The 103,412-nt window shown below is 37.8% G+C and overlaps 3 protein-coding genes and 2 long non-coding RNA genes across 7 annotated transcripts; 3 read left to right on the forward strand and 2 right to left on the reverse strand.

The window, feature by feature from the left end:
• The first annotated feature begins 35,305 nt into the window (after positions 1 to 35,305).
• On the forward strand, positions 35,306 to 71,384 carry LOC125235394 (probable tubulin polyglutamylase ttll-15). Its single transcript, XM_048141945.1, has 7 exons — positions 35,306 to 35,409; positions 43,740 to 44,473; positions 46,213 to 46,375; positions 56,964 to 57,050; positions 63,011 to 63,228; positions 66,689 to 66,908; positions 71,140 to 71,384. The coding sequence occupies exons 1-7, from the start codon at positions 35,392 to 35,394 to the stop codon at positions 71,251 to 71,253; spliced, it is 1,554 nt and encodes a 517-aa protein (XP_047997902.1). The 5' UTR covers positions 35,306 to 35,391; the 3' UTR covers positions 71,254 to 71,384.
• Positions 37,245 to 39,873, forward strand: LOC125235395. 2 transcript variants are annotated; one of them, XR_007178080.1, is made up of 4 exons: positions 37,245 to 37,549; positions 37,636 to 37,863; positions 38,434 to 38,587; positions 39,742 to 39,873. It is a non-coding gene; the product is annotated as an uncharacterized LOC125235395 (long non-coding RNA). The 2 variants fall into 2 exon arrangements; XR_007178079.1 differs by having other exon boundaries at positions 37,245 to 37,863.
• On the reverse strand, positions 41,822 to 43,465 carry LOC125235396. Its single transcript, XR_007178081.1, has 3 exons — positions 43,097 to 43,465; positions 42,649 to 43,000; positions 41,822 to 42,041 (listed from the first exon to the last, which is right to left on the reverse strand). It is a non-coding gene; the product is annotated as an uncharacterized LOC125235396 (long non-coding RNA).
• A 372-nt stretch (positions 71,385 to 71,756) lies between the features above and the next one.
• LOC125235228 (integrator complex subunit 11) lies at positions 71,757 to 74,063 on the reverse strand. The gene has a single exon (XM_048141715.1). It carries the CDS (start codon positions 73,668 to 73,670, stop codon positions 71,883 to 71,885), a length of 1,788 nt encoding a protein of 595 aa, XP_047997672.1. The 5' UTR covers positions 73,671 to 74,063; the 3' UTR covers positions 71,757 to 71,882.
• An 817-nt stretch (positions 74,064 to 74,880) lies between these two features.
• On the forward strand, positions 74,881 to 102,475 carry LOC125235282 (GDP-mannose 4,6 dehydratase). 2 transcript variants are annotated; one of them, XM_048141791.1, is made up of 8 exons: positions 74,881 to 75,244; positions 81,453 to 81,647; positions 86,908 to 86,988; positions 87,669 to 87,828; positions 98,340 to 98,572; positions 99,459 to 99,674; positions 101,105 to 101,236; positions 102,231 to 102,475. In XM_048141791.1, exons 1-7 carry the CDS (start codon positions 75,176 to 75,178, stop codon positions 101,234 to 101,236), a joined length of 1,086 nt encoding a protein of 361 aa, XP_047997748.1. In that variant the 5' UTR covers positions 74,881 to 75,175; the 3' UTR covers positions 102,231 to 102,475. The 2 variants fall into 2 exon arrangements, with proteins under 2 accessions (XP_047997748.1, XP_047997747.1); XM_048141790.1 differs by having other exon boundaries at positions 101,105 to 101,232.
• Positions 102,476 to 103,412: the final 937 nt, after the last annotated feature.

Consider the following 103,412-nt stretch of genomic DNA (forward strand, 5'->3'; position numbering starts at 1 on the left):
AGGATCGTCAGGGTTTCGAATCCCGGCCAGAAATTAAGTAGTAAAACTATCACAATATTAAACGAGTAAAACTATCACAATATTAAAACTTCGACAGTTAGGGTAAACTCGCCTCATTCGGTGACACTTCTAATTCGGCGAAACAACCAAAAATCGTCTTTCGGAATAGTACTTCAAAGCTTGTATCACCGAATTAGGCGTGTCACCGAATGAAGCGAGTTTACGCTAACCATTCTGCAAGAGACTAACTATAACAATAGGCTAGTTTCCTATACTTAAAATAAATTATTTTACGCAGTGCACGAAGTAAAGCACCCCATAATTAGAAGAAAAATATGGACAATAGTTATGTTTAAACATAATTTCTATTTAATAAGTCAAAAAGAAAGATATAAAGTAAATGAATTGACCGTGACGTCACTCCTCAGTATTTCATAGTAATTCCATATTAGCAAATCGTTTTGACAGTTCTTAAAAAGAAGCTGATTTGACTAGTAGGAAACTAGCCTATTATCGACGACCGCAGACTATGCTACAATATTATGCTTAGTCATCTCTTAAATAGGCAGACACACAATAAAACATGGACATAAAAGAGTCTGGAGCGGCCATCTACTTCCTAGGGTTGTCAAAACAGTACAGATGTAAACTATTCAAGATGGAGGTAAGGAAAATCTACAATAGGCGAGACGACTAATAAAAACTATTTAGTCTGTCAGGTAGATTATCAAAAAATATTGCACACATATTTTTTCTATTTTTCTCGTAAACGAAACATGATGACGGTATAGTGCGTTGAAGTTGCGCGTGACGTCACGCCTAGGAGCCCAACTCCGGAACTTTGATGCTCTATATCTTTGTATTTTTTCATTAGGTACCTAAATAAAGCGAAAAATATGTCATCAGTATTTTGTGACGATCTAACTGACGGACTAAACAGAATGCCATTTCTTTAATGTAGTCGTCACTCCTATTGTAGGTACCTAAGTATGTAACACTTCAAGGCCTATTTTTTTTTAATAAGTGAACCTGCTGAACTAATTAATATGCCCCACAGTAAGATCAGCAAGTGCACAGATTAGTAAGCTACGCATACTCTATGGAGTCTAGGATATAAACTCAAATAAAATGTCATATACAAAAAAAAAAACAATTTCTCCAAGTGTCCAATTCTAGATTCAAAGCAGCGTCCTCCGTTTTCGCGACGGATGCCTGAACCACCATATGGTCACGATGGCAAGGGTCGAAATTTTCAAGCATGACACACGACTCAATTCCCGAAGGCTTGTGGCGCCCGCTAAAATATTTTCTATGAAGATAATTTAATTTGTTCTAAGAGTCTAGGATATTTCAGTTCAAATTTCTTGGTAAGGCAGTAGTGTACCCATAAATAGTAATTGTTTAGTGAAACAACAAAGCAAATTCACATACGAGTATAATACGAGCAGATTTTAACTGCACCTTTACATGCACAATTTTAGTTTAATGTAGGTACATAAGTAGGTAAACAATAATTATACTCAGTAAATAAATAGAAGTCGTAGTATAGAAGTGACATGGGTTTACATGGGCATTTTTTTAATTTATGACTCTCAATTAGCGTGAGTTGTTAACAAAAAACATAAATCGCTGTTAATTTTGTAATGATAATCAAGCTTGAAATCTGTATTTAAAACTAAACTTTTTTCACGATCTGAATTTAGATTATAGCTTAGTATAATTCACGATGTTTTTATTGAAATTCCATGCTTAATTATCGTTGCAAAACTGACAGCGATTTAACTTTTTTTAACAACTCTGTGAGTCCCAATTTTTTTAAATGCCCACATTTTTTAAAGCTGCATACGGACTGAGCGTACATGTGTACACGTAGCCGCAACTGGATATTAGTTATTTATGTGACATTTGCATAATGGTAGGCATTAAAACATGAGTGTTGTTTTTGTTGTGTTAATAAGATAACATGAGTGTTTTAATGCCTAATTATGTATAGTCGCACACATAACTTTATCTACATCCATGTATGTATGGGCGCGGGTTTATCGTCCCATAGAAAATTTGAATTTCGCGCGTTTTTATACTCTCATAATTTGCTTGACCGTCTACCTACCCAAATTCATTCAGGCAGGTTAGGTACTGCACTTACATTTACATACTCACATGAAATTCAACACGCGTATTGAGAATCTGTTATAGACCGACATGTCGGAAAACTGTGCAATTCTGACAATAATTAATAATAATTAAATAACCTTTTTTGCGTCGATAAATATATATAATTTAATGTATGATAGGAAAGTTGAACTAACTTGCGATATTGTCACGTCTGCTTTTGTTGCATTTTTTACTCTTTGGTTTCAACGAAACATGGCCGCCGCAACATGGCGCTTCGGCGTGAGTTTATATTGATACATTTTTTTAAAAGTAAGCGTGTTTAAATAAAAATGCAGTAAACCTACGTATGTAAAGTCACTCCTTGGCTTTTGTTAGATTTTCCTGAGCAGTTTGTACAGTACCTCACTACACATGACGGCATTATTTAGACGAAATATTTTTCATTGCGATACGTCAATCTACCACAGCCGTTCGGCACAGACTAAGCGCGTTTGTGCTGATCAGCTCTAAGTGTTGTTACACAAAATCAAGTTGAGGTGCCCTCTCTAGTTAACATAATTACTCAAAGGTTTTTCTAGTGTTTTTTAAACTATAAATTTATTTTATACTTTTTAGTCGTTAATAATGAAATATCTTTATAATTTAAACATAAATTTATTTCAAGTAGGTGAATTTACTACTTAATAATAATTAATACCACCTGATGTATATAGTGTAAGTTTATCGCAATAAAGTCATTCATTGATTCATTGTATTTTTATTTTTATTTCAATTTATATTTTATTGAGCCCACATTTTCCGCCAGTGTGTCTGTATTGCATGGTGTTTTACCTGTCAGCTTAGAACAATCTAGCTCTTTTATCTCAAGAGCACTAAGTAATTTTACTCTACTCAGGGCCACATGCGCCTGTCCAACCGCAAAGGTACGGGACCCTAAGTAAACCACTGCCTAGTGCTGCATCTTGTGCACGGTAGATGCCAAACTTGAAATCACTAGGAGTCAGTGCCGGCCTGTGCAATCGATTAGGGTTGTGTGGGTTGATTGAGCGAATTTGAGTTTCGGCAGGTTTGGGAAGGAATTTATGAAGGAAAAAAATCGCGAGCGTAGCGAGCGCGAAATTTTTTTCATAGTGGTGCGCTAATTTGAACATTAATACATATACAGAACATAAGGATTTCATCTTCCAGAGTAGGAAAGAGACAAAGGGTTGAATTTTCTCAGTCGCACTATAGTATATTTACGTGGGGTTGAACCTGGCTATGGAACGTGGACGCGACATTTTGCTAAGCAACTAAAAGATAGTGGCTCTGGGATTTGTAGACCTTCGCGACATGCTTAGCAGTGGCGTGGCGTGAAAATTTCAGTTGATAAAGCCTTCCCTCCACCCCCCACCTTATCTTCGCTCTCAAGGGTCGCAAGAAAACCCACACCCACCTTTTTTATATACTACGTTGATCTTTCTTTTATGCGGGGGCTTTGCCCCCCGAGCCCCCCTTAATTTTGCTCTTAAGGGTCACAAGAAAACCCTTACCCAACTTATTTTAAATACTACGTTGATACTTCTTTTTCGCGGGGGGCTTCGCCCGCCGAGCCCCCCTTCATTTGCTCTGAATGGTTGCAAGAAAACCCTAACCCAACTTATTCTAAATACTACGTTGATTTTTCTTTTATGCGGGGGGCTTCGCCCCCCGAGCCCCCCTTACTTTCACTCTTAAGGGTCGCAAGAAAACCCACACCCACCTCTTTTATAAGCTACGTTGATCTTTCTTTAATGCGGGGGGCTTTGCCCCCCGAGCCCCCCTTCATTTGCTCTGAATGGTTGCAAGAAAACCCTAACCCAACTTATTCTAAATACTACGTTGATCTTTCTTTTATGCGGGGGGCTTCGCCCCCCGAACCCCCTTCATTTGTTCTTCAGGGTCACAAGAAAACCCTAACCCAACTTATTCTAAATACTACGTTGATCTTTCTTTTATGCGGGGGGCTTCGCCCCCGAGACCCCTTACTTTTGCTCTTAAGAGTCACAAGAAAACTCTAACCCAACTTATTTTAAATATTACGTTGATCTTTTTTTGATGCGGGGGGCTTCGCCCCCCGAGCCCCCCTTACTTTTACTCTTAAGGGTTGCAAGAAAATCCACACCCACCTCTTTTATAAACTACGTTGATCTTTCTTTTATGCGGGGGGCTTCGCCCCCCGAGCCCCCCTTTATTTGCTCTTAAGGGTCACAAGAAAATCCTATCCCAACTTATTCTAAATACTACGTTGATCTTTCTTTTATGCGGGGGGCTTCGCCCCCCGAGCCCCCCTTTACTTTTGCTTTTAAGAGTCACAAGAAAACTCTAATCCAACTTATTTTAAATATTACGTTGATCTTTTTTTAATGCGGGGGGCTTCGCCCCCCGAGCCCCCCTTACTTTTACTCTTAAGGGTCGCAAGAAAACCCACACCCACCTCTTTTATAAACTACGTTGATCTTTCTTTTATGCGGGGGGCTTAGCCCCCCGAGCCCCCCTTTATTTGCTCTTAAGGGTCACAAGAAAACCCTAACCCAACTTATTTTAAATACTTCGTTGGTCTTTCTTTTATGCGGGGGCTTCGCCCCCCGAGCCCCCCTTTATTTGCTCTTAAGGGTCACAAGAAAACCCTATCCCAACTTATTCTAAATACTACGTTGATCTTTCTTTTATGCGGGGGGCTTAGCCCCCCGAGCCCCCCTTACTTTTGCTCTTAAGGGTCACAAGAAAACTCTAGCCCAACTTATTTTAAATACACTGGTTAACAAATTTTAAGGTTTTGTTAATCCATGAAATGAGTTGTGCTAATTGCGAAAGAATACCTCTAAATATACATTTTGATGTAAGTTTTAAGGTCGAGTTAGCTCGCGTTTTTTTGTGGAATCAAATAAAAATCTTTTGACTTAAGATAACATTATATTCATAAATCACATATTATAAAATTTAAAAATGAGTTAATATATTGCTGTTCCGTTTATAAATAATATCTACAGCCTCTCTCTTCAACGTCCAGCAGTAGTCTGCTAACATAGCAGGACTCCATTTGCCCTGGTATCGCTGTTCCATGCCTGAACTTTTTGCGCGTATTAAGCCCTTCTGTCTTATTTATTCAAAAATAACAATCTTTAATGTGATCCTTTTAGGCAAACATGATCGGCGGCCGGATAGCCAATCTCGCAAGTGTTTACCACAACTCAAGCATATTACATTTACATGCGGAACTCAGGGCTTGTCTTGATTTTTCACTGGTATTCCGAAATAAAGTTCGTAAGCACGACAGATTCTGGGACTGAAGTTTTCGCTCGTATTTTTTGTAGTGAATTTACCACAAACGTAACAAAAATTGTTAGGAATACTTTCACAGGAACGAGGCATATCAAAAATATAAATTCACAAAGTTTTAGATCAAACTTCACAATAAAAACTAAAAACAAAATTTGTTTGATACACTTAAGATGTTGCTGTATGTTACAGTGCTATTACCACGTCATACACTAATTGTATTTTGACGGTGTTTGATAGCGAACGCCAGCGCAATCTTAACGTTCTTTATGATGTATTAAATCTAGTAAAGCTGTGCTATAATAACGAACAAGTCGAAACTTGCGAGAGTGCGGCGAACGCAATACAAGATTAAACTTGCAAAGCTCGATAAATCGAGCTAAGACACTTGTAATATTATAATTGATGATTAGTATTTACCAAGTACTGTCTATTTTTGTATTTCATCATTCATGGGCAAAACCATTGTTGACCAGTGATATTAAGTTGAGCCCCCCTTCATTTGCTCTGAATGGTTGCAAGAAAACCCTAACCCAACTTATTTTAAATACTACGTTGATCTTTCTTTTATGCGGGGGGCTTCGCCCCCCGAGCCCCCCTTTATTTGCTCTTAAGGGTCACAAGAAAACCCTATCCCAACTTATTCTAAATACTACGTTGATCTTTCTTTTATGCGGGGGGCTTAGCCCCCCGAGCCCCCCTTACTTTTGCTCTTAAGGGTCACAAGAAAACTCTAGCCCAACTTATTTTAAATATTAAGTTGATCTTTCTTTTATGCGGGGGGCTTCGCCCCCCTTACTTTTGCTCTTAAGGGTCACAAGAAAACCCTAACCCAACTTATTTTAAATACTACGGTGATCTTTTTTTTTGCAGGGGCTTTGCCCCCGCCCCCAATTTTGCTTTTGTTATAAATTTTTCTTTTGTAAGCGTGTGGACGCTAGCCCGCGACCTGGATTGCATATTTAACGGTCACAAAAAAGATACTTACCTGACTTACTTTAGATACTTAATCAGTCTTTCCTTTCCGCTCATAAGGGTCGCAAGAAAACTCTAACCTAACTTAGGCCTCGCTTCGCTTCGGTCAATAATAGGTGTTATAACGTTGAAAACGTTACGTTCAAAGTTCATTACGTGGCCTTTCTCACAAGCGCAAACACAACTATGATACGATATGCCATTATGGAATGCCAGTGCCTATCTTCAGGCTTCATTATCAGACCTCGAAACCTAATCATGGTCAAAGTTCATTTCAAGACTTTTCTAAGAAACCCAAAAACAGCTATGATACGATGTTAAATCATGTAGTTCCAGTTCATATCTTCCGGCTTCATCATCAGACCTTGAAACCTAATCGTATTCAAAGCTCATTACAAGACTTTTCTCAGAAACCCAAAAACAGCTATGATACGATGTTCCATCATGTAGTTCCAGTTCATATCTTCCGGCTCCATCATCAGACCTTGAAACCTAATCGTAGTCAAAGCTCATTACAAGACTTTTCTAAGAAACCCAAAAACATATGATACGATGTTCCATCATGTAGTTCCGGTTCATATCTGCCGGCTTCATCATCAGACCTTGAAACCTAATCGTAGTCAAAGCTCATTACAAGACTTTTCTAAGAAACCCAAAAACAGCTGTGATACGATGTTCCATCATGTAGTTCCAGTTCATATCTTCCGGCTCCATCATCAGACCTTGAAACCTAATCGTAGTCAAAACTCATTACAAGACTTTTCTAAGAAACCCAAAAACAGATATGATACGATGTTCCATCATGTAGTTCCAGTTCATATCTTCCGGCTTCATCATCAGACCTTGAAACCTAATCGTAGTCAAAGTTCATTACAAGACTTTTCTAAAAAACCTAAAAACTGCTATGATACAATGTTCCATCATGTAGTTCCAGTTCATATCTTCCGGCTCCATCATCAAACTTTGGAACCTAATCGTTGTCAAAGTTCATTACAAGACTTTTCTAAGAAACCCAAAAACAGCTATGATACGATGTTCCATCATGTAGTTCCAGTTTATATCTTCCGGCTCCATCATCAGACCTTGAAACTTAATCGTAGTCAAAGTTCATTACAAGACATTTCTAAGAAACCTAAAGACTGCTATGATACGATGTCAAAAATATAATTCCCGGGACCAAATAGCCTATTAATTTTTAACCCCCGACGCAAAAACGAGGTCTGTCTGTCTGTGTGCCTAGTCAACCTAGTTGACTACGGAACCCTTAAAAATTACTCAATGTCAGCATTATTCGAATAAATCATGTGTTCATGACGGCAAAAAAATCCCATTTAGTAACCAGTACAATACGGGATATTTTTTCCCGTTCGGAAGCTGGTTACCAACCATGACTACGAATCCGTAACGATGTAGTCTCATTTTGTAGCCAGTTACAACACGGGATTCTTTTTCCCGTTTCGTAGCCGGTTACCAAACGTGGTTACAAATCGATAATGGGAAAGTCCCAATTTAAAGCCAGTTACGAATTGGAATTTTTTTCCCGTTTCGAAGATGGTTACCAATTTTTAGTTACAAAACGGTACTAAAGGACTAATGATTATACCCAAGTGATTTGTTGTTGCAGTGTAGCCAGTATGCCGCCAGTGTAGACAGCCCTGCAGTATTAGGTACGATTGAGACGCTGCGATTTATCAGCCTCGTGCGTGCGATCGATGTCCGGAGACAACGCGGCGCCGATCTGATTGGTTTCAGAAAGATGACGGAAGCTATGATTGAAATCAATATTTCCGAACAAACCCGTATGGTATTCAGTCAACGTGGAAGATGGTTCAATTGATATTAATACTGTGGCACTCTGGCAGTTACGCTACTCAAAACCTTAGGGCAGCAGAGGGGAGCAGTACCAATTTATAGGTGTTTTTGTTCCGCGATACACTTAATGGTATTATTGGCCATGATCATCACAGGTATATGTATAGAAGTGCTCCAATAAAGGAAAAAACCTCAACTCCAAAAAATAATTCTGTTACTAAAATAAAGTATTTCATTAATTGACTTTGTTTATTTGTGATGTTCTTGAGTAGTAAAGAAATAGAAATATTTTTTACAGAAAAAGGGTTCATAGCATCTTATATAGAATTAGCTTTTGCCCGCGGTTTCGCTCGCGTACTAAAAGAATTCTTATTCAAACATATACAAATAATAAAATTTTCATTTGGATCCGTAGGTTTCTATGCAGACGTTTGTCTGCGTTTTTTTCAATTACTCATATTACTATTGTTTTTAAAAAAGAAATGCTTGCAGTGGTTGTACAAATGTTACACAGCAACCACAGCGTAGGTAGTAGGTACGAGTAGGTATGTATTCTATATACACTGAGGAAATTACATATTGTACAACAGAACTCACATAGCTCCGTATCTGGGCACTATTGTCGGTGGGTAAAAAGTACTTTCTCGCATTATCGCTTACAATTACCGATTGCCGACCGATTACCCCTATCCCTAACCTTACCCCTATCCCTATTAGGGTTTGTTGGGATTTTCCGCCAAGCAAAGAACCGGGAAATGAACTTGAAGGCTGTAGGCATAAACCCTATAATTTATGAATTGCACACTATTGGCGCTTTGTAAATAATTTGTAATTGTTCAAAAATACTTCTTTTCATTCATAAAACATTGTATTGTGTAGTTACTAAATAGTCATAAGTTTAGCATTTCAATATGTGCAATATTACTTTTATGATTAACAAAGTAATTGTTATTCCTGTAATTTTTTCTTCTGCTGTATGTTGTATTAAATATTGTATGTTTGTGCTGATTGCCAAGTTGCCAATGCTCCCAATAAATTAAAAAAAATAACTTTGTCAACTTTAACACTAGGACTTAGCTGAAATATCAATCGTTGACGCTGAACCATGGACTTTAAATCTATGCGCTAAACGCCGATCGAAATTCAGTCTAGCTCTGTCATGTCAATACGGAAAAGTGATAGAGATAGCTAAGCTACGATAACGATATTAATCATAATCGTTTGTGCATTTGGCTACGTGCCCTGCCAAAAAATTAGATACAATTTTTACTTGTTTCAAAATGCTTTTTCTACTCACTTTTGTATCAAATTATAATCTTCATATACACCCCATAATGGCTTATCGCCTTCAAAAGTTCTATACCTTACCTTAGACTGTCGTTACCTATGTCGATGTCGTTGTAATTGATGTTTGATATGTACGAAAACGCTGAATTTTAGGTTTTTAGTTTTCGTTTCACATCAATTTATTAAATACTTAGCCAGTTACTCAAGAATATTACAAATTAAACAAAGTCACAGAATGAGATACTTTATTTCAGTAATAGGATAATTTTTTTGAAGTTTTTCCTTTGGTTCACTTCTAATATATACCCACGAGATATGGTGTTATGGTGACAACAGGTACAAGTATTGTGCATTGAGGAACTAACATGCCCATGAATTGGTACTGCCTGCTGCTGTAGGTAATCAGTTGATTCTTAACTGCCTCAATCATTATCAATTTGAACAATCTTCTACGTTCGGTTTGCTGAATACCATACGGCTGGCATGGAAATATTGTTTTCAATAATATCTTCTTTTTCTGAAAGCAACCAATATAATCATCTCAACTGTAGCTAAACAGTACAAAATGATGAATAAATATAACTCATTACCTTTGTAAAAGTATCAAACACTGGTTTCATCACTGGTTTATCTTTTTATCGAACTACTGACTAACTGGTACATGTAAGCTGTTCTTGAATTACACGTAATATTATAAATTAATACATATTAGTCATAATTGTATTTAAAATTGCAAATATAAACGAGAAAATGTTGTGGGATTGTTATATAATTTGACAGTAATAATGACACATCACAGTGAATTGGTGGTTTACTTTTACGCTAGTGACTGTCAATGATTACTCACGTAAAGTATTGAGTTTTCACTAGAGACTGTCAAATAGTTCTGGTTCTATTGACTTCATACAATCAGAAAGAGAGCGCCTTAGCTGTAAAGTTAGGAACGTATTGAAAACTCGGAGTAAACACGTTGATAACTTATGGTACCGATGAAAATTTTAGTACGTGAGCGTTTCCGCTTGGAGCGCTGTTCAGTTTTTCCATACATTTTCCGTAACTCTCACTGAAAACGTAACGTATTTTTTAACTCAAAAAAGTCATGGTAAGGCTACTGATGCAGCGCGGTATGTAGATGTTACGGAAACACTTCTCGAGGTTTTCCATACACATGTATCTATCTTGTCACCATTTTGTTCTCGAGATAATACATATAACAATACGATGTATTTTTAAAGAAATTTTATATAAAATACCTAATCACGACTTATTTTCTCCAGGTTTTGAAACTATAACAGTAGAGTGCAGGTCATGTAAAGTTTGCAGAATTAGTCAAAAATTAGAGTCATTCAACTCAACTAAACTAGGTAGATTAACAGGGGCACTGAAAAACCATTAGACAGGGCCATAATTCAACACAAGGGGATGTTGTACTTATATACAATATCCCCTTGTGTTCATTTTTAACTCTGTACGATTTCTAAAATTATATACCTATCAGTAGAAATAAAATATCTTCTGTCTAAGTTTCTCTACTAGTGTTCTGGTATACTGATTTAAATTAACACGATTTGCACTCATAATTTTAGAACAAAACGGGACTTAATCGCGGCCAAATATAAATGTAAGTGTTTACGCGATTGTGAGAGGTTGGAGATGCAGAGAGACCAGTCGGACGGCCAATGCTTCAAAGATTGCGTGAAGCGTGACATGGTCACATTTGATATTCCTTGCAACCAGTGGCAGCGACTGGCTGAAGACCGACCCACGTGGCGCCGTGTTGTCCATGACGGTCAATCCAAGCACGACAATGCCTGGTTCACCTCCTTGAATGATAAACGCATGAGGCGTCACGAGCAGGCCTCTAACCCCCGCCCATCTGGGGGAGCATACACCTGCCGTGTGTGCGGACGAGGGATCCTCTCTCGAATTGGGCTGTACGAACGTAAGTGTCGCAAAGATGCCGTTTGAATCATCTGTTATAGATGCAAAGGCCTGTGTTGTTACGCGATTGTATTTGTTCTAAAATTATCAGTGTTCTGGTGCTTTAATTTATGCATTCTGCGAAACATTTATTAGGTTGTTTAGAAAAATATTTAGGGTGTTTCGCAGTTTGATTATTTGTTCTGTAAAAGAGCCAACATTTGTTTTAGTAAGTGTGGTATTCTAATAAATGGCGGTGTACTGGCAACACTCAGTTGCTGTCAAGATGGCACCAAGTGTGTGAGGTCGGAGAATGCCGTACAGAGAAATAGTTGTTTTATTTATTACAGAACTCCTCCTTTTGATATAATATATTAAAAGAGGACAGTACAGTAAGTGGCAGCTACATACCGCACCGGGCCGGCGCCCGCCAGACTGTCTGCCGAACAAACAGCATTCGGAGATAATGCAGGGGGGAGCTTTTAATGCCCACTGTTATTGTCGCTATGGTTACCATGGGCTTTAAATACGTATCGATAACGTAGGCACACCTCGGACACTGGCGATTAAATATATGAAAGAGGCGCGTTCCTAGCACACAGTCTAAGCTCGTGTAGGTGAACGCGTACTATGCTTGTATGAGTGACATATGACAGGTCGACTGATCGCGTTTTTGACAGATGGTAACTGTGAGGTAACCGAGAGGGGGTGGGCGACACTTTCAGCGGGGAGCAGGAGTGGCCATACTGTATGATAATACTCTTTATTATACTGTGACGTAGGTTACTATTGGTTCTAGTTAAAACTATTAACCATTGGTCATAGACCATGTAGAATAAAACCAAAACTGTCATTTTCCGTGACATGTCATTTGATATTTTCCAGTCACAAGTAAAACTTTCGTACGAAATGTTATTTGATATTTGCCAGTCGCTTTTCAATCAAGGAAAACATCGTGAGGAAACCGGACTAATCCCAATAAGGCCTAGTTACCCTTCGGGTTGGAAGGTGGAAGGTCAGATGGCAGTAAGTAAAACTTTCGTAAAGCTAGTGCCAGTGCCTACGCTAAATCTTGAGATCAGTTGTCAAAGCGGACCCCAGGTTCCTATGAGCCACGGCAAATGACGGGATAACGCAAGGAGGACGATGATATTGATGATATTTACAATCCGAAAACGCCTATACACCAGTATCTGCTATTATAATAGGAATAGGCTACTTGGCCTACTTGCCTCCTAGTCAAATCAGCTTCTTTTTTAGAACTGTCAAAACGAATTTGAACAACTTGCTAATATGGAATTTATATGAAATCGAAATAAGTGACGTCACGGTCAACTCAGTTACTTTATATACCTGACTTATTAAAAAGAAATTGGATTTAAAAATAGCTTCTGTCCATGTTTTTGTTATGATTATCTGATGCTTTATTTCGTGCATGGTATAATAGTATTTTATGCAACTGGTGGTTAAAAGAGGTCAAAAAAGGTGAGTGGCGTGGGTAACAATTTGAGGCGAAGCCGAAAATTGTTAATAAAGACGCCACGAGCATTTTTTGACTCCGTTAAACATCGTTGCATACAATACTTTTTCTACGACCAAGCACTTATTTTGAAAGAAAATTATAAATCAACAAATACCTACTTTCAGTCATCTTAGTTATCTAGTGGACCGCCTACCATTTTGAATATGCAGTTTCAGTCAGTCTTTGGAAACTCTTATATAAGAAATGATTGTATGGCGTTCGGGTTCTCAACGTGTCAACATAGAGACATCATAACACATTACTGGCAACACTGGTTATTTTGATGTCATAATTGTCAACCAGGCCATAAAAAAAAATAATTCATAAATGTCATTATGGCGGCATTTCAAATTTAATTTTACTTCAATTTTACAATCTTTTGTCTTTTTATTTTATAATCATATTTTTTTTATTTTATAAGTAATCTTATGTAGGTATGAATCACACTCATTTGTAACTCGTTGCTGTAAAACAGTGAAATGGTTGGCAAAAGCCGATATTGTGAGATTTGTGGAGTGAGAGAACGTCTCCGGGGAGGATTCTTTGCTTGCTTTCCTAAAGATGAACAGCGGTAAGCCAAAATCATTTAATCAAGATAGAAAACTTCTTGACGTAGGCCCTTGGTTTTAAACGTTTAGGGATTTACATAATGTGCTCGCGTGTAGGTAAGAATTTGAATGGCGGCATTTTGTGAACATCAAAGGAGTGAGCCTCCTGTACTTTTACTAGGTACTTATTATATATTCCGTAGTACTAGTTGACTACGGAATCCTAAAAAAGCTTTCTTCACAATGTTCTCCTTTGTTAAAAATGATTGTAATGGTGGTTGATCCCAATTTTTATAATTATATGTATTATTGCTGGCATGGTTGATATACGAATCAAATTATAGCTTTCTAGTAGGTACTAGTCACTGAGCTAGGTCTGCAGGCCGACAGACAGGCATGGAGAAACTATAAGGTTTTCTAGTAGACTACAGAACCCTAAAAACCCTGGATCACTAGGATATTCTTCAACGAAGTTATTTAATTTATATGTTATCTTTAGTTGATTATTTATTTCAGTATCCCCCTCAACATACACTTTTACATAAAGAGTGTTTTTTTCAAGTGGGACAGTATGGGGAAATCCGAAAGTATGAAAGATACAAAGAAACTGTCCTGTTGTAAAAACCTACACCTATAAAATAAATGATCGAAACTAAACTTGCTTACAGGTGTAAAACTTGGGTTAGACAAGTAGGAAAAGAAGATCTTGTTCATATACCGATAGAGAAACTACATGAAGTTCGTCATATTTGTGGTGATCATTTTGCACAGAGAGACTTTGGCAAGACAGGAAAAAGACTAAAGAAGAGAGCCTATCCGAAGTTACATCTTTCAGCACCTCCGCTAACAGAAATCCAGTTAATACCATTCCCTCAACATATTGCAAGCAAACAAGGTAACTATACCTTCTAGTCTTACTTATCCTTCTGTAAGTTATGCCTGACTGGTTGGCGGTAGTTGGTAGTAATTAGTAAACCTGCCTGCTAAGCCGATGGCAGTGGCGGTACAGCCATATAAGCCCAAAAGCCGGGCTTGCCCTAACATTTTTAAAATCGCGCGCTAATATTAGATATTATTAAGTTCTCCATAAGTGAAGCTCACGGCCGACCGACCATACGGTACAGACCACAGCATGTTGCCATGTTTTGCCGTGGCGCTAGTGCAGCGCGGAAGAGCACGTTCACTACGTTCAGCTCTCAGATGAAGGATACTATAGATTTGACACAAGGGTACACCCGTAAGGGACAGATATAGAATAATGGAGCGAATTTAAGAATCACTTTAAAAATGGCTGACAGTTTACCATACACAACCTACGTAATTTGGGCGGATAATAAGCTTGACAAGTCACGTCCTTATTGTTTGCCACAAACTCGTTTGTGGCAGCGGCGGAAAAGTGAAACTATGACAAAGACAAAAAATAACATTTTGCTCTCTGTCACTCTTATTATAATTTGTATGTGACCATCTCGTTCTGTAGTGGTATTATTATTTGGCTGTCTAGTCTATAGTATCCTTTGTTTAAGGTTCAGCTATATCTTGCTCGCTCGCACTCGTTGGCTTGCAATGGGGCTTGCTCTTGCATCCTTTTTTCCTAGCTTTTAGCCTACATTCTGCCTAGCAACTTATATAACTATTTGTAGGTATATATAGAACATTTGTTCCACGATCCGGGCTTTTGGTATGAAGTGAGGAACAAGATTGAGCGCGCGTTTGATTGACAACTTCAAGTGTATTATTATTTAGTCGAAAGTTTTATTTGCGTTAAGTGAATGTGCTCTTCTTCGTTTTCTTGTTATTAAGTGTTTAATTCGTTTAAAAATCCAATTGACAATGGATGAATTTGTTTCTTGTGACGGTGACAAATGCGTGGTACACATATTACTCGACGAAGGCAAGGTAAAGTAGTTAAATTTTGCCCAAAAACGAGACATTATTTCCGCGCGAAAACCAACGCCCGGCTTGTGTATTTCTCAGAAAAGTGCGGCGCGTAATAGAACATTTTGTAGGGCTGTGAGTTCGAAAATTGAAGATTAAGTAGTTAGATATTGCCAAAACGTACCTTTCGGCTTGCCTCACTTTGAAACCCTAGGCACGCCACTGGCGGATGGTCCTGGGTGCTAATCCCGGAAAGGGCATTTATTTGTGTGATGAACACAGATATTTTATGTTTGCGAGTCATGGATGTTTTCTATGTATTTGTATAATATATTATTTATAATATTGTTGTGAGTACCTACCCATAATACAAGCCTTCTTGAGCTTACTGCAGGACTTCGAGTCAATTTGTGTAAGAATCCATACTACCTATACCTATTATAAGTGGGAAAGTGTGTGTGTTTGTTTGTTTTTCCGTCTTTCACGGCAAAACGGAGCGACGAATTGACGTGATTTTTTAAGTGGAGATAAGTGAAGGGATAGAGCGCGAGCGAAGCCGCGGGAAAAAGCTTGTGTGTCCTATAATTATACCTATAATAACGTATACAACGTTCTATTATTACTTACACGTTGCAAATTATGTTCAGTTTCAGATGCTGTACATCGACTTGATCAAGAGGAACCTACGCACACTGGAACTTTAAATGGTAATGTTCATACTTTTTCATATTTGGTAATCTACTCCAAAGATTTGGTGTGAGCACTAGTTTTATGAAAGCAATGCCACCTAACCTTCTAACCCAAGGGCTAACTAAACCTTATTGGGATTAAGTAGTCCGGTTTCCTCACTGTGTTTTCCTTCACCGAAACGCGATTGGTACTTAATAAGTACATATATCGAATGATATTTCGTACATACTCGTTATTTCCGAAATACTCATTGGTACGATCCGACAGGAATTAAATATGTAGCACCCGCGTGCGAAGCTTTCTCGCGTGCTGTGCTTAAAGAATGGGAAGGTAGAGGATATTTTTTACAAGCTGTGTGCGTCAAAACGTAGAAGCTAAATTTGACCCACTATCCGATTTCTGATTGATCTGAAATTTTGCACACATGTGTAAATCACGTGACATTGCAATATTATGGTATCATGGAGCTGATCTGATGATGGAGCAGAAAGGTGGGCATAGGAACTCTGTTATGAAACGTCGTATCCCCACCGAGTAAGGGTTTTTTAGAAACTACTCGGAGAGCAGTAGATGACTGTGAAAGAAAGGTACAGTCGTCGATAAAAGCTTGTGCCAAAAATGAAATTTTTGCAAAAACTTTAATCATATTTAATGATCATCTAGTTACAACATTTGCTCCGTAATTTTCATTGGATCACACTTTTCAGATATTAGAGACTGTAAAAACTATTAACAAGTTGCAAATTATGTCCAGTTTCAGATGCTGTCCACCGACTTGATCAAGAGGAACCTAATACGCACACTGGAACTTTAAATGGTACCTAATGTTCATACTTTTTCACCGACGCTGAGAATAGGCTAGTTTCCTAATGGTCAAATCAGCTTCTTTTTAAGAACTGTTGAAACGATTTGCAAATATGGAATTACTATGAAATACTGAGGAGTGATGTCACGGTTAATTCATTTACTTTATATCTTTCTCTTTGACTTATTTAATAATAATCATGTTTAAACATAACTACTGTCCATATTTTTCTTCTAATTATGTGGTGCTTTATTTCGTGCACTGCATAACATATTTTATTTTAAGTACAGGAAACTAGCCTATTCGACGGAAGCGGTTACCTACTCATATAATAATATTCCGTCGTCTGTGTATGTATGTGTGTGAACTTTCGAGTTTTTCACATTGTAAGAATCACAATGGCGGCTTTTTACGTACCTAGGTATGATAAACCGCTCATAACTTTAATGTCATAATCATGATAGTCGCGGGTTGAGGCTAAGTAAAGCGTTATTTTAATTTAAGTGTTGTTTGATTTTAGCTCCAGTAGCCGCGAAATGCCACCGGCTTACAGACGAACTGCCTGGGCCTAGTAGGTCTTCAATAGTTCCTGAAATACAAAAAAGAAAACAACCTTATCGAAACACCGCTGGTAAGTATAGGTTTAACCGACTGTCTGTCATGACCTTAAAATAACTCAGAGGGTAGGTACTTATGCGCTATTGGGACAAGTCAGGTTTCCTGACGATGTTTTCGTTCACCGATATTTTTAAAAAGATAATTTAACTTCCTAAAAAGTCGCAGGTTTTTACCGCTGGGCCACCAACCGTCCCAATATTTCATTTAGAAGAGTTAATGCATGGTGTAGCGGAGAGTGTGATAAAGCGTAAGTTCGTGCTGTCGGGATAGCGAATAGAGTTTGTGGACGGGGGCGGAGTTCTATGCCACTGATAGGGCGAACTTTTAATGAAATGAGAGATAGCATTGGAAGGGTTAGGAATTTGGCCGCGTATTAAAGAATAACTTTATGAGAGCTATATTTCTCCTGCACTCTAGGGAAGTGTATTACTTATACCATCCCAAAGACGTAAAGGGTGGGATACAGATGTGGATCGTACCCTTAGAGTTTACGGACAAGAAAGCGTACGTACAAAAGTTTTTTGCATCCTCTCCAACATAAGAGTATACTGATGTTCATGGGGACTCCATAAAATAGCATTAGATATAAGCCGACTTGTAAAGGGCTACTGGCATTGCACTTGATCGTGACGAGAAAAACGTAATGAAGTTTTGTAGTTAAGATACGTCTACTGCTACACTCTGCTATACAATCCAAGAATTTATGCAGGATGATCTACTATGACGTTAAATAATACTACTAAACGTTAGACCAATTTTGCCCTCCCCAACCTTATTCTGATTTATAAACACTATTTAATTTCAGACCCAATACCCGCCAAGCGTCCCCGTTTGGTGAACAAGTTGCCTGGATCCAGTGTGACTTCTGAAGATCGAAAATCAAAGCAAACAAATTCAGAGACAGGTAATATTATTTTTATCTCACTAGTTTAAAAAAACCTTCTATGAGAGTTAAGATTTTATCAATAATATCGTCACTACTTTAAAAAAAACTTGTATCTTCGTCTATCAATAAAAAGAAAATTGTAGTAAGTATGTATGAAATGCATATAGACTTACTGCGTTTTAACTTTGAGGGACAGCGTGAGATACGAGATTTTTTAAAAGTAGTGACGATATATTATAAATATTACACGTCCATCAGTTATTTAACAGCAATTCAGATTATTACAATTTCGTCTCATTACAATTTCAAATATTAAGATATGGGTATATTATTAAACAATTATTTTATACTATTTATAAGTTATTAGGTAGATCAAAAAACTCTTTTATGTCATAAAAGGAGTAATTCTAAGAGCTATTTTCTTAACTTTTTTAAAAATTGGTAGGTACTGCCTGCATTTTTTATTTCTGCTGGGAGTTTGTTGAAAATTCTAGGTCCTACGTAAAACATGATTTTAGACGACTTAGTCAGTTTGGTAGTATGAGTTTGGAGTTGATTTTCGAACCCTGTCTGGTGCGGGTGATTTTTTTGAACGGTTATAATGTGTCCAAATTTTCATTGAAGTGTTTTGCCACCTCATAAATGTACTGAGTAGGCAGTGTGAGAATATTGTTCTCTTTGAATAGGTAGGTTCTAAGCCGGAGTACTAGTTGGAACATAAGATATAATGCGCACAGCTCGCTTTTGTAGAATGAAGACACGTCGCCATTCGGCCGCCGTAGCCCATAATTCTAAACCGTAACACATAACTGAGTGGAAAAGTGAGGAACGGTGACGAACGGAGTTCTTTGGAGGGTAAGACTCGAGATAGTCGACCCAAGGCATAGTATGCGCTTGATAGTTTACCACATAATATAAATATAAATATTATAGGACATTATTACACAGATTGACTGAGGCCCACGGTAAGCTCAAGAAGGCTTGTGTTGTGGGTACTCAGACAAGGATATATATAATATATAAATACTTATATACGTAGAAAATACTTATATAATAGATTATCATCTATGTGTGCGTCCCATTTGAGACTGGAATCCAGTGTGATGCCTAAAAATTTGCTGTGTTGTACTTGTGGTAGTGTGGTGGCATTACGACAATGGGCAATAGCCTCCATTAAGTTAGTAAATATCTATAAGGAGTTGATAGAATCGTCCCACGATAAGTGTGCAATGAATTTCACAGCCTCGCCAGTGCAGATGTTATTTTAAACGTCAAACTTTGATGAAATTATGACGTTTACTTAACCCTTGCAGAGGCGGGGCTATTAAAATCTATGCAGACTTATCGTGGGACGATTTCTACAGCTTCCATTAAATTGGGAAGTGTTGGTTATGGGCGACGTAGCCTCTATTAAATTGGGAAATGTCGGTTACGGGTTTACATAGCCTCCATTAAATTGGGAAATGTCGGTTACAGTTTGACATTGCCTCCATTCAATTGGGAATTATATCTGTTATGGGTAAGGTACACAAGTATCGGGCAGTAAAGCAGCAATGTCTCTAGGTGTTAGATGTAGGTAGATTATACATTGTATTAATATATAAGATTTAGTTCATCCACAAGCAAGTCATCATCAAATATGTTCTTGATAGATGGCAAACTAACAGTCAGTAACAATACTAACAATGCTCATCAGTGCGACTGCAAAATCAATTAAATTTAAATCAATTAATAGATTTTAAAGCATTGATCACCTAGATGTTCAGGAGCGAAGATACAAAGGAAAGGGGAAGATCATCCAGACAGAAAGAGAGATGATGCTGAGCTGTTTTTGGGTGTCTTAGAAAAGTCTTGTAATGAACTTTGACTACGATTAGGTTTCAAGGTCTGATGATGAAGCTGGAAGATATGAACTGGAACTAAATGATGGTACATCGTATCATAGATGTTTTTGGGTTTCTTAGAAAAGTCTTGTAATGAACTTTGACTACGATTAGGTTTCAAGGTCTGATGATGAAGCTGGAAGATATGAACTGGAACTAAATGATGGAACATCGTATCATAGATGTTTTTGGGTTTCTTAGAAAAGTCTTGTAATGAACTTTGACTACGATTAGGTTTCAAGGTCTGATGATGAAGCTGGAAGATATGAACTGGAACTAAATGATGGAACATCGTATCATAGATGTTTTTGGGTTTCTTAGAAAAGTCTTGTAATGAACTTTGACTACGATTAGGTTTCAAGGTCTGACGATGGAGCCGGAAGATATGAAATGGAACTATACATGATGGAACATCGTATCATAGCTGTTTTGAGGTTTCTCAGAAAAGTCTTTTAATGAACTTTGACCACGATTAGGTTTCAAGGTCTGATAATGAAGCCCGGAGATAAATACATTTACATTATACATTTCGTATCATAGTGTATTTGCGCTTGTGAGAAAGGCCACGTAATGAACTTTGAACGTTACGTTTTCAACGTTATAACAAACCTATTATTGATCAAAGCGAAGCGAGGGCTAAGTTAGTCATAAGTCATAAGCATTTATTGCATTCATATTTAAGTCTTAAGTAATTAGGTACATAATATGAACCCTGCAAGGGCGCAGCAATCTTAACCTAGGTGCTTAAAGGAAAGGGGAAGATCATCCAGACAGAAAGAGAGATGATGCTGAGCTGTTTTTGGGTGTCTTAGAAAAGTCTTGTAATGAACTTTGACTACGATTAGGTTTCAAGGTCTGATGATGAAGCTGGAAGATATGAACTGGAACTAAATGATGGAACATCGTATCATAGATGTTTTTGGGTTTCTTAGAAAAGTCTTGTAATGAACTTTGACTACGATTAGGTTTCAAGGTCTGATGATGAAGCTGGAAGATATGAACTGGAACTAAATGATGGAACATCGTATCATAGATGTTTTTGGGTTTCTTAGAAAAGTCTTGTAATGAACTTTGACCACGATTAGGTTTCAAGGTCTGATAATGAAGCCCGGAGATAAATACATTTACATTATACATTTCGTATCATAGTGTATTTGCGCTTGTGAGAAAGGCCACGTAATGAACTTTGAACGTTACGTTTTCAACGTTATAACAAACCTATTATTGATCAAAGCGAAGCGAGGGCTAAGTTAGTCATAAGTCATAAGCATTTATTGCATTCATATTTAAGTCTTAAGTAATTAGGTACATAATATGAACCCTGCAAGGGCGCAGCAATCTTAACCTAGGTGCTTAAAGGAAAGGGGAAGATCATCCAGACAGAAAGAGAGATGATGCTGAGCTGTTTTTGGGTGTCTTAGAAAAGTCTTGTAATGAACTTTGACTACGATTAGGTTTCAAGGTCTGATGATGAAGCTGGAAGATATGAACTGGAACTAAATGATGGAACATCGTATCATAGATGTTTTTGGGTTTCTTAGAAAAGTCTTGTAATGAACTTTGACCACGATTAGGTTTCAAGGTCTGATAATGAAGCCCGGAGATAAATACATTTACATTATACATTTCGTATCATAGTGTATTTGCGCTTGTGAGAAAGGCCACGTAATGAACTTTGAACGTTACGTTTTCAACGTTATAACAAACCTATTATTGATCAAAGCGAAGCGAGGGCTAAGTTAGTCATAAGTCATAAGCATTTATTGCATTCATATTTAAGTCTTAAGTAATTAGGTACATAATATGAACCCTGCAAGGGCGCAGCAATCTTAACCTAGGTGCTTAAATACTACTAGGTACAATAGTTTAATACTTAACTACTACAGTACAATAGTGAGATTAAATTATTTATCACATTCCAATCAAATAGACAAATTTTGGTAGATATATATTGTAATATACATACATACATACAATCACGCCTGTATCCCATAAAGGGGTAGGCAGAACACATGAAACTACTAAAGCTTCAGTGCCACTCTTGGCAAGTAAGGGGTTGAAAGAAAACGAAAACTGTGACATTGCAGTGACAGGTATTGAAAGAGAGATTGAGAGATATTGTAATATGTATTATATAAACATAAAAAAACACCCATTACTCAGGAACAAATATCATCAATCAAATAAATGCCGTTACCGGGATTCGAACCCGGGACTGTAGCGTTATAGTTTTGAGTAGATTCGGACCGGCAGGATATCAGCCCCCACTTTACATGTAGGGGGGGGGGGGGTACATATTGGTACCAAATTTCAGCTTTCTCGTGCTTACTGTTACTGAGATTATCCGCGGACCGACGGACGGACGGACGGACAGACATACATGGCGAAACTATAAGGGTTCCTAGTTGACTACGGAACCCTAAAAATATTTTTGGCTTTTATATTTTTCACGTATAAAAGCGTGTTTTTCTAGTGTTTTTTAAACTATACATTTATTTTAGATTGTCAACCTATTACTATAGTAGAGACACTCTTTGAGATGATAATTAAATGTATCTTGCATAAAGAAATGCATAAAGAATTGCGAACGTCACAATCACAACTTTAACGGTGACTGCCGTTTTTGCTAAATTTGTTCTGCGCTCTCTTAATTCGACTGTATTATGTAGTTGGATCCGTGAGTTGGATTACCAACTTATACCAGGTTAAATGACTTGTTTTTTTTAATCTATTTAATCTTGGTTACAGATTGCGACACGAGAGTTAAGGAATTACTGAAGGAATTAAAGAAAGCTAAATCTAGCATACGATCACTCAATAAAAACGCAAAGTTGATAAAAAACTTGGAGTCGCCATTCCTGAAAGAAATTGTTACTATGGCAATCCAAAACCAAAATCGCAAACCTCGAGGTCGCCGATGGACAACAAAATATAAAATCTCCTGTTTGTCTATATTTAAGAGGTCTCCAAAAGCATATCGATATCTCCAACATTTGGTGCCAATACCTAGTATTAAAACGCTACAAAATATTTTGAAGAAAGTCCCAATGGAAGCTGGCATCAGCAAGCAAGTATTGGAGTTTTTGCAGAAAACTGCGGCAAACTTTAAAAAGGATAAATACTGCTCATTACTATTCGACGAAATAGCGATAAAACCGCGACTAATTTACAACGTAGGGAATGATAACGTGGACGGGTTCACAGATTTGGGCCATGGTGAAAGGAGCGGCCTGCTAGCGGATCACGCCTTAGTATTAATGCTACAAGGCATACGTAGAAAGTTCAAGCAACCTCTGGCATTTTACTTTGTCAAAGGTACAATACCTTCGGAAAAATTAGCTGCAATAGTAAAATCAACAATAAAGGTTATAAACGAGATAGGATTTAACGTGCTTGCCACTGTCTGCGACCAGGGTCCAACAAACATGGGAGCGATGGCAATACTAAAGCAACAATCACCTTCTGAGCAGGGCCCATCCATCCAAAATTATTTCCATGTAGGTGACAGAAAAATATATATAATTTATGATGTGCCTCACCTTTTTAAATCGATCAGAAATAATATCTTGAAATACGGGAATATGGAAATGGGCGGCATTACCTTAAAATGGAACGTTTTGAGAGAAATAGAAGAGATCAATAAAGTCAATATGCTTTATTTGACGAAAATAAGTCCCAACCACGTCAACCCAAAATACAGGGCAAAGATGAAGGTGAAATATGCCTCACAGGCTTTAAGTAATTCGGTGGCAATCGTATTAAAGATGCAAGCTTTGCTTGAGCAAAACCCGTCAAAAAAAAAGTTCTCAACGAGTCAGGTGAGAACATTCAAAGACTGGACCAGCTGTTCGATTATACAAATGGTCCATCTGGACCAGATGATGTCAAACGGGGCATAAGGGAAAATGTATCCAAAAAAACAGATCATATTAAAAAATGGGCCGCTTGCAGAAAAATGCTCGAAACCGTTAGCTTTTTTAGTGATAATGGCATTCGAGCCACAAATGTGAGGTGCATTCATGGATACCTTACAACCTTATGCTCTTTAAGAGACATTTGGTCCGAAGTGCAACGCCTCGGTTTTGAATATTTAAACCTTAGACAGTTAAACCAGGATTCACTGGAAAATCTTTTTGGTGTTCTAAGACAGCACAGCCCCACAAACAGACATCCCACAGTTTCCTCATTTGTGGCAGCTTTAAAAACCGCAATTCTTTCGGGGATGTCTGCTCCGCACAGCCGTGGTGCGAACTGCATGAAAGACACAAACAATTTGCTGTCCGACTTACATGACATAGTTTTTAAATCTACGTCGTGCAACTCCGAAAACAAATCTAGCGAAAAAGCTAGCGAAGATGATCACAAACAACATCCAGGATGCAGTAAAGATTTCGGATCTTCGTTCACTAAAGATGACCCGGAATCCTTAGCAATTTTACTCCATTTGCCGGACGATGATGATGAAGATGAGACTGCGAATGATCTGTTGACAATCGAAGGTCAAGCAGTTGTATATGTTAGTGGGTATTTGGCTATGGTCGTTTTAAAAACACACAACTGTGAGAAGTGCAAGGAATCTCTGACCGCCGCGAATCGAGATGATCCTTCGTTAATTTACATACAACTGAAGGAGTGGTGGAAGGATAGGCCCTCTTTAACCTATCCAAACTGGAAGGTTTGCAAGTTTGTGTCAAACTGCGTCAACGTGTTTGAAAAAGAAATTGTGCCTATTCTTCACACAAACAATATAGCTAACCAAGCAATTACGTTCTTCATGGCTAATGGGGATGGCTCTTTTATAAGTTGTGACGAACACCGCACTCAAATTTTTCACAAATTGATAGTACGGCTGGCCGTTATGTTAATAAGACGACAGTGTCAAAGAATTAATATTTCGTTATCTGCTCAAGAAGAAAAATCTGCTGACACGTACAAAAAAGCACAGCAACACGGAGCCGCTAGATAAATATTTGGTATCAAAAAGGCGGTGTCCCAAAAAGGACCCTTTCCGAGTTAGTGAGGAGAAAATAATAATATATTGGGTTGGTAAGAAAGTAATGAGCGAATCATAAATAATATTGTAATTTTTATTTAATTTATTATTTTAATCATTTATCAAAAATATAACGGCCTTCGTTATCTACTACTTGTCTCCATCGTTCTGGTAAAGAATGAATAGCATCGGCGAAGAAGTTCTTAGGTTTAGATTAAAAAAACTCAGCTATGTACTGTCGTAAATGGGCTTGATCACCGAACTTTTTTTCATTCAAAGCATTGCTTAGCGATCTGAACAATGCGTAATCCGTAGGTGCCAAGTCTGGAGAGTACGGTGGATGAGGTATCACTTTCCAACCTAGTTCCAATAGCTTTAGCCGAGTCACTTTTGCAATGTGTGGGCGAGCATTGTCGTGTAAGAAAAAAATTTTAGCATGCTGTGGACGATTCTGACAGATTTTTTGGTTTAAATTTTCAAACTGATTACAGTATACTGATGCGGTAACAGTCATTCTACTTGGTAGGAGTTCCCAGTAAATAATACCATGAATATCCCACCAAATGGACAGCATAACTTTTTTCGGGTGAGGCTCTGTTTTTAGTGCCTCTATTCCTTTTTCATTTGGAGCTAGCCACTGACGTTTGCGTGTGTGATTTATATATAAGACCCATTTTTCATCTCCAGTGATAAGATGGTCCAACCAGTTGAATGTGCGGCGAAAAGACAGAAGTTGTATGCAGATATCGGCACGGCGGTTTAGTTGATCTCTATCAAGTTCGTGCGGTATCCAAACACTGTATTTGTAGTTTTTTCCCAACTCGTGTAAATGTGTTTCTATGGTGACATGAGAGCAGCCTAACTCGGTAGCAAGAGTACGACTCGTTAGCCTCGGATCTCCTTCAATTAAAGTTTTTAATTTGGCTACATCAATCTTCACCGGTCGACCAGACTTAGGTTGATCTGATAATGAAAAGTCGCCACTACAAAACCGCTGGAACCATCGTTTCGCGGTGGCCTCAGACACAACTTCAGGAGCAACACGCTGACATATATTACGCACTGCTTCGGCGGCTGAATGGCCAGACTGAAATTCATATAGTAAGCAATGCCTTACATGCACTTTTAATTCGTTCATTTTCTTCCTTATATTAGCTCGGCGACAGCTAGTGAATGACTGACGAGAAACTGTGCGACTCGCCCTTTATATACTTTCGACCATAGAAGATTCTAGAACTCTCTCAAAAATTTATGTGGAATTCAATCGATCACTCATTACTTTCTTACCAACCCAATATTATTATCCTGTGAATATTTTTATATATTTATTAGGATACTAGCTGTACTCGCGACTTCGTTCGCGTAAAGTCTTATTTATAAGTAATTAACTGGGAATGTAAAACGCAATTTGTATGGGAATATAAACATATAAACCCTTCTTTTTACCCCTTTAAATCAAAAAGTTACTTAGTTATTTTTATAGATATTAGCTGTACCCGCGACTTTTGCTAAACATTGATTTGGGAAATGAAACTATTGCGAAACGATTCTTGGCAAGTTGAATCTTGCAAAACGTTTTTAGGGTTCCGTAGTCAACTAGGAAATAAAAATGAAAAAAATCACAAAAGTAAAACTTCATAAGTACTTTCTAGGAAAATTGTTTTGAACTTGATAGGTTCAGTAGTTTTTGAGAAAAATACGGAAAACTACGGAACCCTACACTGTGCTTGGCCCGACACGCTCTTGGCCGATTTTATTGGGAAAAGGGCAGAATACCGAAAGAAAAGTACCGATACAAAACTGAATGCACTCACACAGGAACATTTCCATCATCATTTGTACAGTCTGCAGCAGAACTTGCTAAGCGGGCTCACAATGAGCTTTGGCACGACCTTATCGTTATTAAGACTATAACGCTCGCTTGCTTAGCTACTTCTGATGCTGACTATATTAGGGCACAGAATATATAATAGTACAATTAGGGATAGATAGTTTAGAATATGCTACCTAAGGGCTAAGCAAATTCTAGCCATCCACTATAGGGCATTTCTCAGGAGGCGCGTTTTTACGTGTCCGGGGCAAAAAACGTCAGAACGGACTGTTCTAAAAATCTGAATTAATTCAGGCATAATCTATAGCCTCTGTTCTACTTGGTACACTATAAAATTATTTATTTATTATTTGTATAATATAAGTAATAAAATATTAAACGCGAAAAATTACCTTCGGTGGGCGTGTCCCGCACCCAGAATTTGCAAAACAAAAAATCATAACTCAAGATGGAGTTGTTGATCGCAGTTGATATAGATATTCACGTATAAGGTGTTAGTTAACCTATAATATTTTCTATATAAAAATAATATGTTAGCTAAACTTATCCAGTAAAGACAAATTTACGATGTGTCCCGGGCTAGTGACTGATTTCGGTGTAATTTGTTAAACATGACAGTACTCTTACAAATTAGTAGATCAGGGACATAGTGGCACAAATATAGTATGTTTTAGCTATTTTTTAACCATTCAGTGTAGAGGAGATGCAGTAGCGTTTCATAAAGGGGACTTTTAAAGGTTTCTCAGTCATTCGGTGGGTTTGGTCCCATGTTTTTTAAGATTCGGTGGTTCAATTTACTCTCACAGTTTTAGTGCATTTGTCGTTATGTAAGGTACTAATAAATCCTTGAAATGATGTTATTTCGGCATTATGACATCTCCTCTGTATCATGCATGCTATTTCAGTTATCTCCAAAAAAACGATAAAATTTGATATCAGTGGTGTTGATTTCCGTGGTTTCGGTGGATTTTTTGACCACCGATATCAAAAAAAGTGACCACCGACTTCGATTGCCGCGTTGTAAATTGGGTTTTGTTTATTATTTTCTAACATTTCATACTTAAATAGTAGGATATACTTTGTAAAAACATAAAACTATGTTTGTAAGCAAATTAAACCATAGTATGGGTACAAAATTCACTACTCGATAATGACTAGTATATTACCATGTTAAATTTAGTAAAATAGCGCGATTATGAGCCTTTTTACATGACCTGTCGTCAAATTAAATAATAAATTATATATAAAGTTGAAATGTGGAATAATGTGTAAAAAATTGAATTCCGTGGTGCAAATTGATTACAGTGCCCATACATAATTTCGGTGGTTTTAAAATGTCAGATTTCTTACAAATTATAAGGTTCTAATGGAGGCCTCCACCACCAATATTTTTTATATTTGGGCTAGATTTTAGTAAATAGACTGATGTATCAAAAAAGTAGTAAGTAAATAAAAATCAGCACCGAAATCAGGCACCGAACGTCATCTCTGAGAATCGCCCTATACTTGTCAGTTCTAATACATAGCTGTAAGAATGTATGCGATGCGCCTTCACCACCACGGTTGTGTCGTCAGCAAACAGTACCGTCATGCCTTCGGCAACAGAGGTAGGAAGGTCGTTTACGAATATTAGAAACAGGGTATTTCCAAGCGCAGAGCCTTGTGGTATGCCCAGGTCTAACATGCCGGCTTCAGAGTTAATGTTCTTGCCTTCTATTTTGACCTTAACCCTTGCAGAGGCGGGGCTATTAAAATCTATGCAGGCTTATTGTAGGACGATTCTATAATTTGTATTTTACATCACCACACCATTGTAGTAGTGCAGATTATTAATAGAATTAGGTTGTTTTGGTGTAAGCTGTAAGCTGTTAGTTTGGTTCTATATCGGAATCCCTAAACGTTTAACGTGTGTTTAGCATTATACAGTTAATAGGTACTTTTTGTAACTGAGGCAGTTGAAAATGAACATTGATCAGTTTACGAATAGTTTCAAATATCTAAGTCAAATTGTAAAACTTAAACAAATTGATTTAAACTAACACGATCTTAAACATGTTGTACTATCAAAAACAGGCTAAGTGGGTGTGATAACACTTTTCTGGAATTAGCAAACCTAATAGTTATCAATCAATGCCCCTTAGTCTATGAAGCCTTTGTGCAAATTTTCAGCTTTTTAAATCAACATCTTCAGCCTCCGCATTAGGTTTGAAATTTTGAAAATCTCATAAGTACAAACCTGAAAATTCAACTTTCAGATAAAAAAAATTTCGACAGAATTATGTTTAGTATATGTTATTGATACATATAATTATAAGAAACTACCAAAAATTGCCAAAATAGTGTCAAAACCGCCAAAGCTTGCCTAGTTTCAGTACCTACATTGGCCAAAATAGCCGCTAAAATACTGAACATTTGCGATTTTTAATGCTATTTTCGCAACTTTTGGTAGTTTCTTGTAATAATATGTATCAGTAATGTATACTGAACATAATACTACCGAAAAAAATGTTTAAAACTGAAAGTTGAATTTTCAAGCTTGTATGAGATTTTCAAAATTTAAAACCTAATGCGGAGGCTGAAGATATTGATTTAAAAAGCTGAAAATTTGCACAAAGGCTTCATAGACTAAGGGGCATTGATTGATAACTATTAGATTTGCTAATTCCAGAAAAGTGTTTTTTCGCTCCAACCTAGTGTATGTACATCAAGAAATCCTGGTGCGGTATAGGTACTTCAGGAGTTAGTGCTAGCAATGTGCCAAATGTGCGCCAAAATGCGGGAAATGTGCTCTTTAAACTCCAGAGATACTTATAAGAAATTAATGATACCCGCCATTCTGACGTAAGGTCGGCGGGTGCAATTTCAGTTCTAGCTAATGACTGCCTACTCAAGGGTGAAAGTGCTGCCTATGGTTAGTGCTCGCAATGTGCTTCCACATGTATGAAGCACAAACTAATTCAGAGAGTCGTTCGAGAGTAATATGGAATTGAATAAATATATCTATAAACGCCTGCTGAAATAAAATAGATCACTTTTTTGTGTAAAACGCGTATTGCTAGCACTAACCCTAGGCAGTACTTTCACCCTTGAGTAGGTAGCCATTAGCGAGAACTGGAAGGGACCTGACGTCAGAATGGCGGGTATTATTAATTTCTTAAATATCTCTGGAGTTTAAAGAGCACATTGATTGAATTTTGGCGCACATTTGGCACATTGCTAGCACTAACTCCTGAAGTATATCGCACCAAGATTGCTTGATGTACACCCGCCATTCTGACGATCATTTTAGGTAGGTACCTCTTAATCGAAAATCACATAATTTTGATTGTAATGATAAATATTAGACAATTTGTTTAATAGTTCAATAGTTCTTTATTTGCATACCATATAATTTTACAATAGGCACATATTATATGGACCCTGAAAAGGGTATAGCAAGAGTTGATACTTTACAATATCTTGTATCAGAAGTACTTAATAGCTAATTAGCTTATACTTATTATTTATTTATCCTAAAATGTAAAGAATATATGAAAATTAATAAAAGTTATATAAAGCTTTACGGGGCTTTCATTCATTCAATCATTTTAAGACAATAACACTAGGTTTAGGGCAGTATTTAACAACCTCATTTATGGGGCCCTATTTATCGCTTGCCTTTTCGGTTGTAATCGGTTCAGAAAATCACTTTTATCGATTTTTCACATCACTACTTCATAAAACCTTCTTGATATGATAATGCTTAAAGGACTTGCATCCAGGCCATAAATGTTATTTAAAAAAATGATATGATAATATAGCAACATTTTATTTTCCTATTTTGCTACAAGTGGAACTCGAGTGCAATACAAATCGTTCGACAGATACTTACTATGAAGTTCCGTCTCTTAGAACGTAGTGATTATATTCTCTTTGGTTTCAGTGCAAACATGAAAATAAAACTGTCTATGGTATGGTTCTTTGAAGCCTGGCCACTAAGACGAATCGAGCCGAGTTGAATCGAGTTCTCATACATTTGAATGCGATTCGACGCGTCGCCAATGAACGCAGCAGAAAACGAAGGAGTCTCGACTCTGCGAATTGGTTTGTTAAGTTGGTAGCAATGTATTTACTGAACTGTAACAGCTATATCGTGCTACTTCTACTAAATGTTTTCAGGGTATAGACTAGATAGACTTGTCCTGACATCTTTTATGTAGGGTTTTTAAGTTCTATGCACGACCTTGTAACTCACGAATAACAGTACGGGAGTAGAAAAACTATTTTTCGCCACACCACTGGTAAAGGCTTTCTTTGCTACTCGAAAACAGATAGAAAAATCGCATTTTATCCATAAGGGGGCAAAGTAATTTCATACAAATTTTAACTCGATGTCTTAATCTGGCTGCTAGATTTTATCTATAAATGATGATTTTTAATCAAAAATATTGAATAAATTGATGGATTTCATTTATTTTGATGTTTTATAGTCAGTATTTTGTTCGTGTTGTTGTGGTGAAAAATTTTGTGTTTCACTCGGTGGCAAAGTTTGTTTAACCTTCGTGCCTTGATACCACTCGCTACGCTCGCGGTTCAATATTGGAATCTTTCGCTTGCTCGGGTATCAATATTGGCACGTGCGGTTAAACAACTACTTTGCCCCCTTGTAAAACAAATAACAATTATTTTAAGCACAGTAAAGTTCCGAATTTTTGCAAGTTCGCCTAGCAACAGTGTTAAAGGCACTGTAATGAAATAACGAACCGACGAGACCTTTAGAATATATTTAGGGCTACGAACGTGACGGAAGCTGCCACCCTTTCTGCATGCCTAATCCTTCACATTCCTTTTTGCGTGATATAGTTAGGTTTATCCTATTACTGTATGTGTATTTATTTATTTATTTATTATTTATATATTATTTGCCATTGTCTTTATGGTACCTTTTACCCTCTTTAAGCATTTACTCAAAGGTTAACTGCCTCAATTTCTCAATGTATGCTTTTTTTTTATGTGTTTTTGTACAATAAAGAGGGTTTCTCTACTACGGGTTTCTTAGTAAGACAGACTTACGCCGTGTCTTGCGTGGGCGACGGTTGCGCGACCGTCGCGCGACCGTCGCCGTCGCGTCTCATACTTCCATATCGATAAGGTTTGATTTCGTATCGCGCGACCATCGCACGACCGTCGCCCACGCAAGCCACGGCGTTAGGCACGCCATAGACAGTCTGAAAAATTCATAATCTTAAAAAGATTTGTATGCAACCTGTCAGTTCAAACTGACAGAATTTTCAGATTGAACTGACAGATTGCATACAAATGTTTTTTAAGATTATGAATTTTTCAGACTGTCTGTGGCGTGCCTTAGCAGTTTCACACATTGTTCAGCGACTTTTTTTGATGACCAGTCTGGCCTAGCGCGCGCGGGTTCGAATCCCGGTTATGTAGGGTTTTAAAAATATCAATAAGTCCCTACTCATACCTACATATTAACACATTTTACGATACAATAAGTATTAATTAAGAAAGGCACCGTGACCTACAGAACAGACGTTAATTTATTCATCTACTGGAAACGAGGCCTATTTAGTAGTAGGTAATTATAGTAATTATAAATACCCGTAATGAAGAAAATTGTTTTATTTCAGACGACTATTAGGTTTGTCCTGATGTTTTGTATAATTATCTAATTTTATTATTAAGGTTAATTTACAAACAACTAGAAATTCATTAACCTAGAAAATTTTAATTGTTATTTGCATACCAAAAAAAACTACTTGAATTTAGAAACCTTTGTAACACAATAGAAGTTCAAAATAGGTTTTGTAATATGTGTATGTAATGTACTTGTACAAGTAAACGTTAAAATACCATACATACATACATATAATCAAACCTGTTTTCCCATAAAGGGGTAGGCAGAGCACATGAAACTACTCAAGTTTTAGTGCCACTCTTAGCAATTAATTACGGGGTAGAAAGAAATAGTTATTTGTTATACAAGAAACAAGTGTCTTAAATTTTAACGCCGAGTGTGGAATTGAAAAACGAGCAAGTGAAAGTTCATAGTTGAACCACGAGCGAAGCGAGTGGTTTTACCAAATCCTGAACTTGTTATTTGTTTTGACATGTGCCGAGAATAAAATACACCCGAGTGTAACACAAAACTTTCCCCACACTAATAAATTCATTTAAACTACAACGCAAAAAAAATGCGTTTATCACTGCTTCCAGTAGTTCCACAGGTGGTAAATCATCTTTATTACTAGATTCACCTACTTTTATTAATTTTAAAGCCGTTAATTTGACTTTATTCAAGGTCAAATTACTTTACACTAGTGGATAAAAACGCGTTTTTACCCGCTGGTATTAAAGGACAAAACACGTGTTTCCGAGCTAGTGAGGGGAAAACGAAATTATGACATTGCAGTGACGGGTTGCCAGCCTTTCATTTCATTTCATTTATTTGTTGTAGTCATGTGTAATAAAATTAAGATGTTACCAAAGACATATATAACTCCGTATAGACAGATAAAGTCTAAGAAAAAACGTACCTCAGTACCATACAGAAAAAGGTACGGTGGCCTAGATGGCATTACACCTTTGGGGTACGCTCATCTAGCTGAGCGGGGCGCTAATATTAATATTTGACATTTTAAAACATATCAAGCTAAGAATATGGGCCAAATTGTCAAAACTGAGGTTCAAAAGTTTTAAGCCTGTGTCAAGAGATGGCAGTCTATGCACTGTGATTACACATTTTACTTCGACAGTGACATTATCCGATCCGATATGGGATGTCGGACAGATATCATATACATTACAGGCGCCATCTTGGATTTTTTCTATTGAAATCCTTCCGACATCCGATATCGGATCGGATAATGTGAAAACGGCGTAACTCTCTATAATACTCGATCCTCTTTGATGTTACATAATAAGATACAAGTAAGGCCATGAGCCATATATGACACCACTGAACTTTATTATTATACAATAACAATTATAAACTGAAATAGTAAGTAAGTAAATATTCTTTATTGCACCATTTTACATGTTATATGTATACAGAATGTTTAATGAGAGTATAACTAGGTAACAACAGGCGGTCTTATCGCTAAAGAGCGATCTCTTCCAGACAACCTTAGGGTAGCTGGAAAAACGGAACAGAAACAAAAGTTAACAGGCAGTGCAAGAACAAAAAATATAGAGAAAACCAACACAAACACACATACATATATACCGAATACATAAATAAATATACCTTACATACACATAATACATACATACATACATAAATACAATAAATAAAAATGGCAACTTAAGATAGAGATAGATAGTATAATTTAAGCTGATTTTTGAAAATTGGAAGAGATTTTGCTAGTCTTAATTCTACTGGTAAGGAATTCCACAACCGTACAGCCCGGAAGGTAAAAGAGTTGCTATAGAATTTAGAAGTAGATGGTGGGGGAGCAAGAATATGAGTTTGAGAACATCTGATAGAAGAGAGAAACTTGAAACGCTCTTTGAGAAATAGATGCCATACACTAAAGAAAAAGCGATCAAACCCACTGGTGGCGAAGCCGGGAATCGAACCCGGGTTTCCAGCTATCCCGGCTGACATGTTCGACCGCTACACCACCCCGACGGCCGAGGTACCCGTCGGAATTTCTCTAGTGTATGTTATCTCTGAAGGCTAGGCGCCTTTGACCAACTCTAAGGGCGAGAAATTTGTGCTTGCACCTCCTATATGAATCCTTTTGCAGGATTACGATATAGCGAGAGAGATGGTGCTGCCATCTATCGAAAGACTATTTAATAAAATAATTAGATTTGTTCCCTACATCAATAACAATTAATTTAATGATTATATTAAACATATCCTACCCTAGGCCACAATTTAACCCATATAAATATCCCACAGTCGACTTCTACGACACCCACGGGAAGAAAGGGGGTGGTGAAATTATTAAAACACCATAATAATAACTAAACGCAATGGGAAAGAGGAACTGTACTAATAGGTATTAAATTATCATACAACATGGTACAATTATACTCTACATTCTAACATTTTCTAACATAACTTATCTCAATGTAATAAAGTACAAAACCGTAAACATACCGGTTACCTACTAGCATATGACCTTAAATGCGCCATACCAGTTTACCATCTTTTAGAAAGTGTTTCCTGTACTTTTCCCACACAAGTAACGTTTCACTTTGCATCTCTTTCTCTCCTTACACTATGGACCAGTCTTAACATACATCTTTGCGCATACACATGCTTTGAAAGTTTTTTGAGATTTCGTAGTTCTGTTTATTTAAGTTGTGATAAATGAATTAAAAATGGAGGATAATGAAAATGTAAGTACTCGGGTAGTTTTAATGCTTTTATTTGTATAGGCTTTCGTTTATGAAGAATATTATAGTATTTAAATAAGTACTTAAGTAAATTCATTAATTACAAAATTAAACTTTTGAAAAAACCCCCGACCGCGACATAGTGGACCGATTTTTATGAAACATGGCTAAGAACACTCCCGACTACTTAACTCAGATTTCAGACAAAAAAAACTAAATCAAAATCGGTTCATCCGTTCGAGAGCTACGATACCACAGACACACACACAGACAGACAGACAGACAAACAGACAGACAGACAGACACGTCAAACTTATAACACCCCGTCGTTTTTAGGGTTAAAAAGCAATAAGTTTTATATCTCACACAGGCAATGTCCGGTGGAGTAAAAGCCAATTGAACTAGGCCTGGCCTCTGTATCTTGGAGCAAATCTTGTGTTACAGTTACAGATAAGGTGCATCAGGGTAAGGAAAGGGGAATGTTGACATGATGGAAATAATGGAGATTTTTATGCGGCTTTCGTAATTAGACGGCTTTCGGAATTACCCTAATGCACCTCACTTTTTTGATTATACCTACTAATATATGTAGGTATTTAAATTTCTTATGAACTGAAGTAAATCCATACTATTATTATAAATAGGAAAGTGTGTGTCTGTTTGTTTGTCCGTCTTTCACAGCAAAACGGAGCTACGAATTGACATGATTGTTTAAGTGTAGATAGTTGAAGGGATGGTGAGTGACACAGGCTACTTTTTGTCTCTTTCTAAAGCGAGCGAAGCCGCGGGCAAAAGCTAGTTATAGTATATTTACATAATCAAAATATACAATAAAAATGTGTATACCTAACTTAAAATTTAGACTCCCCAAAATACTTTGGAAAGATATATATTTTTTTAGTTTTGTGTAGAGTCAGTAGTTTCTTTATGTGTAGCTATTATGATCCAAAACAAACATGTCAGGGTGGCTAGCCGAATGGCACAATCGCTCACGAAACGCTCACGAAACGAAGCGCTAGTAGATATCTATCTCTATCGCGCTTGCGTATTGGCGCGACAGAGCCAGCGGCGTATCGCTTTCGTTTGGCGTCGGACAAATGCCATTCGGCTACGGGGCCAGGTATCTAGGGTAAACTCGACTCATTCGGTGACACGCCTAATTCGGTGAAAGAACCAAAACCGGCCAAGAGCGTGTCGGGCCACGCTCAGTGTAGGGTTCCGTAGTTTTTCGTATTTTTCTCAAAAACTACTGAACCTATCAAGTTCGAAACAATTTTCCTAGAAAGTCTTAATAAAGTTCTACTTTTGTGATTTTATTCATATTTTTTAAACATATGGTTCAAAAGTTAGAGGGGGGGGGGGACGCACTTTTTTTTCCTTTAGGAGCGATTATATCCGAAAATATTGATATTATCAAAAAACGATCTTAGTAAACCCTTATTCATTTTTCAATACCTATCCAACAATATATCACACGTTAGGGTTGGAATGAAAAAAATATCAGCCCCCACTTTACTTGTATGGGGGGTACCCTAATAAAACATTTTTTTCCATTTTTTATTTTTGCACTTTGTTGGCGTGATTGATATACATATTGGTACCAAATTTCAGCTTTCTAGTGCTAACGGTTACTGAGATTATCCGCGGACGGACGGACGGACGGACGGACGGACGGACGGACGGACAGACAGACATGGCGAAACTATAAGGGTTCCTAGTTGACTACGGAACCCTAAAAATCGTCTTTCAGAATAGTGCTTCAAAGTTTGTATCACCGAATTAGGCGTGTCACCGAATCAGGCGAGTTTACCCTACTTGCGCAAATTTATCTGCGGGCGAAGCATGGAAATGTGATAGAGATAATTTGACAGTTAGGGTTCAATAAAATGACAGTAATTTTCGATATATATCGCTCTTAACATGCTGGCTCGTTAGAGTATGAAGTTAGTTATACATTTATAGCAGTAAGTGACCGAGCTGATAAACGTCAATTCGCATAACATGCTCGTTGGATACATTTGACAGATCGTCCCATTTTGACAGTTTGGGGAGTTAATTTTAACTAAGTGGTTCTGAGGTCACGATAAGCTTTATCGTCGAAGTAAAACTAGTGAATCGATCTATTTTAAAGTATAAATATCCGGTAAGCATCCGTTTTCCATGATTATATTGGAAGTTTATTAGTTAGAAAGTTCGGCTATGTATACTATTCTCATAATTTCTTTGCAGGAAAGTCAAATTATGCTATACCTACTCGACGCCGCTGTAGAAGAAAATTTAGTCGAAAATTCCAATTCAAGAGACGCTCGCAACCCGTCTGATAAGTACGATGAAGAAATGGCATAAATAAGTATTTACAGAGTGCATTTACAGAGGTGACAGTGCATTTCACATTCCCCAACTTAACGCCGAGAATCACAAATCTAACAACCATGATGGATTACCTAGTGCCCTAAGGTAAAGCTACTTATAAAATTGACATGATTGCAGTGTATCTAGTTAAGTAAATACATTCATGATGCCTAACTAATGTTAATGTAAAAGTTTGTGTGTTAGAGACAGACAGAGCTGCTTCAAGCAAACATCATCATTTCACAAAACTCCCACATAGCATAGCATCATCATTGTTATCAAAAGCACTTCAAAAGTATCTTTGCCATACCTACTCTAATATATCTGTTGATCAAACACACAAAATCAGCTATTACTTTGGCAAAAAAATTATTTATTCATATCCCAAGGAGAAATATCAACTTGAAAAAATTGCAGCTGTTCTGATTACTTATTTGTTTTAATGATAGATCTATGGGACTAAATTGGATCCAAATTACCAGAATAGTAGGTATTTGTCAGCAGCGGCTGGTTCATACAAGCCGATTCCCACCGGCTTGCCTATAGTAAAGTACCTAATGTTAAGACAGGTTTCTTTTTGCTAAGTGTTGCCTTGCAGAAATTTTCACCAGCTGCCACTGGTATTTGTACAAGGCTTTTTTATTTTATTTTACATATTTTACTAATTTGTTTTAGGTTCTTAATTACCTATCCACCCTAGCAGAGCTAGTGCCAACTACCAACACAAGACTAGACAAGATTATGGCTCATCCATTTGGTAGACTACTGTGATATGACCCAGCATCTCCATCAATTGACATTGTACATATCTGCTGTCAACAGAAGGCAAGTAAGTCATTTGAGTACCTACTAAACCATTAGACATAAAAAAATAATTAGCACTATCACTATAAGTACCTATTAATTGTGCAGTGAGATAGGTAGGTAGCTATTGTTTGGTTGATATGTTAATCAGTTACCTCTGAGAATGAAAGTCTTTAGTACCTTGTTTACAAAGGATATGTATTGCCCCGTAAATGATTTAATAGCTAAGTTTAAGCAGGTTTATAATTTGTAAACTTGATTGCAATTATCCTTTTTATTAAACTGTTTATCATCATCATCCTCCTTGCGTTATCCCGGTTTTGCCACGGCTCATGGGAGCCTGGGGTCCGCTTTGACAACTAATCCCAAGATTTGGCATAGGCACTAGTTTTTACGAAAGCGACTGCCATCTGACCTTCCAACCCGAAGGGTTAACTAGACCTTATTGGAATTAGTCCGGTTTCCTCACTTCACCGAAAAGTGACTGGAAAATATCAAATGACATTTCGCACATAAGTTTCGAAAAACTCATTGGTACGATCCGGGGTTCGAACCCGCGACCTCCGGATCGAAAGTCGCAGGCTCTTACCGCCAGTCCACCAGCGCGTTATTATTAAACTGTTTATATTAAATTAAAATTAGGTATAAATTTAGACAAACTCACACAATGGAGAACAACTATTTATGATTAATTTTACACTGTTACAGTGTGTTTATTCTGTTCCAGTGGATTCTAATTGTATAGGAGTACTTATGCTGTAGTTTTAACACTTTCACAGAATATACCATCATTTATTTTATGAAAATAAAGTTATTATCTAGGTCAGTTAAGGCAATTCAATCATCATGTTCCCTTTATGTAAGGTATCAACTCACTTTCAAGTTTACTCTCTCCTCCCACCAGACACGTTGTCCCTGTTTCTTTTTATATTGATAATTTGCCATATTTTTTGAACCAAGTAGGTACAACCTAAAAATAGACTTCTTGTGTGACAATAATTTCTAAACTGCTGCTTACATTTACACTAATTAGCATCCTAGACCACTCTAGAACCCCTTCTTATTGATACTGTGCTTTATTTGCTATATAAGTCAGTTTGAATTTTACTGTAAAAGGATCCTACCGTGGCCTAGGATTCAGATTGGTTGCCTGTACCTGTTTCTTTTTTATTCTTCCAGAAAATTCGTGGTTCAAGAGGAACTATGGAAGAGGTGCCTCTCGGCCTATCTAAGCATGATGCAATGCTGCAACTGCTGGCTGTTGTCAAGAGCTGGCGTGCGAGCGTACACAATAAACAATTATTTAGGACATTATTTTGTTTTACTATCACACTGCATACAGCCTTAATAAAATCTGATAGTCACCTCTGTGCCGGCGAGAATATTGAAATAGGTAAATAATACAATTTCCAAAATAAAATATTTTTTTTATTTGACAAAAAACATTAGTATGTAAATTTCAGGTACAGTAGGTGTAAAATGTACTTAAGACATTTGTATATGGGTTCTGAGTTTAAATGTACTGTACTGTTGTGTTACAAAACCCAGAAAAATATAAATTAAAGAAAATAAGTACCATTTATTACTGACATTTGTACACTATTTTTCATCATAGAAATGTACATAATCTTTGTCTAAATCTAATGTCTAAAATAGGCCCTTAAGGCATTGTATCCCTCGCTGTACCGCAATGCTGATAAGTTGTGTGAGGAAGTCGCCAGCTCTTCGGTCATTGAAATTAAGTTCTGCACTGTTAAAACTTTCACAAGTTCAGATAACTGGAAATTAGAGCCATTCTCCATATATTTCCATATTTTTTATGGATGTCGTATAAAAATATTGAATTAATAATCTTTATTGTCGCAACTTAATACAGTTTATATAAAGTAACGAAGAAGTGCAAAAACAAACTAATCTAACAAGTAACCTTTCTTAGGTGCAGCTCTATTAGTTTTGAGCGTTGCGAGGGTTTCAAGGCACAATGGTTATACAAATTTTGCCCCGACGGAAACACCAATTTTTTCACCACAGCAATACGAGGAAAATACTAACTGTACCTAAATCAAAATCATCAATTTATTAAACATATGCGAGTAGGTATGATATGATTCAAAAACACCATACCTACTTAAAAGGCAAAATCTACCAGCCAGCATAGGACAAGTTAAAATCTGTATGAAACAACTTTGCAATCTTGCGGATAAAATTCACTTTCTCATCCGTTTTTTGGAGAATTAAGAGAGCTTCTACCAGTTGGTGTGGTGAAAAAAGAATTTTGTATTTTAAAGTTTAGAAAAATGCAAAACACATCCACTTTATAGTATTTGAAATAAAATACAAAATAGTTTTTAATAAAAGTATTTAAAATTGAAAATAGGTATTTTATACTTGTATTTCAAATACATTCATTTCTAATAATTAATATCTCTCATTAGATCGACATCAACTTCTTGTGTTTCCTCGACATCTTGAGTGTTTTCTAATATACCGTGACTGAAACAAAAACAAAATAAATTAAATTAGAGAGGTCACCTTTTATGGTAACTTTAATGATGAATAACCATCTTAAATAAGTCATATGATGTAAGTATATAATATTCAAAATAAACAACCATGGTTCCGGGACAAATATACACATACAATCCCTAGAATATCTGCTTAGAAGGTAGGGTCACTATGCGCTAAGCCAAACTGGTCATTAGACCCTTTAGCACAACTTGCCTACTTGCCTAGTCGCGCGCACCAGTCCATACATCAAACGCGACTTCAAGTATGGACTCGCGCGCGACAGGGCAAGTTGTGCTAGAGGGGCTGTTACATGTTTATGAATCATCATCATCCTCCTTGCGTTATCCCGGCGTTTGCCATGGCTCAAGGAAGCCTGGGGTCCGCTTTGCCAACTAATCCCAAGATTTGGCGTAGGCACTAGTTTTTACGAAAGCGATTGCCATCTGACCTTCCAACCCGAAGGGTGACTAGGCCTTATTGGGATTAGTCCGGTTTCCTCACGATGTTGAATAAAGGACTTAACATACATACATACAATCACGCCTGTATTCCATAAAGGGGTAGGCAGAGCACATGAAACCACTAAAGCTTCAGGGCCACTCTTGGCAAATAAGGGGTTAAAAGAAAACGAAACTGTGGCATTGCAGTGAAAGGTTGCCAGCCTCTTGCCTACACCACAATTTAACCCATATCCCATAGTCGCCTTCTACAACACCCACGGGAAGAAAGGGGTTGGTGAAATTCTTAACCCGTCACCACGCACGCACGCTAAAGGGCTTAATTATTACAAAAGTAACACTCACACTTATAACTTTTCTGGATCTATTTCAAACTATTTCAAACAAGTTGGTTTTATGGCATTTAGTTCAATTACACCTTACTGGTTCAGTGTTACATTGTTTTTCTTTTTCTGCAGCTGTAGAAAGTATGACAAGAAGGAGCCACATCATATTTAACTATGCAATGGTAGCCTGCAACAATTATTAGAAACTGGATTTGGGAAAATATATATATGATTAACAAGAGACATTTATTATAGTTATTATGTATCAATTAAGTTATGATATTAAAACCGAAATAAATTATACATATGAAAGAAAAAGTGACCAAGGCCTCTAGTGCTTGAGGCAATAGATTACAATTTGACTTGTGTTAATTAGAATTAAGTTATGGAAGTTTATTCTGCCTTTATGCGCTATCATTCTTTCAATTATAAATTTTAAGAATTATCTGTTTGAAATATCATTCAGTTTTTTTTCTATATTGGTCAGCTAGTAGCTACATAACCATTAAAAATTATAGTATTCGCATGAGATGACCGGTCTGGCCTAGCGGGTAGTGACCCTGCTCACTAAGCCGCGGTCCTGGGTTTGACTCCCGGTAAAGGCATTTACTTGTGTGATGGGCACGGATATTGGTTCCCAAGTCATGGATTTGTTGATATGTATATAAGTATTTGTATATTATATATATCATTGTCTGAGTACCTACAACACAAGCCGTCTTGAGCGTAACATGGGACTCAGTCAATATGTGTAAGAACATCCTATAATATTTATAAATATTTAATTTATGTACCTCATTCCATGCTCTAGGTACTCTATGCCAGAGCCTTGTAGTGCCCGCTGTTGTTGAGTATATATCATGCCCACTTAAAATTGGTTTGTGTCATGGCATTTCACATCTCTCGCGGTAAGCCTAGCAACATTCCTTGTTGGCTCCTTGGTATGTTTGCAGCATACCCTGACTGAATTGCTCACAGGAAATTCGCCGTCGCTAGACGTCGATTGAAACACAGTCTGGCTCTGTCGCGCCAATATTGAAGAGCGATAGAAATAACGATATTATCGTAAACGTTTGTGCTCCCGGGTACGTATCCTCTTAAATATTTCACTATCATTCTCCTGCCCGCTTGTCCGTCTTGCATCAACTGAAAATATAACAAAAGCAATTAATAATGTAACAAACTACAAGAACCCAAATATTACCATTAATATACTAAGTATTGTTATTTCATTAAACTTACCATTTTTGGTGGAATTCCTTTAGTTTTTACAACACACAACTTACTTTCATCTTTGACTTCTATGTTTTTCGGGTGTATGTGACATTTGTCAATATGTCAAATCAAACTTTGACAGGTGTCACAGCTGTCAATTTGAAAAATCCGTGCATTTTATTGTTCCAAAACACATCCCGCAATGAAATAAAGGCAGCTATTGAACGGATTTTTATAAAAGACAACAGTGGTCACTCACACACTTATCATTTATCTATCGACGCGTTCATTTTATTAAACCCCGATTTATAACTTTAGTATGCTTTGAGCTACAATATAATTCCACTTTCGGTAGACGATAGAGATATATTTAATGACAGACCATAATTGCCCTGCTGAAATAACATTTTAATTTATTTAATAATGTGTTGGATCACAAATGTTGCGATGTTCATAAATTTAGTTCATAAATTCACATTGAAATGAAAGTCGCTGTAGCCAAAGTTATACATAATGCTAATTAAATTTCAGAATATTATTCACAATATTCCAAGAAATACCATCACACCAATATTCATTGATAAACTTGAAAAGTTTCAGAATAAAAATGCAAATGATCCCGTGACATGAATGATCATTCAGTTCTTAACACAAAATTATTTATTTACAGGTCAACCAAATAACGGAAAACCAACGAGCGAGCTACAAGGCCAAAGATGAAAAAAACAAAAAAGACACCAAAGACTCAAACGCAAGCATTTTTCTCCTAATTTGTATAATCGGCGTGTCTTTAGGCATCTTATTAGAAATACTAAACATTCAAAATAGATCGTGCAAAGATGAAGCAAATAAGACTGTCAACAGATACTGGGTGTATTCTGCCTACAGCGACGTTGAAAATAGAAACGGTCTTCTCAAACACGTGCATTTAGTTCTAGAAAGAATTGGTTACGAAAAAAGCACGAATCAAACCCCATGGGACCTCCTTTGGTCCCACGATTACCCATTCAGAGTGTTATATCCCAATTTACACAAATTAAAGCCACATCAGAAGGTGAACCACTTTCCTGGCACAGGTTTTATAACCAACAAAGTAGATCTAGCGACCACAGACTATAAATATATCCCGAAAGCTTTCAAACTGCCACTGAGCAAAGAAGACTTTTTAAAATATGCAGCTGAAAACAAAAACGCGTTATTTGTAGAAAAACATAACCAACACAGACAAGTGTATTTGAAAAATGTGAGTGAAATTGACTTGTCAAATGGGGAAAGTTTCGTGCAGGAGTATGTGCAGAAACCGTTCTTGGTGGATGGACACAAGTTCGATATTGGTGTGTACGTGGTGCTGACATCGGTGAATCCTTTGAGGGTGTATTGGTACAAAGGAGATGTTCTGTTCCGGTGAGTGATTACCTTATTTAACACAGAATGTATAGTCAATCTAAGTTAGCAGTGATTTTGACAGCCCCGCGCGTGCAAATGTTATTTTAATTTAAAGTTCAAACTTCTATTAAATTATGAATTTTGCTTGTCGAAATCGTTGCTAGCATAGCGTTATCAGAGTTAAAGGTGTTTCTCTCGTTAAAATATTTGACTATTGATATGATCCTTACTGCGTAGGTAAATTATTTAGAGCAAAAAACTATTTAGAGCAAAATCGACCTAATTAAACACGTTTTGAGCATTTCTTTTTTTTTGCCACTTTTATAAAGTGTAATATTTTTGAAAAATAAAATGCTATTTCTACTCAGAATTACTAGCTTTTTCAATCCCAGTAGTTAAAAAACATTGTCCCATAAATTTTTTCCAATTTTGTTACCATTTTCCGTACATGTTGTATGGGGTAACAAAAGAGTCGATTTCGTAAAAAAAACTAGTATGGAAATTCTGGGACACTTTTTGTCTCCCAGTGAGATTGAAAGTACTCGTGATTCTGAGTACAATTGACCTAAAATGCCGGGAAAACAATCAAACATTTTGAATTGGCAAAAACCTAATTAAAAACCATTGAGTCCGTGCCTAGCCGAATTAATGACAATCGTTGTCGCTAGATGCCGATCGAAACACAGTCTGACTCCGTCGCGCCAATACGGATTCTCACTGAGAGATGTCGCGTCTGTACTTTCACATGCTCTATGCCTCTGTTATAACAAGATCTCTACAGCGGTAATTAACCTAAGGTACTGAATTAAACAGTATTTCTTACGGTGGAATATTTTTATGGTCTAATTAATAACGAGCGCCTAAAATTAACTAGATTTCAGAATTATTTGCAAAGGTATTTCTGACTGGTTAAATAATACATGAGAGGTATTCTTAGGTATACATTATTTATGAAGATCTGTAGTTACAGGGTTATTGAACTCATAATATCTTCTACTGAATTATAGATGGCCCCACGCGGTAACTACAACCTAGGACCAAATAAAAATGATTGCTTTTCCTCGAATTTTGTGAGAAATTGATTAGCAGGGAGCTAGTAAGTTAAATAAATATTATAGGACATTCTTACACAGATACTAACCACAAAATTAAAATTTTGAAAAAACCCGCGACCGCGACATAGATTTTCATGAAACATGGCTAAGAAGTCTAAGAACACTCCCGACTAACTCAGCTTTCAGACAAAAAAAACTAAATCTAAATCGGTTCGTCCGTTCGGGAGCTACGATGCCACAGACAGACACACACACAGACAGACAGACAGACACGTCAAGTTTATAACACCCCGTCGTTTTTGCGTCGGGTGTTAAAAATTGACGCGCGAAAGCTGTATCGTGCCAAACACGCTTAACATACCAAATGCATCTGCGCAGTCATATATACCATAGATCAAGCACATCCCAAATGTCGTTTTTACTCGCAGCTTGCAGCTTTCGGGCGTCAATTTTTGTAAGTTGAAGTCAATCAAAACATAAAAAATGCCTCGTTACGTGATATTCAATTGCAACAACACAAAAATTATGAACAATCAAGAGCCTGAGACATATTTAAAATTACAGGCAAGAAACAACTTCAGTACAAAATTTGACACGCTCGGCCCCTATACAAATAGATGAACTTGTTTCTTCTATATAAATAAAGTTCTGTGCATCTGCGTATGGTTTATAAATATGAAATCTGTGGATTTGCTTCTTCAGATACTGCCCCGCAAAGTACCACCCCTTCGACCCGTCAGTGCTGGATAAGTACGTGATCGGTGACGATTACCTGCCGACGTGGAAGGTGCCTTCGCTGGCTCACAGCTACACTGAGCTTGGGTTCAGCATGAAGGATGCTTTCGACATCTATGCCACGTCTAAGGTAAGTTAAAAGTACTTAAAAGTAATGTCGTCATCGTTTCAGCCGCTAATCTGAAAATCAGCGCTAGGCGCGCGACAGTATCGAGCTACCTAAATTTTATTGCATATTGTCACTAGATGGAGCTGCCACTATCTACAGTATACTGCCAACGAAACGGTGCGATTGTGTGCGTTCCGTTCATTGAGATATATGTACTACGTACTATAGGCGACGTTGCCAGACGGGAACTCTGCACAAGCTGACAAATGCGCGGAGTGCGCGAAGCGGTAATTTACGCGTAGAGTAGTAAGTCCACCATCAGATGTGACACATTATTATATTCCGCCTGTCAAAATTATTTATTTATTTATTTACAACTTAAAAAATACAAAGTAAGCGATCACTGCCACCCATGGACACCCGAAACACCAGGGGTGTTGGAGGTGCGTTGCCGGCCTTTAAGATGGGTGTACGCTCTTTTCTTGAAGATTTATCTTCTTTAAAATACAAATATATACTTATATATATAATAATATATAATATAGTGCGGTCAGTTTTTTTGGACAAAGCGTATCCATTGTTCTCTTTTTTCATGACCAGGCCAAAGAAAACAGCAAAAAGTGAGCGTGCTAAGAATACAATTTTACTCAATAACTATTAACAATCAATAAACAAATTAACTTTTTTTTATATTATAGTAACATAATTCATAAAGTAGTAAGTAGTTACCTAATAATTTTCCAAATTGAAATAAATATATTTCGCAAATCTATTAGAGGTGAAACACATTAGTAGGAACAATGAAAATGGCACATCTGCGCGGTTAAGTTTTTAGTCTATGATTGCGTCACCAAAATCGCGGAAGCCTCGCTCCCGCTCGCGTGTTCGTAGAATATTCAGCTGTCGTGTCGGCCGATAATATTTGTTTGTGTGCGTTAATAATGTAGGTATACGTTTGTAGTAGTGTGCGTGACAAAAATGTCTATTAAAGAGCTGCCAATGATCGAAATTCAAATTAGTTGAACAATTTCCATTGAAAAAAAAAGTTTGTAATGCATCGGTCCGAATTGCGGATACTAGTTTTATCATCTTTTAGTAGATATAATTGAATGTAAAATTATTTATTTTGCCTGACGCTCTTGAGTATTTTTTATGCCGTTATTTTAATTTTACAATATAATATTTGGAATATAGTGCTTATAATTATTAAATATAAAACATTTTTTAAATACTTTTTGTTACAAAATCATACTTCATTGATTTGGAACAACGCTTTTTATCGGACCTACATCCGACACTATCGGAAGCGTTTATCGGATGTAGGATGTCGATCTGACACCCGATATCCGATCGGATAATGTGAAAACGGCCTAAGCATTCACCGTTAGTGCGTTTTCACATTATCCGATCCGATATCGGATGTAGGACCGATATCCCATACATTGAAGACGCCATCTTTGATTTTTGCCTTTGAAATCCTTCCGACATTTGCCACATGCACGACCGATGCGATGCATGCGAAATCAAACCTTATCGATATGGAAGTATGAGACGCGACGATTGCCGACTGGCTAGGATTTCCGAACGCACACGAATGCGCGCTCGGTCGCCGATCTGCGGCGGAGTGGGCCGAGACCTCGACGCGACGCCGTCAGCAACTACCTAGGTAGTAAATAGTCAAGAGCGTTTGTATGGAGAATTAACTCCTCCTGTATCGTCTTAAGGATGAAATGGTGATTTTAGTATGTATGCGATTTAGGCTGATTTTTTCAGAGTCAGTAATTATTTTAAGTTTAAACATTTTACTGTAGGGGCGAATAGTGTACCTTTCTAATAGTCAGTAAAACCAGAGTCAAACTTTTCATATACTAATATAATTAACCAATAATCATTATATTTTTATAAAAATGATTTAGCCTATTTAGCTTCTAACCACATAATATATTATAGTACAACTAATTTAGTGTTAGAGGTAATATCGATGTCAAATATTTTTTTAAATATTTTCCCAGACTCAGGAAACCTTCGCCTATCATAGGGGGCGTCCATTAATCGCGTCATACTGCATAGGGGGGAGGGGGTCATGAAAAAATCACCAAATATCACCATGGGGGGTGGGGGGTTAGGAACATATCACGTGTATTTTTTTGTTACACTAACGTAAAGAAAAAAACATATTTCTGAGCTATTTTTATATCAACTTTTACAGTCAGAACTTGCGTTGTGCAGTACAAAGAGAACAGAATATAATAGAATATAATTTATTCGTGAACACAGTCAAGATTAATTACACATTACAACACAAACAGAAAGGAATGAAGTGCCACGAAATGGCCTCATCTCAGCGTGTTGCTGGTGATTTCCAGCGCTGATCTTCCGATGAGACCATCAAGTGAGAAAAAAAGAGCTGTGTGCAGTCGGTTCTTTTTAATTCTCAAAGATTCTTTTAGTTTGCCCTCATCACGTGTACACGGACAGTCGGTTATAGACGGTCAACCTAATCATGGCACTGAAAAAAGGCGGCAAATTTGACAAATGTGAGCTCACCGGCCATCTGTCTTCAAAAAACGCGTGCTTTCCTAAACCTTGACGTTGGCGGAATCATAGACGAGCCATAACACTAAAAAACCGGCCAATTGTGAGTTGGACTCGTGTTGTAAGGGTTCCTTACATCACAAGAAGAGCTTAAGCGGCTATCAAGTTCAAAAAATTTTTTTTAGAAAGTCTTTATAAAGTTCTACTTTTGTCATTTTTTCATATTTTTTAAACATACGGTTTAAAAGTTAGAGGGGGGGGGGGGGGGGACACTATTTTCCTTTAGGAGCGATTATTTCCGAAAATATTAATATTATCAAAAAACGATTTTAGTAAACCCTTATTCATTTTTAAATACCTATCCAACAATATATCACACGTTGGGGTTGGAATGAAAAAAAAATCAGTCCCCATTTTACATGTAGGGGGGGTACCCTAACAAAACATTTTTTTCCACTTTTTATTTTACCAATTTGTTGGCGTGATTGATAACCATATTGGTACCAAATTTCAGCTTTCTAGTGCTAACGGTCACTGAGATTACCCGCAGACGGACGGACGGACGGACAGACAGACATGGCGAAATTATAAGGGTTCCTAGTTGACTACGGAACCCTAAAAAGACGAAACAAAAATGACTGTACATGTACCTAATATTCAAACGCACTCAACATTTTCAAAAGGCTATCTCGGGTATTTTTTTGAAAATTTTATGCTAATTAGTTTCGGAGATAAGGGAATGGTAATTTTTGCCTGTTTTCTTAAATTACTTGAAAATTATTTGACTGAAAATTATTAAAAACATATATTTTTGAAATACGTATAAGGGCTATTTTTTTCAAAGTTGTCCACCCCACTTTTTTGTAACATGGGTATTTTTTACGCGATTCATATTTCGAATCGCAGAATCGCGAGGTCTTTTGATCGTGATAGGAGAAAAAAATGTCCCAAGATTTCCATATTTTTTTTAGACCTTCCATTCCGTTACCGCCATACAAAATGTATGAAAAAATGGTAACGGAATAGAGAAAAACCTTGGGAGCTCGCGATTCTGAGTGGAAAGCACATAAAACAATCCAAATAAAAAAAGTGGGGACCAATTAACGCTCTTTCATTTGATATGTAACACGCTAAAAAACTATTTCAAAAAACTTTGATTTCTAATTTTCACTTTTACCCCCCAAAAGTGGCCCCTATAGTTGTTTTTTTATTTTATTTAAATTATATGCCCGTCTTTGGGTCACAGGTTTACATGTGTGTGCCAAACAAGTTAATCGGTTCAGTTGTTTCGGTTTAGTGGTTTCCTTTTTTAAATACGGAACCTTAAAAATGAGGGGGCAAAGGTTTAATTCTCATAGAAAATTTGAATTTCGCGCCGAGATTTGGTTGGTTGGTTGGCTGGAAAAAAGTCTCCTTAAGTTGCCAAAAAATTACACGTCATATTGGCCAGGGGGGGGAGGGGGTCCTGAAATTATCACCAAAGATCACCATGGGGGAGGGGGGGGTCTAAAATAAGCCAAAAACGTATGACGCGATTAATGGACGCCCCCATACATATAAGTACCTATGCTTATACACAGATCAAATAATACTAGTACAGATACCTAATCCCATACTAAAAATGGGCGCCGTCCTAAGTATTCTAGACCTGTAGGCTAAATTTAATCCACACTCAAAGAGCTAGATGGCGCCAGTAGCCACGCGTGGCCAACAAAACTCTTATCAGTATCCTACGTCGAAATAGTCATCAAACTGCAACATCTTGCGACATCTGTTTTAGCTATCACGCACTAAACCTATAACGTCACATGGACGTTTAAAGTCGAACATTACTAGATGGCGTTGCCGTGCGGCTTGTATGTGTGCTCGCCACGTACGTATAATATACTCGCTCTGTCCGCAACACATGCAAGCGGAATTGAATGAACGAGATCCGCGGCGCCCTACCCCGCGCCCCACGCCCCGCGCCCCGCGACCACGGCGCCGCGCGCCGGCGACTTTGAGTTGAGAGGCCCCAGCCCCCGACCAAAGGATGCATTGATTTGTTAAAATTTAAAGCACTCGAAAGCAGGCGCGTAGTTAATTAGAAATATGGAAATGAATATTATTATGTAAGAAATACATAAGTATAATAGCTAAGAATGTACATGTAGTAAACATAATGAACAAAATGTAAAGTACGTATTTGATAAAACATTTTCGAGAGTAATATTTTTACTCATAAAATTGTGCAAACACTGCAAACTTAATTTAAACTCCGAAACTATTTATTTTCTGAAACATGGTATGAAATGTTGTCATTACGTCCTTTTAAGTTAAAATATGCTTCCCGGTACCACAACATAGTGTAATTTAAAAATACAGATATAAAATTAATACTTCGCAACTAAATTACGACTATAAACACATAAAATTATTAAAACACCAAGACCAGACAATTTAAGCCTGGCGTCCACTAGGCGCGCCGAGTCGAGCCTTGGTAACCCTTAGGCCGTTTTTACATTATCCGATCCGATATCGGATGTCGGAAGGATTTCAATGGAAAAAATCCAAGATAGCGCCTGTAATGTATGGGATATCGGTCCGACATCCGATATCGGATCGGATAATGTGAAAACGCACTTAAATGCATGCTTTTTTTAATATAAGCATAGGTACTTATATGTATGGGGGCGTCCATTAATCGCGTCATACGTTTTTGGCTTATTTTAGACCCCCCCCTCCCCCATGGTGATCTTTGGTGATAATTTCAGGACCCCCTCCCCCCCCTGGCCAATATGACGTGTAATTTTTTGGCAACTTAAGGAGACTTTTTTCCAGCCAACCAACCAACCAAATCTCGGCGCGAAATTCAAATTTTCTATGAGAATTAAACCTTTGCCCCCTCATTTTTAAGGTTCCGTATTTAAAAAAGGAAACCACTAAACCGAAACAACTGAACCGATTAACTTGTTTGGCACACACATGTAAACCTGTGACCCAAAGACGGGCATATAATTTAAATAAAATAAAAAAACAACTATAGGGGCCACTTTTGGGGGTAAAAGTGAAAATTAGAAATCAAAGTTTTTTGAAATAGTTTTTTAGCGTGTTACATATCAAATGAAAGAGCGTTAATTGGTCCCCACTTTTTTTATTTGGATTGTTTTATGTGCTTTCCACTCAGAATCGCGAGCTCCCAAGGTTTTTTCTCTATTCCGTTACCATTTTTTCATACATTTTGTATGGCGGTAACGGAATGGAAGGTCTAAAAAATATGGAAATCTTGGGACATTTTTTTCTCCTATCACGATCAAAAGACCTCGCGATTCTGCGATTCGAAATATGAATCGCGTAAAAAATACCCATGTTACAAAAAAGTGGGGTGGACAACTTTGAAAAAAATAGCCCTTATACGTATTTCAAAAATATATGTTTTTAATAATTTTCAGTCAAATAATTTTCAAGTAATTTAAGAAAACAGGCAAAAATTACCATTCCCTTATCTCCGAAACTAATTAGCATAAAATTTTCAAAAAAATACCCGAGATAGCCTTTTGAAAATGTTGAGTGCGTTTGAATATTAGGTACATGTACAGTCATTTTTGTTTCGTCTTTTTAGGGTTCCGTAGTCAACTAGGAACCCTTATAATTTCGCCATGTCTGTCTGTCCGTCCGTCCGTCCGTCTGCGGGTAATCTCAGTGACCGTTAGCACTAGAAAGCTGAAATTTGGTACCAATATGGTTATCAATCACGCCAACAAATTGGTAAAATAAAAAGTGGAAAAAAATGTTTTGTTAGGGTACCCCCCCTACATGTAAAATGGGGACTGATTTTTTTTTCATTCCAACCCCAACGTGTGATATATTGTTGGATAGGTATTTAAAAATGAATAAGGGTTTACTAAAATCGTTTTTTGATAATATTAATATTTTCGGAAATAATCGCTCCTAAAGGAAAATAGTGTCCCCCCCCCCTCTAACTTTTAAACCGTATGTTTAAAAAATATGAAAAAATGACAAAAGTAGAACTTTATAAAGACTTTCTAAAAAAATTTTTTGAACTTGATAGCCGCTTAAGCTCTTCTTGTGATGTAAGGAACCCTTACAACACGAGTCCAACTCACAATTGGCCGGTTTTTTAGTGTTATGGCTCGTCTATGATTCCGCCAACGTCAAGGTTTAGGAAAGCACGCGTTTTTTGAAGACAGATGGCCGGTGAGCTCACATTTGTCAAATTTGCCGCCTTTTTTCAGTGCCATGATTAGGTTGACCGTCTATAACCGACTGTCCGTGTACACGTGATGAGGGCAAACTAAAAGAATCTTTGAGAATTAAAAAGAACCGACTGCACACAGCTCTTTTTTTCTCACTTGATGGTCTCATCGGAAGATCAGCGCTGGAAATCACCAGCAACACGCTGAGATGAGGCCATTTCGTGGCACTTCATTCCTTTCTGTTTGTGTTGTAATGTGTAATTAATCTTGACTGTGTTCACGAATAAATTATATTCTATTATATTCTGTTCTCTTTGTACTGCACAACGCAAGTTCTGACTGTAAAAGTTGATATAAAAATAGCTCAGAAATATGTTTTTTTCTTTACGTTAGTGTAACAAAAAAATACACGTGATATGTTCCTAACCCCCCCACCCCCCATGGTGATATTTGGTGATTTTTTCATGACCCCCTCCCCCCCCTATGCAGTATGACGCGATTAATGGACGCCCCCTATGATAGGCGAAGGTTTCCTGAGTCTGGGAAAATATTTAAAAAAATATTTGACATCGATATTACCTCTAACACTAAATTAGTTGTACTATAATATATTATGTGGTTAGAAGCTAAATAGGCTAAATCATTTTTATAAAAATATAATGATTATTGGTTAATTATATTAGTATATGAAAAGTTTGACTCTGGTTTTACTGACTATTAGAAAGGTACACTATTCGCCCCTACAGTAAAATGTTTAAACTTAAAATAATTACTGACTCTGAAAAAATCAGCCTAAATCGCATACATACTAAAATCACCATTTCATCCTTAAGACGATACAGGAGGAGTTAATTCTCCATACAAACGCTCTTGACTATTTACTACCTAGGTAGTTGCTGACGGCGTCGCGTCGAGGTCTCGGCCCACTCCGCCGCAGATCGGCGACCGAGCGCGCATTCGTGTGCGTTCGGAAATCCTAGCCAGTCGGCAATCGTCGCGTCTCATACTTCCATATCGATAAGGTTTGATTTCGCATGCATCGCATCGGTCGTGCATGTGGCAAATGTCGGAAGGATTTCAAAGGCAAAAATCAAAGATGGCGTCTTCAATGTATGGGATATCGGTCCTACATCCGATATCGGATCGGATAATGTGAAAACGCACTAACGGTGAATGCTTAGGCCGTTTTCACATTATCCGATCGGATATCGGGTGTCAGATCGACATCCTACATCCGATAAACGCTTCCGATAGTGTCGGATGTAGGTCCGATAAAAAGCGTTGTTCCAAATCAATGAAGTATGATTTTGTAACAAAAAGTATTTAAAAAATGTTTTATATTTAATAATTATAAGCACTATATTCCAAATATTATATTGTAAAATTAAAATAACGGCATAAAAAATACTCAAGAGCGTCAGGCAAAATAAATAATTTTACATTCAATTATATCTACTAAAAGATGATAAAACTAGTATCCGCAATTCGGACCGATGCATTACAAACTTTTTTTTTTCAATGGAAATTGTTCAACTAATTTGAATTTCGATCATTGGCAGCTCTTTAATAGACATTTTTGTCACGCACACTACTACAAACGTATACCTACATTATTAACGCACACAAACAAATATTATCGGCCGACACGACAGCTGAATATTCTACGAACACGCGAGCGGGAGCGAGGCTTCCGCGATTTTGGTGACGCAATCATAGACTAAAAACTTAACCGCGCAGATGTGCCATTTTCATTGTTCCTACTAATGTGTTTCACCTCTAATAGATTTGCGAAATATATTTATTTCAATTTGGAAAATTATTAGGTAACTACTTACTACTTTATGAATTATGTTACTATAATATAAAAAAAGTTAATTTGTTTATTGATTGTTAATAGTTATTGAGTAAAATTGTATTCTTAGCACGCTCACTTTTTGCTGTTTTCTTTGGCCTGGTCATGAAAAAAGAGAACAATGGATACGCTTTGTCCAAAAAAACTGACCGCACTATATTATATATTATTATATATATAAGTATATATTTGTATTTTAAAGAAGATAAATCTTCAAGAAAAGAGCGTACACCCATCTTAAAGGCCGGCAACGCACCTCCAACACCCCTGGTGTTTCGGGTGTCCATGGGTGGCAGTGATCGCTTACTTTGTATTTTTTAAGTTGTAAATAAATAAATAAATAATTTTGACAGGCGGAATATAATAATGTGTCACATCTGATGGTGGACTTACTACTCTACGCGTAAATTACCGCTTCGCGCACTCCGCGCATTTGTCAGCTTGTGCAGAGTTCCCGTCTGGCAACGTCGCCTATAGTACGTAGTACATATATCTCAATGAACGGAACGCACACAATCGCACCGTTTCGTTGGCAGTATACTGTAGATAGTGGCAGCTCCATCTAGTGACAATATGCAATAAAATTTAGGTAGCTCGATACTGTCGCGCGCAGGTTGTTCACGTTGTTGCGTCATAGTCAGTAGCAATATATTACGTGATATTATTTCTTTGAAAATTTCTAAAATAATGCATTAAATTTGTGTTGTCATCGATGTTTGTATTTAATTTATAATGTACTTAATTTATGACGCTTCAAATACCTTTAAATCTATTTGATAAAAAAATAATAATCGTCAATCGTGACACTTGGCGCCATCTATGATTTCTATTTGGAAATAATTTTGCACTGTTCCGGATGAGACCCCATGGCTTATATTAAAAAAAGCATGCATTTAAGTGCGTTTTCACATTATCCGATCCGATATCGGATGTCGGACCGATATCCCATACATTACAGGCGCTATCTTGGATTTTTTCCATTGAAATCCTTCCGACATCCGATATCGGATCGGATAATGTAAAAACGGCCTAAGGGTTACCAAGGCTCGACTCGGCGCGCCTAGTGGACGCCAGGCTTAAATTGTCTGGTCTTGGTGTTTTAATAATTTTATGTGTTTATAGTCGTAATTTAGTTGCGAAGTATTAATTTTATATCTGTATTTTTAAATTACACTATGTTGTGGTACCGGGAAGCATATTTTAACTTAAAAGGACGTAATGACAACATTTCATACCATGTTTCAGAAAATAAATAGTTTCGGAGTTTAAATTAAGTTTGCAGTGTTTGCACAATTTTATGAGTAAAAATATTACTCTCGAAAATGTTTTATCAAATACGTACTTTACATTTTGTTCATTATGTTTACTACATGTACATTCTTAGCTATTATACTTATGTATTTCTTACATAATAATATTCATTTCCATATTTCTAATTAACTACGCGCCTGCTTTCGAGTGCTTTAAATTTTAACAAATCAATGCATCCTTTGGTCGGGGGCTGGGGCCTCTCAACTCAAAGTCGCCGTCTACTCTTTGAATTAAATTTAGTTTCAGAGGAGGGGAAGGATCTGTGGTTTCAAGGAGGAATTTGTAAAATGTAACGATCACCGGCCAATAGTTTTCATAAAGGCCATAAAGCGCGTGCTTTACTAATAATAGCCCAAGCAATAAAAAAAAACTGGTGGGGAAATACTTGGAACAAAATTTTAACCCTTTAATTAATTTTGTTGGGTGTAGTTAGGAGACATTTAAATAAATAAATAACATAACATAACAAAAATCCCCGACCATAAGTAGCACTTGAGCGGGAAAGGAGGGTGTTCATTTTCGGTTATTTACTTGTATATATGTATTTTTTAGCGTTGTAACAATATGACATACATGGGATATTAAACTTTAGATAATGAATTCCCTACCTAATTTCGAAGAGGTTTAGGTAGGTATATTTCTTTTTGAGAATTTATTTTAATTTAAAGTATAATCTTTTTCTATTTCATCTCACAGTGACATTTAAATGTTTCAGGGCAAGGATCCTGCAAGGATGTGGGAGGATGTTCAGGAGGCTATCGCGGGCGTATTTCAGCTGAAGGAAAAGCATGTCATTGAAGCTGTAAGTACCTGGTCTACTATAATAATACTAGCTTTTGCCCGCGGCTTCGCTCGCGTTAGAAAGAGACAAAAAGTAGCCTATGTCACTCTCCATCCCTTTAACTATCTCCACTTAAAAAATCACGATAACTCGTCGCTCCGTTTTGCTGTGAAGGACGGACAAACAAACAGACACACACTTTCCCATTTATAATATTAGTATGGATTTAGAAACAGAATTTCGTATATAATATGTATTAGATAATAATAAACATAATTTCAATGTACCAATTTAATCCCATCTAATTACGGGTAATTAGAGTGACTTGAACATAATTCCATTCATCATGATACATTCATGCATTGAACGAATTATGCTGAATGAGATCAAACTGTATTGTGAGTAATATGTGTATTATAGATATCAAATACGCATAGACGCCTTCCAAGAAGACTAGTGAATAAGATATGTGGGTTTAGATAAAATGATCACAAGAATAAAATAGTAGATGGAGCAGTTTTCTACATTTACCTATCCTAGTTTTTAGGGTTCCGTAGTCAACTAGGAACCCTTATAGTTTCGCCATGTCTGTCTGTCCGTCCGTCCGTCCGTCCGTCCGTCCGCGGATAATCTCAGTAACCGTTAGCACTAGAAAGCTGAAATTTGGTACCAATATGTATATCAATCACGCCAACAAAGTGCAAAAATAAAAAATGGAAAAAATGTTTTATTAGGGTACTCCCCCTACATGTAAAGTGGGGGCTGATATTTTTTTTTCATTCCAACCCCAACGTGTGATATATTGTTGAATAGGTATTTAAAACCGGCCAAGAGCGTGTCGGGCCACGCTCAGTGTAGGGTTCCGTAGTTTTCCGTATTTTTCTCAAAAACGACTGAACCTATCAAGTTCAAAACAATTTTCCTAGAAAGTCTTTATAAAGTTCTACTTTTATGATTTTTTTCATATTTTTTAAACTTATGGTTCAAAAGTTAGAGGGGGGGGACGCACTTTTTTTTCCTTTAGGAGCAATTATTTCCGAAAATATTGATATTATCAAAAAGCGATCTTAAGAAACCCATATTCATTTTTAAATACCTATCCAACAATATATCACACGTTGGGGTTGGAATGAAAAAAAATATCAGACCCCACTTTACTTGTAGGGGGGGTACCCTAATAAAACTTTTTTTCCATTTTTTTATTTTTGCACTTTGTTGGCGTGATTGATATACATATTTGTACCAAATTTTAGCTTTCTAGTGCTAAGGGTTACTGTGATTATCCGCGGACGGACGGACGGACGGACGGACGGACGGACGGACGGACGGACGGACGGACAGACAGACATGGCGAAACTATAAGGGTTCCTAGTTGACTACGGAACCCTAAAAATGCTAATCCGATTTCGATGCGGTCTTTAGTTTTCAACTATGAATTTATGTCTTTGATTAAAAAAAACTCATATATCGACATTGTACATTTCGTCTGTCATTCTTTGAAGTTATTCAGTGCGAGGCGTAAATTTACTTTTTTTATTTTTTTTCTTACTTTTTTTGTAATATTTTTTTTTCAATTTTTTTTTAAATTACATAAAGCAATACCTTTCATTTGAGATACGTTTTGTCAAAATCGGACGATACAATAAAAAGATAGAATTTTTTTCATTTTCATAAAACACCTCGCTACGCTCGGCTTCCTAAGGGATGAAATTTCGATATCCTCGGAAAAAATCGTTTACTAAGACGTCTACTATCACCATGCAAAGCGGCTTGCTTCCATCTAAAACTGCAGCTTTTTTTTCATAACTATAGTATGACTATTTGAACTTTTATTGTCTTACAAATAATTCTAAATTTAAAAACAAAACAATGGCTTGCAGAACTTGGGAGGTTAAGTACGGAGACGGAGACTTGTGACAGTCTCTTCCTAGTATTAAATCTTGGTCAAGATACGATATCGATTTATAGTTATTAAGTAATATTGTTCTGAATAAACATCATCGATCAATTGTGCATACATAACATAGTCACACTTAAAGCATAAGGTCAAATGTCAAGTAAATTATATTTTCTTTAAGAGATAGCGACACTAAATATTTCTGAGTGTATCATTATGACCAGGTTAATTATTGATATCTTAATTACTTGTTAAAAGAATACGCTTGTATTCCTTACTAAGTAGTGTCTGTGACTTTCATAAGGTAATGCAAGTCGTTAAGTTATTTTGGGTGCCTTATTTATTAAGTACCAATAGGTGGATGAGTCATCAAGATGGCTACGATCTTTATTTGGATACATTATATTGTTGATTCAACTTGTTGGTAAGTCTGTATTCGACAGTGCGACAGAGACATAATAGTAGGCTAAAAACTGTAGTAAATACATGAAACCAGTAGAAATAATTATAAAAGATTATATAGCAACAGCTATGAATTTCATGTGGTTATTATAGGAATGTGCGGACGATGGTTGAGTGAAGGGCGCACGAAAATTGCAGGCTGCCCGCACGAGCGGCGGATCTTGCGACAGCCTTATGAAAACCATTCGGACACGCTCGCGTGAATAACCTTACATCTAGTCTAAAAGCATTGTCACTATAACATGTACAAGTTATATTTACAAAATTGAAATTCGCGATAGATTGACCAATCGCAAGAACCGATATCTATTAGTCGTATACTTTTCTATAATAATATGAAGTCTTGGTTCACTTGCTATGGGTGCAATTAGCAGAACCTTAAAAAGCCGCCATAAAAACTTGTACCGAAGCGGGGTCAAGTAGAAATGAACTAATTAAACCATTCGAGTTCCTTCAATCTTGACATTTAAAGTGAAACTATCCCCGGAAATCGAGTCTTCGCTCACGTGACTTGACATAGGTACCAATTAGTGCAGTGCACAAACAGCCTCAAAGTTCCGATCAAGGGTAGCGCGGGTCACGACACTTGGAGACTTCGATCGATCCATTAAACTCTGTCAAAATGACCGTGACATTACAAATTCTCCCCGGAAGCGAGGAAGTGCTCCACTTCCGCTGTCCTGCGGCCGCGGCCCTGCTAACACAAACCGGTTCTTCCTACACACTACACACTGGTCGCCATTGAATGTCCACGAGAAATTGACCTACGTGCTCTGATAAACAAATGAACTTTGAGGAAATGGATTAAGCAAATCTGTCGTGTCGCAGTTGGACGGAAGATAAACAAGTTCTTTTTTTATCACATGCCAATTGAAATGTTATCTTGCAATGTTATCGGCTTAACGTGAGCATAGACGTGCTGTGCTGTGTAATTACGGCAATTAGAGTCTATGATGTTTATGTTTTTATTTTACCTATAAAACCGGCCAAGTGCGAGTCGGGCTCGCGCACAAAGGGTTCCGTAGCAGCAAATATAATAAACTTATTATGTCAATTTATACACCTGCCAAAATTACAGTTAAATCAACCTATCTCAAAAACTATAAGAGATACTTTGATCAAACCAAAAATCGTTGAAAGAGTTAATTAGCATGCATCACCTCTATTTTTTTTAGAATTTTATACCCCGTAGTTATAAAAATAGAGGGGGGGGGACATACTTTTTACGACTTTGAGAGCTGATATCTCAAAAACCGTTCACTTTAAGAAAAATGTTTTTTAGAAAACTTTATATCATTTTAAAAGACCTTTCCATTGATACCCCACACGGGTATGTACGTACGACGTTATAGAATGTTCGGTGAAAATTTTGTGGTGGGAAAAGTTTAAAGACGGCAAAAAAACGGCGGCAAATTTGAAAAATGTTGGACTCAACGGCAAACTGTCTTCGTCATTCGTCACCGAATATAATAGTGCGTTTTGACATTATCTGATTCGATATCGGATGTAAGACCGATATTCCATACATTGAAGCCGCCATCTTTGATTTTTGCCTTTGAAATCCTTCTGACATCCAATATCAGGGTGGCTAGCCGAATGGCACAATCGCTCACGAAACGCTCACGAAACGAAGCGCTAGTAGATATCTATCTCTATCGCGCTTGCGTATTGGCGCGACAGAGCCAGCGGCGTATCGCTTTCGTTTGGCGTCGGAGAAATGCCATTCGGCTACGGGGCCAGATCGGATAATGTGAAAACGCACTGTAATTACCTGTTTTACAAGGGAGCAAATTGTTGTTTAATCATACGTCATACGTCCTATTTAATATTGGTACCCAATCGAAAGGAATATCAGACAAGTATTATAAAGTGAGTGGTTCGAAAAGTGGAATCTTGAGCGTTGCGAGGGTTACAAATTTTGCCACAAAGAGAATCATAAAATAATCTTTACCTATTTTAACAAGCAAAAATAATATTTATTAGTATTTTTAGAAAGTAAAGATATGAAAATTGCTCAATAATAGTACATTGTGCAACAAGGGGAGGAAGTTGAATATTACTAACGAGAGTAAGTTAAATCGCGACGGCTTGCCGGAGCGATTTAAAGACTCGAGTTAGTAATATTCATACTTCCCGAGTTACACACAATGTTTTTCATCACACTTGCATTATAAAAAATATGCAAAAAGGTAAAAAAGAGTTAAAATTCCTACTACTACTACTACTAGAAATTACTACTACTAATTACTAATTAGTACTAGAAATTTCTTAACTCCCTAGGGAGAACGATTTTTCTATAACTCACGCTCCGCTTGCGTGCAATACCACATTTAGTGTGCGAGTGTGATGAAAAGTAACTTACTTACACATTAATTGCTAAGTCGAAAGTGGTGTAGTCTGTATTTTCAATGGATTAGCCACGTACTTATGTGGGATGTTGAATGAATGTATCCAATACAATTTCTCAATGTTGTTTTTTTTTTTTTTATACTACGTCGGTGGCAAACAAGCATACGGCCCGCCTGATGTAAGGCGGCTGATGTATGTTGTGGGTATAATATTCATTTGAAATATTAAACTACTTTCATATTTCATTGGCAAATATATATATTTGATTGTATGTTATTGGCAACAATTCTCTTGGTTAATAAAATATTTTTACTTTTTTTACATATTATTTTATTGTCATACGAAGCCCTTTGTAGCGTAGGTCAGACAAAGGTGATAAAAATCTTTTAGTCTCCTTTTCAACGATTAACAACTGAAAAATGTGTTTCAAAATTGAACGGTAAGCCTACAGATAGTTTTTAAAGTTGGAACCATAGCAATTGCGAGCTTTTCAAGCCTTAACTTGTACTAATAATTATGTATTCTGTGCCTTTAACTCCCCCCAAGTGAAGAACAAATTCATAATTAAGTATTACAAATCGATTTTGAACCTCAGTTTTGTCAATTTGGCCCGTATTCTTAACTTGATATGTGTTCAAATTGTCAAATATTAATATTAGCGCCATCTAGCCGAGAATCGACCAAATATGTATGTAGCGCCATCTAGGTGACCGTACATTTTCATTGATAGTTCCGAGGTAAGTTTTTTTCTTAGACTAGCTAGGTAAATGGTGGCGTCCCTTTCAAATGTCATTACTTTATTTGATTAGCAATAACTGTATCGGACAATTCAGATAATACTGATTTTTTTTTAAAGAAAATAAAACGCGTAAATGACTATGGCGTGGCGCAAAGTAAGCCGTAATATTCAAAAAGGAATAATATATATCAATTAGCCAAAAAGTTAGATTGTTTTGCTCTGATTATTTCATCAAAATGCTGATACAACTTGTTAATTTTCAGAGGAGAAAACATCAGGAAATGAAAACTCGATTGGTTCTAAAATTCAGCTTAATATTTTTCGACCTTTGTACTAATCTGTATTTACTTGTGGGAGCTATATCACGTTTGATGGGTGCATTAGGGTAATTCCGAAAGTCTTCTCGAAAGTCGCATAAAAATCACAATTATATCCATCATATCAAGATTCCCCTTTAGAAATTACCCGAGCATTTCCGTCATTCGTTAGTTACCCTGATGAACCTTACTTATTAATTGTTGAAATCTTTTCCAGCTAAAAAGCTACCCATCCGGCGACAACTTTTTCGAGCTGATGCGCGTAGACCTGGTGGTCGATGAAGACCTGAAGGTGTACCTGTTGGAAGCCAACATGTCTCCCAACCTGAGCTCGGCGCACTACCCGCCCAACCAGCTGCTGTACGAGCAAGTGCTGTACAACTTGCTCGCGCTAGCCGGAGTTGAGCGGCTCAAGTCTAATCAAACTGATGCCAGGTGAGAATATACCACAGATATATGAAATAACTAGCTTTTAGCTAATATAAAGCCTCTGGACACCTGTCGACCTCATTTCAAAAACCTGGAAATATGAACACTAACCTCTTTGTACATCTTTGAAGTTTGCACTTTCGTGAAACTACACAGCTCTTTCTTCCTTTTAGCAAAAGACCGACATGCCAAACCATTAAACCTCCGCCAAAATAACCACCTTTCACTGCCCACATCTACTTTAAAAATATATCACTCCGGACCACATACGATGTGCATTAAAAATATTTAATATACTTCCTCAATCTATAAAACAAATAGACAGTCTTAAATTAATCAAAAATCCCTTAACACATATCTAATAAGCAAAACCTTCTATACATTGCAAGAGTTTTTTGATGACAAAATGTTTAATTAATACCTATTATGATAAATACCTAATACCTAATATGATTGCCTGTGTAGTGACGGGTTAAGAATTTCACCACCCCTTTTCTTCCCGTGGGTGTCGTAGAAGGCGACTATGGGATATGGGTTAAATTGTGGCGTAGGCGAGAGGCTGGCAACCTGTCACTGCAATGTCACAGTTTCGTTTTCTTTCAACCCCTTATTTGCCAAGAGTGGCACTGAAGCTTTAGTAGTTTCATGTGTTCTGCCTACCCCTTTATGGGATACAGGCGTGATTATATGTATGTATGTATGTATGTATGTATTATGATAAATTAAGTAGCTTAATTTTAAAGTATTACTAATAACTTGTAAAACCTAATTTGTAATTTATTTATATACCTAAGCTATTAAGTACCTAATAAGCTTGCTGCGCCCTTGCAAGGTCATATTACTCCCACATGTTATATGTTTGTAATATGTTTTCAATAAATGCTTTGTTTGTTGTTTGTTTGTTAAAATGTGTTCTTTGTCTGTGCAATGAACTAATAAGGTGGCGCCATCTGTCATAACCTTTGAGTGTGCCTCCTAATTCAAGGCGTATGGATAATGTCAGCCTCTTAAACGTGTAAGTTATTTTAGCGATAATATCTATTGATACTAGCGCGTGGGTGAATGTATCTTACTTAATCCAATATAGCTTAAACTTATTGAACTTGATCAAATAGAAATAAGCACGACTTCTTCGAATCGACTTAGTACCATTGACATATTACTCGTAAGGACGGGGCATATTAAATAAAAATTGTGTTGACACAGCGACACATAACACCGCTGTACAGTCGCCATCAGATATGTATATTGGAGCGGTCAAGGTGCTCACAAAAATATCTAGAAACGACTTTATTGTCAAGGTTCAGTTATTTTTGAACGTCCTGGGGCCCATTTCTCGAAGCTACAAGTTACAAGTTGCAGTCAATGTCTAATATGACAAGCTGGAAAGAAACAGTTTTGAGAAATGGGCCACTGGCCGCTCCGATTTAACCGTTGGCGACTGTACAAGTGTCTGTACGTACTAGATGCGTACTCTAGACCAATCGCGGGCGTGAAGAGAACTCATCAACCAATGGCGCAAGACATGAAAATGTATCAGTTGAAATGGTAGTAATTGCCTTATCCTTACTTTAGAAATCTTTGCTTTGTAATTTTGTAATAAGATGTTCTACAAATAGTACCTATATAGGAGTTATAAGTTGTGTACCGATTTATCAAGCAGATAGTGAACTAAATTAAAGTTAACTTGATTTCGAGGCGGAGGGAGCAAACCCCTTAATATATTACCCCAAAATGAGTGTTAGTAGAACCAAGGATTAATTGTATACGATTTACAATCTTCATACTAAGGGTCGTACTTCGATTTTTTAGCGCCACCTATTAAGTACCATCATAACTACATTGATGATGCCTACAATTTTTTTTTTCAAAATGTGTATTCTTATGATAAATAAAAAACTCGCAAAAATATTTGGGGAAAATCTTATTTTGGCCACTTCCAGGGTACGAACAGCGCCATCTAGTTTTAAGCCTAAAAGCCCATATATTTCAGGGGTACCTACGCTTTTTTGTATGGGTGTTCAGTTTTGCCCATCATTTTTCGGATATTTTTTCATGTTAACTGTGGCAACACTTTGTCACGGTTGAAATTCGAATATTAAAAAAAAAACGGTTGCTCTGTCATGCAATTGACAGAGCCAGTACGCAACAGATTCGCGAACAGCCACCATCACCTTAGCCAGTCTCGCTATTTCTCGCAGTGAATCATTAAAAGCACCATCACCCGTAGTTTAATATCATTTCAATAAGTGTTGTGTATCGGAGAGCGCCAGGATCATCCGTGGAGAGAACGTCGAAGGTCTAAGTTGAAAGCTCGAAGGTAACGGTTTTACGCTTCCTCTAGCTTGCGACAAGGAGCTGAAATCACCGCCAGCGGGCCTACAGCGCGACCAACGACTCAGTCCTCACATTCCCGGACTGTAAGGTAAACTTCGCTTACACTTATTTCACACTAGTCGTCTAACATCTCATTTATCATCTTTCATCCCATACCAACTTCCTTGCTGACTTTGTCAGTCCAGTATTATATCGTTCTTGGTAGAATATGTTTAAGTTATTTCATAATATATGTAACCGAATAACGGCGTTTAACAGTTTCTAGACGTATCATTTAGGTACTAAATCTCGATAGTACTCACCCGGATTTGAACCCAGGACCATCGGCTTCATTGGTAGGGCTACCCGCTAGGGGCCTAACCATCCTTTCTTGTAGAATTCTTCTGAATATAACGCCTACATGACACTTATGTTCAGCAGTTTGAGTACTGTGAGTTGATAGTGTTGATGAGCAATTCCCGTTAAGTTTGTACATTTGGATCACGTCTCCGATTTTGATAAAAATTGGTAGGCTGATAGAGTCCACGAATTCCACGATGCCGAGCAAGATCCACTAGGTCTCCCAAAATGTCCTATGTAGTTTGTATGAAACCTTCCTTTTTTGTTACCAGATTTCTATACATTTTCGGTAACAAAAAAGGAAGGTTTCATACAAACTACATAGGACATTTTGGGAAACCTAGTGGATCTTGCTCAGCATCATGGACTCTGTCAGCCTACCAATTTTTATCCAAATCGGAGACGTGATATAGATAGATAAATGATTTATTGTCACAACATTGTCGTTACAATCTGTACCTTATAATATATCTTAAAGTTAAATGTTTTTATATGTAACTGGCCAGTATCAGCCACCGTTCTATAAGTAATGTCTGATTATGAGTTTTTAGATTTTTAAAGTCGAACCAAAAATGTTATTAAATAACTAGGACGTATTAAGGTTTATTACTAGAGTCTGTTCGGAAAAAAATCCGGAAGAGCATATGGGACCCAATACATTCCACGACTCTTCACTTACCGAACAGACTGTTAACAAAGAACGTCCGTTACTGATTGTCTTTTGAATGTACACATTGACTCTTATTTGTCTTTCTGGCCAGCAAACCTAACCAATACCCCTATTTTTCAGAGAGCAAGCAGCAGCCAAGAACATGGTATCATCAGACAAGAATATAGCAGCCTGGGGCAAGGAGTGCGACACTTACTGCAGAGACAACTGCGAGGGTTCCCTTCTCATCTGCAGACTTTGTAGACCTTGTATCACCAGACACTTGAGGCAAAGTCTGTTGAGGGCTCATAGGGAGCACCTACATAAAGGAGATTTTAGAAGATTGCACCCTCCAGCGATGGTAAGATTTTTACTAACGGGATTTTGCTTGTTAAGCGCCTGATAAAATAATATAGCAAACTGTTTTGGTATTGCCGCGACAGATTAGAGGGCTCGTTTCTCTTCTGCAGACTTTGTAGACCCTGTATCAATAGGCAGTTGATGCTTAGCATGTTGAGAGCTCAAGATAACACCTACATAAAGGAGGCACTATGTAACCTCCAACGATGGTAAGACACTTTATTAAAGGGATACAATTGTTCCTAAGCGCCTGATAAAGAAATATAGCAAGCTGTTTTGCGATGTATTGCTGCGACAGATGCCAGGGTTCCTTGCTCACCTGGAGACTTATACTCTTTGTTACAGCACAGATCAAATAATACTAGTACAGATACCTAACCCCATACTAAAAATGGGCGCCGTCCTAAGTATTCTAGACCTGTGTACTAAATTTAATCCACACTCAAAGAGCTAGATGGCGCCAGTAGCCACGCGTGGCCAACAAAACTCTTATCAGTATCCTACGTCGAAATAGTCATCAAACTGCAACATCTTGCGACATCTGTTTTAGCTTTCACGCACTAAACATACAACGTCATGTGCACGTTTAAAGTCAGCCATTACTAGATGGCGTTGTAGACATAGCCTACCAGTGGATTGTATGCCGCGCGGTTTGTATGTGTGCGTGCAGGTGGTGCGCAATGTACGTACGCGCTGGGTCCCCTCATCAGTGTGCGTAGTCGAATGCACACGTGCTCACGATAATATTTGTTTCGTTGTATCTATCTACCTCTAATTATAGCTCTTGCGTACTTGCGCGACAGAGCTAGACTACATTTCTGTCGGCATATGGTGTCGACAATTGCCATTCGGCTACGCCGGCTGCTGAGTAAAATATAACACGCACCTATTATTATTGGTATTATTTTGTTGAGCCGTTTTATTATGAGTCCTGTGGCACATTGTTGTTTATATAACCTCGTAAGGACGTCTTGTTAAACCAAATGTTAAAACTCCAGTTTTAAGTAGGTAACATGAATAACAAATTATTTAGTTTCACTAATCAAATTGATTGCTCTATAAATTGATATAATCTGTCAAACAAGTCTGTCAGTAAATAAGAACAAAGAAAACTATAGGTATCCTTTTCTATAGCACCCTAAAGAAAAGGACGCGTGGTGACCTGGTGACGTCTTAGAAAAGTTACTTCGTTGGGTTAGTATCGACACAGATCGACTAGAGAGGTAGTTTATCGATACAATAAGTTCGAGAACAGCATATTAATGCAAGTTAAAATAAATCATGTAAATAAAATTGTTATTTGTTATACACACTGTTTTTATTGAATTCCGATAACTTTAAGGGAAGATCAAATGAATTTAATGTCTCTAAGAAACTTAACTCTTACGGTTATCGAGTTATTAAAAAAATAAAGATAATTACTGAACATGTGTATGACTGCCTTTACCAAAGATAATTACTGAACACGTGTGTGACCAATTCCTAATGTTTTTTGTTTTGACATGTGCAGTCAATCACTTGACACTAACTTGAATGTTATTCGTAAGGGTCTCTCACACTAATAAATTCATTTGTTATGTATGAAAATGATGAAAAATATTTTTTGCGGATTTAATTAAAAGAGGTATACATCAGGGTGGCAAACGGTCTCCGCGCGGCTTGTATGTGTGCTCGCCGCTTAGGCCCCGCGCACACGGAGGCAACAGTTGCTCGGCGACTTTCGTATTTGTATGAAAAGTTGCGTCGCCTCGTGTGCGCACTTTCATACTAAGCCATGGTCGTGACAAAAAAGTCGCCAGCAACAGTTGCCCGTGTGCGCGGGCCCTTACGTACTCGCTCTATCCGCGACACATGCAAGCGGATGTGAATGAACAAGATTAAGCTAGGAACATACTACGCGGACGTCCGTCGTAAATCGACCGCGACCGCGACCGATCAGTGTGCACGGAACAAAACATCCAGCGAGCCAGATTTCGATCGGACGTCCATGCGCTCAAGGCCACGTCCACGTCCGTCGACCGATAGTTTGCACGGTTATGTGTATTTCCATTGTCCAGATTCCCGTCCGCGGTCGATTCACGACGCGGACGCGTAGTGTGTTCCTAGCTTTAGTCGCGGCCCCGCGCCCCGCGCCCCTACCTACCTATACTAGTCCTATTCTACGCATCACATTTGCACTGACCTTGAGAGGCCCGAGCCCCCAATCAAAGAATGCGTTGGTTTATTAAAATTTAAAGCACTCGAAAGCAGGCGCGTAGTTAATTAGAAATGTGGGAAAAAAACCGTCGCGTCGTCGGTGTCGTTTTTCATTTCGTGTATGATATATATTTCAATTTATAAATATGGAAATGTATATTATTAAGTAAACAAATACATGTACTTAATATAAAAAATAAAAGGTAATGTAGCTAGGTATTTGACAAAACATTTTCTAGAGTAATATTGTCTTCGGTTACCGCGATAGTTACTCATGAAATAAAATTATGGAAATGGATTAAATCGCGTATAATGAATTTAAAATACAGTATAGAAATAAAAACAAATAGTAGTAAATATAGTATTTTAAATTCATTATACGCGATTTAATCCGTTTCCATAGTTTTATTTCATTTTCTAGAGTAATTTTTACTCATAAATTGAGAAAAACACCGAAATTAGTTATTTACTAAAACTTGACGTTCATATGTTCATTGTAATTTGTAATATGCCTACTTGAAAAATAAATATTTCATTTTCATTTCATTTCAACACATAATTACTATTATCTGTTATGGCCTTAAGGCCGCCGGCCAGATGAGCCATTTTTTTTTAAAGTTGTTCACCCCTCTTTTTTTGTAACATGGGTGTTTTTTACGCGATTCATACTCAGAATCTCAAGGTCTTTCGATCCTGCCTGATAGGAAGTAAAAAAAATATCTTAAGATATCCATACATTTTTCAAACCTTCCATGCCGTTACTGCCATACAAAATGTATGAAAAAATGGTAACGGAATGGGAAAAAACTTGGGAGACTTTTTTCTCCTATTAGGAGTGAAAGAGCTCACGATTCTGAGTGGAAACCACATAAAAATTTCCAAATTAAAAAAAAGTCGGGTGGACGTACAACTTTGACAAAAATAAAAATGGCCCAGATAACAGTTCTAATCAACATTCAATAATTAAAATTATTTATTAATAATGAAGAACTAACACGATAAGGTAGGCAAGCACGAATTCAAATTTGTGATTTTTGTGTTTATTGCCATCGCGCAGTCGGGGGCGGTGCCGCTCGGCTGCCCGCAGAAAGCCACTTTATTTGTGCGCCTGCTAACGCACACAGACGCGTCCGGTGTACTCGTGTGCGTACCGCCGCGGCGCCGGCCGGTACCCGTGCTGCGGCACAGTGTGTTAAAAACCCCAATTTTGTCTCACCTTGTTTTTATTGCATAATGCACACACACACACATATTCACATATTGCTTTTCGTTTTACCAACAACGCCATTCATTCATAAGTTTCATTAACGATACCATGTGGTTACGGAGTGCACACGAGTTGAATACGGCTACGTAACCAGGCTAAAATGTGCCGTCCAGACGCGTAAGAAGATAATGGTTCCGGAGAGCGCCCTTACACTGGTGTTTTGAGCGTATGACTAGCCCGCACTCAAGTGGCTATTCTAATTATATCACGTACGTTATGCACAGTCACTCCATCTAGTGACGAGAGGTAATAATACTTAGACGACTCAATAACGTTCAATGCGGGTTTGCTGATGTTGTATTCAGTCGTGTAATAAATTTTAGATTCGAATTTTGAAAAATATTGCATTGAATTCGTGTTTTTGTGGATTTGTGTATTAAATTAATGATATTCTTAATGCATGAGACTAAAATAATACCTTTGAGACCTTTAAATTTATTGAATAAATAAGTCATAATGGCTAATCGTGGCACGTAGCGCCATCTATGATTTTGGTTTGACATTAATTATACGATGTTCCGGATGAGACCCCATGGTTACAGGCAGTTGCAGTCGAGATATACATTTAAACTTGTGATTGGCAGAAACTTCTGCAATCGATGCCACAGGCTTAGAATTTAAAAGTCGAATATGTCTGCCTTGGGTGACCCATAGCTCAAATTACATAGCCGTAATTCCGAATGTAAATTGTAATAAGTCCAAATATCTAAATCCAAGTTACTATTCTCACAATATTAAGATTATTAAGTTCCAACTATTTTCATTTCAGAAACCAGGAGCACAAGTGGACTACAAGTACATGGAAATCCTGAGTGAAGCTAACAAGCTACAGCATCTGTGGTATCAAGGGAAATGCGACATAGACACAACTTGGTGCACATAAAATCAATGTTACTTAAGCTATTTAATAAACTAACTCTTACAAATTTTACATGATATTTCATACCCTGTATAACTAGAGGTATATCACACTGTTGAAAATAAAGTGAAATGAATTGATAGTCTTAACAGAAACTGAATTGAAATCTTTCAAATCACAAATACTGTCTTTGAGGACTGCTGAAATTGTAAATTGGTTTTTCAAATTCTTAATGTACTATTTTGTAACTTTACAAGTTTGTTCTTATTCCTATACCTGGAGGCACACAACACATTAGAGCATTTCTTTATTTTTTTGCCAATAATTTTTTTTTATTGTTTTAGGGAATTTTGGTCAATTTTATTGTACTCAGAATCACGAGTACTTTCAATCTCACTGGGAGACAAAAAGTGTCCCAGAATTTCCATACATTTTTTTTTTTACTTTCCTCTTTTATTACCCCATACAACATGTACGGAAAATGGTAACAAAATAAGAAAAAATCGTATGGGACAATTTTTTTAACTACTAGGATTGAAAAGGCATGGATTGAAGAATTCTGAGTAGAAATAGCATTTTTTTTTTCAAAAATATCGCACTTCATAAAAGTGGCAAAAAAAAAAAGAAATGCTCATTAATGCTTAATCTCAAAACTATTGTACCATAGACTGCAGCAATCCTAATATGTAACTGCCAAGATCCTCATCCTGGTTAGTCCATGAGACATAAATATTTTTTGTTGTTTCATCATCACCCTCTACTTTAATAAGCACAGACTCGACAGAGATGTTGCCATCTGATATAGTGATGGACCATCCAGATAGCTTCTCTGTTAATAAACCTTTTAACTTCTCTGCAGTCTTCAGGGCTGGACCCGGGTCATCCAAGCGGACAGTGCTTGTGAAGCGGATGACATGCCTGTTGATGCCAATTTCATCACACATTTCATCAATGTCTATGAGAGAAAGTCTATTGTCTTTGACACAGAGAATTCCATTCACTACACGCCGTCTCTTTGGATCAGGTGGCTGGGCATTATATCTGACTGATTCAGCTTTCAGAAGTCTTAATGACACATCAATGGGGATTTTAGTTGGAGTAGAAATCATGCAAGTCTCTCCATTAGCGGGCATGTAGCAGTTAATCTTGAACTCTTTTTCAATTTTATCCTTCAGAAACTCCATTTTCTGAGCTTCACCATGCACTAACAGTACATTCTTTGGTTCACAGTATTGAATCAGCTGCATGATACCTTTAGCATCAGCATGAGCAGAGAAAGACATGTACTCTACTGCCATTTTCACTTCCACCACTTGACGATTTTCAAATTCAACTTTTTTTGCCCCATTTAAAATCTTATGACCAACAGTTCCTTGAACACAGAACCCGGGCATGATAACCATGTTTTGTTCATACGGTGCCCATTTCTTGAAGATGTTTAGTGAGAGTCCAGCATGTAACATACCCGGTGTTGCAAACACCACCATGGCCCCAGGGTTATCTATGTATGACTTGTCAAAAGGTTTGATATGTTTAAAATCAAACATGTTTCTCTGCACAAAAGTCTTCCTGATCTTCTGATTTGTCCATGTGATGAACATTTTATAGTAATTGTTTGCTTTCTCTGTAAGGCCCAGGGCGAAGTAGACTGGGCACTTAAGATTCATCCGCTCCCAGTATGTTTCTAATAATATACAGAGTTCCTGGGCACGACCAAGAGCAAAAACAGGTATGAGCACTTTGCCACCCTTTTCCACACACTCATGGACTTTCTTGAGGAAGTCTCTTTCACGGCACCTTTTGGAATCTCTGATAGTAGTAGCATAGGTCGACTCTGATATGAGCAAATCAGGTCGGCACTTGTCAATCCAAGCAGCTCCTAAATGTCTGTCCGGAGTCATATTGTAGTCACCGGTGTAGACAACAGACTGAGACCCGACTCTGATCCAAAACATTGCTGCGCCCAACACATGCCCCGCATAGTATGCCTTTATCTCTAGATCATTGTCTACCATCACAGACTGGTGCAGAGTTACCGCAGTAACTTTCTTGATGCAGTCCTTTATCATTTGAGACGTGAAGAAGTTAGATTCGCCTTTTCTTTCTACTGCAACTTTTCTCATGTCCTCCAGAAGGATAGGGGCAATGGCTTTTGTGGGATGAGTCATATAGATGGGACCAGTGTAGCCTACCATCTCGGACATGTAGGGCAAAGCACCACAGTGGTCCAAATGGAAATGCGAGATTATGACACAATCGATCTGGCTCGTGATTGGTCCTTCAGGGACGATGTAAGAGAAATCCGGAAAGCGTCGTTCGTCGTTGTAGCCCATATGCATGCCACAGTCGAGCATAATGTTCTTCCCTCCCATGGACAAGAGAATACAGCTCCTGCCCACATCCTGGCCCGCCCCCAGCGGGGTAATCTTAATGTCGGGCATCACGTAAACTCGAACTTTACCCTGCTTCTACGCGATGTCGCAATAATGCGGTCCACCTTCAAACAAATTACCGCGAGCAAAGGTTAGCGGTCGCGGATAGTCATTAATAACTCGTAAGATTGATCACATGCTCAAAGATGATATAATGAAGTAACTACTCGTCTTTCAAGTTGGTTATAATCTCTTCTTTTTTATCAATCACAACTTTATGTTATCACTGTTTTCGATGTAAGGACACGGGTTGATCAACACTTTTCTCAATATAAAACAATATGTAACTAATTGCACACTGTAGAATAATGCAATTAGAATACCAAACGCATTTACAATAAATGCAATTCAGTTGAATTTACAGCAATAATTTGACACAAATAAAGTAAGATAACAAGCCATCAAAATCAAATGCTCAAAAGTCATTACCAGACGTATGGAGATTAGAGGTAAGGAGCGATAGCTTTAAGTATCAGAAGTGCACATATAAAAGAAAAGATAGGTGGCGCTGCAATAACAGGTATATAATTGTTTGACAATCTCTTAGCCTTCTCGGTAGTGACCCCGCCTACGGAGCAAGGGGTCCCGGGTTCAAATCCTGATGAGAGCTTTTTTATTTTTACCTACTAACATTTTTTTATTTTTTTAATATTCAAAAATATTTTGTTTTGTTACAACTTTTCGAACATTACCTAAGAATCCTAAGATGGGGCAAACAATGTAAAAGGGCTTAAGTTGACATTTGTATAAATAAAACAATAACTGAACACAATTATTTTAAAAACATAAAATAAAAATTAAAATATAAAAAAATCTAAAAACAAAAAGATCGCTGTCAGGATCGAACCTGAGATCATCTGCATACGAAGCCAGCGCACTACCACGGGACTACGTCTTTACTTGTTGAAATCAGCCTAGAGAAAAGAACGTTTAATGTCATGTCACATCGCTGATCATTGAGCGAGACATGCGCTCCAAGCGGAGAGATTTGTAACTGCAATTAATAGGCCTCAGCCGGTCATTTTTGCGACTGTTCTATTTCGACAGATTTTCCTCCTTACCTCTAGTCTCCCTGACCAGACGGTCAAACCGTACGTCAGTAGTTGTTTGCAGCTTATTTTAATACACCTTTTGAGCCGTTAATTCCGTTGCTCAAACATGGCGACATTGACATTCCCAATTGACACTGACACTAAACTGACAGAAGAATTTTGAAACCTCTTCCAGAAGCAGAATTGTTTCACGAATTTGTGATATTTATATTTTTCTACTCAATTATTGCATCAAAAGCGTGCGTTTCCTAAGCTGGCAGTACATTAATTATTAGTTCATAAATTAATTCCATTGCTATCGGTTGTAAACCGTTATTTCGCACGATAATGTTAATTGAGTATGAGTGTTTGTGATAAGCTTATCAATCCGCATCAGGCGTCGCCGGCTCGCGCGGTGAGGACGTGTACACTACGCCCTGTGCTTTAAATATTTGACTCTTATTCTACGGTAAAACAGACAAGATGTCAGGAGAAGGTCCCAGCGGCGATGGAAACAGGAAAGTGGCTCTTATTACCGGCATCACTGGACAGGTAATTGTTAATATTTACAATTACGTAGCTTTGGGTTTTTCCAAGAAAAAAATGATTATTTCTTGAAGGTCTTGAACAAATCTGTGTTTAACGATATTTTTGTTTATCTTTTACTCAACTCTTACTCTAGTGGTATTTTTTAAAATCTAAATCACTATAATATTCTAATATTATCAGTTAGCAACAAGTTGTTTGTGATAAGACTTTGTATAATAATCATGTTTATTAAATTTTTTTTTGTTTCTTGTCTTTTAATGATTTAAAAAGGATTTTTTTTTTCAAGTAAATTATGTTATGTTTAACAGCTTATCTCTTGCCTAATGTTATCAATCAATTTCTGGGGAATTTCGTATTCATTTATAGATATTATTGGAAAACCCGGCCTTACATTTAAACATTATGAGAAATATACTTGTTTACAATTTGGGATTTTTAGATTGGAGCCTTTAATACTACGCTTTGCTTTGTATTATACTGATATTCACCATAAAATCTTACAACAAAAATTATGGGTCAACTGGTCTGGGGTTGGTGTTGCAATAGGACCAATGACATAGAATATAATAGAATTGTTTTGCATATCACATTACAAGCAATTGATGGAGTGGAACATAGAGGTATACATGTCAGCAGTTCTCAAAAAGTTTGTTAAGGAAAAAGTTTTTTTAATTCCTATTTTGTTACCAAGATTTTTTTGATGAATTGAGATTTTAGTAAGTTTTATTTCGTCATTAAGGTTCTCTAGTATCTATTATTTTCTTAATTACAACAATTATCCTGTATATATTGTACAAAAGTTGACTTATATTATAGGTAATTCCACGGAGGTTGAAGTGAATGATAACACACACAGCTAAATGAAGATTAGTACTGATTGCAAAAAAATGAATGAATGAAATGAGTGAGTGAATGTAAAAAAACCAATTAATATATTTTTGAAAAACATTATTATTTATTGATATACTTATCATTAATGGTAGCAGCTTAGCAGTAATGGTATTATCCGGTGAACTTTATAGCTCATTATGAAATTTCACTTCCAAATAAGTATTCAGCTATCGATATATTTTATATCGGAAGGATGTCCCTATGTTAATTGACGTTATTGCTACCGCGACTTCTATGTCTGCTAATAAGTAATGAAAAAATAGGTAAACACCATTTTAACAGCTACGATGATAAAATAAGGCAATCTATTACATATTATCTTTGATTTCTACGATTAATGTTACAATCATAATCTGACAATTAATTAATCACATACGAGATATTTTATTTTCTGTTTTGTTTGAAAATTGTTCTATAGACGTAATTCTTAACAAAATAGTTAATAGAAACTTTTTGGTCTTTCTTGCAATTCACTGTTGAATCTGCAGTCGGTACACGGTAAGAACACTAATTTCAAAATCTCGTTGTCTTTACATGACAGTGTTATAGTGTGCGTGGCCTCAACTGAGTTGAAACTACCTATACTAAATGTTGGTAACAAAATAGGATCAATTAAAATTTGCTGACGTGACTATGTACAAACTTTTTGAGAACTGCTGATGTGATACCCTGTAAGGGCACAACAATATAATTGGCAATAATACCACAATGCTGCCATCTGGTCATTTTTTGATGAACATTTTTAGGAGATTTATTCAGAATAACGCTCATTGCATATAGCTGTATATTTTTTAAATGTGTTATTATACTCCCACTGTTCATTTTGTATATTTTATTTCAGTGAAAGTATTTCTGTCACTCTTAGAAACAAGGGAAACATGTAAGCAGCAGGTGGAAAGAAATATTTGGGCCATTTTCAGTCGCCCCACTTTTTTTGGATATGGAATTTTTATGTGGTTTCGACTGAGGATCATGAGCTCTTTCATCCCAAGTCCCAAGGTTTTTTCCCATTCCGTTACCATTTATTCATACATTTTGTATGGTGGTAACGGAATGGAAGGTTTGAAAGTTGTATGGAAATCTTAGGACATTTTTTTTTCTTATCAGGATCAGAAGGCCTCGCGATTCTGAGTATGAATCGTGTTAAGACATGGATATTGTTACAAAAAAAGTGGGGTTGTCCACCCCACTTTGATAAAATGGCCTATTTGATAAATTAATATACCCATTGTAATCTCCTACTTATTTAGAGGCATTCCTTTTAGTCCGTTGCTTCTGGAAAGTTATGTATGAAAATGTTGGCATAATTAATGGAAGATTTTTTTTGATTGGGATATGTACATTACAGGCCGAAGTTATTTTTCATCAACCCTCCCCATCCCTCCCCCCTCTGCGTCACCCCTCTTCCCCCCCTTAAATAGCCGAAAATGCGGTTTTTTTGCGATTTCTGACAAAACTGTTGTAGATACAGAAAAAGCGTGTAGGAAAAAAGTAATCCTTGATAAATTTACTACAAATCGTTCATTGACACTTTGGTTCTAGCACTTATAGGTTTCGCGTGATCCATCACGAAAGTTGGTCCTTTGCTGCAATTTTCTTTAGTGAATGTTAAGTTTTCTCCCAAATTGCTTACGAAATCTGTTTGATATTACTAAAATATTATAAACTGAAAATGAATTTCAGTGGGAAAAATCACTACCATGGGTGGGACTTGAACTCACGGCTTTTGGATTGATACTCCAGGGCTCTACCAACAGCTACCAAAAGCTCATCCCCAGTCATAGATATACTATATAGAGAAATAGTACTCCTAGCGACTACTACCGTGAAAATATTACGTCTTAAATAGTTACTGGAATTCCAAGACATATTGGAAATTCCACCCATGGTAGTGATTTTTCCCCCTTAATTTTATTTTAGTCATGAGTTACAATATTTTAGTTATATCAAACAAATTTCGACGATTTCGTATGCATTTTGGGCGAAAACTTAACATTCACTAAAGAAAATTGCAGCAAAGGACCAACTTTCGTGACGGATCACGCGTAAACTATAAGTGCTAGAACCAAAGTGTTAATGAATGATTTGTAGTAAATTTATTAAGGATTACTTCGTTCCTAAGCGCTTTTTCTGTATCTCCAACAGTTTTGTCAGAAATCGAGAAAAACCGCATTTTCGGCACTTTAAGGGAGGGTAGAGGGGTGACGCAGAGGGGGGAGGAGTGGGGAGGGTTGATGAAAAATAACTTCGGTCTATAACATACATGTTTCAATTAAAAAAAACCTTCCATTAATTATGCCGTAATTTTAGCTAATTTCCCCCTACTATTTACCAAATATGATTCTTTTAACACTTCTGAAAACTCTAATTAACACAGGTCAAATTATATTCTATTGAAAATATTTCAACTTGTGCTATCTTCAAGTCTCCTCCTCCATCTATCTATCTAAAACTATCTACCTTAGTCACTGTTTCTTTCATATGTGTAATTTATTTCTGTTTTAACTTCTGTAAACGCTAAAAATGCGCTTTTATATCTGACAATGTTCCATGATTTGCCTCAAGCTTTACAGGTTTCATTGAAGTAGTTGTCATACAATGCAAAAGCATTTCGTAAGGGATATTCTCTCTGGCAATATGTTTCAAAACAATTAAATACACTTCGTCGGACCAAACCACCTGATGCCGCAGCTAATTTGTAAACAATAACAGCTGTTACGCTATCAGCAGTACCAGCTAAAAAAACATAGGTACAGTAATGCATTCTGTGTTCTGGCAAAACTTCTTTATATGAAAGTATTTATTTGAATGCGCTTTCATAGTAAAAAGTTCGGACGCACTTTACATAATAAAAAGTCTGGATGCACTTTTCACAGTAAAACGTTTTTTTTTCTTAGCCTATTGGAGTTTGGAGTGTCCCACTGCTGGGCAAAGGCCTCTCCATAATTTCCGATTCTCCGTTACTTCCGGCCAGTTGTTTAGGAAGTCGTCAAGGTCGTCCCGCCATCTTTGCCTGGGCCTGCCCGGCCCACGTTTCTTCGTCGGCACCCACTTGGTGGCTATGTTAGCCCACCTATCCGGATGCATGCGATAGACGTGGCCGGCCCAGTCCCATTTAAGCCTGGCGGTTTTTCTGCCAACGTCAGCAATGCGAGTCTTAAAGCGCAGCGTGGTGTTACGGACGCGGTCGGTCCTTTTAACACCTAAAATGCTGCGCTCTATAACGCGTTGGCAAACCTTCAGTTTGGACTTCTGATTTTCTGTGAGCGACCGTGTAAAAAGTTAACTCTTGAATATATACCAGTGTGTTTTTTATAAACAATAAAACAGAAATAAAATGCTGAAAATTCGATGTTTTGCGGCAGATCCTTTAATCGCCAGTAAACTCAAAAGCGGAAATAGGTACTTAGGTACATGTAAAAAAAAAATCGGAAAATACAATCCATAGTTTGTTAGGGTTCCGTAGTCAACTAGGAACCCTTATAGTTTCGCCATGTCTGTCTGTCCGTCCGTCCGTCCGTCCGCGGATAATCTCAGTAACTGTAAGCACTAGAAAGCTGAAATTTGGTACCAATATGTATATCAATCACGCCAACAAAGTGCAAAAATAAAAACCGGCCAAGAGCGTGTCGGGCCACGCTCAGTGTAGGGTTCCGTAGTTTTCCGTATTTTTCTCAAAAACTACTGAACCTATCAAGTTCAAAACAATTTTCCTAGAAAGTTTTTATAAAGATCTACTATTGTGATTTTTTTCATATTTTTTGAACATAGGGTTCAAAAGTTAGAGGGGGGGGGGACGCACTTTTTTTTCCTTTAGAAGCGATTATTTCCAAAAATATTGATATTATCAAAAAACAATCTTAGTAAACCCTTCTTCATTTTTAAATACCTATCCAACAATATATCACACGTTGGGGTTGCAATGAAAAAAAATATACGCCCCCACTTTACATGTAGGGGGGGTACCCTAATAAAACATTTTTTTCCATTTTTTATTTTTGCACTTTGTTGGCGTGATTGATATACATATTGGTACCAAATTTCAGCTTTCTAGTGCTTACAGTTACTGAGATTATCCGCGGACGGACGGACGGACGGACAGACAGACATGGCGAAACTATAAGGGTTCCTAGTTGACTACGGAACCCTAAAAATGGAAAAAAATGTTTTATTAGGGTACCCCCCCTACATGTAAAGTGGGGGCGTATATTTTTTTTCATTGCAACCCCAACGTGTGATATATTGTTGGATAGGTATTTAAAAATGAAGAAGGGTTTACTAAGATTGTTTTTTGATAATATCAATATTTTTGGAAATAATCGCTTCTAAAGGAAAAAAAAGTGCGTCCCCCCCCCTCTAACTTTTGAACCCTATGTTCAAAAAATATGAAAAAAATCACAATAGTAGATCTTTATAAAAACTTTCTAGGAAAATTGTTTTGAACTTGATAGGTTCAGTAGTTTTTGAGAAAAATACGGAAAACTACGGAACCCTACACTGAGCGTGGCCCGACACGCTCTTGGCCGGTTTTTAGTTACTAAAATACTTAAATTGCTATAGAAAAGTAAGGTCCGCTGCAACCTTGTATACTGTCATGAAAAAAACTTTTTGTTTAATCTTACTTACCAACTTCCGAAATGCAAAAAATCACAGTAAAAATAGAACGTTGTAAAATAAAAACTAATAAAAGAAATAAACAAAAGGACCTTATGGATAAGACAGATATAAAAAGCTTTTTTTACATGAATGTCTACAATGCAAGTGTCAAAGAGCTTGTTCCTGCACAAAGTTTACATAAATAGTTACGTCAATAACCACATAAAACATATATATGTTTACATTATATAAAAACACATTAAGATATAGTTGAGTCTGGAGTCCAGTCCACAGCCTTATAACAAATACAGTACGAGCAAATAACGGTCCGCCTGATAGAAAGCGGCCACCGTCACCTATGGACGCCTGCAACTCAAGGAGTCTCACGTGCGCGTTGCCAACCCATTAGAAACTTTTTATTTTTTATGGGATATGAGGCAAACGAGCAGACAGGTCGCCTGATGGTAAGCGATCACTGCTGCCCATGAACACCCGAACCAGAAGTGTTGGAGGTGCGTTGCCGGGCCTTTCAGATGGGTGTACGCTCTTTTCTTGAAGGTTTGAAGGTCGTGTGTGTCGGTCCGGAAATACATTCCACAGTTTAGCTGTGCGAGGCAGGAAGATTCTGGAGAAACGTACAGTTGAGGACTGCCAGCCATCTAAATGATGGAGATGGAAATGTTGTACACTCCTTTTTGACCTTATTGTATCTTTTGACCCCCAGGACGGTTCCTACCTCGCCGAATTCCTGATCGAGAAAGGCTACACGGTCCACGGCATCCTCAGACGCTCTTCCTCCTTCAACACTGGCCGTATTCAGCACCTGTACGAGAGACCGGCTTGTCACACGGGAGGCGCCATGCATTTACATTACGGTGACCTTACGGATACAACCTGCTTGATCAGCATCATTGTCAAGGTGAGTTGTCTTTGTCTTATAATCGTTCTCTCTCCCTCTTTTAGCGACTACCTTCAATACTGGTCGGATATGTAGGTACAGCCCCTATACGAAAGACTGGCATATCACACGGGCGGGGCAATACATCTACGTTACGGAGACCTTACAGATACCACATGCTTGATTGGCATCATTGTCAAGGTAAGGAGTGTATCTGTCTCTGTCTAATGTGAATCGTTTTCTCTCCCTCTAACTTTTAGCGACTACCTTCAATACTGGCTGAATACAGCACCTGTACCAACGACCAGTATGTCACACGGATGGGACCATGCATTTATTATGAAGAGCTTAGGGACACTATAGGTAACTTACAGGTCGAACGCGATTAATTAACATTATTTTACCTTTTTTCCCAACGTTTCGGCCAGTATGTGACTTTAAATATGTGTACAAAGCGCAAGAACTTAAAGTGTTATACTATAGGTAACTGCTTAATTCACGCCCAACCCAAGAACCAGCTAGTCGGGTTCATTTTGTGTTGAAAATGAGGCGCTCGCGCTGAATTTTTTTTTTTTTTTTTTATACCACGTCGGTGGCAAATAGGTATACGGCCCGCCTGATGGAAATTTTTTATTTTATAATAGAATTTCTTACAAACGGCTCAGTATTTGGTCTGAGAAGCCTGCTGTCTCGTTTTAACCTATCCAAATACAATTAATCCTGTTACCTACTTCTAAAGATTACAAAGCGTTGCAGGAAAGTTGCCATGATATGTTAATAACTTTTTTATCAAACTCCTAATTCGAATTACTATAGAGAGATACCTAAGGGATAACGTTAAGCCACCATCATCATCATCATCATTCTCTTGCCCTTATCCCAGTCACTTGGGGTCGGCGCAGCATGTCTTTCTCTTCCATACATCTCTGTCACTCGTCATCTCATCACTAACTTGTTTTAGTTCCATATCATGTCTCACACAGTCCATCCACCTCTTCTTCGGTTTTCCCCTCCCGTTACTTCCACCACCTTCCACATTCATTCGTAATACCTTTCTCGTCACATGCCTTTCATCCCTCCGCATTACATGTCCATACCATGCTAGTCGATTCGCTCTTACTTTTTCAACAATCGGTGCTACTTTCAGGCTTCCTCTGATATACTCATTCTTTATCTTATCCATTCTTGTCACGCCACACATCCATCTTAACATTCTCATCTCTGCCACGTGCAATCTCTTTTCATCCGTCACCTTTAGGGCCCAACACTCTGATCCATACATGACGACAGGTCTGATGACTGATTTATAAATTTTGCCCTTCAGTCGAAGAGGCATCCGGGCGTCACAAATGGTTCCCGTGACCTGTCGCCATTTCATCCACCCCGTGCTAATACGGTTTTTCACATCGCGGTCGATATCGCCATCACACTGTACGAGCGAACCAAGGTACTTAAAGTCGGAGCAGACTGGCAATAAAATACCATCGAGTTCTATGGCAGCAAAACCAGAGAGACCGCCGAAATCACAAAACATATGTTCTGTTTTTGATCTACTGATCTTCAGGCCAACATTCTCTAGTTTTTGCCGCCACTTCTCGAGTCTGCTCTGTACCTCGTAACATTAAGATCTGATATCTGATAACGTTAAGCCACCATTTCACATTAAAGTTGCATGAAAATCACCGTTATTTCCATCATATCAAGATTCCCCTTACGAAATTACCCGGGCATTTCTGTCATTCGGAATTACCCTAATGCACCTTACATCACACTTTACATACTGTGCAGGCCTGTTATACCATGAAATTCATTGAAATGTTCCAATAAAACAGCAAGGCTGGTACGACATGCTTTCACGGCCGAACAATAGCGCGATTACACGCTTTATGACTTTGACTCGTTGTTTGCCAACTGTATACTCAAGCTATTACATATAGATGCGGACACAAATATGTAGACACAACCATATCGTATTGTACTGAAGTCATATTGCTATTTCTGTCATGCTAATGGAGACCTAGGCCCCAGTGCGATAGAGAGGGATAGTACTATAGCACCAGTCGCCTGCACTTGCTATTGCGGCAAGTTTAGCATTCTAGACATTCTAGTCGTGTATACATATTATTGGCAGATTGTCCGCATCTATATTTAATACTTTGTATACATGTTGATATCGTTTATGATTCAACATGAAACTGCGGTCAGTTTAAAAAGTGATTTGGATATGCTTTGCTCATCGTTACATCGTCACGTGAGCATATAGATTTCATGAATATAACCTAACCACAAAATTAAAATTTTGTAAAAACCCCCGACCGCGAGATAGTAGACCGATTTTGGGATCGGATAATGTGAAAACGCACTTAAGCCTCCGCCACGCCCACACATGAGCGGTTTGAGAGCGTGGCGTGAGCGGGGCGCGATGAGAGCGTACCGCCAGCGCCCCGCTCGCGCTCAAAACGCTCATGTGTGGTGGAGGCTTTAAACTGATCTCTGGTTCAAAAAAAACTTCATTGCGTGCGTATTACAGGCATGTGGCGTGTGGCGACCCCATCGCCCACTGGCTTTCACCAGTGCAATCAACGCAGGGCAACTTGTGGCTAGCTGTTCACTGTTGTAGAACAGCGATCCCACGTACCCCAGTGCTCCTAGAGAGTTCTGTTACCCTGTCGGTGGATAGGTGCTACAGAACTCTAGGTACCTCTGCCTTGCCTTGGCTGGCCGTCCAGAGTGGAGTCGTTAGGGCTATATCAGAGTATAATAAATAGTACTATCGTACAGTATGGTCAATTTAGCTCCCCGCTGAAAGTGCCGCCCACCCGCTCTCGGCTACCTCACAGTTACCACCTGTCAAAAACGCGACCAGTTGACCTGTCATATCTCACTCATACGAGCATGGTACGCGTTCACCTACACGAGCTTATACTGTGTGCGTTAGGAACGCGCTTTTTTAGGGTTCCGTAGTCAACTAGGAACCCTTATAGTTTCGCCATGTCTGTCTGTCCGTCCGTCCGTCCGTCCGTCCGTCCGTCCGTCCGTCCGTCCGTCCGTCCGCGGATAATCTCAGTAACCATTAGCACTAGAAAGCTGAAATTTGGTACCAATATGTATATCAATCACGCCAACAAAGTGCAAAAATAAAAAATGGAAAAAAATGTTTTTTTAGGGTACCCCCCCTACATGTAAAATGGGGGCTGATATATTTTTTCATTCCAATCCCAACGTGTGATATATCGTTGGATAGGTATTTAAAAATGAATAAGGGTTTACTAAGACCGTTTTTTGATAATATTAATATTTTCGGAAATAATCACTCCAAAAGGAAAAAAAAGTGCGTCCCCCCCCCCTCTAACTTTTGAACCATATGTTTAAAAAATATGAAAAAAATCACAAAAGTAGAACTTTATAAGTACTTTCTAGGAAAATTGTTTTGAACTTGATAGGTTCAGTAGTTTTTGAGAAAAATACGGAAAACTACGGAACCCTACACTGAGCGTGGCCCGACACGCTCTTGGCCGGTTTTTCATATATTTGATCGCCAGTGTCCGAGGTGTGGCTATATATCTAAGTGAAAATTTGCCTAAGACGCGAGTTGGCACAGTCGCGGGTAACAGTGAAACAGTCACTGGGTAGGTAATAGGTGTAGGTACACCTTTTTCCTTTTTTTAACCCCCAACGCAAAAACGACGGGCTGTTATAAGTTTGACGTGTCTGCATGCCTGTCTGTCTGCCCGTCTGTTTGTCTGTCTGTGTGTGTGTGTCTGTCTGTGGCATCGTAGCTCCCGAACGGATAAACCGATTTAGATTTAGTTTTTTTTGTCTGAGTTAGTCGGGAGTATTCTTATAGCCATGTTTCATGAAAATCGGTCTACTATGTCGCGGTCGGGGGTTTTTTATAAAATTTTAATTTTGTGGTTATACTTTTCCATAATAATTTTATATATAAGTACCTGGGAAAAGAGCACGTGACCTGTATTGTCTAACTTCCGGTCCTACATTGGACATCATATCATCTATCTATATGTTATATACAATGATAACTAGAACCGTTTCAAGTATTACGCGATTACTGATGCGCTTCAAAGATAATTGATAAGATTTTGTTAACCTGTTGCTTAACTAGGACAAGTATTTCGAAAATATATCGGTTTTAGGTAGTTACTTAACTAGGTATAATAGATATTTATTGGCAATCTATACCTGTGTGCGTAGCCAAACGCTTCACGATTCGTGAGCGTTTCGTGAAGCGTTTGTGCAGTCGGCTACGCACACTAACGTATCTTTAGGCTGGTAAATTATTAGGTTAACTATTTTTCATTTTTCATTTCATTTATTTATTAATACAATGTCACTTACAGTATACACCAATCACATGACACATAGGAACATAAGAATAAAAATAATTAATTAACAAAACAGTCATAATTTAAATAAAACATTAATTTACATTTAAATAATATTCGCTAAGCAGTACTAATTATGCTCGGGGCGACTATAGCCTCGAGGTAACGCCCGGCTGTGGTTAAAAATCTCGGTTCAGGAGTTGAAAATAAGTCTAACGAGTCGTCCTGGTCCAATATACTATTAATGAGCATTAGAGTTCGGTAGAGAGGCGAGAGGGAATTGGACTTAGTACAGGTGTTCGGAATGTTGAGTAAGGGGAGTTTACGAGGACGGAGATTGTGTCTTGAAACAGGAAACGCTAAGAGGAAACTGCTATTCGTCTGGCCTCGTATATTAAACCAAAAAAGAAACGTACCAAGGTGATACTCCTACGAGCTTCCAGCGTCTGGTATCCCACCATATACTTTGCTTCATCTTTATTATATCATCCCTTAATGTGCCTTAATGGTCCACTGCTGAGCATATGCCTCTCTTCTAGTACGCCACTTGTCCCGGTCCTGAGCTAGTCTCATCCAGTTGTGACCCACAATTTTCCGGATGTCGTCCACCCAACGAGCCAACGGATGCCAAGCGCCTCTTACATTTTGTAAGCGGCCACCATTTCGTTAACATTTTGGAACAAGCACGACGAAGGCTGTGAGGCATTTGTGTTGTATGGTGTTGGACATTTGCAGTTTGTTTTTTGTCTCTTAATTGGTTTATTATTTTTTAACAGAGTAACGCCAAATTTTTTGAATATTGTAGGGATATATGTTTGTTACTATTTCTTGTTAATTCATTTTAATATTTAATTCGAAACGTCGGGATGTATTTTAAATTCATTATACGCGATTTAATCCGTTTCCATAGTTTTATTTTACCTATTGTTCTGTTTCAGACTCGGCCAAAAGAGATATACAATCTCGGAGCGCAGTCCCACGTAAAAGTGTCATTTGAACTTAGCGAATACACGGCCCAGGTGAGTTGGTCGAAATGCTTTTTTTAAGCCCTGATGCAAAACGACGGGGTGTTATAAGTTTGACGTGTCTGTCTGTGTTTGTGTCTGTCTGTGGCATCGTAGCTCCCGAACGGATGGACCGATTTAGATTTCGTTTTTTTTTTGTTTGAAAGCTGAATTAGTCGGGAGTGTTTTCATGAAAATAGGTCCACTATGTCGAGGGCTTTTTCAAAATTTTAATTTTGTGGTTAGGTTATTAAGAAGAGTAGAAATTAAAAAAGCAGCACTGTCGTCGTGTCATCCCTTTCTTCGTGTTTATTATTCGTAGTCACATAGATTTTAGATATAACGTAACCACAAAATTAAAATTTTGAAAAAACCCTCGACCGCGACATCGACATAGTAAGACCGATTTTTATTAAACATGGCTAAGAACACTCCCGACTAACTCAGCTTTCAGACAAAAAAAAACTAAATCTAAATCGGTTCAGCCGTTCGGGAGCTACGTTGCCACAGACAGACAGACACGTCAAACTTATAACACCCGTCATTTTTGCGTCAGGGGTTAAAAACGTGCACGTTCTTATAAAACTTTAAATGTTCATCAAATGACACATAAGTAGATATGCAATAAAATACTTAAGAAATCTTTCTACTGTAACATTCTGATACAAACTTGACGCCTAATGTATATATTATAGGTGGACGCACTAGGTACCCTCCGACTATTGGAAGCAGTAAGAGCCGCAGGTTTAGAAAAGGAGACGCGAATCTACCAAGCGTCCACCTCGGAGTTGTATGGCAAAGTTGTCGAAGTGCCTCAATCAGAGAAAACACCATTTTACCCACGATCGCCGTATGGTGAGTACTACCTACTTTACAACTTATAATTAGGCTACTAATAGTTCAGTATGTAAGAGTCGAGGGCTTGGGAGACGCGAATCTACCAAGCATCCACCTCGGAGTTGTATGGCAAAGTAGTCTAAGTGCATCAATCGGAGAAAACACCCTTCTACCCACGATCGCCGTATGGTGAGTACTAACTTTACAACTTCTAATTAGGGCTTAAGTCGATGTAGTCGCCGCGAATCACCAAGCGTCCACCTCGGAGTTGTATGGCAAAGTTGTCGAAGTGCCTCAATCGGAGAAAACACCCTTCTACCCACGATCGCCGTATGGTGAGTACTACCTACTTTAAAACTTGTAATTAGAGCTACTAGGAGTTCAGTATATAAGAGTCGAGGGCTTGGGAGACGCGAATCTACCAAGCGTCCACCTCGGAGTTGTATGGCAAAGTTGTCGAAGTGCCTCAATCAGAGAAAACACCATTTTACCCACGATCGCCATATGGTGAGTACTACTAAAGACATATTTAACTCCGTATAGACAGATAAAGTCTAAGAAAAAAACGTACCTCGGGACGGAACCATAGAGAAAAAGGTACGGTGGGCTAGATGGTGATACACCTTTGGCGGACTCTCGGCTAGATGGCGCTAATAATGACATTTGACATTTTAACACGTATCAAGCTAAGAATACGGGCCAAATTGTCAAAACTGAGGTTCAAAAGTTTAAGCCTGTGTCGAGAGATGGCAGGCTATGCACTGTGATTACACATTTTTCTTTGGCAGTAACTCTCTAGAAACTCGATCCTCTTTGGTACCACCTACTTTACAACTTCTAATTAGGGCTACTAGGAGTTCAGTATTTAAAGACTCGAGGGCTTGGGAGACGCGAACCTACCAAGCATCCACCTCGGAGTTGTATGGCAAAGTTGTCGAAGTGCCTCAATCAGAGAAAACACCTTTCTACCCACGATCGCCTTATGATGAGTACAACCTACTTTACAACTTGTAATTAGGGCTACTAGGAGTTCAGTATTTAAAGAGTCGAGGGCTTGGGAGACGCGAACCTACCAAGCATCCACCTCGGAGTTGTATGGCAAAGTTGTCGAAGTGCCTCAATCAGAGAAAACACCCTTCTACCATCGCCGTACTACGTACTTTAAAACACTACTAATAGATCGAGGGCTTGGGAGACGCGAATATGGTGAGTACTAATCCGAGAAAACACCATTTTAGCCAAATCGCCATATGGTGAGTACTATATATTAACTCCGTATAGACAGATAAAGTCTAAGAAAAAAACGTACCTCGGGACGGAACCATAGAGAAAAAGGTACGGTGGGCTAGATGGTGATACACCTTTGGCGGACTCTCGGCTAGATGGCGCTAATAATGATATTTGACATTTTAAGACATATCAAGCTAAGAATACGAGCCATATTGTCAAAACTGAGGTTCAAAAGTTTTAAGCCTGTGTCGAGAGATGGCAGTCTATGCACTGTGATTACACATTTTTCTTTGGCAGTAACTCTCTAGAAACTCGATCCTCTTTGGTACTACCTACTTTACAACTTCTAATTAGGGCTACTAGGAGTTCAGTATTTAAAGACTCGAGGGCTTGGGAGACGCGAACCTACCAAGCATCCACCTCGGAGTTGTATGTTCAGCAAAGTTGTCGAAGTGCCTCAATCAGAGAAAACACCTTTAGCTACCCACGATCGCCTTATGATGAGTACAACCTACTTTACAACTTGTAATTAGGGCTACTAGGAGTTCGGTATGCAGGTTTTTTTTTGCTCAGTGTTGCCTAGCAGAAATTTTCTCCAGCCGCCACTGCTACCTACTTCATAACTACTTCTTCTTCGTCGATCCTCACGGCTAAGGGTCGTGACGACTGTGGGTATTCTTCACCAGTGCTCTCCACGCTACTGGATCCCGATGCACGCTAGCCTGCAATATGGTCTCTGTCACAGACGTTATTCTGTCCGCCCAACCTAGTGATGTGTAAGTTGCGGAAACTTTCCAAAAAATCTTAAATTTCATGTAAAATTCACGAAACTTATGAAATGGAAAGTTTCCATCCATACAAATGTCCATACAAAGTATGGAAAGTTTCCGAAGTTTTCCTATGTAAAAATTTCAGAATTTTGGAAACTTTCCGTCGGCACATCAATAGCCCAACCTGTGCCCATGTACAGATGTAGTGCGAAAAGGGTTTCCTTCGGAAACGTTCGTATTTGTCATGCTAGTTCAGTCAATGTCAGTGCATCTTGTACTGAGACTGACTGAAATAGCATGACACGTTCGTACGTTTCCGTAACAATTCGAAGGCAAATCTTTTCGCACTACCATGTAGCCGCCGTGCAGGATCAGGAGCCGACGACTTATAAAAACTTCAATTTAAGTAGACTTCGCGTCCTTTCCCTGGCAGCAAAGTTGTTTCACTAGTGGTGATCCGTCGATCTGTGCGAATGCTGTCACTGACGTGTTGCGTCGGGGTATGGAATACTATATTCCCTACTCTGACGTAGCAACCGGGGGTGCGGCTCGTCCCTGGTTCAATGCCGACTGCGACCGGGCGGAGGCCCTTAAGCAAGCGGCTTATTTGTCGTGGGCGAGCGCCCGTAGTCGTAGAGATCCGGATATACACGCAAAGAAACAGTCTTTCAACAGAGCTGCTAAGTTCTGCAAGAAAGTTATACGGAAGGCTCGTTTTCTCCATGTCAGTCGCATAGGCGCCAAGTTAGCCTCATATCCGGCAGGTAGTAGAGCGTTTTGGTCCCTAGCAAAGTCAGTGGAGTCAAATTTCTGCCGCTCCTCCTTACCTCCATTGCTAAGACCGGACGGATCGTTGGCACATACTGCAAAAGAGAAGGCTAACCTGTTTGCCACTCTATTTGCCGATAATTCGCGTCTGGATGTTGGCGTCGCAAAGCCTACCTCCTTACCAGCCTTTGGAACTTCAATGCCCGAAGTTAAAATCCATCAAAAGGAGGTACTGAAAGCCCTGCGCAATCTAGACGTGAATAAAACTAGTGGTCCCGACGGAGTTCCAGCGATTGTTTTGAAAACCTGTGCGCCTGAATTGTCTCCGGTACTGACACGTCTGTATCGTCTCTCCCTGAGGACAGGTCTAGTTCCAAAATCGTGGAAACTAGCGAACGTACAGCCTGTACCCAAAAAGGGTAGTCGTGCTGACCCGTCAAATTACCGCCCCATCGCGATCACCTCCATACTATGCAAGGTTATGGAGCGTGTATTGAACTCTAAGCTCCTGGCATATCTTGAAGGTAACGATCTCCTCAGTGGATTTCGTCGGAACCGATCAACTGGGGACCTTCTGATCTATGTCACCCACCTATGGGGCGAGACCATCGAGAGACACGGAGAGGCTGTAGCCGTGTCCCTTGACATTTCCAAGGCCTTCGACAGAGTGTGGCACGACAGCCTAATATGCAAGCTGAGCGCCTACGGAATTTCGCCTGGCCTGCGCTCCTGGATCACTGACTTCCTGAGGGACCGATCTATTCGAGTTGTCCTAGACGGGTGCTCATCTGATCTGTTGGCTATAAACGCCGGGGTCCCTCAGGGCTCAGTTCTCTCCGCGACCCTCTTTTTGCTGCACATCAATGACCTGCTTAAGCCCGGTATCGTTGGGTATGCGGATGACAGCACGGTCACGGAAAGATATCAATTTACCTTGGCTCCCACTTTCCAGAATGTGTCCCTTCCGCTGACCGACCACTTAGAACTTCTCGGTGTAAGCTTGAAGTCCAACCTGAACTTTGGGTCGACCATAGAGTCCAGGGCTAAAAATGCTGCCAAAAAACTTGGTGTCCTATTTAAGGTGAAGCGGTATTTTACGCCGAATCAGCTTATCTCCCTGTACCAAGCACAGGTCCGATCGTGCGTGGAATACTGCTGTCACCTTTGGGACGGTTCCGCCAAGTATCAGCTGGCGGCCCTGGATGCGATAGAGCGTCGGGCACATAGGCTCTTCGGCGATGACCCTACTATTAAGGCAAAATTGCAGACCCTAGAACATCGCCGTCGAGTAGTGATGGGTAGGACATCATAATAAAATGAGTTTGTATGAGTACCTCATTTTCAAAAATGAGGTGTTACAATGTCTTACTTCAAATGAGGTGAGGTACTGGTACATAAAATTTTACAATCGGCGATTTGATAGACTCAATCGGGCAACAAAATCTAGTATGTATATGTATACTATGTAATAACATCCTTTATACCTATTAAATTTTATTTGCAAATAAATGTTAAGAATAGAACTTGAACAACAGAAGACTGAAATATTATTTAAGAATTCCAATTGTTATAATAAGAAACTACATAAAAAGCAAATAGAGTTGATGGTTCTATGAAACTTTTATTCTATTTTAGCTGTTGATTATTGTTATTTATCGTGTTATATTCTTGATATCATGGTTTCATTTACAGTTTAATAATTATATATGTCAATTGAAATTGTAACCTTAAAATCTGCATATTTTTAACAAACGTGAGTTCATGTTGTTTTCTAATTAGATACCACTTTTGCGTAAAAAGAACCAACTTACCGCTGCGGATATTCTAACAGCAATATTATAGTAAATTAAATGAACACCAACATTCTCTACGCCGCCGCCGATCATACTTTTGACTATATTTTTGCACGTAAAAGACACCAAAGCAGAGCCACAAGCGTATTAAATCATGTATAAAATATCACCATTATTGTATTTTGGTGTATTTATTAGTAATATCACTGTATGACACAAATAAATTTGCCACTGAACTTTGGAAACAACAAACAACGTTCACAACTTACTTTTTTCTGTCTGTGTCAACTGACAACGTCAACTGTCTAGGAATTACGTTTCGTTTCACGACTCACGTTTATTATTTGATAATGTTGTCAAAATGTGTACATATTAATAAACAATGTTATTTTTATTAACAATGTTTATATACTCCGCGTCATAAATACCTTTTTATGGATAATATTAACCCATATTGTTGTCTCAAGGAAGGCTATAACTATAACGTAAAAACAAAATAGAAATTTCTCTTCTTTATCCGTTGAACATGCAATGCGATATGATGTTAAATATTATGCACCTTAAAATATTTTCAAACTTTTAACTCAGACAAAACAACTAACGAAAATTTAACTGATATATTATAGAAATAAGTAAAAATTACAAAAATAAAATAAACATTTGTCACTAAGAAAAAGGAGAGAAATTCAAATTCAGTGAGACGCTAACTCTTCATGCTTACAAAGTTCATATTTGTTGCATTTAAAATAACAACTACACCTACATAAGAATATAAATTAAAAAAATTGAATAATTTAAATAATATTTCGGTCATTAATCCTGTAATGTTGTCAAGCAAACTTCATAAATGCACATTTTGAGTCGTCCTTGGTATTCAAAACGCTTCGAAAACAATTATGTCACCGTCCAGTATAAGAGAGCTCCCTTATTACAAGTGACAACAGTCATACAAATCTGTTGGTCCGATAGGTCACGTTAAACTGGTCAAGTCGGTAGCTCAAGTAATAGCATCGAAACTATCGAATGTCGAAACGAAAATCGCGCGCCATTTTGACGAGATGCTTGGATCACAACGACGCAATATGTATGAAAGCTTGCGGCGCTTAAGACTGTTTTCTTTCGAGTCACGTGTAACGTATTTTGGCGAGGCAAATTTTGAGGTATAGCGCGTGTCTGTCTCACTCACTCTTACGGTAAACCTAACTAACTGTTTCACTTTGAAAGGATTTTTGAAGTAATGTTGGTAATGTGACATTGTCGCGATGAGGTCTTCCGGTACAAAGCGATTTCCGGTACAAATCTATCGGTGGACCTTTTGTCTCGGCAATAAAGTTTGTAGTTCGGTGACAGCCTTTGAGGCTTGAGGAGCGCGAGGCGCGCGTGTGACAGATGAGTTTTTGAATGATTTGAAGTTTATGTGTATTTGTGTGGCATGAGGTGTTTGTGTAGTGTCGACTCTAGCGAGGGAGTTTGAGAACCGCGAGGCGCGCGTGTGACAATGAGTTTTTGAATGATTTGTGTGGCATGAGGTGTTTGTGTTGTAAGACTTGCGCGCGAGGTTATGAGTTTTTACTCATTTTTGAGGTGAGGTGAGTTGAGGTGTGATGTAATACATTTTTTCCGTGTGAAGTGCTGCGACAAATCAACAATATGAGTGGTACAAATGAGGTGCCTCATGAGTGAGGAACTCAACACTACCGTCGAGTCGCTTGTCTGTCGATATTCTACCGGATACATTCTGGGGAGTGCGCTCAAGAACTGCACGACCTAATTCCTCCTTCTCCTTTCCATCTTCGGACGTCCAGGCGAGGGGAACGAATGCACCCGTATGTGGTTAGTGTTCCATTTATCCGCACAAAGCGATTTGCCTCATCCTTTGTAATGCGGACTGCAAAGGAGTGGAATGCGCTCCCAGCATCGGTGTTCCCAGAGAAATACGACCTCGGTCTCTTTAAACGTAGAGTGAATAGGCTATTACTGAATCGGTGAGCTCCATCTTAGACTCTGTCTTCACTTCCCATCAGGTGTGAATAGGGTCAATCGCCGATCAGTCCATAATAAAAAAAAAAAAAAAAAAAAAACTATAATATATTTCAATTAATTAGGTACTGATTACAATATGACTTGACTAAAACGGCTATGGAAGTCGTGGTTGTGGTAGCAAAGATGATGAAAGAGTGAATTGCAATATTTGAGCTGTTAAAAAGGTTGGTTAAGTTTTAAGTGCCTCATTGGCCGCACTACATCGTATGTGGTGCGCTCCTATTGGCTCTAGATAAATCTTACGGTAGTTCCGTAAGATTTATCTAGAGCCAAGCCGAGCGATAAGTAAGTTCTATACAAATAAAAAGGTTGCGTTCGCAACATCTGTATCCACTTTTTCGCTTCTCTGCCATGCGTCCCGTGATTATGAGCTTCACCAGACTATCTGGTACTGTTCTGCTCACAACTTATAGCTAGGTTCAATAGGTGTTCAAGAGTCAAGGGCTTGGAAAAGGAGACGCGAATTTACCAATATTCCACCTCGGAGTTGCATGGCAAAGTTGTCAAAGTGCCTTGACCTATTTTAGAAAAAAAGTTGTCTCTTTACAACTTCTACCTAAGGTCACTAGCCTAACCTGAGTGACAATCATTGACGCCACGTGGCGATTGAAATGCGGCATTATTTTCATTAGAGATTAACATGAGTTCTTAGAAATCAATCCAGTGTTGTGTAGAAAATTGAATGGATGGTGTCCGGTTGTTACGTTCATTTGTCTTCGTATTTTTCTGGGTATTAAGATAGTACTTGCGAACAAATGCGGCATGAGAAGGAAAATAAACTATGCCGTTGTCATCGGCATACTGTTACACTGGAAAAGTTCTTTAGCGTGAATTTCTTTACGCTATTGTTAAGCGAAAATATTCACCTAATTATTTAATTTTTTATTTTATTTTTAAGGTCGCGTAAATTTATTAAAAAACCGTTTTTTAATTTCATAGTTGCTCGTCAGTTGTCTATATTCACGAGACTCCCATAGTTAAACTTAGCTTAAGTTGTCATCATCGATTTTGATCTGGATCGTGCAATTTACGTCTATGATTTTTTTTATTTATTTATTCAAACCACGGAAGTATAACTAAAGCATGGAAGCCAAGCTAAAATAAGAGCACGGTGACATGAATCTTACGCACAACACACTATTACGTTTTGTTTATGAGCAAATGCGACAAAAATCCGGAACTTCTTTCGTTTTCCCGAAGGTGGTCACTAAACGATTGTCAAGTGGTTGCCTTTTAGTAGTTACAATACGGCTAAATTAAATATGTGTTTATCTTTCACAGTCGGTGTCCACCTTTGACAACTGTACATAGTCGTATTATATTAAGTCAAATATCTCGGCGGTCATCTGGCCGATTTTTAATTATATTGTGTTTATTCCTAATAGATAGTTGATTAACCTACTATGTTACTATTTGTGATGTGTTCAAGTTCCTTATGTGACTGTGGCCTGTGTGATTAAGGACTGTAATTCACGTACATGGTGAAAAGAAAACTGCCAGGAACATGTAACCTTTCATTAGTGAATTTCGTTCAATTATTGATAATATTATTTGTAGGATCTAAACGAAACATAAAAAACGATATTGACAGTTTATATATAACTAATGCCGTATTAAATTCTGCATAGTTTTATTCATGTTTTTTCGATATTTCTTCAAACTGTTTTTAGGTTATGTTTATATGATAGTGATGTGTAAATTGTGTAATTTTTATCGAATTCAGGGATAATAACCCTATCGACATTCATTCAATAAAAAGGACATGAATGTTTATTGGTAGGCATTACGGACCTGGTAATGTAACAGGTCTAGCGAATTCAACCATTAATATTTTTTAGTTATTCCAGATATTCTCATAGATGATTAAAAGAAACTAAAAATAGTTGAAACTATTGAAATAATAAATTATGTCACCTACACTGCCGTTTGTTTTATTTTCCATTTGGTAGGGAGGATATTATTGAGGTAAGTAGATTCTGAGTGGTGGACTTCACATGAGATAGATGCTAAATAAAAGCATTTTACTTAGGTCTTTGCGTAAAGAGAAGAGAAGAATTTATTGATTTCTCATATACTCGTATTTTTTACACATACTATTTAGGCCGATATTGCACTATCATAGAAATCACATGATCACAGACAACATGCCGTCCTTTTTCTTCGCGTTAAAGAAGAAGGGATGGATGGATATATGTCACATCTATGATGAAATATATATGATAATGTGATATGGGCCTTAGTAAGAGAAGAATAATGAGCGGTTATGTAGGTATTGATTACAAAACAAACCATTTATTTGCAATCCGTAGGTATGGTTAGATTGGTTAGCCAAGAATACAGTATGAATATGTGACTTTCATGGTCAAAAAGCCATAATAATCCTAATGAAATATTTATAATAGATATTGTATGTTTTCGTTACTTTTATATTATTTTTAAGGTGAGAACATGAGTAAGCGTGTATATCGATAATAGAATCGACAAAGTAACATCCCTAGCAAAACAAGAACCTACTGACCACCTACCACAAAGAGAAATAACTAGCATATATCCATCCCTTTTCAATACATTATCTAATTCATAAAGAAGTCAAGGATGAGTATATGCATTTCACAAACTTTGTTATTAGGGAGGCTTGATTCAAACAATAAGCTGTGAACATACTAACCTTGCACAAATTACTCCCATTAGACACCTAGATTACAGGTTAGACACTGGTAGATAAGCTATCGGCAATAGAAACAAACAAAAGATCGCTCGCGTGTAAATAAAAGAGAGCGAGTTATTTATAGTTCATCGCTCGGCGACGAACTATAACTCGCTGCGCTATCATTGCGTCTCTTATTTACACGGGAGTGACTATCTTTCCTTCTTTTCTATCGCCAATAGCTCATCACTTAAGCCCCATTTAGATGGTACGAGTTTCTCGCCCGTCTTGGTCGAGAAACTCGTATGACATTATCGTATGCGATAATCGCCTGGCGAGTATCGTACCAAAACGTTTACATTAGTGCGAGAAATAAAAACTCGCATACGAGTATCGTATGCGAGACTCGCCAGGCGAAATAGTTTAGACGGAGAGCAGAATTTTCGGGAGATATTTCCATAACATTTCTCGACTCGTCTAAACCGGTTCTCGTATGACATTTTTTCTCGAACGTGCGATTATCGCACGAATCGGAGCGAACCGATTTTCATACGAGTTTTGCCTGTCAACTTGCGTGCTTAGTTGCTAATTAATTAATTATAAACACATATATTATATGCTTTTTTATAATATTGGGTATAATTTACATTGGATTTATTTGAATTTAAGTTGAATAGTACCCAATAATATTAAAAACACTATAAATGATTTATGAAGGTCTCAATAATATACAATAGGGAAAATAATGAATTCGACCGTACGTAGCGTTACCTAGCTAATAAAATCTTGGTTGCGATACTTGCGATTATTATTAAACAAAGAATATAAATACCATTTTTTTTTAATCATAGTAGGCATTTTGCCCCATAGATATATGGGTAAAATGTCAGTAGGTAAACATTAACTGTATAATATTAATAAGCCGAATTTATTTTTGGTTTTAGCAGTTACTGAGAGGCAGCTATAAATATAAAAACACCATGTTTTACATGATTTCCACTGAATTAATTTCGACTGAGTAGCGTATAAACTCGTATACGATTCTCGCATATGTGTTTTGTTTACACGGAGACATACAAATATCAAAGGCGAGGCGATTATCGCCCCCTCTCGTGCGATATCGCACGCATAGTTTACATGATACGATATTTTTTCTCGTACTTCGATAATCGTACGTTCGAGGCGAGAAACTCGTACCATCTAAATGGGGCTTTACTCGTTTTTAGTGGGACTAATGCCATAATCTCAAACCGCTATAAGCGTTTTCTTACATTCCAGCGTGCGCAAAACTCTACGGCTACTGGATAGTAATAAACTATCGCGAGGCCTACGGCATGTTCGCCTGTAACGGCCTCCTCTTCAACCACGAGAGTCCCAGGCGAGGCGAGAATTTCGTCACGAGAAAAATCACGCGAGGCGTCGCGAAAATAACTCTAGGACTCATGGAGTATATCGAGCTTGGGAATTTAGACTGTAAGAGGGATTGGGGACATGCCAAGGATTATGTCGAGGTAACTATTGGTTTCCTTAAAATATACCTTTAGGGGTAGGTCTCTTTAACCACGAGAGTCCCAGGCGAGGCGAGAATTTCGTCACAAGAAAAATCACTCGAGGCGTCGTTAAAATTACTCTAGGACTCATGGAGTATATCGAGCTTGGGAATTTGGACTGCAAGAGAGATTGGGGACATGCTAAGGATTATGTTGAGGTGATTATATTAGTTTTTTTCTATACAACCTATGGATCTCTTGAACCACGCCTCTCCTAGGACTTGCCTAGGCTTGCCTAGGCTAGGCTAGAATTTTGTCACGAGAAATATCACTCGAGGGGTTGCTAAGAGAAGTATGGACTTATGGAGTATATAGAACTCGAAATTTGAACTATTTGGAAGTAAGTAAATATTGGAGACGTATTGGAGGCATGCTAAAAATTATGTCGAGGTAATCATTAGTTTCTTTAAAATGAGAATTTTCATTAATTCCGATTTCGCTAATCTATGTAAATAATATACGTAACTAAAAATAGCGGAAGCGATAATAATGTAAAGAACTCGTCAACTTATCGCCACTGATAACCATAACAATTATGGAAACCAAAATACGTGGTGTAACGCACGTTTCATATAAACATAGGGTATACACAGTTTCACTGGAGTTTTAAGTTTCATATATTTTCAATCAGTTTTTAGTGTCATGACTTGTTGACGATTCCGACAACGTCAAGGTTTGGAAAGAGAATTTGCCCATAAGCCCTACATTTTTCAAATTTGCCGCCTCTTTTTAGTGCCAAGATTTGGTTGACTGTCTATTATGTTTGTTTAATTCGTATAACTATTATATTTTTGTTTTATTGTATTTTATTATTTTTCGCTTTCTCTCACAGTCCTCCTATTTCCAGGCAATGTGGCTAATGCTGCAACAAGACGAGCCCGAAGACTTCGTAGTAGCGACAGGCGAGACGCACAGCGTCCGAGAATTCGTCGAGAAAGCGTTTGCGGTGGTCGGACGAACTGTTGTATGGCGCGGTAGCGGCGTTGATGAAACAGGGCACGACGCTAGCACCGATCAGCTGCTGATCAAAGTCAATCCTAAGTATTTCAGGCCTACTGAAGTGGTGAGTAACCTTAATCCTTCATAATTTTGAATTTTTTAAAGGAACAGGGTTAAATTTTGCATAACCCGACGAAAGTTTCGCAGTAGCCACCAAAATGGGGCACTATGCTAACACCGATCAGGGTGATCAAGGTGAAACCTAAGTATTTCAGGGGGGTTACCATGACGTACTAAAGCCGTTCAGTTTAGGTTGAGAGAGAGGGACGGAGCTATGTAACTGCTATAGTTGTGTCCCTTTCTCTCTAAACTGAACGCTGTTCATGGTAACCCTCCAGGATAGTTATTTTCCTTGTTCTGAACGCTGTTTTAAAGGTTTAGGGTCAATTTTTGAAAAAGAATGACTGAAACTCGTAATAACATAACGCTGCTATCTGTCACTACTTATTTCGTTGACTTCGTTTCGTTTTCTGTCATCCTCTTAATTATAAAAAGCGCTACTTAAACTTGAGAAGCATGTTCTCTACCTAACCCCTTCCGGGAATACTATGTATGTTGAAATAAAAAATTACGATACAAGTGCGGAAAAAAGGAAGTTCGTAACGAGTGGCGATAAATTAAAACACGACGGGAGTGTTTTAGATCGACACGAGTTCCGAATTTCCTTTTCGCACGTGTATCGTACGACGTTTTTCAGTACAGATGGCCCTCTGAAGTTTCAACCTGACAAAAAATCAACCACTGCACCAGTGCGGGCAAAAAGCACCATCTGTATAGGTAGTTTCAACTCAGTTGAGGCCACGCACACTATAACACTGTCATGTAAAGACAACGAGATTTTGAAATTAGTGTTCTTACCGTGTACCGACTGCAGATTCAACAGTGAATTGCAAGAAAGACCAAAAAGTTTCTATTAACTATTTTGTTAAGAATTACGTCTATAGAACAATTTTCAAACAAAACAGAAAATAAAATATCTCGTATGTGATTAATTAATTGTCAGATTATGATTGTAACATTAATCGTAGAAATCAAAGATAATATGTAATAGATTGCCTTATTTTATCATCGTAGCTGTTAAAATGGTGTTTACCTATTTTTTCATTACTTATTAGCAGACATAGAAGTCGCGGTAGCAATAACGTCAATTAACATAGGGACATCCTTCCGATATAAAATATATCGATAGCTGAATACTTATTTGGAAGTGAAATTTCATAATGAGCTATAAAGTTCACCGGATAATACCATTACTGCTTTTAATACCATTAATGATAAGTATATCAATAAATAATAATGTTTTTCAAAAATATATTAATTGGTTTTTTTACATTCACTCACTCATTTCATTCATTTTTTTGCAATCAGTACTAATCTTCATTTAGCTGTGTGTGTTATCATTCACTTCAACCTCCGTGGAATTACCTATACTGAAATTTGACCACAATCTTACCTTTCTTTCTCAATGTCTAAAGTTTTTCAATTTGATCCCAGGACCTTCTCCTCGGCGACGCGTCCAAGGCTAAAGCCAAACTAGGCTGGTCCCCTCGCGTCTCCTTCCAAGAGTTGGTTCAGGACATGGTGCAAGCGGACCTGGCCCTCATGAGCAAGGACCCGGAGGCGTAGGTACTTATATGTCTGTGCTGTATACATCCATACTAATATTATAAATGGGAAAGTGTGTGTGTCTGTTTGTTTGTCCGTCTTTCACGGCAAAACGGAGCGACGAATTGACTTGATTTTAAGTAGAGATAGCTGAAGGGATGGAGAGTGACATAGGCTATTTGTCTCTTTCTAACCCCTCCACTTCCCTAAAATGGGGGGTGGAAGTTAGTATGGAACATTCGGCAATTTTAGAATTTAACACGAGCGAAGCCGCGGGCAAAAGCTAGTTATATTTTACTTCGACCAGCCAACCTTATTTTTAATAATATTACTCATACAGGTATTCTTTTCTTATGCGCACTGTCAAGGAGTGGAATTCCTTGCTGGTGGCTTTATTTCCGAGCTCATATGAGCATTTCTTTTTTTTTTTGACATTTTATTTTTATCCTTTTAGGGAAATTTAGGTCAATTGTACTCAAAATCACGAGTACTTTCAATCTCACTGGGGAACAAAGTGTCCCAGAATTTCCATACAGTTTTGTTACTTTCCTCTTTTGTTACCCCATACAACATGTACGGAAAATGGTAACAAAATAAGAAAAATCGTATAGGACAATTTTTTTAACTACTAGGATTGAAAAAGCTGGTAGTTCTGAGTAGAAGTAGCATATTTTTTTTTCAAAAATATCACATTTCATAAAGGTGGCAAATAAAAAAGAAATGCCATATAACCCGGCAACCTTCAAATCAAGGGTGAACAGACATCTTCTGGCCGAGCTCATTCCATCGTAGCTTACGTCTTTGCCTTTGGCTAGTCTGTGGTCAAGAGTAAGCCCATTTATAATAATAAAAAAAAAAAACCTTCAAATCAAGGGTGAACAGACATCTTCTGGCCGAGCTCACTCCATCGTAGCTTACGTCTTTGCCTTTGGCTAGTCTCTGGCCAACTGTAAGCCCATTTATAATATAAAAAGGTCCTATTAGGTATTTAATTTACCTACATTTACAATTGCAGAAAACTGGGCCGTCCAAAGTATGTGCCCCGCATAGACGTTGATTCCATCGTCTCTCAGCATCAGAGCTGTGCAGCGTAATGTCTGGTAATGCTTTTATTTTCAATTATACGTACAAAAGGAAGACTGTTGAATGCCTTGGACACAGTATAAGACCAGTAGTAACTCTAACAAACGTACAGCGCGAGGTATGTACCTATGTACACTTTACACTTGTTTCCATTTTAATGTTATAGAAATCGTTATTATATAAATAAAATAAAAATAAAATAAATAAATATTACAGGACATTCTTACACAGATTGACTGAGCCCCACATATAAGTAATTATTTATCTATTGTGATTGTGACCTGGGTTCCGGCAGAAAATCAGTGCTTCGGTCGAAAGAGCGAAGCGTATCACTGAGCCGCGACCCTTTTGTCCTGCTGCAACGCACACAGTTTGTATTTTCTTTTCTCTTTTTTTTTATTGTTGTTGTTTTTTTTTTTACTGTCTCAATTGTATTTTACTGTTCTGTCTCTCTTTTATGTTGCGCCTAATTTGTGTGTTTTAAATTGTGTATTGTATTGTGTGTGTTTGCAGTCTGCCAAATAAATAACTTATCTATCTATCTATCTATCTATGTGTGCGCACCGTGTACGCAACACATGTAAGCGGATGAGAAAGATTCATTCTCGTTCATTCTCATCCGCTTACATGTGTTGCGTACGAACACGGCGCGCACACATACATACCGCGCGGCGTACGTTTGTTAGAAGTGTTACTACTGGTCTTCTACTGTGCCTAGCAGTGAGTCCATGGGGCTTTGTGTACTGTGCAATAATGAATTAAGTACTGATACTGATATTCAAATTGGTTGACCGTACTAGTGATGGGTCGTCGGTAAAATACTCGTTACCAGTATTTTTCCATTTGGGAATATTACCAGTAAAATACCAATCTTACCGGTAATATTACCAAAACCGGGTAATATACAAAATTTGCGATTTTTATGAGACGCGATGGTTATTTTTTAAATTATGTATGACTAAGTCGCCATCATAAAACTTACAAAACTCGTAGTGTGCCTCGGGGAGTAAATTACCAATCTTACTAGTAATATTCCCAATAATACCGAGTAAATTACCAGTCTTACTGGAAACATTCCTTTCCTACATTGTCACCAACTGCAAATATACTTCTT

The sequence above is a fragment of the Leguminivora glycinivorella genome, chromosome 17 (genome assembly GCF_023078275.1).
Source record: "Leguminivora glycinivorella isolate SPB_JAAS2020 chromosome 17, LegGlyc_1.1, whole genome shotgun sequence".
NCBI classification, from domain to species: domain Eukaryota; kingdom Metazoa; phylum Arthropoda; class Insecta; order Lepidoptera; family Tortricidae; genus Leguminivora; species Leguminivora glycinivorella.

What these genes read in the sequence shown, in the direction of transcription:
- LOC125235394 (XM_048141945.1), top strand. An exon ending in AAAAGCATGTCATTGAAGCT is followed by an intron (nt 57,051 to 63,010) that starts GTAAGTACCTGG and finishes AATCTTTTCCAG; the next exon opens with CTAAAAAGCTACCCATCCGG. An exon ending in TCTAATCAAACTGATGCCAG is followed by an intron (nt 63,229 to 66,688) that starts GTGAGAATATAC and finishes CCTATTTTTCAG; the next exon opens with AGAGCAAGCAGCAGCCAAGA.
- LOC125235228 (XM_048141715.1), bottom strand. Translation starts at nt 73,670, where the DNA reads ATGCCCGACATTAAGATTACCCCGCTGGGGGCGGGCCAGGATGTGGGC.
- LOC125235282 (XM_048141790.1), top strand. Translation starts at nt 75,176, where the DNA reads ATGTCAGGAGAAGGTCCCAGCGGCGATGGAAACAGGAAAGTGGCTCTT. An exon ending in TGATCAGCATCATTGTCAAG is followed by an intron (nt 81,648 to 86,907) that starts GTGAGTTGTCTT and finishes GTTCTGTTTCAG; the next exon opens with ACTCGGCCAAAAGAGATATA. An exon ending in TTAGCGAATACACGGCCCAG is followed by an intron (nt 86,989 to 87,668) that starts GTGAGTTGGTCG and finishes TATATATTATAG; the next exon opens with GTGGACGCACTAGGTACCCT.